Raw genomic sequence first — 144,179 nt, forward strand, 5'->3', positions numbered from 1 at the left:
CCCAGAAGACTACCACTTGCCAGACCCAGGCCAAGCCCACAGACGCTGCACCAAATGCTCTTTCATCTCTTTTGTCTGCATGAAATAGAGCCTCCTATGGATTCCAGAGTTCTCTACCTGCCTTGGGCAGGGGGACCACGTTCGGTCAGGGGCATCAGGTGAAGAATGCACCAATGCCTAACACTCACCTCTGACCTGCTCACAGCCTGGTACTGTGATGCTCCACAGATACATCAGAGGTGGGGCAAGTTTCTTCTCCACTCACCCTACCTACATCAAAACAGAGGATACACCTGTTCCCATCAACAGGGAACTGGGGCTCTGCGATGTTCATGACCTCTGCCACAGTGTTCAAGTGTTTTCTGAAGCAGGGGCTTATCACGTCCCTGTGCCCGCCTCCTGAAGGTCAGACATAGTCCTGTAATCTAAGCTCCATAGCTTCTGGGCTACCCTTGTGGAAGTCCAGCCTGGGTCATTTAGATAAAGGGTGAGCACTTACTTCCACAGGAAGCAAACAACATCCTGAAAGTCATCTTTTCCTCTGCCCTAGACTGGATCTACCCGACACTGAAGTTTAGTGGATTTGTGGGTGTTTCTCTCTCTTGCTCTCAACCAAAGCCTTCGCCATGGGCTTGTTCCCCTTCCTTCTGTCTGCCTAAAATTCCCCAGGACCCGGAGCCCCAGGGACCAGGGCTACAGGACAGGCTGTCTCTGTTGCCTGTCCCTTGTGTGAGCTCATTCCTATCACAGATTCAGGAAAAGAGCATCACAATCAGTGGGCAGCAAAGGCTAAGGAAGCAAAACTGGCTCTTTCTTCCACCTCTTCCAAACCCTTCCTAGTGGTTTAGCATTATGGATGCTGTTTGGTTTGTTTACAGAGTCCAGCCCTTCCAGGGGCCACCAGATTCCTGTGGGGAGTGTCAGAGAGGCGAGGGCATGAGTAGCTTCAGTGGGATGGGACGCAAGAGCTGCTACCCAGGCAGAATCTGCAAAGGGCTCCATTTTGGTACCCTTGGTCCCAAATCCAAACAACCCACCCACCAGTGTCCATCTCTCAGAACAACCTAGAGTTCCAGAGCCCAATCACTGAAACTCTCTTAAGGAGATCCAGAGACAGAAGAGAAGTTCTTGGTTATCTCTTGTGATGTGGAATATCACTTTCCAGGATTTTCTTCTAATTAAAAAAATCCAGCAAGCAGCAATGAGTTTTGAGGCTGCCAGTTGTCTGGTTTGGGGTACTGCAGCAAAATGATTAAAAACTTGCTCTTAGAATGAGATCTGGGATCAAACCCCAGCTTTGCCACTTACCAGATAACTCTTGAAACCTCAGTCTCCCTGATTATAAAATAGGGACAACACCACTGCCTACCTTATCAGGCTGTTATGAGGATTGATTAAGAGAAACTTTGTTAAGCTCCAAGTATAATATCTGGCACACAGTAAACATTCAATAAATGTTAACTGTTGTTACTATTATTTTTTTCTTTTGAGATGGAGTCTCGTTCTGTTGCCCAGGCTGGAGTGCAGTGGTGAGATCTCAGCTCACTTCAAGCTCCACCTCCCGGGTTCACGCCATTCTCCTGCCTTAGCCTCCCCAGTAGCTGGGACTACAGGCACCTGCCACCACACCGGCTAATTTTTTTTTTTTTTTTTTTAATTTTTAGTAGAGATGGGGTTTCACCGTGTTAGCCAGGATGGTCTCAATCTCCTGACCTCATGATCCACCCACCTCGGCCTCCCAAAGTGCTGGGATTACAGGCGTAAGCCACTGTACCCGGCCTATTGTTACTATTATTATTGGCAATTACAAGAATTAGTGAAAAGAGCAGAATAAGGTAATTAAGACTAAGACAAACCATATAGTATCTACAAAGCTACATCCTTACTTCAAAGTAAAAATGAAATTGATTCTATTTCAGTGTATTCTACTTGTTTGCTTGTCCATTTGACAATGCTTTGGACACACAGAATATGGTATAGTGGAAAAAATATGGACTCTAGTGTCAGAATTGTGCTTAAATCTCTTTCTTCTACTTCTTGAGAGGTTTGGACAAATTTTTTAAGCTCTCTGAAATTTAGTTTACTCATCTATAAAATGGGAATAACAATTATATCTTGCAGAGTTGTCCTAAGGATTAAAAAGCCTCTCCTCCTGTCTCCATCCCCTGTGGGCTGGCAGCCTCTCTCATGTGCACAAACAGCTCTCTTGGCTTTCTCCATGGGAGCCCTTATCACATTGGACCACATTGTCCCCTCCTCTAGAGTGTACACTTCTTTTTTTTGAGATGGAGTCTTGCTCTGTAGCCCAGGCTGGAGTGCAGTGACACTATCTTAGCTCACTGCAACCTCTGCCTCCTGGGTTCAAGCGATCCTCCTGCCTCAGCCTCCCAAGGAGCTGAGACTACAGGCATGCACCACCATGCCAAGCTAATTTTGGTATCTTTAGTTGAGATAGAGTTCCACCATGCTGGCCAGGCTGGTCTGACCTCAAGTGATCCACCCCCCTCAGCCTCCCAAAGTGCTGGGATTACAGGCATGAGCCACCTCACCCGGTCAAGTGTACACTTCTTAATTGTCTGTTTGTTTTCAAACTCTGGCATCTAATGCAGCCCTTGGACACAGCATATGTTCAGTAAAAGCTTGCTAGCTTATTGAATAAAAAAAAACTGAAAATGGCAGAAAAAATAGATTTCGTAGGAAAAATAAAATTCCTTTATTACGTATATTCTAGGGAAGAGTGTTAGCAGATATATCATAGCTGTGTTCCATGTTGAGATTTTTTTTTTTTTTTTTCTGTAGTAGTTGTAATTTGATTTGGGTGCCATTCAAATCTTCATAATAAGTGGTGTTACATCTCATCTTACCCCATGTCCTCTGAGCTCTGTATTAGCTAATCTTGCTTTTAAACATTCCTCTGAATGGAAATCTTTTCTTACATTATCATTACACAAACAACACATGGTCACAAAAAGTCACAAGTACAGATAAACTAAACAAAAAATAAACCTAAAACAAATTCTACCATCAAATAATTACTGTTAACCTTTTGGATGCAGCCTTCTAAGTTTTCTTTTAACACAGACTTGAGATATAATTCACACACTGTATTAGTTGGCTAGGTCCATATGTTAGTCAGGGTTATCCAGAGAAACAGAACCAAGAAGACGTGTATTGAGAGAGAGAGAGGAAGAAATATATAAATTAAGGAATTGGCTCACACAATTTTGTATATGCAAGTTCAAAATCTGCTGACAGGCTGGAGACCCAGGGAAGAGTTGCAGTTCAAGTTCAAAGGCAGTCTGCAGAATTTCTTCTTACTCAGGGGAGGTCAGTTCTTATTTTCTTAATGACTTCAACGGATTGGATGAGATTCAACCACGTTTTGGAGGGTCATCTGCTTTACTCAAAGTCCATTGATTAAATGTTAATCTCATTTAACAAACACCTTCACAGAAACATCCAGAATAAGGTTTGACTAAATATCTAAATACTGTGGCCCAGCTAAGTTGACACATAAAACTGATTATCACAGACTCCCATAACAAAGTACTACAGACGGGGTGGTTTAAACAACAGAACTTTATTTTCCACAATTCTGGAGGCTAGATACCTGAGATCAAGGTGTTCATACGGTTGGTTTCTTCTGAAGCCTCTCTCTTTGGCTTGAGTCTTTTCCCTGTGTCTTCAAATGGTCTTCCCTCTGTCTGTTTCCTAATCTTCTTCTCTTCTTGTAAAGAAACCTATCACATTAGATTAGGGCCTAATGACCTCATTTAACTTAATTAATTCTTTAAAGACTTTCTTCAAATATGGTCACATTTTGAAGTACTGGGTGTTAGGACTTCAGCATATGAATTTGGCGAACTCGTGTCAGCCCATAACACTTAAGGTACAATTCAATGTTTTTAACACTGAAGAAAGAGGATCACAGCCCTATTTACAATTGAGGAAACTGAGGCCTGGAGATTAGTCCAAGGCTACACAGCTAGAGTCCAGCAGAGGAAAACCACATGGCTTCCCTCAGGGGGGAATTTGAGATACTCAGTCACTTGCTCAGTTGTACTTTTTTTTTTTTTTTTTTTTTGAGACAGGGTCTCACTCCTATCACCCAGGCTGCAGTACAGTGGTGTGATCTCAGCTCACTGCAGCCTCGACTTCTCAAGCTCTGGTGATCCTCCCACCTCAGCTTCCTCAGTAGCTGGGACTACAGGCATGCACACCCACACCTGGCTAACTTTTTGTATTTTTAGTAGAGATTGGGTTTTGTCATGTTGGCCAGGCTGGTCTTGAACTCCTGGGCTGAAGTGATCTGCCCACCTCAGCCTCTCAGAGTGCTAGGATTACAGGCGTGAGCCACTGTGTTTGGCTTATACTGTTTTTTCAAGTGTCAAGATAAGAATTAATATCCCCAAGAATTTTTCCAGCTATGTAATATAAATTACACTTGTATAATTCTGCCATGGCATATCCCATAGATACATCAACTGTATGATTTGTGCTGCTAGATATTTGCTTCTTCTCTCTGGTTCATCAGCATGTTACAGTCATATCCTTCAGTGTCCTATTTATTACCCCTTGGTTGTATGTACAAATCACCCTTCTCAGCTAGTGGAGAGCTATCCAAATTAAAGCACTGGCTTTTCACCCATACACATAAAGTTAGCTCCTAACACGAATATCAGGAAAGAACAACAATATTAATTGTTTGGAAATGCTCCAACATTATCCTCACTTGGAAGAGACAAACCAGTTAGTTGTATTTGCATTATTTAAAAAGGACAATCCAAAATGTCAAGGTAAATTATGCAATGGGTTATGTAATTTTTCAATTAAAGAACAACAACAACAGAAAAAAAAAAAACAGAAAGGGAGAATTTCCTTCCTAGTTATGTGCATCCTTACTGGTTACTCTGACTTTTTGTTACTTATTTACTAAAGTGACTTCAAGGACAATATTTGGCAGTCACTCGCAAACCTCTAGCCCCAGAGTTTTCAAGCAATATCACTGTACGTTTTGAAGATACCCACCCCAGTATACTACCGTTTTAATAGGACAAATAAATAAAGCTGTTCTTGGGTGGGGTTTCCCAAAGAAAGCATTGTAGGACACAAAGATTACAAGGGATTGAAAATGCTATTCACAATTTTGTATGACAGGGTAGCTGCTGGTAAGAAAAAGCAGGCTAGACGAATGTATTTTTGATGGAATCTAGTTTATTGGATTTAAGGGCCTCAAAAGTTAGCAACAACATATTCTGCATTGTTATAAACACAACTGTGTATTGTTTGTCCTCTCTGTAATTATATCAGAACAACCCTAACATCAAAGGATTGCAGAATTACATAGCAAACCCAGAATAGCCTGTGGTTTGGAAGCTGAATAGAGAGCCCAATTACCCAGGTCAAATATCTACCAGTGATATCAGTTTAGGGCCACAGTCTGGCTTTACTTTGTGGTGCAAGGATATTCCAGGCCTAAAATCTGGGGACAGGCCACTACTTCTTGGGGCAAAAGTCATAGCCTGCTCAAAGTTGTTGCTCTTGTCCCATTCCAATTTATTCCCCTTCCAGCTTGACAAGCCAGTCCACACCCAAATTTCCAGCTCTTCAGTTTCAAGAACAGAACCAGACGGCCGGGCACGGTGGTTCACGCCTGTAATCCCAGCACTTTGGGAGGTCGAGGTGGGTGGATCACCTGAGGTCAGGAGTTCAAGACCACTCTGAGCAACATGGTGAAACCCTGTCTCTACTAAAAATACAAAAATTAGCCGGGCGTGGTGGCATGCGCCTGTAATCTCAGGTATTCAGGAGACCAAGGCACGAGAATCACTTGAACCCAGGAGGCAGAGGTTGCAGCGAGCTGAGATCACGCCACTGCACTCCCACCTGGGCAACAGAGCGAGTCTCCATCTCAAAAAAAGAATAGAACCAGAGATGTGGACCACTGTCATTCTAGACAAAAATGTGGATGCTACACGGGTATATGCATCTGCCTATTTGCTACACTCACCTCCCAAAACAGAAACACAAACCTTGTCACTTCCTCACATAGGCAGCTACGAAGAATAACCTAAGCCAATTACAGATTGTTTTTTGTTTATCTACGATGTAATTATCTATTAATAATAAAATTAAAAAGCTACCTGTATTAGAGTTCTCCAGAGTAACAGAACCAACTATTCTGTTGGTATAACAGTTGATAGATAGATAGATAGAGAGACTCTTTCTTGCAACCTCTGCCTCCCAGGTTCAAGCAATTCTCATGCCTCAGCCACCTGAGTAGCTGGGATTACAGGTGTGCAGCATCATACCCGGCTAATTTTTGTATTTTTAGTAGAGACAGGGTTTTGCCGTGTTGGCCAGGCTGGTCTCGAACTCCTGACTTCAAGTGATCTGCCTACCTCAGCCTCCCAAAGTGCTGGGACTACAGGCATGAGCCACTGCACCCAGCGCTTCCTTCCTTCCTTCCTTCCTTCCTTCTTTCCTTCCTTTCTTCCTTCCTTCCTTCCTTCCTTCTTTACCTTTTTCTCTTTCCTTCCTTTTTGCCATCCATCCTTCCTTCCTCTCTCGCTGTCTCTCTTTCTCTTTCTGTCTTACAAGGTGTTGGTTCATGTAATTATGGAAGCTGAGAAATCCCACAATATGCCATTTGTAAGCTAGAGACCCAGGAAAACCAGTGGTGTGGTTTAACAACCTCAGCAAGTCAATGGTGTAGATTCCAGTCTGCATGTGAAGGCCTAAGAACCAGGAGCACTGAAGGTAGATCAATTTCCCAGCTCAAGTGGTCAGGCAGAGAGTGAATTCAGCCTTCCTCTGACTTTTTGTTCTACTCAGGCCCTCAAGGGGAATGATGTCCACCCACATTGGGGAGGAACAACTGCTTTAATCCGTTCACCAACTCAAATACTAATCTCGTCCAGAAACAGCTTCACAGACACACTCAGAAATAATGTTTAATCAACTACCTAGATATCCCATGGCCCTGTGAATTTATCCCATACAACTAGCCATCATACTACCATTAACGACATAAATTGGTTTTCAGATGAACTCATTAAAATGTAGAATCCTGGCGGAGGGTGGTTGCTCACGCCTGTAATCCCAGAACTTTGGGAAGCTGAAGCAGATGGATCACAAGGTCAGGAGTTCAAGACCAGCCTGACCAACATGGTGAAACTCCATCTCTACTAAAAATACAAAAACTAGCCGGGGGTGGTGGCGTGCACCTGTAATCCCAGCTACTCAGAAGACTGAGGCAGGAGAATCACTTGAACCCGGGAGGCAGAGGTTGCAGTGAGCCAAGATTGTGCCACTGCACTCCGGCCTGGGCATTGACAGAGTGAGACTCCATCTCAAAAAAAAAGCAGAATCCTGAAAGTACAGGACACATTCATATCAACAAGGACCCAGTTTCTTCAGCTCAACTTAGGGTTGGTGCTTCCTTCCCAATTCTCCTGTCTTGGTCTAATACCATCACCAATTTCTCAATCAGCCAAGCTTAAAATTCTAAAACTTGGTGTCATTTTTGACTCACTCTTCTTTTTTATCTCTCTTATCCCATGAGTCATCAACTTCTGGGCATCATTTCTTTGAAAAGTGTGATGTTTTCTCTTCTTCCGCTCTCAGCCAGTGCAGTCCTTAGTAACCACACACTGATTATAACATCGCTTACTCTAGGCTCCTCTGTATTCCAGCTGCCCATCACATCGCTGCCAAATATCCCTAGAACACCATCCCCATTGAGTCATTCCTTAGCTCAAACACCTAGAATGGTGGCTCCCTGAGACCTCTACAATATCAGTCTATAATTCACTATCAGTTTTTCAAGTTTCTTCATAATTGAGCTTCCTCCAGGAGACTTTCTCCTTCTGGATGGCAAAGTTGGTCGTGCTGACCCTGTGTTGTAAGCCTGCACAGTATGTAACACGGAGTAGGTAGTGAGTAAATTACAGCCAAATGCATGAAGAAACCTTGAAGCCCATGGAGTAGGTCACATCTCCCATTGCATTATAATTACTGGTGTAATGTAATGAGTGGTACGGATGTTTTGCTTTTGTGCAGGTGAGAAAGCACAGAAAGGGCATTTTGACAGGTCAGCGGCTCTGCATGATCTTGTAAGTTCTTGAGATCCTTCTTAGATGCAGAACAAGAAAACACAATTATTTCATGAGTACTTATCAATAATAGCACAAACTTACAGAAAGTGATGTGAGACATTTTTTAAAGTTTATTATACATAATTTGAATTTATGATAAATATCCTGATACCAGCTCATTGACCTTTTTTTGTCGGTTATGCTTACACACAAATCACAGTCACTATAAATAGGGCCACTTGAAAACAAAAGAAAAGGACAAATGACTTTGGGCAAGCCACTTAACATTTCTGGGCCGCACATTCCTTTTTTTTTTTTTTTTAAGAGAGACAGCATCTCTTTACAAACCCGGCTGAAGTGCGGTGGTATGAAGTGCATAGCTCACTGCAGCCTCAAACTCCTAGGCTCAAGCAATCCTCCTGCCTCAGCCTTCCAAGTAGCCGGGACTACAGGCACATGCCACCACGCCCTGCAAATTCCTCATCTTAAAATGAGGAGGTGGCACAAACCAGATGATCTCTGTGTTTCCTTCAGTTCTGACATCCTTTGACTCCGTATGCAAAAAACTACCCCTCTGCTCCTTAAATCAGCAAGTTTATCAGTCTGAACATTCAGTTTTAAGATTTCATAGGCCAGTAAAATTCCCTTGCCCCCAGTTTTTTTCCACAGGATTTTCAGAGGGTTAGAAGTGTTTTATTTTTGTTGTTGTTGTTATTTTTATTTTTATTTTTTTGAGACAGAGTTTCGCTCTTGTCGCCCAGGCTGGAGAGCAATGGCACGATCTCGCCTCGCCGCAACCTCCACCTCCCAGGTTCAAGCGATTCTCCTGCCTCAGCCTCCTGAGTAGCTGGGATTACAGGCATCTGCCACCACGCCTAGTTAATTTTTGTATTTTTAGTAGAAACGAGGTTTCACTATGTTGGCCAGGCTAGTCTTCACTCCTGACCTCAGGTGATCTGCCCACCTTGGCCCCCCAAAGTGCTAGGATTACAGGCGTGAGTCACTGCACCTGGCCAGAAGTCTTTTATTTTGACAAAAGAAGGAGTTTTTTATTCCTAGTCCCACCATCCTACAAACCATCACCATCATGTCATTTTAATAAGCCACGTTAAGACCAGAAATTTAATCTCTGGATAAAAGGTAATTATTGTGTTTAATAAATTTTAAGTTTATGAAAAACTCATTGGAGCCACATTATTTTTCTCATTTCACCATAGACTAGTGAAATCTTTGTCACAGGCTGATTCCGTTGTCATCCTGATTCAACACTTTTTTCTCTGTGTGACCCAGGATTAAATCCAGCTTCCCCTTTGCTACATAGAGATATGAGGAAATTCACCATTTTATCATCTATATATTATAAAATCTAAAATATGAGCATTGGAAGGTTTATTAAGTATAAATCCATCAGAAAGATATTTGCATTCTTTCTACTATACCTCCACCAGAGAGTTATCACACTGACAGCTGATAGCCGGAGAGCTGTCTGGTTCTGAAGGTGAAGGATGGAACAATAATAGCCAGCTATATTTTAACACGCGCATTTTACCAGCTTCCCTTTTACAAATCCCATATCGGTGATTTATGCACTCTGAAATGAGACTGAGAAACATGGACATGGCTAAGTGCATACCTCTGATGTAATACAGTTGAAATGTTCTGTCTCTGACATGTCTAGATTGTCTCCATTTTTCAATGTTCAGTGTAAATGTCTCCTCCTCCAGGAAGCCTTCCCCACCTCTCCAGTCAAAAGCAATCTGCCCTCTTTTGAACTTCCTGATTATTATTTCACCCGATCATGTGACACTTTCCAATTTCCTCCACTTCCGTGTTATGGTGAAATATGTGGAAATCTTATTTCCTCTCCTAGATTGTAAAGTCCTTGGTGACAGGAATTACGTCTTTGGACATCATGTCTAGCCAGACACAGTTAGCCGTGTATCCTATAGGAAATGGGTTCTCAGTAAATCAAGGAAGAGATGAAGCAAGCGAAGAAGAAAAACTCTGTTGCATAAAGGAGAGGCCCCCCTGCTCGGAAAAATCTCTTTAAAGGGAATATTCAAGAGAAAGTAAGGGAGAAGGTGGCTCACGCCTGTAATCCCAGCACTTTGGGAGGCCAAGGCGGGCGGATCACCTGAGGTCAGGAATTCCAGACCAGCTTTGCCAACATGGTGAAACCCTGTCTACTAAATATACAAAAATTAGCTGAACGTGGTGGCGGGTGCCTGTAATCCCAGCTGAGGGAGGCTGAGGCAGGAGAATCGCTTGAACCCAGGAGGCAGAGGTTGCAGTGAGTGGAAATCATGCCATTGCACTCCAGCCTGGGTGACAAGAGCAAGACTCCGTCTTAAAAAAAGAAAGAAAGTGAGGAAGCAGAAGGCAAAAGTGAGTTGGGTTAAAAGCCAACTGATTGAGGAAAGAGATTGTGTCAAACCTAGCAAGGAGCAGAGAGGAGTGAGAGGATGGCCAAGAGCCTATTATCTAGGTGGGTGATATTTGGCCCCATAGCCTGTGCTTTCACTTCTTCTCTCACCTGTTGCTTTTCATGTCCTCTTACTGAATGGGTTCACTTAATACCCTTAAAGAAGCTAGAGCTTGGTCAGGCACGGCGGCTCATGCCTGTAATCCCAGCAATCCCAGCACTTTGGGAGGCCGGGGAGGGCAGATGGCTTGAGCTCAGGAGTTAGAGGCCAGTCTGGGCATTTCAAAAACAATTAGTCAAGTGTGGCGGTACACACTGTTGTTCCAGTTACTCTGGAGGCTGAGGTGGGAGGATCATTTGAGCCCGGGAGGTCAAGGCTGCAGTGAGCTGAGATCAGCCACAGCACTCCAGCCTGGGACAACAGAGCAAGACCCGGCCTCAAAAAAAAAAAAAAAAAAAGAAGAAGAGGAAGAAGTCTGAGCTAGGCATATGCAACAATCACAGGCAGACTTAAGCTCCAAGAAGCCATGTTAAGTCCTTCCCTAGAAAGTCAGTAGGTCTGTATGAGAGCTGGAGAGCAATCAGCTGGCTCAGTAGAAACCTCTCCCCACTGCACATGAGCAGAATCCTTCCTGCAACAGAAATCTGGAACATCTTGTTCAGTGAAATCATTTCTCCTTCAAGAACACCTATGCCAGAGCTCACGATGACAAACTATCCATCCTTGACATGGGACTCTGTTGACACGGAAATGTGACCTGAGTCTGCAGGGGCCTTGGGGCAGGACCCTCTGTCTCTGATAGGACTAGAGGTCACTGCACTCATATATTGCCTATCAAGACCATCCTTCCTAATTTAGATTTTTGGTTTTTTTTTTTTTTTTTTTTGATATGGGGTCTTGCTCTGTTGCCAGGCTGGTCTCAAACTCGTGGGCTCAAGTGATCCTTCCACCTTCCTGAGTAGCTGGGATTACAGGCTCAAACCACCATGCCCGACCCAATTTAGATCTTATTTTCTTTTTCTTTTTTTTTTTTTTTTTTTTGTGACGGAGTCTCGCTCTGTCCCCAGGCTGGAGTGCAGTGGCGCGATCTTGGCTCACTGCAAGCTCCGCCTCCCAGGTTCACGCCATTCTCCTGCCTCAGCCTCCTGAGTAGCTGGGACTACAGGCGCCCGCCACAAAGCCCGGCTAATTTTTTGTATTTTTATTAGAGACGGGGTTTCACCGTGTTGGCCAGGATGGTCTCGATCTCTTGACCTCGTGATCCGCCCGCCTTGGCCTCCCAAAGTGCTGGGATTACAGGCGTGAGCCACCGTGCCAGGCCTAGATCTTATTTTCACTTGACGCAAACTGGGCTTCAAACCGATGAGCCCCATCAGTCCAGGCCTGGCTACCCACAACTAGTCTGTCTTCGTACAGCCAGCACCTCCAATTCAATTTGTCCAAAATAGAACCCTTCACCTTTCCACACGCTGGTTTTTCAATCCTTAACAAGTGTATCTATTTCCCAAGTTGGGAGGCCTTACAGACCTTTCCACTACTCAACCCCAAAGCTTGTTTCCTACCTGGGCCTACTCAGCTGCTGGAGTCTCCTCCCATCTTTGCTGCAACCTCCAGGGGTGAAGCCAGGGTTCCCCTCCTCATCCAAGGATTATTGCCAAAGTCAAAGTTAAGTCAAAGAAAAGAATGTCCAATCCCTTTTCCTAGGGAGATTTTTTATCACCGCACCCATGACACAGAAACCAGTGGTAAACTATAGATAAACTCATAGTTTGCTTCTGTTTCCAAAGGGAAGCTCACCAATGCCTCATCACCTGCTTCCTTCTGACCTGACTTTCAACCCAGGACAATGCAAGCTTGCAGAACACACGGGCTGCCCTTTATCAAACAGTCTGTTTGTGTTTCTAAGACTCTCCCTGATTCTATTTTTTTGGGTTTTTTGTTGTTGTTGTTGTTGTTTTTTCAGACTGAATCTCACTCTGTTGCCAGGCTGGAGTGCAGTGGCACAATCTCAGCTCACTGCAACCTCTGCCTCCCAGGTTCAAGTGATTCTCCTGCCTCAGCCTCCCAAGCAGCTGGGACTACAGGCGTGCACCACCACGGCTGGCTAATTTTTGCATTTTTAGTAGAGACAGGGTCTCACCATGTTGGCGAAGCTGGTCTCGAGCTCCTGGCCTCAGGTGATCTGCCTGCCTTAGCCTCCCAAAGTGCTGGGATTACAGGCCTGAGCCACCATGCCTGGCCTCCCTGATTCTGTTACTCTGTCTGACCAAAGAATGATCACTTCCTATTTTCTCACATCTTTTCAAAAAACCAGTTATTCTTAAAACTTTAGAAAAATGGCTCCCTCTCTCTGTCAAACTTGCAGAGCTCTGTGTTCCATCTCTTCCTTTCCATTCCCATTCCCCTGGTCTAGTCTAGGGTATTGTTCTACCCTCCTACATGGTCGCCTGGTTCCTGATATCACTCCAGAATGATACTTCTAAAGCACATTTTGATCATGTCACTACTGTCACCCCATTCCCCTGCAACCTCCAAAAACTCTAATTCTCCATTGCTTGCAGAACAAAGACCAAATTACTTAGCATGGTATTGAAGGCTTCCACATTTGAGCCCCAACCTGCCAATCTAGTCTTGCTTACATTCTTATGTTCCAAATTCCTGCTAACAGAACAAGCTCTAAGATTTCACATCTACTTATCTGTCTGGAATTCATTTCGACCTATCAGAACTATAGCTATCCTTCAAGACTCGGATAAAATGACAAATGACATCTACTACACAAGCCTTCCTTGATATTCCCTACCTGAAATGTTTTCCCCCTATTCCTGGCACTTCCACGAACCTCCCCCTTATAAGCATTTGTCACCTTTTACTTTGTATTACAGTAACTTGTGCACACAGCCTAGTTCTTACCCCAAATTGCAAACTCCATAAGGCCAAGGACAGTGTTATTGAATTTTATATCCTTTTCAATCCCTAGCACACTCCCTTTCATAAAGTTACTTAATGAAGTATTTATTAAATCCATTAATCCAGCCGGGTGCAGTGGCTCATGCCTGGAATCCCAGCACTTTGGGAGGTTGAGGTAAGCAGATCACTTGAAGCCAGGAGTTAGAGACCAGCCTGGCCAACATAGTGAAACCCTGTCTCTACTAAAAATACAAAAATTATGCGCCTATAGTCCCAGCTACTGAGGAGGCTGAGGCACAAGAATCACTTGAACCCGGGAAGTGGAGGTTGCAGTGAGCCAAGATTGCACTACTGCATTCCAGCCTGGGCAACACAGCAAGACTCTGTCTCAAATAAATAAATAAATAAGAAAGAAAAATTCATTAATACACTAGTGGTGAATGCTGTCAACAACTTTTTTTATAGTTAAGTAACTTCAACTTCAAACTTTTTAAATTTGCACGTTTTGTCCAGAAATGATGTTAATCATTTATCATACAATCATATCCTCAGTCCAGAGGTTAATCTATGCAGAAAGGAGCTTTCATTATACATCCAAGTGAGTGACATTTCAGATAACTGGGTAGTAGTGCCTACTTGGCACTTTTCATAAGAATCAATTCTTTTGTATTCCCTGTGAGTCAGGGGAGGAGAGGAAACCAGAAGGATAAAGGAACATATTCAAGGTCCCCTGCAAATGAGGGCAGAGATTAGATTTAGGGCTTTGTAAGGTTGAGGCAAAGGTTATGTTGAAATTCCCAGAGTGCTGGGTCTCAGGGCAGTCAGTGAGTCAACTGCGAAGGTGCTGAGTAACGAACTACGAGATCTGAGCGGCATCTCACACAGGACACTGAAGAAAGGCATTTTGTAGATGGATGACTGCCCTGCCACTGTGGTGGGTGAAAAGGGGGAGTTCTGGTCGGCAGTGTGGCCCTTGCCTGCAGTGAGTCTTAAGGGGACTCATTCACTTACCTGTCCAAGCCTCACTTCACCTTCCAAGAAGGAAAAATGTTGAACTTAACTTAGGTAACCGATAGTCCCTTTCTAGCTTTCAAGCTGTGGCAGAGGAATTCATTCACTTAGTAGTGAATTTTCTGAGCAAGTGGCTTTTTACATCCCTGGGAAGTACAAAAGAGCCTAAGGGCAATGGCCAGGGCAAAACTAACACCTGAAAAGAAATTAACAGCTCAGTGGGGAATAGAACTGGGTAGGAATAAAACAGGACCAACTCCTGGAGACCCTGAAGAGTCTGGAGAGGCAGGCTGTGAAATCTGACCTTGACTTAGAAGAGGGAGCAGAGGGGGAGGCTGGTAGGTAAGAAGGAGGGGAAACAATGGACTTCAGACTTTGAACAAAACATCCCTCGTGTCATCTGAGCCTCAAAGTATGCTAAGAATTATGCAAGATACAGGGGCAGCCATCAGGTTCGATCCACGTGTGAATCAAATTATTTCAGGCCCCCCAACAATAATGCCTCAACTGAATACCTTGATGGGGGATTAATTCCAGGTCCTTGTCTGGGCTATCCAGCTCCAGGAACTTAAGCTGGCATTACACCAGTACTGGCTTTGTATGGCAGTTCCCCACACTCAAGAAAGAGGAAGAACCTGAAATGGGAGAAGTGAAATGTTTACCCAGACTTCTGATTTAAGGTGCAGTGCCTCTTTGTACTGCCTTGACCTGGGGGCATGATGTGGTCAAAGCGCTGTTTTTGAAAGCTAAATTAGCTGGGTGTGGTGGCTCACGCTTGTAATCCCAGCACTTTGGGAGGCTGAGGTGGGCGGATCACCTGAGGTCAGGAGTTCAAGACCAGCCTGGCCAACATGGTGAAACCCCTGTCTCTAGAAAAATACAAAACTTTGGCCAGGTACGGTGGCTCACGCCTGTAATCCCAACACTTTGGGAGGCTGAGGTGGGTGGATCACGAGGTCAAGAGATCGAGACCATCCTGGCCAACATGGTGAAACCCCATCTCTAATAAAAATATAAAAAATTAGCTGGGTGTGGTGGTGCACACCTGTAGTCCCAGCTACTCAGGAGGCTGAGGCAGGAGGATTGCTTGAACCCAGGAGGCGGAGGTTGCAGTGAGTCGAGATCGCGCCGCTGCACTCCAGCCTGGCAACAGAGCAAGACTCTGTCTCAAACAAACAAACAAAAATACAAAAATTAGTCAGCCATGTTGGTGCACACCTGTAATCTCAGCTACTCAAGAGGCTGAGGCAGGAGAATCACTTGAACCCAGGAGGCAGAGGTTGCAGTGAGCCAAGATCACATCACTGCACTCCAGCATGGGCAACGGAGTGGGAAAAAAAGAAAGAAAGAAAGGTAAGTTAAGTAACCATCTGTAAGGTGGGCAAGCATTGGAAGACGAGGAAGACAGAAATGTGGCCAGTTAGGAGGTATGACAATAAGGGCTGGAGAAGGCAATGCAAAGACAGGAAGCAGGTGACAAATGCATTATAGGGGAAAAAGGAAAAATCCTTTTCAGATTCCACTGACATCTATTGAACACTTATTCTATTTCTTTTCTTTTCTTTTCTTTTTTTTTTGAGATGGAGTGTCGCTCTGTTGCCCAGGCTGAAGTGCAGTGGTGCAATCTTGGCTCACTGCAACCTCTGCTTCCCAGGTCCAAGCGATTATCCTGCCTCAGCCTCCTAGGTAGCAGATTACAGGTGTGCACCACCACACCCAGCTCATTTTTGTATTATTAGTAGAGGTGGGGTTTCACCATGCTGGCCAGGCTGGTCTTGAACCCCTGACCTCAGGTGATCTGCCAGTCTCAGCCTCCCAAAGTGCTAGGATTACAAGCGTGAACCACTGCACCCAGCCTCTTATTCTATTCCTAGTTCTATTCTTAAGTGCTTTCATGTGCTCTTTAAATTTGGTCTTCAGAATGATGCTACAGAGATAAACAAGTTTTGTAAGAGATATTGAGAGAATTGCCATGGTCCATAGCTAGTAAGTGGTAGAGCAGAATTTGAATCCAGGCATCCTGATTCCAAGTCCCGTATTCTCTTCATGACATTATGGACCTAGAGAAGTGGCATTTAAAGAAATGGCACTGCACACCTCTACGGGAGGAGTGGCCCGTAGAGGGGAAATACACTGGCTTTGATTTGGATCTGAGCTGTGGTAGGATATCCAATTGCAGATGTTCCATACTGACCTGGCTCACGTCTTGCTTTCCATCCTGACTCACATAAAAACCAGTGACCTTCACTGCATGACTCCCTCTGGATCACACTGTATCTCGGCCATCTCAGGCAACTGTTCCACTTAAAACCTTGCTTTCTGTCTACAACTCTCCAACTTTCCAGGCCTCCAGCTCTATCATTCCTATTGCAAACACCGAAATGCCTTTGACTTTTTAGAAACATCAATCCCTTGATATTTTTATTTTCTCCCAGTCTTTTTTGTTTTGTTTTGTTTTTGTTTTTGTTTTTGAGACAGGCTCTCACTCTGTCACCCAGACCGGAGTACAGTGGTGTGATCACAGCTCACTGTAACCTCAAGTTCCTGGGCTCAAGCAATCCTCCTGCCTCAGCCTCCTGAGTAGCTAGGACTACAGGTGCACAACACCACTCCTGGCTAATTTTACTTTTATTCACTTTTTGTAAAGATAGGTGCTCACTATGTTGCCCAGGCTGGACTGGAACTCCTGGGCTCAAGCAAGCCTCCTGCCTTAGCTTCCCAAAGAGTACTGGTCTCCCAGTCTCTCTTTTTTTTTTTTTTTTTTTTTTTTGAGACAGAGTCTTACTCTGTCGCCCAGGCTGGAGTGCAGTGGCACGATCTTGGCTCACTATAACCTCTGCCTCCCAAGTTCAAGCGATTCTCCTGCCTCAGCCTCTTTAGTAGCTGGGATTACAGGTGTCTGCCACTATGCCCAGCTAATTTTTTGTATAAGATGGGGTTTCACCATGTTGGCCAGGCTGGTCTCAAACTTCTGACCTTGTGATTCGCCCGCCTTGGCCTCCCAAAGTTCTGGGATTACAGGCGTGAGCCACCATGCCTTGCCCCTGTCTTTTTTTCATTAGTTCCTCCAGACGTCTCTATCTCTCCAAATAACCCCAGATGCCTTAGCTCATTATCCAAAGCCTGTTTTTGCCTTTGATTTCCCAGTACCCCAATGGAGAAGTATAGATGTTACTCTGTAACATCTCTCAGACAATACCCCAATCCTGGCTGGATGTTACAACCTGTCTTCACCCTTACTTAGTTGCCAGAGGAAACTTTCTCAGTCTTGCAGACAACACTCACAATCTCCAACTTCAGCTGGGCCCTGAGCACCCCTCAATTCTTCCCCGGCCCAGAGTCTCTCCCTCATTGCCTCCTATTTCATAGAAAAAGCCTGAGCGCATCACACCTTCTCTCTCCGTCATCCTCCTACCTATAAATGTAGCAACGTCCACAGCCTTCCCACTGCTTTCCCTCCCCTCAACACAGAAGCCACTGTCCCTCCTGCCCAAGGCCAGGACCTGCCCTCTTGGGCCTCCCAGGATTCTGCTCCTTCACACCACTGGGTGTCATCTCTCTTCCTCTGCTGCCTCCTTTCTGTCAGCTTCTAACATGATCCAACCTCTCCTCCTACACCTTGCAACTTCTCCATCCCTGCTTCTCCAAACTTCTCAAAAGAGAGAAAGCCTTGACTTCCTCACCTCACACCTGCTTCTCAACCTGCTGCAGTCTGACTTTCACTTCCATTAGCTCTGGAAACTATACCCCTAAGATCTTAAATGCCCTCCTAATTGACACATCTTATTTTTATCTTCCTGGGCCCCTCTGCTCCTTTTTTAAAAATTTTTATTTTAAATTCTGGTCAAATACACATAACATGAAATTTACTGTCTGAACAATATTTACGTGTACAGTTCAATAGTGTTACATATATTCACATTGTTGTGCAAATCCATTAAACAACAACTACCCACTCTCCCCTCTCTTCCAGCCCCTGGCAACCACCATTCTACTTTCTATCTCTATGGATTTGACTATCCTAGATACCTCATAGCAGTAGAATCATACAGTATTCGTCTGTTTGTGTCTGGCTTATTTCACTTAGCATAATGTCTTCAAGTTTCATCCATGTCGTGGGATGTGTTATAATTTCCTTCTTTTTTTTTTTTTATTTTTTTGAGATGGAGTTTCACTCTTGTGGCCCAGGCTGGAGTGCAATGGTGCGATCTCAGCTCACTGCAACCTCCACCTTCCAGGTTCAAGCAATTCTCCTGCCTCAGCCTCCCAAGTAGCTGGATTACAAGCATGCGCCACCACGCTGGGCTAATTTTGTATTTTTAGTAGAGACGGCGTTTCTCCATGTTGGTCAGGCTGGTCTTGAACCCCGAACCTCAGGTGATCCACCCTCCTCGGCCTCCCAAAGTGCTGAGATTACAGGCACGAGCCACTGCACCTAGCCTAATTTCCTTCCTTTTTAAGGCTGAATAATATGCCATTGTAAGGATGAACAATAGTTTGTTCATTCATTCATCTACTGATGGACATTTGGGTTGCATACACCTGTTGGCTACTGTGAATAAAGCTATGAACATGGCCATACAAATATTTCTTCTGGATCCTGCTTTCAATTCTTGTGGACATATACCCAGAAGAGGTATTGCTGGATCATATGATCTGCTCCATGTTTTTTGGTTCTGTTTTGTTTTGTTTTTTGTTTTTGAGATGGAGTTTCACTCTTGTCACCCAGGCTGAAGTGCAATGGCGTGATCTCAGATCACTGCAACCTCCACCTCCCAGATTCAAGTGATCCTCCTGCCTCACCCTCCTGAGTAGCTGGGATTACAGGCATGCACCATCACACCTGGCTAGTTTTGTATTTTTAGTAGAGACGGGGGTTTCTCCATGCTGATCAGGCTGGTCTGGAACTCCCAACCTCAGATGATCCGCCCGCCTCAGCCTCCCAAAGTGCTGGAAATATAGCCACCGCACCCGGCTGCTCCATGTTTTAAAGGCCATCATTAGGTTGGGCATGGTGGCTCACACCTGTAATCCCAGCACTTTGGGAAGCGGAGGTGGATGGATCACAAGGTTATGAGTTCAAGACCAGCCTGGCCGACCAGTGAAACCCTGTCTCTACTAAAAATACAAAAAAAATTAGGCAGGTGTAGTGGTGCTTGCCTGTAATCCCAGCTACTCGGGAGGCTGAGGCAGGAGAATCGCTTGAAGCCAGGAGGCAGAGGTTGCAGTGAGCCAAGGTTGCGCCATTGCACTCCAGCCTGGGTGACAGAGAAAGACTGTCTCAAAAATAGTAATAATAATAATAATAATAATAATAAAATTTTTGAAAAAGGCCGTCATTGCTTCCTTCCTGAAGCTCCCTGCTAAATTGTCTCCACAAGACACAGTCCTTATTCTTACCTCCAGTTCTCTTGGCACCCTTCTTACCCTTCCATCTCCTTCTCTGCAGGTTTTTCCTCTGCCTGCCCTAGGGGTCTGAATCAGAGTCCAATCAGAAAAATAGAAGTTTCCCTATAAAAAGAAGGTGTTCAATACAGGGAATTGATGAAACAGCCATTGGAAAGCTGAAAGAATATACAGGGGAGTGTTGAGATAGCCCAGATCAATAACTGCAGGAAGCCACCCCCAGTCCTAGGGCTGAAAAACAAAGAGGTGAGGTTCACCCCCACCTCTAGAGGCTCTCAGAGACCCGTCTCCCTTACTGCACAGCTGGGCTTTGACCCTTGAATTAGAGAATTAGAGACAGCATTTTCCAGAGAAACAGAACCAAGAAGAGAAAGAGAGAGAAAAATAGAAAAAAAGAAAGAGAGAAGGAAAGAAAGAAAGAGAAAGAAAGAGAGAAAGAAAGAAAGAAAGGCAGAGAGGCAAGCAGACAGGCAGACAGACAGATAAATAGACAGGAGAGAGAGAGAGAGAGAATTTGTTGGCTCACATGATTGTGGAGGCAGAGAAGTCCCACAATGTGTCATCTGCAAGCTGGAGAGCAAGGAAACCCCATGGTATAATTCCATCTGAGGCCAAAGGCCTGTGAATGGGAGGCTGGGAAAGGGTGAGGGGGAGTGCCAGGGTTGGTATAAGTCACAGAGTCCAAGGACCCAAGACTCAGTATCTCTGATATCCAAGAGCAGAAGATGGACATCCAAGGGCAGGAGAAGCTGGATGTCCCAGCTCAAGCAGAGAGTAAAGTCTCCTTTCCTCTGTCTTTATGTTCTATTCGGGCCCTCAACAGATTGGATGATGCCTTTTCACACCAGTGACAGCAAATCTTTACTGAGCCTACTGATTCAAATGCTAATGTCTTCCTGAAACACCCTCACAGACACATCCAGAAATAGTGGGAGACTGGAGAAAACAGTTTGCAAACCTCAACCATAGCCTCAAAGAAGAGTCCAGAAGGACAGATTTGAAGCCAAGAGACAATACACAGATGATGCCTGGGTCTCTGTCCTGGGTTCACCATTCTTTTCACTAAATTCACTTTATAGGAGGGGTCTCAGTTTTCCAGGAATAAACTCTCATGCTTCCAACCCTACCTATATGCCAGTGACATCCAAGTCCATTGCCCAATGCAGACCTTTCTTCTGAGCTTTAGAAACATTTCTTCACCAGTTGCCTGCTGGGAATGTCCAGCCTGATGGCCTTTACATTAAACAAGCTACAAACAGGACTTGTCATCTTTCCTGCTCAACCCACCTCCACTCCTCGGTTCTGCAATTATGTCTGGGTATGGTGGTTCATGCCTGTAAACCCAGCATTTTGGGAGGCCGAGGCAGGAGGATTGGTTGAGCTCAGGAGTTCGAGACCAGCTGAACATGGTGAAACAGTGTCTCTCTCACAAATACAAAAATTAGCTGGGCATGGTGGCATGCACTTGTAATCCCAGCTGTTCAGGAGGCTAAGGTGGGAGGATCGCTTGAGCCCAGGAGGTGGAGGCAGCAGTGAGCCCTGGTTGCACCACTGCACTCCAGCCTGGGGGACAGAACAAGACCCTGTCTCAAAAAAAAAAAAAAATTAATGGATTTCTCCACCCCCATCCCAAATGGGTTAAGTGGGTGTCTCTTCTTTGTGCCCCCATTATACACTGTAATACTTTTGTTTTTCTTTTGAGACAGTGTTTTACTCATGCTGCCCAGGCTGTAGTGCAATGGTGCAGTCTCGGCTCACTGCAACCTCTGCTTCTCAGGTTCAAGCAATTCTCCTGCCTCAGCCCCCTGAGTAGCTGAATTATGGGCGTGTGCCACCATGCCCAGCTAATTTTGTATTTTTAGTAGAGGCGGGATTTCACTATGTTGGTCAGTCTGGTCTTGAACTCCTGACCTCAGGTGATCCACCCACCTCAGTCTTCCAAAGTGTTGGGATTACAGGCTTGAGCCACCATGCCCAGCCTGTAACACTTGTCTTATTGCACTGACATTATAATTATCTGTAGATGTATCTGCCTCCCACCTCTCTTCGCCTCTCTGCCACCTCCTGAGAGCTCTGTCATGTCAGGGGCAATCGTATATTTGTTTGAAACCAAGTAGGCACTCCAAAGGTGTTTGCTGACAGAATGGTGCCAACTGGGGGAAAAGGACTGGATCAAAAGTAAAAACTCACAGTGGGGCACCCAGATGTGAGAGTCCTCTCAGTAGAGTTAAGTTTAGAATTGAACCTTGGGGATCACCCCTAATTATGAAAACAAGGGAGAGGAAATGGCAAAGATGAGGCAAGAGATCCAGAAGAGTCCTGGGCCAGGGGAACCAAAAAAGGTGTTTCCAGGCCAGGTGCAGTGTCTCACGCCTGTAATCCCAGCATTTTGGGAGGCTGAAGCAGGCAGATCACCTGAGTTCAGGAGTTCGAGACCAGCCTGGCCAACATGGTGAAACCCCCAACTCTACTAAAAATACAAAAATTAGCTAGACATGGTGGCAGGCACCTGTAATCCCAGCTATTCGAGAGGCTGAGGCAGGATAGTCGCTTGAACCCAGAGAGGGCGGAGGTTGCAGTGAGCCAAGATGGAGCCACTCCAGCCTGGGCAACAGAGCAAGACCCCACCTCAAAAAAAAAAAAAAAGTGTTTCCAGAAGGAAGGGAAGATCAGCTGGGCCAAATTTGGCTGAAAGAATCAGGAAGTTGAGGACTGAGAAAAGGTTTGAATGTCACCAAAAAAGAGGAACTTTTGCACAGTTTTGAAAAAGTTGTGGGGATAGAAGCCAGCTTCCTTGAGCTGCAGACGCGACTGCTTTCACAGGAGTCTGTAGGCTGCTTGTGGAAATGGCTTGGCAATAAGGAGGTGAGTTAAGCTCCTCCATTTGGATGGAGTACAGTGAGCCCCAGAATGTTATTTCTCATATTTTCTTCTCCTTTCTGCCCCAATAAGTACAAAATGGGCTGAGAGTCACAGGGTTTGTGACCCGAGAACAGTTCCATTTCCCTTTCCTCACTGTTGGCATAATGCTTTTTGAATATTATTTTCACAACTGAGGCCAGGTGCGGTGGCTCACGCCTATAATCCCAGTACTTTGGGAGGCCGAGGCTGACGGATCACCTGAGGTCAGGAGTCCCAGACCAGCCTGGCCAACATGGTGAAACCCCATCTCTACTAAAAATACAAAAAAATCAGCCAGCGTGGTGGTTCGTGCTTATAATCCCAGCTAGTCAGGAGGCTAAGGCATGAGAATTGCTTGAACCTGGGAGGCACAGGTTACACTGAGCCGAGATCGTGCTGCTTCACTCCAGCCTGGGTGACAGAGCGAGACTCTGTCTCAAAAAAAGAAAAAAAATATATTTTCATAGCTGGCATAAAATGAAATCTTATTCCTTTCCCAACCTTACATAAAGATGACTATTGCCCACTAATGCCTATTCAGAGAATGTAAATAAAATATAAACAAGGGCCAGGCACAGTGGCTCACGCCTGTAACCCCAGCACTTTGGGAGGCCAAGGCAGGCGGATCACCTGAGGTCAGGAGTTCAAGACCACAGACTACCCTGACCAACATGGTGAAACCCATCTCTACTAAAAATACAAAAATTAGCCGGGCGTGGTGGTGCATGCCTGTAGTCCCAGCTACTCAGGAAGCTGAGGCAGGAGAATTGCTTGAACCTGGGAGGCAGAGGTTGCAGTGAACCCAGATCATGCCACTGCACTCCAGCCTGGGTGACAGAGTGAGACTCTGTCTCAAAAAAATATATATATATATTTATATTTATATTTATAAATTATATATATTTATAAATATATATTTATAAATTATATATAAATATATATTTATATATTTATATATAAATATATATAAATATATGATATATTTATATATTTATATATCATATATTTTATATATTTATATATAAATATATAATATATAAATATATAGTATATATTTATATATTATATATATATATAAATATATATACATATATAATATATAAATATATATAAATATATATACATATATTATATTTATTATATATAAATATATGTATATATGTATATATATTTATATATAATATTATATATAAATATATATTATATATAAAAATATATTTATATTTATATGTATTTATATATAATATTATATATAAATATATTTTTATATATTTATATATTTATATATATTTTTATATATTTATATATATTTTTATATATTTATATTTTTATATATTTATATATATTTTTATATATTTTTATAATTTATATATTATATAAATTATATAAATATATATAATAAATATATATACACACACACATATATATGTCATTTTTCTTCACAAAAGAAGCTAAAATATATTTTTGTACCAAAAACAAAGTTGTAAACTGCTTTTTTAAAAATTCTCTATGGGAGGCTTTCAAAAACATATTCTACAGCAATTATTCTGAAAGTCAGTATGTCAGGAATAAATTACTTTCTTGACCTAACAATATGTGCCCCTGGCACAAGGAGAGACATAAACAAATTCCTGTTCACGTGGAACAGAAGATAGCTAAGACAAGTTCCCTAAATTATAAACCTTGGAGGCTAGGAAATTTGGCCAGTTTTCAACTTGAAAGCAACCTCTGCAATGTTAATCAATTAAACCTGCATTTGTGTCATAGTGTGGATTCACCCAGTAACTGGAAAGCCCAGGGAATGTAACATTGTCCCTGGCAAAGCTTAATAAATGGAAAGAGTGGAGTTTACTGAAAGTCACAAAACACCTGTTGACGGAGAATGTCCCCACTTCACCTTGAAATTGGGGATCTGACAAAAGAAATTGCTACAGGAAATTGTTTTCCATGATCACAAGTTGAACTCATAAATTGCTGACAGATAAAACAGGGCTCCCAGTTGAACTTAGATAAAAACTGACAGCCTGGTACAAGAGTTCTTAACCATAGGTGGTATGTGAACTTGGACTGGGAAAAATACACAGTCCTAGACTTTAGATTTTTTAACTTTATGATGGTGGGATAGTTATACATATTCAGCAGAAAACATTCTTCAAGTATCCATACAACCATTCTGTTTTTCACTTCAGTACAGTATTCAATAAATTGCATGAGAAAGTCAACACATTATTATAAAATAGGCTTTGTGGACAGGCAGCGGCTCACGTCTGTAATCCCAGCACTTTGGGAGGCCGAGGCAGGTTGATCACTTGAGGTCAGGAGTTTGAGACCAGCCTGGCCAACATGGTGAAACCCCGTCTCTACTAAAAATACAAAAAGTAGCCAGGCACAGTGGCACACACCTGTAATCCCCGCTACTCGGGAGGCTGACGTGGGAGAATTGCTTGAACCCGGGAGGTGGAGATTGCAGTGAGCTGAGATCACGCCATTGCACTCCGGCCTGGGTGACAGAGCCAGACTTCGTCTCAAAAATAAAATAAAATAAAATAAGATTTTGTGCTAGATGATTTTGCCCAAATGTAGGCTAATGTAAGTGTTCTGAGCACACTGAAGGTAAGTGAAGTTAAGCTATAATGTTCGGTAGGTTAGGTGAATTGAATTAAATGTATTGTCAACTTAACAATATTTTTATGATGGGTTTATCAGGGTATAGCCCCATCAGAGGTTGATGAGAATCTGTATTTATTTACACTAATTTCTAACTGGAATTTAACATTTTCTTCAATTATCAATGTAGGGAACAAACTGCTAGAATTAACAAAAACTACAGATTTTTTTTTTTTTTTTTGAGATGGAGCTTCACTCTTGTTGCCCAGGCTGGAGTGCAATGGCGCGATCTCGGCTCACCACAACCTCTGCCTCCCAGGTTCAAGCGATTCTCCTGCCTCAGCCTCCTGAGTAGCTGGGATTACAGGCATGTGCCACCACACCCAGCTAATTTTGTGTTTTTTTAGTAGAGACACGGTTTCTCCATGTTGGTCAGGCTGGTCTCGAACCCCCGACCTCAGGTGATCCGTCCGCCTCGGCCTCCCGAAGTACTTGGATTACAGGCGTGAGCCACCGCGCCCAGCCGAAATTACACATTTTTTTATATCACTTTACAGTTGTTGCAGATATTAGGTTGGTGCAAATGTTATTGAGGTTTTTGCCATTGAAATAGCAAAAACCGCAATTATTTTTGCACCAAGCTAATACTTTGAAATATCATTATTACTGGTTATTAGAGCCACTGTTATTTAATGCATTAAAAAGTAGCATATATATTATTATACCAGAAATTTGGGGGTTAAAAAATTATTCTAGTAACTTTATTTCATCATAATTGGATTCTGTGGTTATTCTATGTATTTTGTTCTATGCATTTAATAAAACATTCTGAGGCGTCTGTAGGCTTCATCAGGCTGCTGATGTGTCCAGCACACCAAAAAGGTTAGGAACCCTTGATCTAGTACTTTATGAATAAAGTTTTTAGGCCATCATCTTTTAGTTGCAGGCACAAAGATATGAACAAGAAATTCTATTTGCACCATTTGGTGGCCTTAATAAGTTGGAATCTAGATTATCCTTTTTGCAAAGTAGTGTTATTTAGGAATAATCATTTAGTCTATGTCCTTCTGTACAATCTTATTTACAATTTTGGTTTTACAATCTAAGTATAATTCCTGTTCTGGGATTTTTTTTCCAGGTATCAGCCAGAGATTTTGCCTCTATCCTATTTAGTGAAACCTTCTACCTCTTGCCTTGTTCATTGCTACGCATCTAGTGAATAGTGCAATACAATTATACTGCTCATGGTTTAAGCAGAACATGTGGTTCAAGTGCAAGGAAAGAAAGACATACTACTTTCCTTTGGATGCCTGTTAATCAGGAATGCTCCCAGTTAATTTCTGGGGTTGGTGCAGACCCCAAAATGGCCAAGTCCCAAGGTGAAACACTGGAATTGAGTCAAACCTCTAAAGAGGTCTTGGAGTCCCACAGACATTCCTAAGGTAACTAACGGCCATGAAAAGAAGATTTGGAAGGATCTTCAGCGCAGGAGCACAGCTTGCTGTGGAAGGTAATTCAATTCAGAAAGCACATCAGAAGGCTAGCAAGTTTAAAGTAAAAAACTACTGGGGCCAGGCATGGTGGCTCACACTTGTAATCCCAACACATTGGGAGGCTGAAGTGGGCGGATCACTTGAGCCCAGGAGTTCCAGACCAGCCTGGGCAACATGGTGAGACACCATCTTTAATAAAAATACAAAAAATTAGCTGGGCATGGTGGCACATGCCTGTAATCCCAGCAACTCGGGAGGATGAGGCAGAAGAATTGCTTGAATCCAGGAGCCGGAGGTTGCAGTTAGCCAAGATTGCGCCGCTGCACTCCAGCTTGGGTGACAGAGTGAAACCTTGTCTCAAAAAGAAAAACCTATTGGAAGGAAAGGCACGCCTAGGAGGTTTCTTTTGTGGTTCGACCACATCTTGTTCATGTAAAATATTTGAAAGATTCAATGTACAATGTCAAAGCTGTTTTTAGGGTTCTGATATCCCATACATAAAAGAACTTACCATTTGTTGCTTAGTAGGAAAAGATACTGGATAATCAAACACAATTTATCCATTTTGGTGTCCTTAAATGACTGTACCTGTTGTAACTGCTCTCTTGGCCAGAGAAATTACGAACACTTTACAGAAAAATGTCCCTGTACTGCCCCCAAGAGATAGAATCTCAGAGGTAGCTTTTCAAACCCACATAGTCTAAGAGCTTTGAAGCCTGCAGGGCCTATTAAAGACACTTATGTAGAATTAACTTCAAGATACCAGGAATACTATTTGGATGATCAAGGTAAATATTCTTGGGATTTTTTTTCCCCAGACATCAACCAAAAACTGTATCTATCCTATTTGGTGCTTAATTCATTATTACACATCTAGGGAAGGAACAGTAAAATTGTAATGCTTATGGTTTAAGCATAGCATATTCTCAGTATAGGAAGAAAAAGAACAACTGTGCGTTTGTTTTGGCACAGGACCTTTTGGAAGGTAAAGAGCATACCATGGGCTTCTCATTATCCCCTATATAGAAACAAGTCTGCTTACAGCAGTGTGAGTTCACAGAATCTAGCACTTCAGAGGTCCTCCATATTTCTCAAACATTACTGTGTCCTGGACATGCTATTGCAGTGCAAATCCTGATGCAGTGAGCCTGGAGTGGGTTTTTCTTTTTTCTTTTTTTTTTTTGAGACGGAGTCTGGCTCTACCGCCCAGGCTGGAGTGCAGTGGCGCAATCTCGGCTCACTGCAACTTCCGCCTCCCGAGTTCAAGCGATTCTCCTGCCTCAGCCTCCCGAGTAGCTGGGACTACAGGCGTCCGCCACCATGCCCGGGTATTTTTTTTTTTTTTTTTTTGTAGAGACGGGATTTCACCATGTTAGCCAGGATGGTCTCGATCTCCTGACCTCGTGATCCGCCCACCTCAGCCTCCCAAAGTGTTGGAATTACAGGAGTGAGCCACCACGCCCGGCCCTGGAGTGGCTTTTTCTGACAAGCTGCCTAGTGATGCCAGAATTTCTGTTTCTGGAGTCCTCAGATAAGGACTTCTAGATAGTGATGGGCCAGGACTAGGATTTAGAATAAGTAATAATAAGCAGCCTACAACTCAGGAAGATTTTAGGGGTGGGGCTTCAGCAAGACTGAATTACTTTTCATAAAAGAAGAGGGTATTTCCACCATGCCATGATGCTAGTCAATTTTTGCTTTACTCCCTCCAGGTTACCTAAAGCCCAAAGAGAAAATCAAATGTAGTGCAATATTATCCATAAATATCAACATGCTATTTTTCCTTAAGGAATAAAGGTTCTTCTATTGTTAATAAGCCTGTCATTTTAACTTCTTTATTCTTCACAAAAATTTCTAGAACTTATCTTAAAATATTTTGATAATGAAGACACTGCTTATTACGGCACTAGTTTACTCTTTAGACAGCTCAAATTTGTATTTATTTTAATTATACAAAGAATCGTTAGTACTTTTTTGGAGGTAATTACCACCATTAGCACTTCACTGTATTTGGGGAAAACATGATTTTTTCTTAATGATCATACTTATCTACACCAAATGCTTTTATGCCTCACTTTCAGACCAGGCTGACAAGAGGTTTGTTTTTGCAGTGTGTCTAGCAAAAAAAAAAAAAAAAAAAAAAAAAATGCCTTTATTGTTTACTTACTCTTGTATTTTTAGAGTTTGCATTTTTAATGATCCTAATTTATTAGAGAATTCTCAGTGGTGCCATCAGTATTCATTATTAATATCTTCTATTTTAAAGCAGATGGAGTTATACAAATCTAAAGATATGAGTAGCACAATCTATCTGCTTTTGCAGTAGGTAATGTGTCAACATAAAACCGACAATCTTACTCATATACTACTCTCATTACAAGGATAATAACCTTCTGTAAGTCTCTGAAATCTTAGTAATATGGATTTTGGCCAAGCAGGGTGACTCATGCCTATAATCCCAGCACTTTGGGAGGCCGAGGAGGGCAGATTCCTTGAGCTCAGGAGTAAGAGACCAGCCTGGGCAACATGGCAAAACCCCATCTCTACAAAAACAAAAACAAAAATTAGCCAGGCATGGTGGTTTGCACCTGAGTCCTGGCTACTCAGGAAGCTGAGGTGGGAGGATCGCTTCAGCCCAGGGGTTCAAGGCTCCAGTGAGCCATGATTGGGACACTGCACTCCATCCTGGGTAACAGAACAAGACCCCCCCGCAATAATAATATTAATAATCATAATAATAATAAATTTTTAAAAAAGAAATCATGGTGCTTGGATGAGATAAGGCTGCTCCATTCTCATGGCAACTGATACCTGATACAAAAGTTTTTCCAGGCATCTTCCTTTAATTTTAAGAAAAGCTGATGAATATATGCCCATCTTGAGATAACTGGCACATATACTGCTTTACACTTTGCCAATGGAAGGGTTTTACAGGGAAGTCACATGGCCGGGTGTGTGCCTGCAGACTGCCACTTTAAGTCTCCTCCCCGTTCACAGGTGAATAGGCTGAACTGAAAACAAAGCCCAAAATAGCAGCCTCAATTTCCACCAGTACAGAATTCACGCAACTAATCCATACCCCTGCCTTCCTCTGTTTGTTCCGTAATCAAACCGAACACCTATTTCCTCCTCTGGTTTCATGTTCATTTGGGCCTTGACACCTTGTTTTACCTGATCCTCGGTGTCATAATCCATCTTTCTTCCAAGAAGAGCTTGTGTCTTCTTTCTGGGCCCAGCAGTTTGTATTATCTGCAAGACCATTTGACCACACTGACAAGGCCTGGTGAGCTTTATTCTGGGCAATCAAGAATGTGCCAAGGATAGCTCTTTCCTTTTTCTTGGAGAGTTCAATATCAGATACCAAGGAGGAAGCCCATTAGGAAGATATTGAATTCACAACAGAGTTGCAGTGAACCTTTACTCCCAAAGAAACAGCAATGCACAATGCAAATGGCTTATTTTATATATTTATTGAGGTGGATATAAAATTTATGCAGTGAGGTATATAAAGTACATAAATTTCAAACATGATGAATTTTTATATATGTACACACCTATGTAGCCATTGCCCAGACTGAAAGATAGAATGTTTTCAGCCTCCAGAAATTTCCTCTATGTCTCTTTCCAGCCAACCTGTCTTAACGGTAACCACTCTAGTGACTTCTGTCATCACGAATATTTCCTTAAAGACTAAGTTCTTTTTTTTTTTTTTTTTTTTTTTTAGGGCAGGGTCTCACTCTATGGCCCAGGCTGGAATGCAGTGGCATGCTGTGATCTCAGCTCACTGCAACCTCTGCATCCCAGGCTCCAACGATCCTCCCACCTTAGCCTCCCGAGTAGCTGGGACTACAGGCGCGTGCCACTCCGCCTGGCTAATTATTCTATTTTTAGTAGAGACAGGGTTTTGCCATGTTGCCCAGGCTGGTCTTGAATTCCTGAGCTCAAGTAGTCTGCCCGCCTCATCCTCCAAAGTGCTGGGTTTACAGGTGTGAGTCACCGTGCCCAGCCAAGGTTAAGTTCTTAAAACTCAAATGAATCATTTCTGTGTGCACAACAGCAAATAAAATGTCATAATTGTTTCTCATTCACAATAAGCTTAGGTTTCAGGCATTATAATAAGCAGTATTTAATTAAGAAATTGGAAATTTGAAACTGAGAACTACACAAAGCCTTTCCCTAATTTCTTTTACCACAAGAAGAGCTTCACTTTTTGATCACACAAATGAATGATGCCCTTTGAGCCAGCTGGGCTTCAGAATTTAGATACTTTTGGAGCATACACTGTATGTTACATAATACCCACTGTGGGATCCGGAGCAGTGCCTATTAACACATTCTCATTTTTGAAGAGAAATAAATAAATATTTACACTATGTTGGGGAAATAAAGACTATAGACAGCCTTGTGACAAATTCTTATTTGTCACCAAATAAATTCTGGCACTACCAAAATGACAAAATTAAAAAAAACTTTTTGGATTTTGGAATTATAGATAATAGTTTGTGGATCTGTAGTAGATAATATTTATATTTATGTATGTATTTATTTATTTTGAAACAGTGTTTTGCTCTGTCACGCAGGCTGAAGTACAGTGGCATGATCTCGGCTCACTGCAACCTCTGCTTCCCAGGTTCAAGCAATTCTCCTGCCTCAGCCTCCTGAGTAGCTGGGATTACAGGCATGCACCACCATGCCCAGCTAATTTTTGTATTTTTAGTGGAGAAGGGGTTTCACCATATTGGCCAGGCTGGTCTCGAACTCCTGACCTCAGTTGATCCATCCTGCTGGGCCTGCCAAAGTCCTGGGATTACAGGTGTGAGCCACCGCACCAAGCTGATAATATATTATTTAAGGGACTTTTCTGCTTGAGGCAAGGCTCACTCTGATATCCATGTTCACAAAGCTTTCTGAGGTAATCCAGATTTAAGAAGTGACTACTTCTTTCGAACTACTACAGCACTTTGAGCTTATTCTTCACATGGTGACTTAAAAAAAAAAAAAAAAAATTTATAATGAAATGCTTGGTTAAGCCGAAAAGCAGAAAATGTAGTATAATGAACCCCATAAAGACCTCATCTGGAGCCAGGTGCAGTGGCTCACGCCTGTAAACCCAGCACTTTGGGAGGCCAATGTGGGCGGATCACCTGAGATCAGGAGTTCAAGACCAGCCTGGGCAACATGGTGAAACCCCATCTCTACTAAAAATACAAAAATTAGCCGGTGTGGTGGCACCCACCTGTAATCCCAGCTACTTGGGAGGCTGAGGCAGGAGAATTGCTTGAACCTGGGAGGCAGTGGTTACAGTGAACCAAGATTGTGCTGCTGCACTCCAGCCTCAGTGACAAGAGTGAAACTCCGTCTCAAAAAAACCAAAAAACAAAAGCAAACAACAACAACAAAAAAACTCATCCAACCTCAACAATCTCATTAGAAATATAATGATTGTATCACTTCACCTGTAAATATTTAATAACATACTCCCTGTTTAAATACTTACATGAGTAAATACTTTGTTTCCATATTGTAATGTAGACTCCTTGATGATGAAATAAATGTTGTGTCTTTTTCATTCCTATTTCCCAATTACCTTTTCTCAGCAGGAGATTTAATACAGGAAAATGAATTATGCCCTGAGGAATGCTTGATGAATATACAACATCAAACAGTGGTTCTTAAGCTTGAGTGTGTGTCCAGATCACTTGGAGAGCTTGTTAAAAGGAAGACCCATGGGCCCCAACTCTGGAGTTTCTGATTCAGTGGCTGTGGGGTGGGGCCTGAGAATTTGCATTTCTAACAAGCTCAATGATGATGATGATGATGATGGCCTGGAACCACACTGTGAGAACTCCTGCGTTAGATGTCAACACTGAGTGATTTGCACAATAAAACAGTTTTAGCCTTTAATCAAGTATCAATCATACATGAGGACTTAGGAATACAGGAAGAAATACTTTTTATAAATCTCTACTCTCATGGAGTTTCTAATATGTTGTATAAACAGTATATAAAACAGAAATACATGAGAACTATTAAGAAACATAGGTGTTGGAGACCCATATCAGAACATTCTTATTTTTTATTGGTGTAAGGTAGGCATCAATTTGTTTAAAGCTCCCTGGTGATTCCAGTGTGCATTTACATACTATTACACCAGTGTTCACTGAAGAGCTGAGATTAGAATTTGTCCTTGAATTATGAAGCAGTTTTTAATTGACAGCTTACGTGGGGAAGGCTTTCCCAGGTTGGGGAGTGGGGTGACATAATGCTCCAAGCTTACTTTCAAATCTTTCCAAGACACTGAACTGTACATAAACATATTTTAAAATATTCAGTCTGTACAGTGTAGTTTGTATCCTCTTTCCACTTATTAGTGGTACCCTTGGATGAATCAACCTCTAAGTCCACAGTTTTCCCATACGTAAAATGAGGATAATAATTACACCTACCAGCTGGGCACAGCGGCTCATGCCTGTAATCTCAGCACTCTGGGAGGTCAAGGTGGGAAAACAGCTTGAGATCAAGAGTTCAGGAGCAGCCTGAGCAACATAGCGAGACCTTGTCTCTACTAAAAATAAAAAACATTAGCTGGTTGTGATGGTGCATGCCAGTAGTCCCAGCTACTTGGGAGGCTGAGGCGGGAGGATTGCTTGACCCTGGGAGATCAAGGCTGCAATGAGCTACAATTGGCACTGCACTCCAGCGTGGGTGACAGAGCAATACCCTATCTTGAACAACAACAACAACAAAAACAGAAGTGGCACGGTGGCTCATGCCTATAATCCCAATACTTTGGGAGGCCAAGATGGGAGGATTAATTGAGTTCAGGAGTTCAAGACCAGCCTGGGCAACATGGCAAGACCCCCCCATCTCTAAAATAAAATAAAAAAGAAACAGAAATAATGATACCTACTTGATAGTGTTGTTAGGACAATTAAATAATTTTAATATATACATGAGGTGGGCAGGGTACAGTGGCTCATGCCTGTAATCCTAACACTTTGGGAGGCCAAGGGTGGATCACCTGAGGTCAGGAGTTCAAGACCAGCCTGGCCAACATGGCAAAACCCTGTCTCTACTAAAATTACAATAATTAGCCAGGTGTAGTGGCACACACCTGTAATCCCAGCTACTCAGGAGGATGAGGCAGAAGAATTGCTTGAACCTTGGAGGCAGAGGTTGCTGTGAGCCGAGATCATACCACTGCACTCCAGCCTGGGCAATAGAACAAGACCCTGTCTCAAAAAAAAAAAAAAAAAAGTAAAGATAAATAAAATACATTAGGTGCCTTAGAGGAACGCTTAGCAAATAGTAAGTACTCAATGAATGGTAATTATTATTTATCAAACATCATCTACATGTCAGGCAGACAGCCTGCATGAGAATACTTTGCATCTGTATCCTTTTAAATTTCGCAAAACTCTTGCATATTTTTTGTCTCATTCCTCTTTTCAATGCCCTTTGAGATATGTAGGGAAAGTTTAATTGTGTCCACCTAACCGGAGAAAAAGACATCCAGCCTCTTATTAAGACAGTGTGAGAGCTAGCCCTAGAATTCAAGTATTCCACACTCCCAAAGTGTGCTTTTTCCTTCGATGTAAATAAGCAAATGAACAAAATAAAACAAAAGCAAAAAAAAAAATTTGAAGAACTGAGGCGTTTGTCCAGATAATTTTCAAACACCCCCTCCATGCCTTCCACTCCCACCCCATAGGAATCCAAATAACCTTCCTTCTATCATTGCCTGATTATCTATAATTGGGATGTCTAATTTATGGATAACTTATACTCTGCTTGGAGTTATATTTCTTGCTCAGCCATAGTTCTAGTCAAAAATTGTCAGGTTTTATCTTCATTTACTGGAGAGCCCCTGCATTTAGAAGAGATTCTTTCCTTCCCTCAAGGATTATCCGGAAAGTGATTGAGCCATGTTTAGCCTTAAATCCTACCCTCACTTTTTTGTGAAAAAGCCCATATTTGTATAAATCAACTCTAACTGGGTTTTCTGCTGTTGGGAGCTAAAAATCATTTCTAACAGTTACTGTTAAAATGCACAAAAATCTTGTTCCTCTCGTAATATCTTCATTTATATTTCCTCCTTTAGAATAGCTCATTAACTCTTATTAGGTCAAATTGAGGATGTCAAGTATAAACTACTAGTAGTAGATTAGTAATACTAGTAGTAAGGATAATCATAGTACTGTTTTGATTCTGTGTGCCCCGACCTACTATATATTAGACCTTAACGTTCATTTTTAAAAATTCTATATTTGAAAAATAACTACACACTTACATTATTTCTGGAGACCTATGGATAGATATAATTTCCCTTGGTCTTTTAAGCATTAACTGATGAGACATCTTAGTGTCTCACTATAACTATTACTGGATCAAAGGAGCTTTTTTTTTTTTTGGAGACAGGGTCTCACTCTGTCACCTAGGCTGGAGTGCAGGGATGCAATCTCAGCTCAGTGCAACCTCCGCCTCCTGGGCTCAAGCGATCCTCCCACCTCAGCCTCCCAAGTAGCTAAGACTACAGGCATGCACCATCAGGCCTGGCTAATTTTTTTTTTTTTTTTTGTAAAGATGAGGTTTCACCATATTGCCCAGGCTGGTCTCGAACTCCCGTGCTCAAGCATTCCGCCCACCTTGGCCTCCTAAAGTGCTGGGATTACAGGAGTAAGCCACCTCACTCAGCCCAAAATAGTATCATTTAAAGTTGAAATAGCTCAATTCAAGCAAGAATGCTGGACAGATAGGGGATAAAAGGTAAATGCAAGAAAGCACAGTATTTTTCAAAGCTTAAGATGATCATGCAGAAAATTCACAACCAGTTGCAGAGTAATGACCACTTTATTTAACCCAGGAGTTATAGCCACCAGTGTAATTCTTGCCTGTAGAAACCAGCAGAGGGAAATTTCAGAAGGTTTTAGACACTATGTTTCTACTAATGATTACTCATGTTTTCCAATTACATGTGTCTTTTTCCTGCCTTTTCACTGCTCAGATCCCAATATATGTAATATGTCACTCAGCAGCTGTTACATGAAAGGAACATGTTAGGTTGCTATATTAACTTTTCCAGTATGCATGTGTGTGCACTGGAGAAGAAGAACCCAGGCTCTTCTACTTCTCTCACATGCTTAGAGTGCAGGCCTTCATTCTCTTGTTTGTCATCTTATGGCCCAATGATGGGTGCCATGCCAGTACACATCTGTGGCAAAAAGTGAGATGAAGCAAAAAAGCCAAAGACACATGCCAGTTGAATCTGTTCTTTTTTTAAAAAAAGCCTTTCCAGAAGCCCCAGCCGTCAGCTTCCTTGTATGTGTTTCTAACAGGGTCGCCTTAGACCAGCATGATCCAACTGAAATAGAGTGCAAGCCACAAATGGGAATTATGTATATAATTTTAAATTTTCTGTAGCCACATTTGAAAAGTAAAAGAGGTTTAAAAAATAACTTTAATAATATGTTCCATGAACCCAAAATATACAGAATATTATTTCAACATGTGATCAATATTTTAAAAATTAAGATATTTCCATTCTTTACATTTTTTTGCACTGTCTGCAAATCCAATGTATATCTCAACTTAAAATAGCCACATTGCAAGTACTCAATAGCCATATGTCACTATATTGCATAGGAAAAGAAGCCTGTGAGATTGTGATAGACATTGTGTATATTTGGTCTCTGCCCTGGTTCCTGAGAAAAAGCTTCCAAATCCCTTGGAATTTCCTGAGTGATAGGGGCATCTTTTGTTCTAATGAGGCAACTCTTGGTGGGCTCCTAGATAGCCTCAGGATGGGGGCTGGTTGCCAGGGGAACTAACCCTGTGATTAGAGGATTGGAACTTTTAGCTCCATCCTCTGCCCCCTGACCTCCTGGGAAGAGGAGATAAGGGTTGAGTTGATCTCCAATGGTCAATGATGTAATCAATCACACCTATGTAAGCAAGCCTCTATAAAACTCCAGAAGGACAGGGTTCAAAGAGCTTCCTGATTACTGAACACGTGAAGGCATGTGGAGGATGGTAAGCCAAGAGAGGGCATGGAAGCTCCACACCCCTTGCCACATACTGTGCCCCATGCATCTCTTCCATCTGGCTGTTCATCTGTGTCCTTTATGACATCCTTCGTAACATACGTAAAGTGTTTCCTTGAGTTTTGTGAGCCATCCTAGCAAATTAATATAACCCAGTGACAGGGTAATGGCAACCTGGGACTTGTGACTGGCATCTGAAGTGGGGGACACTCTTGTGAGACTGAGCCCTCAACCTGTGTGATGCGACACTATCTCCTGGTAGATAGCATCAGAATTGAGTTAAATGATAGGACACCCACCAGGTCACAGCTGAAGAACTGGTTGTTGGTGAAGAGCAACCCACACACATTTTGGTGACTAAAGGTGAAGTATTGTGTTCTGTTGTGACTGTGTGTGCACAGTAGCAGAAAAAGTTAGTTCTGTTTTCTTTTTTTATTTTTGAGACGGAGTCTTGCTCTGTCGCCTAGGCTGGAGTGCAGTGGCGCGATCTCGGCTCACTGCAAGCTCCGCCTCCTGGGTTCACGCCATTCTCCTTCCTCAGCCTCCCGAGCAGCTGGGACTACAGGCGCCCGCCACCAAGCCCGGCTAATTTTTTGTATTTTTAGTAGAGACGGGGTTTCACCGTGTTAGCCAGGATGGAATTCTGTTTTCATTAGAAAGTCTTTGACCAATCACTGGAAGTGGCTAAGGGGAAAGGAATTGTTGTCAGAGCAGACCAGAAAACAGCAGTGTCTACCTCCTTGACAGTAGCGGGTATTTAATAAGGAATGAATTGACTTCAATTTAAGCAAAGTAAGTTCCCTCCATGACAGCTCTCTACAACCTTCAACCTAGGATTATTCGAATGTAGGACAAACTGTCCTTAAATTCTTTAAATTGACAAAGAATTGTATATAATTATGGTCGGGCGCGGGTGACTCATGCCTGTAATCCCAGCACTTTGGGAGGCCGAAGCAAGCAGATCACTTGAGGCCAGAAATTTGAGACTAGCCTGGGCAACATGGTGAGAAACCCCATCTCTACTAAATACAAAAATCAGCTAGGCATGGTGGCGGGCGCCTGTAATCCCAGCTACTTGGGAGGCTGAGTCAAAAGAATCGCTTGAACCTGCAAGGCAGAAGTTTCGGTGAGTCAAGATCACGCCACTGCACTCCAGCCTGGGCGACAGAGCAAGACTCCGTCTCGAAAGAAAAAAAAATGTATATACTTTAATGCAATGGGATACAACGTAATGTTTCAATACATTGTGGAATAATCAAATTAGGCTAATATATCCATCACCTCACATACTTATTTCTTTTTGGTGAGAATATTTAAAATCTACTTTTAGCCATTGCGAAATATACATTATGAACTATAGTCACCATGCTGTGCGATATTTCTAAAACTTACTCCTGAAACTTTTTACCCTTTGACCAACATCTCCCCATTCCCCATCCACCCCCCACACCCCCACAACTGTCTTTCAAAGACAAAAGAATTTCACCTCTACTAATGAAGCGTTTATGTAGAAAGACACTGGTAATGTTTCGTTTCCTTCATCCAACCTGCTGCATCTTGTAAATTCCTGGCAAGCAGAGTTACTTTAGGTCATGCGTATTTATAACCTCTCCTTGCCTGCGGTGGTTATTATAGCAACCACATCTATGGATTATCACCTAACTGGAGTTTCCTCCTCACAGGCCCCACCCTTCAATGTTCAGAGAGGGGCGGTTGCCCCAGATTTTATATAATTGTCAGAGTTTTGGAGGGAGCAATTCACTCTTCTTCTCTACTTCCACTCCATCTTCTCAATCCTACATTTCCATCACTTTTAATTTTATTCTGCCTTGCCTCTTTTTTATATTTTACATCTTATTTTTGAAATTGTCATTACCATGCCTTGTTTTAAGAGTACACAAGCTCATTATAGTAAAGAGTTTCGGGTGATAACATTTTCGGAAATAAGGGTGAAGAAATATCCTCCCATGTCACAACCGTCGGGAGGGCGGGGGTAGGGACGTAGGAAGGCACGGTCCCTGCTGCTTTCAAGGACAAGACAATTAAGTGTTCCGGTGCTTTTCTAAGCCAGAACATTGAACATCTATTTATGGTGACTGTGACACTGGAGGTGATTGGTAAATTCACCGCAGGCCAATAACCTTGCCAACAGCCATGAGGAGTGGCAAAGAATTCTGCAGAAGAGCAAGTCCTATGCACACAAAACAGCTCGGAAAGTGAAAGCGTCGCTGAAGTGCGGAAGCCTCGCATTTCCTGGGTCCTCTTCCTCCTTCCTTTGCCGCCTCCTGCCCTCCCGTTCTCCCCCTTCCTCTGTGGCTCAGGCAGGACAGACCCCAACTCCCAGCTTCCCTGGCCTCCGCGGGTTCGGAGACTGGGACCCCCAGGCCAGGAGTGCTGGGGACGCGGTCGGCCAGCCCCGCCTTCCTTCAGGGAGCGGCGGAGCTCCACCTCCTCCTCTGCACTGCACTTCTCACATCCTCAGCATCGCGTCCACAAGGCCGCCGGCCCCGCCTCAGAACCGTAACCTCTAGGAGCTGGCTTGAGGAAGGCGCGGAGGACAGGAACCCCGGCGCCGGCAGCTAAGCCTCCAGACGGAGCCCGCCCCTCCGACCGGTTCCTGCCTCCCATTGGCCCGCGAGCCCGTCCGTCTCCACCGTGGGCCGCGCCTTCCCGGTCCCGCAGCTGGCCGGCTCCTCGCGCCCTCCCCTCACCCGGCCGCTCTTCGGGCCACCTCTGCGTGTGGGGCCGCCCGCGCCAGTGAGTCTGAGCTGGCGGCGGCTCCGGGAGGCTCGCAGAAGGGGAGGGCCGGGCGGCGCGGGAGCTGAGCATCGCCAGGGCGGGCGGCAGGGCGCGGCCTCTCCGCCGGGTGTACCACCTGTCGCGGCGCGAGACCTCTGGTAAGGCCCGGCGCGGTGGGGCCCGGGCGGGGGTCCGGGAGAGTAGCGGGCGCGGTCCTCCCCTGGCCCGGCCACGAGAGCCCAGCGCTGCAGAGCCTCCGGCCTCCGCGTGTGCGGTCACCGCAGGTCCCGGCCTGGCGGTGGGGGCTGGGGGAAGGGAAGCGGCCCGCGGAGTCCGCGCTGAGGGCGGGGGACCGGCTGCGTCGCGGCGACCCAGGTTCCAGCGGCAGCGGCTCTTCCCGGCGCGGTATTTCCAGGTTCCTCCGCCCCCTGGTGCCGGGGCGCCCCGCTCTCGCCCGGGAGCGAGGCCCTGGGCCTCCAAACGCCAGCATCTCTTTCTCGCTCTTTCTGCACCCCTCCACAAAAGGACTTCTGTGGCTGGAAACCCTTTGGCAAGTCTATCTCCTTTATTCAGTCGGGCCGAGTTAACGGCAGGAGTTAGGCTGTGTGTGTGGCTCCTCCCTTTAAAAAAAGACTTGCTGCAGGTTGGAGAGTTCTAAGATTGGACCGATTCCGTCTATTATGAAATGCCATCTGTGGACCGGGACTGGCAGGTGTTTCTTTCACGCTGGCGATAACTGTCTCTGCATGTGGTGTTACCTAGGTGGTCCTAGGTTTCGACTTTCTTTTTTGGTTCCGGAGATAATTCTAGAAAATTTACGTTGCTTGTGGTGAGAAGCGTGATCTAGTTAACACGTGCTTTCTTACAAAACGTTTTATCATCTTCTGTCTGTGGATTTACCTTCCTGATGCTTGTGGCTATCACCTCTAAGCAAAGAGGTTAATAGCATTGCTATTTCTGTTAGTGTTGCAGTTGATAACGATAACAATAGTAGCATGTATTAATTGCTAGCGACAGGCAGTGCGCTGGTTTCTACACGGATTATCTCAAAATAACCCTTTGAGGTTGATACTGTTACTATCTCCAGTTTACAAACCAGGAAACTAAGGTTTAGGTAGGTTAGGTAACTTGCCTAAGACCACAGTTTTAACGTGACAGAGCCTAGATTCAAATTCAAGTGGTCTAACTTCATAGCTGCGTCCTCCACCCCCACTCCCATAAACGTGTATGCTCCTTAAGCATTGCTCATGTTGTTAAGCTAATTGCGATGTTGTACCCATAATTTTGATTTTCAATTTACAAATATTCTGTAAATTAGATGAGAGAAACAGTTGTTTTTAAAAACATACATATAGGCCGTTCGCGGTGGCTCACGCATGTAATCCCAGCACTTCTGGGAGGCCGACGTGGGTGGATCACCTGAGGGCAGCTAATTTTTGTAATTTTAATAGAGACAGGGGTTTCACTATATTGGCCAGGCTGGTCTCGAACTCGTGACCTCAAGTGATCTACCCACCTTGACCTTCCAAAGTGCTGGGATTACAGGCGTTAGCGACCGCGCCTAGCTCCTAATATGACTTTTATCATGCATTAATAGGAAATGTTGGGCTATGCTTCTGTAGAAATATTCTCTTGAGAATAATATATTTATGCTTAATAGCTATTCCTGAGAACTGCTTATGGGTGACACCCTTAGAGGGTGTTTATATGTTTTTGTCTTTTAATATATTTATGAAAACAAAATATTCATAAAGGAAAAAACCCATTTACCATTTGGGAACTTCTTTTGTAAAATTAAAAACTTATAGCTATATATGTATAATCTGTATATTAAGTTAAAAACTCTAATTGATTTTGGTGAATTTCAGACAAACTAGACATATTTTATTTTCTTTAAGATGGAGTTTTGCTCTTGTTGCCCAGGCTGGAGTGCAATGTTGCGATCTCCACTCACTGCAACCTCCGCCTTCCGCGTTCAAGCGCTTCTTCTGCCTCAGCCTTCCGAGTAGCTGGGACTACAGGCATGCACCACCATGCCTGGCTAATTTGTGTGTGTGTGTATTTTTAGTAGAGACAGGGTTTCACCATGTTTTTCAGGCTGGTCTCGAACTGCTGACCTCAAGTGATCCACCTCTGTCGGCCTCCCAAAGTGCTGGGATTACAGGCGTGAGCCACCACGCTCGGTGAACTAGCCATATTTTAAAACACAAATAACATTAAAACCTATATTTACTAAGGATTAATGTTACAGGACAAAATTCACACTAAAAAATTACATTGACTTTATAAAAAGATAACTTTTATTAGAAATTAACTATTTTATTTGAAAGTTACGATTTTGATTTTATGGCGGCATGTTATACCTCCTTTGATCAATATGTACAAATTTCAAAAGTGATAAAAGATATATTCTGTATATACTTGTTTTGGATGACATTTGATGTTGCCTGTATCTGTATGCCGTCCAGATTCTCATTCTTGACTTTGAGATTTGATTTGAAATATTTTGAATAAATGTTAATCATGATTATCCTTATAGCCTCTTATATTAATTTGATCATTAAAAGATGTTGATGCAGAAACTAGTAGGCATTTAGAAGGCACCTTGTGACCACCTTAGTCTACAACTACTAATAGTAATGCTTATGATAACTAGCGTTTCTAGAGCACCTAGAGGGCATTGTGATAAGCATCTTAATGGATTATCTAATTTAAATCTTAAAACAGCCTATTAAATAGGTCTTGTAGTTTAACATTCCCATTTCACTGATGAGAAAATGCGAATTGGGGAGGTTGTGATTTACTCAGCATCACAGAGTTAGCAAATGGCAAAGCCAGGATTTATTTTGTTTTGTTTTCGTTTTTGAGAGAGGGTCTCAGTCTTACCCAGGCTAGAGTGCAGTGGTGCTATTATGGCTCGCTGCAACCTCAACCTCCCATGCTCAAGCGATCCTCCTGCCTCAGCCTCTGAAGTCGCCAGGACTACAGGTGTGTGCCACTACCCCCAGCTAATTTTTAAATTTTTTGTAGAGATGCGGTTTTGTCATGTTGCCCGGGCTGACCTGGAACTCTTGAGCTCAAGCAACCCACCCACCTTGGCCTCCCAAAGTGCTGGGGATTACAGGTGTTCGCCACGGGATTTAAATCCAGGCAGTTTGACTCCAGAACTTGCCCTTTGACCACTCTGCTAGACTATTTCGTATGGGTTTTTTAAAGCAAACTTTGAAGTCAAGTAGTCAAACTCTTTATAGTGATGCTATTGTAAAACTCTAAATGCTTGACACTATTAATAATATGTATATATCAACATTACTACACAGAATTCTGCAAGTTTCCCCTCCCCCACTTTATTGATGAGAAAAATAAAACATCTAAGTCAATGGCTTCCAGACTTTTGGACTTCGCCCACAAGTAAAAAACTGTATATGTGGGGGACAGTTGGGACCAGACATAAGATCTCCAACTTTTATTTCTGTCAAGGTTGAGAACCTTCTTAAACACTACTGCAATCTGGTCGGGCACGGTGGTTCATGTCTGTAATCCCAGCACTTTGGGAGCCAGAGGTGGATGGATCACTTGAGGTCAGGAGTTCGAGACCAGCCTGGCCAACATGGTGAAACCCCATCTCTACTAAAAATACAAAAATTTGCTGGGCGTGGTAGCACACACCTATAATCCCAGCTACTCGGTAGGCTGAGGCAGGAGAATCGCTTGAACCTGGAAGCCAGAGGTTGCAGTGAGCCGAGATCACACCACTGTACTCCAGCCGGGGCGACAGTGATTTTTGAGACTTTGCCTCAAAAACACAAACAAAAAAACTACTGCAATCTACTGTCCTGATCCTTTCCTTAAAAAAGGGACATTTTTACCACCACAAAGGTAGGAAGGTCATAGTTACAACATTAAAACAGAATAAATTTAATATTATGAAAAACTATATTACATTGTGTTAGTTTTTCCTCATTTGGTCATAGACCAGTCAAAAACATGTCCTAAACTAACACCAATTCAGAGGTCATTTGGGAATGCCTGGGTGACACAACTGATTCTGAACTGGTAATTAGCTGAGTCCAGTCCAGATTCACTCTCCAGTCTGTCTGACCGCAAAGCCTGTGCTTGTTGCCCTGTCAGGAGCTCTTTCTAGTGAACAGTGTCTAGGGTTTTGGTCTCCTGTGAACAGTCTTTCTCAGGTGTTGACTATTTCCTTCTCCCCCCAGGTAGGGGGCCAGGGAGAATAGTCTCCAGCAGCCAATGTCTTAACAGCTTTAGTCCCAGTCCAGTTTGTAAATACCACCCAGAGGGTGAGTTCCACTGCTTCCCTGTTTGAGGTGGTTCTTTTGTCCGTGCTTACTCATGGAAGGGGCAAGGCAGTGACCATACCAGGGCAAGAAACCATGGGCATATTCCAGTATTCAAGAAACTCTCCAGCTGGGTGTGGTGGCTTGCTCACACCTGTAATCCCAGCACTTTGGGAGGCCGAGGCGGGCGGATCACCTGAGATCAGGAGTTTGAGACCAGCCTGGCCAACATGGTGAAACCCCATCTCTACTAAAAATACAAAAAAGTAAACGGGCATGGTGGTGGGTGCCTGTAGTCCCAGCTACTCAGGAGGCTGAGTGAGGCAGGAGAATTGCTTGACCCAGGAGGTGGAGTTTGCAGTGAGCCAAGATCATGCCAGTACACTCCAGCCTGGGTGTCTAAAAAACAAAAAAAGAAACTCTCCAGTAAATAGCTTGATTTTACTTAGTTATTCAAAATTAGAATCCCCACCTTCTTTCATTTCCTGTTTTTACTTCACTCGCTCCTATAGTTCTCCTTCTATCATCTTTGTGTAACATAAGGAGTTAGGTGTGTGTTTTCCCCATTCTGTCTTGTCTCCAGCAGATATTAAGCCCACCTGTCTGTTTCTGTCTGTAAGTGTTCTAAGTTCCGATTTCGGCAAAGATTTTTTTCCTTAAGTTGTTTTTTTAATTATGCCTACTGAAGACACTATTAAAATTACTTTTATATTTTATTTTACTCTATCACTTGCTAATAAAATTAAGTTCTCTAATAATTTGAATAATATATGTTTTATCTTTAATTACAATACTCTTTTGCATATGTTCTCTCATTTGATCATCACAGTTTTTCTATGAGGTAGATTTGAGAGGTGGTGTTATCTTTATATACAAGCCAAATTCATTTTTTTTAATTTATTTATTTTGAGACAGAGTCTCATTCTGTCACCAGGCTGGAGTGCAGTGGCGTGATCTCGGCTCCCTGCAACCTCTGCATCCTGAGTTCAAGCAATTCTCCTGCCTCAGCCTCCCGAGTAGCTGGGACTACAGGCACGCACCACCATGCCTGGCTAATTTTTGTATTTTTAGTTGAGACTGGGTTTCACCATGTTGATCAGGATGGCCTCGATCTCTTGACGTCATGTTCCACCAGCCTTGGCCTCCCAAAGGGCTGAGATTACAGGCGTGAGCCACTGCTCCAGGCCCAAATTCATTATTTGATAGGAGCAAGATTTTAACTAGGAGTTGAAAATAGAAGATTTCATATATCAGAAACCTGATCTTAACTGCTGATTCCAAATGTATTTTTTGGGGATTGCCTTTGATTCAAAATAAAATGTATTCCATACCATTTTAGATTTGCCTACCTTGCAGTACTAATCACCAAAGTTTGGGTGTGTGTCTGTGTGTGTGTGTGTGTGCGTGTATGTGTGTGTGTCTGAAATGGAGTTTTGCTCTTGTTGCCCAGGCTGGAGTGCAGTGGTGCAATCTCGGCTCACTGCAGCCGCCGCCTCTCGGGTTCAAGCGATTCTCCCACCTCAGCCTCCCGAGTAGCTGGGATTGCAGGCGCAGGTCACCACACCCAGCTAATTTTTTGTATTTTTAGTAGAGACAGGGTTTTGCCATGTTGGCCAGTCTGATCCCGAACTCCTGGTCTCAGGTGATCTGCCTGCCTCAGCCTCCCAAAGTGCTGGGATTTCAGGCGTGAGCCACCACGCCAGGCCCAAAGTTTTAACTATAGTAAATAATGCTATCTCTCCTGGAAGAGCCACACAAACATATGATGAATTCTTTTAGAACTTCTTTTTAGCTGGGTGTGATGGCTCATGCCTCTAATCCCAGCAACTCACAGGCTGAGATTGGATGATTGCTTGAGGCCAAGAGTTCAAGACCAGCCTGGGCAACATAGCAAATGCCATCTCTACAAAATATTAAAATTAGCCGGGCACAGTGGCTTGTACCTGTAGTCTCAACTACTTGGGAGGCTAAAGCAGGTGAATCACTTGAGCCCAGGAGTTCAAGACTGCAGTGAGCTGTGATTATACAACTGTACTCCAGCCTGAGTGACAGAGTGAGATACTGTCTCTAAAAAAATAATAATAATAAAACTTTTTTTAAATGACAATTTATAAAATTTAAATAGTTTTTTTTCGCCACTTAGCAGAGTATCAGCCATCCCAATTTTGTTAATAATACTTTTGTCACCATGTTGGGGACTCTGGGGAGAAAGCTACTTGGTATATATATATTTTTAACACTGTGCTGCTATAATTAACATTATTAGTCATATGATACTGATTAATAATTTTGAAAAGTGTAGAAACATGTATATATAATTTGTACTTTTAGAGCCAACTGCTGGTACTTTCTGCAGTACACTAATAAATGGAAATAAAGTGACATGGACCTTTTATGCTAGATAATCCTGAAAAGATGTATAAAAGTCAAATTTGAGTAACTTAAAATTTAAAAATAGCCTGAAAAATCTTGCTATTTAAAGAAATCCAGTGAAGAATTTTCTTATATAGCAAATTCTCTCTCATAAAAATAAAATCAATGGAGTTTGCTCAAAGCAGGCTCTACCACTGTTTCTTCTTCTAGATTGTACACATTTAATAGATATCCATTATTAGATTCAGATAGTGAAGACAATTCATAAGTACACAATGCTGGTTCTATATATATGTGTGTGTGTATATATTTATACTATATGCCCACACAAATTTAAAATTTTAAAAAAAGGAAAACTTGGGAAGCCTATACAGGTATATGTCTATTTTTTAACTTAAAATTGAGAAAGGGTAAATTAGATTTTTTTTTTTTTTTGAGATGGAGTCTTGCTCTGTTGCCCAGGCTGGAGTGCAGTGGCATGATCTCAGCTCACTGTAACCTTCACCTCCCAGGTTTAAGAGATTCTCATGCCTCAGCCTTCGGAGTAGCTAGGATTTCAAGTACGTACCACCCTGCCCAGCTAATTTTTGTATTTTTAGTAGAGATGGGGTTTCACTATGTTGGCTTGGCTGGTCTTGAACTCCTGACCTCAAGTGATCCGCTTGCCTCAGCCTCCCAAAGTGTTGGGATTACAGGCGTGAGCCACTGCACCTGGCCAAGTTCTTTTTCTTGGTTTTGTTCATGTTTATAGTTCTTTTAAAAAGCACAAAGGAGAGCTTTATTTAGGACTTTATAACTTACTGGTAATAGAACATTAAGAGAATACTTCATGGTGGTGATTTAATAGATTCTGTTTAATGCTTTTGATGTTTACCTAGAGAAAACCAAATCTGCCTGGACGCAGTGGCTCACACCTGTAATCTCAGCACTTTGGGAGGCCAAGACTGGCAGATCAATTGAGGCCAGGAGTTGGAGACCAGCCTGGACAACATAGAGAGACCCCGTCTCTTACCAAAAATACAAAAAATTAGCCGGGCATGGTGGTGCATGCCTATAGTCCCAGCTACTCAGGAGGCTGAGGCAGGAGAATCACTTGAATCCAGGAGACGGAGGCTGCAGTGAGCCGAGATCGTGCCACTGCACTCCAGCCTGTGTGACAGCAAGACTGTCTCAAAAAGAAAAAAGAAAACCAAATCTGATGGTGTAAGTTTCATAGCGGCTAAAAAGACATGGATTCCTGTAGTGTTAAGTAAGAATATGAGAGCAATACTAACCCTAGGCCTCATTCCGGCCCTGACGTGTGGTAGGTGCTCAATAGATGAGTAAATAAGTATAATATAGGTTTAAACTGAATCAACTTCCAGTTGAAAGTGATCGATTAGTCACATGTTGAAATCTCCCTTTCTTGCTCTGAAAACACAGAGATGGTAAGTAAAATTGAAACAACACAGAGCCAAGTTTGAAAGCAAGAAAGAAATCTCCACATGCAGGAATGAAGAAAGAACCTATAGCAGTGAGCTTGATGGAAGACAAATGTTCCATGGGTAGACAGGGAACAAATACAGTACATAAATACTACTTAGGATCTGAAGTGTTTATTGCTTGCCAGGAGATGGAAACTGAGTTCCCAAGGCCTGTTCAACCTTCAGAATCAAAATTAGACATATTTTGGGAAGCTGAGAATGGGGAAACACTTTTCTCTCCATAAATGAAGACTGTATCCTCCCTGAGGTTGAGACGAGAGTTAAACCATCCATCCCACACCATAAGTAGAATCCTAAGCCTCACCTTGTTTGAATTTGGCTTTGGAATTCTACCCGAGATATGTAACCACCTAACACAGAAACTAATGTAGAAACTAGTTTTAGCCTGTAAACCCTCAGGATCTCATATAGAGGCAAACTTAAAACTGCCTCCAGGGGTTGGTTTCCACAACACACAACATGTATGGGACCACCATCAAAGATTGCAAAGTGAGCTTATAGACAAAAATTATGCCATGAAAGAGACTGAAAATTTATATCCAGGCACTAAAGACATTGGAAAAGGTCTTTAAAATAAATATGTAATGAAGCCAGAATTTAAAGTTATGAAGCATGAACTAGTGACCATAAAACAAAACCAAATAGAAATATAGACATAAAATAATTGAAGTGAAACAACGGAATATCAGAAATAGATAACTAAAGAGCTATATAAGAAGTTAGGTGGTGGATAAATTGCTTAATTAAGAAATGAGGTCAGGCTCAGTGGCTCACACCTGTAATCATAACACTTTGGGAGGTTGTGGCTGGCAGATCACTTGAGCCCAGGAGTTGGAGACCAGCCTGGGCAAAATGGTGAAACTCTTTCTCTACAAAAAAAAAACTACAAAAATTAGCTGGGCGTGATGGCACATGCCTGTCATCCCAGCTACTTGAGAGGCTGAGGTGGGAGGATTGCTTGAGCCCCCGAGGTCGAGGCTGCAGTGAGCTGTGATCATGCCACTGCACTCTAGCCTAGGCAACAGAGCAAGACCCTGTCTCAAAACAAAAAATGAAAAGAAAATATATGAAATGAAATTTTGTCTTGAAAAATGGGATTTAGAAAGGAATGGGAGGGAATACATTTATGAAACAAAAACAACAGAACCAAAGGCTCAGAGGCTGAAAATTTTGGAACAGGAAGGGAAAACAAAATAAAAACCCTGGACTACCACTAGTAAGCTGAGTGATATTGGACATGTCCATTTCTATCTTTGGGCTTTTTTTTTTTTTATTTAAATTAAGATATTTAAACTAGGTGATGTCTAAGACTCGTGATAACTATAATCGTGATTCAAGGAAAATCTAAGTGTGTAAATCTAATTAGAATAAAGCACTATTTAGTTTAAAGTTTATGTACTTGGTAATATGATATATACTCTAATGCTTTAGGAAGGAAGCTCTATAAAGAGTATCAGGGTCATAACAATGTATTAAATAGTGTGGTATTATACTAAATATATTGATCTTCCTGATTCTCTCACAGAGTTCCTCAAACCCTTGGATTTCCTGAATGATAAGAGTGTCTTTAAAGAAAATTTTTTTTAAACTGATGCACAATAGATGTACATAGTTTCAGGGTACATGTGATAATTTAATATATTCATATAATTTGTAAAGATCAAGTCATTGTATTCTGGATATCCATCACTTTCAATATTTGTATCTGTGCTAGAAACATTCCAGTTCTTCTCTTTTAGCTATTTTTAAATGTACAGTAGATTATTATAAACTATAGTCACCTTACTTATCTGTCTAACACTAGGTCTTATTCCTTCTGTCAAGCTGTATATTTTTATCCATTAATCCCCTCCCCGCCATGATAGGAGTGTTTTTTGTCATAATGATCCCCTTTTGATCACACCTGAGTGTATGCTAGTCACCTGAGGTGACTTAGGGTAGAGTCCCTAGGCAGCCTCAGGGTATGGCTGATCACTAGAAAGACCAAGTGATTAGAGGGTTAGAACTTTCAGCCCTATCCATGAGCTTTGGGGAAGGGGGTGCTGGACATTAAGCTGTATAAAACTTTTGAATGACAAGATTTGCTGAGTTTCTGGATTGCTGAACACATGGTGCTAGGAGAGTGGCCTGTCCAGAGAGGGCATGGAAACCCTGCATCCCATTGCCCCCAATGCCTTGCCCTCTACATCTCTTTATCTGGCTCTTCATCTGTATCCTTTATAATAAAGGGGGATTTTTTGAAGACATATTAGAGTAAAGGAATTTACCGTGGATAAGAAGACTTAAAAATGGGCCATGGTTAAAGACTTGTTAAGAGTTCATAATAATAATGATACATTTGACAAGGAAATTTAGTTATTTCTGTGACATACAACAATTTAACATTAGAATTATGACTGACAACATTTCCTAAGACGTATCAGATTTCTAGGAATCTCATGCAGTTTTGGAACAGATATTAACCTGTTCATGTTAATGGGATTCTAGGAAATGGTTAAACATTATTCTTATTTAGCAGTGCTTCCCATATAATTAACATGCCAATAAGCCTAATATGTTTCACTTGGACTTCCACGGGCTGTTTTGGAATGTCCAAGAGTTAGTTTAAGGTCAATAAGACGTAATTTAGAATTTGGAATTTGATTTGGGGAAGCCTGTTAATTATGTCAAAGGTTTAAAACACTTGATCAAAAATAGTATCAAAGGTCACTGTGATGAAATGAAATAATATTCATTTAGCTGAAGTGATTTCAAAAATCAAGAGATTTCAAAAATCAAGAATCCTCACTCTTTGATAGAAAAGCAACCCCATTTTCCAAAAAAAAAAAATCAAAAGGCCTAATAAAGACAGCATGATGCAAACAGAATGTTTCTTCTATTTTGCAGCTTACTCAAAAGGCAAACTATAATCTTTTGTTATTTTTTATTAATACTACACAAAAATCTTGTTCAGAAGAGAAAACCAAATTCAATATATTATTATTTTTTTCTTTTTTTGTACTTTTTGTAGAGACAAGGTCTTACTATGTTGCCCAGGCTAGTCTCCAACTCCTGAGCTCAAGTTATCCACCCATCTCAGCCTCCCAAAGTGCTGGGATTCCAGGCATGCACCACTGTGCAGGGCCTCAATGTATTATTATTAAAGTGAATTTTAATAAAACCTTATAAACAAATTCAATCTAAGTCAGCTTTGACCATACAACATAAGATTTCTGTAAATTTTTTACAACTACTTACAAAATTATTTCAGGTTTTTTTCTTCCCCAACTTGCTTTATCCATTTAGTTTTATCTATATCATTTTTTCCTTCATAATGAAACCTTTAAATAACCTCTAAACTAGACAGAATTCCTTTTTTCAACAAAAAACACATCTTTTGTCTTTCTTATAACCTTCCTCACCAAAAAGCATCCTGCCTTTCTTGTAAAAGAATTGTTTTTCTTTATATCTAGTTGTTTTAATTACATATATTACAATTTTGACTCTTACTAATTTCCAGTATAAAACCTAGTAGGAAGCAATTTTAATTGCTATGTACCAGGTACAGAGTTCTGGACAGAGCTATTAAGACTACGTCTGGAGGACCCAACCCCTTCTAGCATGGCCAGGAGGCACTGCTGGACCAGGAGGGCAGGGCCATATTGAGCCTGGCTCTGCCCTGCAGCTGGTGGCCCAGGTACTGAAGATAAACATATGTACCTGGGCCTCACCATGGTCACCTGTGTAGACTGCAGAATTTAAAGGCTCAAAACTAAAAACATAAGCTCAGACAAATCAAACAAATATTAAAAATATCTCAGGAGAAATAATGTGATGACCTTAAAATACGTAGAAGAAACTGTGTAAATCTGACCAGTAGACCCAAGGCAAAAATGTCTGAATTATATTTAATACTGACAATTTTGAGACATTCCTATTTTACCAACAATTTTTAAACTAGCTTGTTTCAAATAGGGAGAATTTAAGCTTTCTCAAGAAGGAGTTTGGATATGTCAGAGGAGACACCGAGGAAAGTTAATCTGAACTACCAGACTACAAGGTGGAGTGGCCTTGTTTATAAATCCCACAGGGGATCCAAAGCAGGCAGTTTGAGCATATGAAGGAGTTTTACTTTGTTTTAAATCTGAATTCTGCTTGCTATATTCCTTTTGTGTCTTTTCATAGGTCTCTGAAAAGATGAGAGGTCTCTGCAAAATTTTCTCATAAATACAGCCAATTAATTTATTCCATAAGCACCTAAGCCAATAAGCCTTTTTCATGGAAAGTCCCAGAGGTAGCTTTGCAGGTTTAGAATACCATAGACATGAGTGGCATTTTTTAAATGGCACAGATATGGTTCCTCATGATCCCCAAAAGAATTCACTCCCACAAAGAGGCTAAGATAGCAGAAGACTCTTGTTGCCATAGACAGTGAAGGATGATGTGTATGTATGGTGTCTCTAGTATCACACAAATTTGTGGGGGGCACTGGTCACAGACCCATTACTCCATGACACCAGGAGGCCCACCTGGAATTGGACTTATAATTCTTTTTTTTTTTTTTTTTGAGATGGGGTCTCACTGTGTCATCCAGGCTGGAGTGCAATGGCACAGTCTCGGCTCACTGCAGCTCTGCCTCGCAGACTCATGCAGTCTTCCCACCTTAGCTAGTACCACAGGTGTACACCACCACACCCAGGTAATTTTATTTTTGTGTGTGGGGTTTTTTTTTTTTTTTTTTTGGTAGAGACGGAGTTTCACCATATTGACCATGCTGGTCTCGAACTGCTGAACTCAAACAATCTGCCTGCCTCGGCCTCCCAAAGTGCTGGGATTACAGGGGTGAGCCACTGCACCCGGCCTGGACTCGTAATTCTTTATAGTTTCTTTACTTTTTGAAAAAATGTTAATATCTTTAATCTGTTTGAAAGGTTTTGCTAACTGTAATGGCAAATCCTTCTACCTATTCTTTTTCAAAATTTCTTGGATTTTCTCACATTTGCTCTTTCAAATATATATTTAAGCTGAGTCTAAAGCTTCATAAAGTTCAAGGCTGCAGTGAGCTATGATTGTGCCACTGCACTCCAGCCTGAGCTCAGAATGAGACCTTGTCTCTAAAAAAATAAAAAACTAAGCTCTGTAAATATTCTTGGAATTTTTGTTGGAATTGCCTTAGAACTGTGGATTGTTTGAGGGGAAACTGAAATTTTTACTGTTGACTATTCCCATCCAGAAATGGGTATTTCTATCCATATATTTAGGACTTCTTTATGTCTGTTAGTTTCTGTGTTGGTGTATTCCTAGGTATTTTATAATTTGTATTAGTATTGTAAATAGAATCTTTTATCCTATTACACATCTTAATTTATTATTGCTGATATAATCAGCCACTTTGCTGAAGTCTTCTTATTAGTTCTAGTGTTTTTTTCAGTTGATTGTCTCAGATTTTCTAGATGGCAGTTATATCACCTGCAGGTTTAGACCTTTGTTGTAAATGGGCCCAAAATAATGCTGCTTTTTTATTCTAAGAAAAACAATTCAGTGGAGTAATGAAGTGAAAAGTATAGCAAAAAATTACTCTTTAAGGCCAGGTGCAGTGGCTCACACCTGTAATCCCAACACTTTGGGAGGCCGAGGTGGGCGGATCACAAGGTCAGGAGTTCGAGACCAGCCTGGCCAACATGGTGAAACCCCATCTCTACTGAAGATACAAAAAATCAGCTGGGCATGGTGGCGTGCCTGTAATCCCAGCTACTCGGGAGGCTAGGGCAGGAGAATCACTTGAAACTGGGAGGCAGAGGTTGCAGCGAGCTGAGATCGTGCCATTGCACTCCAGCCTGGGCGACTGGGTGAGACTCCATCTCAAAAAAAAAAAAAAAAAAACCTTTAAATTTGCTTCAATGCTTATTATAAAATAATAAGCATAAATATACAGAATAATAGTAATAAAGAGTGTATATGCAAAATTGTAATTTTATGGTATTTTGAACTTAAAGCATCAAGATGGTAGCATAAATTAATTTCTAAAAAGAAACCTGAACACTTACTTTTCATCATGGTTATTTTTGCTACACTATTATGGCTATGATAAAAATCCAGCAATGAAAAAGGATGAGGATAATGATGTAGCACCTGCTTAATGAATGAGACCATTCAGATGAGCAAAATACATAATTTCAATAATTGTGTTATTTTTCCCCTGAAAAGGCCATCAGGAATTTGTTGGAGTTTGATGCCTCCCCAGTAGTCAGCCTTGGTAACTGAGGAAGTAATTGGCTTGTGTTTGACTCAAAAAGTTTGTGTAGGCTCAGCTACTGGTTATTTTTCTGTCTTACTGTCTTTTGAACAGCTCAGATATTTCTTAAAAGAGTCTCAAATCTCCTATGTGTGATTTTGTAGTTTTGTTCTACTGACAGAACATATTCAGAAATTAAATCATTTTTTTAACAATACATTGAAGATTTTCTACTGCTGCGTTTTCCTCTTACTCTTTCTGCTCTTCCCATTTTCTACATTCTTTGTCAGTGTTTTCTTAAGGCCCACAATTAATTCTTAAATTTCTTCTTTGAAGCTGTGAACAAAATCATCCCTACTATCTTGGCCTGGCTACCTGTACAGTGTTTTCCACTTTTTTGACAAAGAACAGGAAACCTTTTAAATCATTCACACATTCTTTTCATTTGTGTCCTTCATGCTTTAATTATTTACAGTTTAATTACATCCGTGACTAATATGAGTGAAACATTCTTGGCAATGTTGAAGGACTTCTAACCTTGACTGCGTCATATTTAATATCAGGCTTACCATCCATACATGGATGTGTTGATGAAACTCTAAGCCTCATGCAAGTGGTCTTGAAACATCAAATCACACTTGATTTCAAAGGCTGGTGGATGGAAGTGGTTTGGGAGGCAGAAAACAACTTCAGCAAAGTTACTTGCTAACTGGAGTGTTTCAGTGTCCAGGAATAAGTGATCAAGCAACACGTTTAAAACATCCCTTTTTGGCCGGGCGCGGTGGCCCACGCCTATTGTAATCCCAGCACTTTGGGAGGCCGAGGCAGGTGGATCACCTGAGGTCAGGAGTTCAAGACCAGCCTGGCCAACATGGTGAAACCTTGTCTCTACAAAGATACAGAAAAAAAATTAGCCGGGCATGATGGCGGGTTCCTGTAATCCCAGCTACTCAGAAGGCTAAGGCAGGAGAATAGCTTGAATCCAGGAGGCAGAAGTTGCAATGAGCCGTGATCGCGCCATTGCACTCCAGCCTGGGTGACAGAAAGAGACTCCATCTCAAAAAAAAAAAAAAAATCCCTTTTTTGGCCGGGAACGGTGGCTCACGCCTGTAATCCCAGCACTTTGAGAGGCTGAGGCGGGCAGATCACGAGGTCAGGAGATCGAGACCATCCTGGACAACACAGTGAAACCCCTTATATACTAAAAATAAAAATACAAAAAAATTTGCCAGGCATGGTGGCGGGCGCCTGTAGTCCCAGCTACTCGGGAGACTGAGGCAGGAGAATGGCGTGAACCCGTGAGGTGGAGCTTGCAGTGAGCTGAGATCATGCCACTGCACTCCAGCCTGGGCAACAGAGTGAGACTCCATCTCAAAAAAAAAAAAAAAAAGAATTTTTGAAATGCCTCTGAATTGTTCAGTTTAAAATGGTTACTTTTATGGTATATGAGCTTCAAAAAAAAAAAAAAATCCTTATGTAAATGGTTTTGCTGTCCCCTCACACATATCATGGATTTCTCCACAAATAGAAATCCATTTTAAAAAACATAACAGCATAATCATTGCAATGATTTGTAATGTTTAAAGAAATAAATAGGCATTTCAAATTCTGATTTTTGGTGAGGTAATTGGTAAGTAGAAGACTCTATTATCACTAAATATTTTAGATTTAATGTATAGTTTTCTCTTTAAAAATGTCCATGTTTATGATGGATGCAATTATTTTATACATTATTTTATATAAAGTAATTACATACAATTACTTTATATGTTTTCTAGCCAATTTATATGATTTGTTTATATTAAATAACAGGTTTTCTAAGACAAAAAATTCTAGTACATTAAATTTAAACATTAAACATAGTCCATTAAAATTCTAGGTCTAGATTAAGAATCAGGATAGTTTTTCTTCCTCTGACTGTGTCTCTACTTTCTTATTATTTACTTTTCCACCTTCAAGCTAAACTCTCACTCATTAAAATGGAACTCACTTTGCTATTTACTCTGTTACCTTGTTTCTTAACCTCTTAATGTGTTTCTGTTACAAGTGGGAGATGCATACCTTGCCACACTTGTGTGACTAGAAAGAGATTAAATGTTTTTTGCAGTGTCTAATACACAGTAGGTGGTACTTAAAGAGTAGCAGTGATTATTTCCCAAGAACATAAGAGTGTTATCAGAAAAAGTAAGTTTTCACCTTCGCCTCTTGTTACCTTTTTAAAACTGTTGCAGCCTGTGGAAACATAAATGTGTTTTGAAAACTGATACCCGATGGACATGCAGGCCTATAATATGATTCTCTTCAGTTGTTTATTGGCTTTGTTTTTTTCAGGTGAAAGAAAAGATGTTGTCCCGGTTAAGAGTAGTTTCCACCACTTGTACTTTGGCATGTCGACATTTGCACATAAAAGAAAAAGGCAAGCCACTTATGCTGAACCCAAGAACAAACAAGGTTAGTAACATTAATATCAATGTACATTTTCTCTCTTCCTGTTAAAGTTTGATATATTTAAGACTGATAAGGTGTGACATATTTTTGTAGCTTTATGCTAAGATTGTTCAGAGATAGTTGTTCACATGAAATTTTCACGCTTCTCCACATGGCAAAATCGTGGTTTCTTTATACCTCCTCAATTTCATCCTTTTACCACCAGAAAAGGATTGACTTTGATTCCTAGTTCTAGCTTTAAAAAATAAAAAATAAAAAATCCCGGAATAGTGCTTTGGCCAGGACTTTGGGCCACATGTGAGATATTTACATTTCCCCAGCTCATATCAGGTACTCACCCTGAGCTAATCAGTTAGGCCCTTGGGAAGTAGGGTCAAAATTGTGAAATGAACCTTTATGTAAAGTCCACATCACCCCACCTCCACCTATCTTTTTGGACACAAACCATTGCACACAAAAAATTTTGCCCATTAATTAGAATGATTAGATGACTGCTTCAAAATAGAGAGACTCCTGGCTCTTTATTGTACTCTTGTGACAAAAGTGACGTGCAATATTGAGATCCAGTCATGACTTCATCCTTCATCTATGTTTGGTTCAGTGGACAAGTGCCTGGCTGTTTTTTAGTGGCAATATTAAATAGTAAGTAAAAATTCTGGGAAGAGGTTTTTTTACAGGAAGCTTGCAAGAGGATACATTGAGTTTATTGCAATATATGAAATTTACCTTTTGGGGAAAGGTAAATTCAAATGAAAGGTGTGACTTATTTTAAAAGAACAGTCATAAAAAACTTGCCGGTCCCATTTGTTTCCCACTATCAGGGAAAATAGTTAATTGTTAATTATCGTATGGTAAGTTTTGAGGGGTTTCAGGCCTACAAAGGGGAATTTGACCATGGGTCACACAGAGCACCTCACCTTTGCATTCTTGGTACGTGACACAGAATGAGTTCAGCAAGCAGTTAGTGTGTTAAATGAAGCTTAGTGAAGGATATTCTGATCCTCTCTTGTTTGTGCCTGACCTCTCCAAATCTCATTTGCTCTTTAAGATGAACCTCATTACAAATCCATTTCTCCTGTAGAACGTTTTTACACCACCATGGACTGGAGTAATTACTCCCTTCTCTGAAACCCCATAGCAGTTTCTTCCTGTTCCTGTGGCAAATAATCAATATGTGTTGCTTTGTGCTTCTTTTCATGGTTTAAGCTGTTATTGAAGTCATTGATGGTAGTTACATTTTCATGAGTTTATATCTTCTTGACTATATTTCAGGTTCCTTTTGGGCAGGGACCATTCAAATACTTCTGTGTATCTTTTACAGTGCTATGGGTGCATTTGATAAATATAATGGTTTTATTTTATATTTTATCCTTATGGAAATAATTTATTTAAAACCTACTCTGGGGACTTAGAGATTATAAGAAATTTATAAAGAACATTGAGTGGCAAACAAGTTTGCAGATGGAGCATAGTTAAGTGCATTACCACACTTCCCTAAAGAAAATAATGTCAGCCAGGCACAGTGCCTCACTCCTGTAATCCTAGCACCTTGGGAGGCTAAAGCAGGCGGATCACCTGAGGTCAGGAGTTCGAGACCAGCCTGACCAACACGGAGAAACTTCATCTCTACTAAAAATACAAAATTAGGCCGAGCATGGTGGCTTATGCCTGTATCCCAGCACTTTGGGATGCTGAGGCGGGTGGATCACCTGAGGTTGGGAGTTTGAGACCAGCCTGACCAACACGGAGAAACACCATCTCTACTAAAAATGCATAATTAGCTGGGCGTGGTGGGGCATGCCTATAAACCCAGCTACTCGGGAGGCTGAGGCGGGAGAATTGTTTGAACCCGGGAAGTGGAGAGTGCGGCGAGCCGAGATCGTGCCATTGCATGCCAGCCTGGGCAAGAAGAGCGAAACTCCATCTCAAAAAAAAAAAAAAAAAAGAAAAAGAAAAGTATGTCTAACATTCTGGCCTTCTGAAATCCCTAAGATTGAATAGCATCTGTATGGTCACATCATTGAAGGACCACTTCTGAAAACCCCTTAAACATCAGGAAGAGTTTGTTTTTGTTTAAAGAACATAGACCAGTGATTCCCAATTCATGGGTTATAGACTCCTCAGGAACTTACCATGTAAAGAAATCTAGTTTGTGCTTCAAACATTGTAGACTTAATAACTTTTCACATTTTTGTAAATATTATTTTTAAGGATATGTTGCTGCTGTAATTAATAAAATAGTAATTAAAGGCAGTATTGAATTCTGAATCTCTTTAAATGTATGTCTGTAATCACTGTATACTCAAGGTATACCTGCTCTTTGTTTATAAAACATTTTTATTGTGGTAAAGGAAGCATAATATAAAATTGACAATTTTAACTATTTAAAAGTATACAATTCAGTGACATTAAATTCATTTAGTGTTGTGCAACCATCACCACTATCTAGTTCCAGAACTTTTTTATTATCCCAAGTAGAAACCTAGTATTATTTAATTTTATTTTATTGTTTTGAGACAGGTTCTCACTCTGTTGCCCAGGCTGGAGTGCAATGACACTATCATGGCTTACTGCAGCCTTGACCTCCCTGGGCTCAGGTGATTTTCCCATCTCAGTTTCCCGAGTAGCTGAGACTACAGGCATGTGCCACCACGCCTGGCTACTTTTTGTATTTTTTTGTAGAGACGAGGTCTTGCCATGTTGCCTATGCTGGTTTTGAACTCCTGGGCTCAAGTGATCCGCCTGCCTTGGCCTCCTAAACTGTTGGGATTACAGGCATGAGCCACCACACCTGGCCAAAATCTCTTACACTTTAAAAGGTGGGACACCATTACGCTAGGTTATAAGCAGGAGTTTAGGTGCTAATTTGAGCTTTACCATTTACTAGCCATGAAACTTTGGCAAACCCTTCAACTCCTCTAGGCCTTAGTTTTTTCATGTAAATAATATAGGTAATAGCATATGGAAACATTTAAAGGGCTATACAAATATAAAATTGGATTTCTCCTTTTCTCCCCATGCTCATTTGGCTAACTTTTCTCATAATTTTCTGAAATTCAGCTCTGCATCCTTTCCCACACAGCAGAAGGTGAGCAGTGGTTGAGCAAGTGAAGCTTCGTCTGTATTTACAGCCACTCCTCATAGCTTGCATTACCGCCTGCGCTCTGCCTCCTGTCAGAGGAGTGCAAACCCTATTGTGAACTGCGCATGCAAGGGATCTAGGTTGTACACTAATTATGAGAATCTAATGCCTGATGATCTGAGGTGGCATGGTTTCATCCTGAAACCATTCCCCACCCCCTGAAATATAGTCAACAAGATAAAAACTCATGAAAATGTAACTATCATCAGTGACTTCAGTAACAACTAAGACATGAAAAGGAAAGTTGTCTTCAGCCAGCTGTGGTGGCTCACACCTGTAGTCCCATCACTTTGGGAGGCTGAGGTGGATTGCTTGGGCTCAGGAGTTTGAGACCAGCCTGACCTTGTCTCTACCAAAAATATAAAAAAATTAGCCAAGCACTGTGGTGCATGCCTATAGTTACAGCTACTCAGGAGGCTGAGGTGGGAGGATCACTTGAGCCCAGGAGGTGGAGGTTGCAGTGAGATTGTGCCATTGCACTGCAGCTTGGGTGACAGAGCAAGCCCCGTCTCAAAAAAAAATTGTCTTCCATGAAACTGGTCACTGGTGCCAAAGAGGATGGGGACCACTGCTCTAGGAAGTTTTCACTGACCCTTTTTCCTACTTCCTCACCACACTGGGTGAGTTACTCCCCTGTCCTTTGAGCATTCTTGTGCTCACTTCTGTCAGTACCATGTATCATACTTAGTTGGAATTATCTCATTCCTCCCTTGAGGACAATGATCATATCTTAGTCTGTATCCTCATCTTACCCCAGAGTACTTAGCACACACAGAGCCTCAGTACATGCTGGATAGATGGCTGAATGCATAAACAAATGAGCACATAGGAAAACAAAATCTGACATGATTGGTGCTCAGAGTTTCACAGATAATTAAACATAGGTTTTGTTTCCAGAAAATAAGTTTGGATTAGATAGGAGTTTTGTTACCTACTCTTGTAAAACAAGTTAGGAAATAACCCCTATTCACACCTCTTTTCCCAATGTACTGATTTATGTGTTTTCTTATCATTTTTTGAGCAAGTGAAGCTTCATCTGTATTTACAGCCACTCCTCATGGCTTGCATTACAAAGCCCATTTCATCTTACAAAGTCTTAAAAATTGAGTGATACAGTTTTTTTAAAAAATAAGAATAGGAGGAAGAAGGAAAAAAGTAAGAATAATTTTATTTATTTATTTATTTATTTATTTTTTGAGATGGAGTCTTGCTCTGTTGCCCAGGCTGGAGTGCAGTGGCGTGATCTTGGCTCACTGCAAGCTCTGCCTTCCGAGTTTACGCCATTCTCCTGCCTCAGCCTCCCTAGTAGCTGGGACTACAGGCGCCTGCCACCGTGCCCAGCTAATTTTTTGTATTTTTAGTAGAGGCGGTGTTTCACTGTGGTCTCGATCTCCTGACCTCGTGATCCGCCCACCTCAGCCTCCCAAAGTGCTGGGATTACAGGCATAAGCCACTGTGCCCGGCCAAGAACAATTTTAAATTACATTAAAAAGTTTTCAGTTGAGTGATATGATTTGGCTCTGCATCACCACCCAAATCTCATCTTGAATTCTAATAATTACCACGTGTCAAAGGTAGGACCAGGTGGAGGTAATTGAATCGTGGGGGTGGTTTCCCCCATGCTGTTCTTGTGATAGTGAGTGAGTTCTCACAAGATCTGATAGTTTTATAAGGGACTTCCCCCTTCGCTCAGCACTCATTCTCTCTCCTGCCACCCTGGGAAGAGGGGCGTTCCACCATAATTGTAAGTTTCCTGAGGTCTCCCCAGCCATTTGGAACTGTGAGTTAGTTAAACCTCTTTTCTTATAAATTACTCAGTCTCAATATTTCATCATAGCAGCATGAGAATGGGCTAATACAATGAGTATATTTTATTTCAAATTTATGTATTAACACCTAATTCCTATACCAAAACAACATAAGCCATAGAACATGTGATGTGAATAATTGTGGATTTTTGATGAACAGAGCTTGTCACTTAGTTATAATTTGCCCTTTTTAGTGCAAATTCATCTCAATTAACACATTTTCAGAAGTCTAAACAAGCATTTGAATGCTAGTGAGGCACTGGCTACATAGTGCCTATCCGTATTGAGGTTAAGGGAATGATTTTATCTCCTGCATATAAATGTATGTCAATGGATTCTATCTCCTGAATCATTTGCCTTCTATCTTACATTTCTCATTACAAACCTAAATCAGTATTAAAGAGTCTGATTTGTATTAAAGAGTTGTTTTAGTCTTAGATTATTTCTGTTACTCTCAGGATATGTCTTATATTAGATTGTACAAGGCTTAAAGATACAGATAAAATGTGCTTTAAAGTATGAAATGAGTACCAGAAAATAAATATTTGGCTGAATCAGAGAGATGAGAAAATATATAATAAATGAATTAGCTATTCATTTTTAGTGTGGATTTAAAGCTTTTAGAGGTAGATATAAGTGATACTTTCTTTTATACTTTAATAATGTTCCCATAGGGTAGAGTGCTCAAACAAGAAATTTGGGAAGGATTCAGGCTGAGGTTTATTATGATTACAACAGTAAAAGTGTACAATTGTTTGATTACAAGATGAGCCAACTCTAAACTATGTACATAGCCTCCGACCCTCATGTTTTTTTTCACTTTTGTTCTTCCTGCCTCTGTGTTGGCTGCCTTAGCAAGAGAGATGCCAACATTTTTATTGATGGCCCAGTGGGCTAAAGGTATAGGAGTCCTTCTGAAATTTTGTTAAAAAAACACTTGAACACTATTGATATAAGCTAGTAATTCTCAAGTAACTCCTGCTATCTATGTTTTTGTCTTTTTCTAGTTCCTCCCGTAATACTACTAAGCATCTCTTTTAAACCAAGTATTCTTTTCAAGATGTAAGATTGTGAAGAGATTTTACTACAGATTCTTAATTTATTTCAGCCAAATTCAAATATCCTAATGGACTCTATTTAGAGTAATGAACCACAGATTGCCAGAACTAAAAGAGCTAAGTACATAGTAAATATCTATGCAAACCATTAACTTAATTCGAGAAAGAGTGTTAAAGAAGAGAATCAATAACTCCTTTATTTTATAGATTCCATCCCTAAGATTTAAGGACATGCTCAAGCTTTGTATCTGGAACTCTGGTTTTCTGGTTATTAGTTCTCTGAGGGTTTTGTTAATTTATTTGTTTATATTTTAACTTCTCCCGGCTAGTTCTTTAATAAATTTAGAATTTTCTTCTGGTTCTTATTTACCCAAATAATATGACTAATAAAAGATTTAAAAAATCACATTCCTATTATTCTATCACCTTTTTTTTTTCTTTTTTGGTGAGACGGAGATTTACTCTTGTTGCCCAGGCTGGAGTGCAATGGTGCGATTTTGGCTCACCACATCCTCGGCTCCCAGGTTCAAGCAATTCTCCTGCCTCAGCCTCCCAAGTAGCTGGGATTACAGGCATGTGCCACCATGCCTGGCTAATTTTGTATTTTTAGTAGAGACGAGGTTTCAGCATGTTGCCCAGGCTGATCTCAAACTCCTGACCTCAGGTGATCCACCCGCCTCAGCCTCCCAAAGTGCTGGGATTACAGGCGTGGGCCACTGTGCCTGGCCTCTATCATCTATTTTTATTTGGCCATGATTCTCTTAAAAGTATACTTACTTTTAAGATTATAGCATATACTTTTATATGCAATTTTACCACTGGGAAAAGTATACTATAAATGTATCTCTAAAATGTTTGATAAGCCATATAATAAATATATGGGTGCATAATAGTGTAGTAGCCATTGGATTTGGAATTCCAGTGGCTGATGAGACTCCCAGCTTTGCACCTTTACTGGCCCCCTAGCATGTTTACCTGAATGTTCAAGTGTCTGTTTAAGAGATTTGTCTCAATATTGACTCGTGGAGAAATTGCATGTGCCTAAAGTAAAATAGTTCAGGATCTTTCAGGATCAGCTGGAGGAAGTACACTTCTGCTGTGTAAATTGGGAGGGAGGAAATTGCTGTTGCATAGATGAGAAAAAGGGAGACTTGGGAGAAGTGGCAAAGGGAGATGGAGAAAGTAGGAGAAGAGTAGATGAGAGGATGATCATTTCTGCTTAATACTAAACTAATCAAGCCATTCATTTTAAACTAATGTCATCATCACAGGCTTGCTTCACTTATTAACACCAGCCTAGCAAATTTAAGAACTTAATCAACTGTTAACATAAATATCTATACATAAAATTATTTAATCGTTTTATTTTTTACTCTGCATTATAAATAAATCACTTTTGAGTGTCCCTTAAATCTAAATAGGAAATAGGCAGTGCAACCTTGTGTAGTCAGCTCCATTTATCTTTGGCAATAAGGATAGGCAAAGCGTACTTTTTTTTTTTTGAGACAGGATCTCCCTTTGTCACCCAGGCAGAAGTGTAGTGGCACAGTCATGGCTCCCTGCAGCCTCAACCTTCCAGGCTTAGGAGATCCTCCCACCTCAGCCTCTGAGTACCTGGTACTACAGGCATGTGCCACCACACCTGGCTAATTTTTGTGTTTTTTGTAGAGAAGAGGTTTCACCATGCTGCCCTAGCTGGTCTCGAACTCCTGGGCTCAAGCAATCCATCCGCGCTGGCCTCCCAAAATGCTTGGATTACAGGCAGGAGCCACTGTGCCTGGCCCAAAACACTTCTAAATGAACTGCATAGTTCATTTAAACATACGTTTTAGCCTTTTCCTTTAGCCTTTTGCTAGAGTTGGAAAAAAAGATGCAAGAGTGACAGTTTTAGTTTTACCTTCTTTGTATTTCCCAGCCTTCAATAAAATCATACAAGGAGAAACATGAGACACATGTTTATTATTGTCTAGTGTCTCCTCCATTATTGAAAGTGGGTATTAAAGTCTCCAATTTGTTGAATTGTCTTTCTTTCTTCAATTCTGTTAGCTCTGCTTCGTGTATTCTGGACCTCTGTTGTTAGGTATGTCTATATTTATAATAGTTATATCTTCATAATAGATTCACCCTTTCATCATTGTAAAATGTCCTCTGTAGTAGCAGCATTCATTTTAAAGTCTGTTTTGTCTAATGTTAGTATAGCCACTCTAGCTCTCTTTTGGTTACAATTTGTGTGGTATATCTTTTTCCATCCTTTTACTTTCCACTTATTTGTGTCCCTTGCAGACAGCATATAATTTGATTATGTTTTGTTTCTTCTGGGGTTTTTTTTTGTTTTGTTTTGTTTTTCTGAGACAGAGTCTTGCTCTGTCAGCCAGGCTGGAGTGCAGTGGTACAATCTCGGCTCACTGCAACCTCCACCTCCTGGGTTGAAGCTATTCTGCCTCAGCTTCCCGAGTAGCTGGGACTACAGACACCCGCCACCACGCCTAGCTTATTTTTTTTTGTATTTTTAGTAGAGATGGGGTTTCATCGTATTAGCCAGGCTGATCTCAGAACTCCTGCCCTTGTGATCTGCCTGCCTCGGCCTCCCACAGTGTTGGGATTACAGGCGTGAGCCACCACAGCCGGCCTAATTTTGTATTTTTAGTAGAGACGAAGTTTCTCCATGTTGGTCAGGCTGGTCTCAAACTCCCGACCTCAGGTGATCCGCTGCCTCAGCCTCCCAAAGTGCTGGGATTACAGGCATGAGCCACTGCACCTGGCCGACATTATTTCTTCAGAGAAGTATGGTAATGCATTTAGACTATGCTCCATTTGCAAACTTGTTTTTCTCTTTGTCTCGGTGTAGATCTCTTTTGAGTTTATCATACTTGGAGTTGTTGAGCTTACTGGATGTGTGGATTAATGTTTCTCATATTTGGGAAGTTTTGGGGCATTATCTCTTGAAATATTATTCTGCTTCTTTCCTCAAACTTCATTATGCATATGTTGGCATACTTGATGGTGTCTTACAGGTCTCTGAGATTCTGTTCATATTTCTTTTTTTTGAGACGGAGCCTCCGTCCGTCACCAGGCTGGAGTGCAGTGGCTCACTGCAACCTCCGCCTCCTGGGTTCAAACAATTCTCCTGCCTCAGCCTCTCGAGTAGCTGGGACTACAGGCACATGCCACCACACTCAGCTAATTTTTGTATTTTTAGTAGAGATGGGGTTTTACCATGTTGGCCAGGATTGTCTTGATCTTTTGACCTCATGAACCGCCCGCCTAAGCCTCCCAAAGTGCTGGGATTAGAGGCGTGAGCCACCGTACCTGGCAGTTCATATTTCTTTATTCTTTTTTCTTTCTATCTTAGACTAGATAATCTTGGGTGACCTATTTTTAAGTTTGCTGATTCTTTCCCACTTGCTCAAATCTACTGTTGAACGCCTCTGGTAAATTTTTTATTTTCATTTATTGTAATGTTGATGAAAAGATTAAAACTCTGTAAAATATTTGAAGAGATTTATTCTGAACCAAATATGAGTGACCATGGCCTGTGACACAGCCCCAGGAGATCCTGAAAATATGTACCCCAGGTTGTGGGGTCATAGCTTGGTTTTGTACATTTTAGGGAGACATGAGACATCAAATACATTTAAGATACACATTGGTTCAGTCCAGAAAGGTGGGACAACTCCAAGTGGGGGCTTCCAGGTTATAGGCAGATTTAAATTTTTTCTTATTGGCAGTTGGTTGAGTTATTATCAATAGAAATAAATGTCTGGATTATGATAGGAGGTTTTGGAGACCAGAGTTTCTTCATGCAGATGAAGCCTCCAGGTAGCAGGCTTCAGAGAGAATAGATTGTAAATGTTTCTTATCAGGCTGAAGGTCTGTGTTGATGTTAATGCTGGAGGAGTATAGTGAGGCATGTCCGAACCCCCATGCCATCATAACCTAAACCAGCCTTTTCAGGTTAAATGTTAGAGTGCCCTGGCCAAGGAGGAAGTCCATTCAGGTGGCTGGGAGACCTTAGAATTTTATTTTTGGTTTGCAGTACTTTCATCTCCAGAATTTCCATTTAATTTCTTTGTTGGTTGTCTCAATTTGGTGGGACATTATTCTCATACTTTCCTTTAGTTCTTTAGACATGGTGTCTTTTAAGTCTTTGAATGTATTCAAAGATGTGAATGTAAAGTCTTTATCTAGTAAGTACAATGTTTAGGCTTCCTCAAGGACAGTTTCGTGATTTTTTGTTGAAAACTGGACATTTTAAATAAGGTAGCAGTTCAGGAAATCAAATACTCCTCTCAGGGTTTGTTGTATTGCTGCTACTTTTGCTTGTTTAGTGATATTTCCAAACTAATTCTTTTCTTTTTTTGAGATGGAGTACCACTCTTTTGCCTAGGCTGGAGTACAGTGGCATGATCTTGGCTCACTGCAACCTCCACCTCCCAGGTTCAAGCGATTCTCCTGCCTCAGACCCTCAAGTAGCTGGGACCACAGGCATGTGCCACCACGCCTGGCTAATTTTTGTATTTTTAGTAGAGACAGGGTTTCATCATGTTGGCCAAGCTGGTCTCGAATTCCTGACCTCAAGTGATCTGCCCACCTTGGCCTCCCAAAGTGCTGGGATTACAGGCATTAGCCACCTTGCCCGGCTTCCAAACTATTCTTTATAAAGTCTGTATTCTTGTACATGCCCACTGAAGTCTCTGATTGGTTAGTTTTGTGGTCAGCTGATAATTAGACAAAGACTTAAATGCTTGGAACTAGTAAATTTCTCATTTTTTGCCAAGTGGCTCTGTGTACATGTTGCAGCATACCTCCAGCACTGAACCAGGCAGTTTACAACTACCCGGAAGCCTTCACTTCCTGCTTGCACAGAGCCTCAAGGTTAGCCAGAGGTGTGAGCTAGGGTCTTTTCAGGTCTTTCCTGGATGTGTCCACAGCTCATGTATGTGACCTTCTAGAGTCCCGGTAATACGTCACGGCTTTTCAAAGCTCCAACCCCATGGTCATCTCATTCTTTAGCTTTTCCTTGTCAGCTTTTTGTTACCCTGTTGTTTTTCTCAACTGTTATCCACTGCTTTGGGCAGCTGCTATGCTAAATTATTGCCTCTGATTGTTTCCAGCAAGCACTTCTGGGGAAATGGCTTTTTACACGGGGTGAGCGCCAAGTTAGGTCAAATGAAGACAGCCTGGCAAGTGGGGTCTTCCAGGGAACCACCAGACAGGTCAAATAATGACATTTTCCTGGAATGGGGCTTAGAAGAATCTCCAGCCCCTTCTTCCTGCCCTGGTGGCTTCCAGGCTGCTGATTTTCACAGTAATTGTGACGTGTTAGTTTTCGATTTAAAACTCACAAAGCTTGTTGCTTACTGAAATCCAGCCATTTTTCCTGAATAACTGCTCCCTGATTGCTGCATTCCTTTGGTAAATTTCCAGAATGTCAAAGAAGTTGCTTCTGGTTATTTGTCCAATGTTCTTGTTAGTTTTATGGAGGAAAAGATTTTCCAAAGGCCTTGCTCCAGCATTTTCATTGACATTGCTTTGATATGAAGAATTTAACCCATAGTCAAATACCAGAAATTGAAAAAGATTTTCTTATGACATAGATTAATTTTTTCTTAAGCATCATTTCTTCTATCCCCTTTTTATGGTATTTCACGGTATGAATATACCATAGGATGCTTAACTCTTTCATAGTTAATGGGCTTTTTGTTAGCTTGTAATAGCCAAGAGAACTAGAAACAATGGTACAACTAAACTTTTTGTATATGCCTCTGTATGCCATTAAGAATGTTTCTCTAGAATGACTACCTGGAAGTCAGATTGCTTGATGAATAATATATGTATAAAAAATTTAAGAATACTTTAAAACTGTCTTCCAAAGGCCTAAACTAGTTTATATTCTCAGCAGTGGTTTGTGAGAATAACTATTTTCCACACCCTGACCAATACTGGACATCAGTCTTACAAAGTTTTGAAAGCCTGGGAAAAAATAATATGTCATTGATTTTTCAAATTTGCATTTAAATTATATTTTGAAGAACAGTGTCATTGCTACCCCAGTAAGTAATAATTTTTAATCCTTTTATTTCTCCTCTTTAGGGAATGGCATTTACTTTACAAGAACGACAAATGCTTGGTCTTCAAGGACTTCTACCTCCCAAAATAGAGACACAAGATATTCAAGCCTTACGATTTCATAGAAACTTGAAGAAAATGACTAGCCCTTTGGAAAAGTAAGAGTTGTTTAGATGTTTCATTTTTTTATTGGTATTCTGATTAGAAAACTTATGAGCATTATGGTTATCATGGCATGAGAAATACACAATCTTATATAAGTTTGTGTTTTGTCAGTTAACTACTTTTATAATGTTTGTGTTTCTTTCACTTCGGTGAATACTTCACAAATATTCACTATTGTAAAACTTAACAAATAAGTTTTTATGCTTACAGTCAGAGCAATTCAGGTTTGAATGGAATATTAGAAGCAAAGGATACCATCTAATTTGCACTCATTTTATTCAACAAATTTTATTGATCACCTGCTTTGTATTTGACACTATACCAGTCACTGAGGCTATAAAGTGCGTAATAGATAGGATGACCATACACTATATCACCTAATCTGGGATACTTTGGAGAATAAAAAAGAGGTGTACCCAAAGCTACCCCTCTGGCAAACTTTTTTTTTTTCTTTTTTTGAGATGGAATCTCGCTCTGTTGCCCAGGTTGGAGTGCAGTGGCGCGATCTCAGTTTACTGCAGTCTCTGCCTCCCAGGTTCAAGCAGTTCTCCTGCCTCAGCCTCCTGAGTAGTTGGGATTACAGGCACCCACCGCCATGCCTGGCTAATTTTTGTATTTTTAGCAGAGATGGAGTTTCACCATGTTGGCTAGGCTGGTGTCAAATTCCTGACCTCAGGTGATCTGCCCACCTCAGCTTCCCAAAGTGCTGGGATTACAGACGTGAGCCACTGTGCCTGGACTTTTTCTTTTCTTTTTCTTTTCTTTTTTTTTTTGAGACAGGGTCTCACTCTGTTGCCCAGGCTGGAGTGCAGTGGCACAATTTTGGCTCACTGCAACCTCCGCCTCCCGGGCTCAAGCAATTCTCCCACCTCAGCCTCCCAAGTAGCTGGGATTACAGGAGTGCACCACCACACCCGGCTAATTTTTGTAGTTTTTAGTAGAGACAGGGTTTCACCATATTGCCCAGGCTGGTTTCGAACTCCTGGACTCAAGCAATCTGCCTGCCTTGGCCTCCCAAAGTGCTGGGATTACAGGCTTGAACCACTGCACCAGGTAGCAAACTTAATGTATATGACCAACACAGTAACTCACAGCCCTGTCTTCTAAAAGTCATCAACAGATAGTTATGCTATGATTGTTATTGGTCTCTAGACCACAATGTACAGTACAATGAGAAAAAGGTACATGCAGATATATTCTGAGAGCACACAGAGGGCATCTAGCTCAACTTGGGGAATCAGATAAAAGCTTCCTGAAGGGAGTGATGCCTAAGCTGAATTGTAAACAGTATGTTACAGGTAGCAGGCAAAGTATTCTGGGTAGAGGGATCAGTCTGCATATAGAACTAAGCATATCAATTGAGTTTGTTAAGTATAGGAGATTATTGGTGACTGGTAAGAGTGGTTTCTTTGATGTGATGGAGCAAAAGAGATACTGTGATAGATTGAAAAATGAATGGAGGGGGAGGAAATGTAAACTACCCTCTCAAGAAGTTCAGGTAAGGAGGGAAGGAAGACATTAAACAATAAGTAAAGCAAGACTTGGGATTAAGTATGTTTCAAGCTGGGAGAAAATTTAATGTTTCATCGTAGTTAGGAGGAATGAGCCCAGGAGAAAGGATAATTGATAGAGCAAGGTCTCAGGGAAAGGAAAAAGGCATAGGGTCAAATGCAGAGATAGAGTGGCTGGTCTTGAGCAAGAACAAAGAACAGCTCATTCTCTGAAGGTGGAGTAAACATAAATACAGATAGTAAGGATAAGTATGGAGATGATTGAGCAGAAGTAATGAACTGTCAATCTTAGCTGATGACCTTGCTTTCCTTTATAACATAGAATATGAAAGTCATCGCTCAGATTTAGAAGGGCCAGGGTTGGGTAGAGTTGGTGAGGAGAGTGAGAAATGCTTGGAAGAGCCATGTGGCTATAAGATAAAGCTGAACAAAAGCTAGGCTTGGTGGCTTATGCCTGTAATCCCAGCACTTTGGGAGGTCAAGGTGGGAGGATCACTTGAGCCCAGGAGTTCCAGACCAGCCTGGGCAACACAGTGGGACCCTGTTTCTAAAAAAAAAAAAAAAAAATTAGTCAGGCATGGTGTCGCATACCTATAGTTGCAGCAACTCAGAAGACTGAGGCAGGAGGATAACTTAAGCCCAGGAGGTCAAGGCTGTAGTAAGCCATGATTGCACCACTGCACTCCAGCCTAGGTGACAGAGTGAGACCCTGTCTCAAAAAAAAAAAGGCTAAACAAGAGCAGGTTAAAGGGGTGAGAGCAGACCCTGATGGCCTGGTGGCAAGATCTTGTTTGTATTGGTGCCGTTCTGCACAGCAATGTTATTTTTCCACAGAAAAGATGAAATGTAACATTGATTCAGGCTTGGTGTTTGCTGGGCTGGCAAAGGTAGGTGTTACATAAATTCATTCAGTTAATATTCAGGACGGCTAATGTGCCTGGCATTGTTCTAAGCTTTGGAACTCCAGAAATGAAAACACTCAGCCCTTCTCTTCAGAGAGTTCACTATCTCTGGTGGAAAGGCAGACACTGTGAAAGGGTAGTACAGTGATGAATCATGTGGGAATTCCTAAACAGTGATGACAGGGAGAGATTTGCTCAGAGAGAGAGATTTGATCCTGGGATTCAGAGCAGGAAATAAAGAGGATCCCGAAGGGAGCCGATAGAATTGGAAGAAAATGAAGCAATCAAAGAGCTAGAGATCCCTCTGAAGGATGACGAAGTGAGGGCATCATATGGCTACCCAAAATGGTAGAGGATTGTGATCCAAGAGTGGATAAGGGCATTCACCATTGCTGAGCTATAATGATCCTAGGTGAGTGCTGCCCATCACTGAGGCACACAGAAAAGTGACTAAAGTGAAATAAAGATTGAAAGTGGTAACACTGAGGAGATCCATGACTTGCACAGCTTCCCTCTATCACATGCCTCATAGATCGTCTGTTCTTTCCTTAACATTACTTCCATCTCACAAAGCCATCCATTCCATTTTAGCAGCCCAGTTTGTTTACTTCCCTGTACTGCAGAGAAGTCTTCTTCCCTTTAATTTCTATCTATTGATAACCATTTCTTTCACTATTAGCTATGTAGAAAATAAAATTGAAGGGATCACTTCTCCTCATTTATTCACCAAATATTTGCACACCAGTTATATGCCACATATTGCTATTAATAGTTCCTGGAACTATAGAAGTATATGAGGTGATCGTTTCTAACTTACGGTATTGTCTAGACTGGAGGAAGCCAGAAAGTCAAGAAGTGGAGTGAGAGTTAACAGAGGGAGGTAGGGTATCATGGGACCTGAAAACAGGAAAATCTAAAGCGTGTATGTATACATGATAGGGGAGGGGAGTGGACAGAAAAGGGCCCCCAGAGAGCATGCCACCTGAGCTGCATTTGGAGCGCACGTGTATAGGACTATACCTGGAGAGAGAGTGCAGGCAAATGGTGCATCAAACGCAGCAAGTCCAGGTTGAGTTGTGATGCATTTGAGGAGCTGAAGTAAGTCAACATGAAGAAGATTAGGCTGAAAAGTAGGCGGAGGTTTTGTTAACTATTTTAGGAGCACCTTATTTTACGACGATCTATTAGGAAGCGACTTAAGGGGAACAGAAATGATCACAGTTAGGTTTTTAAGAGAAGAATGAATTGGAGCGTAGGAGGAAATTGTATTTATAAAGACTGGTAAGAAGGCTTTTGAGGTAAATCAGCTGAGAAATGATGGTAGCTTGTACTGTGCGAGGGTGGAGAGAGCAAATGGATATATTTGAAAGCTACTTAGCAGGCAGACAACTCTGTAGGACTTGGTGATTTATAGGATTGGTGTTGGGGAGGGTAGGAGAGGAATAAATCAAGAATGGAATCTGGGTTTCGCATTTGGTCACGTGATAGCAGAAGAAACAAGGTCATGGGAAAGATAAGTCTGCTTTAGACATATTTAATTCAAGATGATTACTGACTTTCAAGCTTTCAAGCTGATATTTCCCTGTTCTCTAAATTTAAAAAGAAGTTACTTATATATTTATTGACATCAATTGACAATTGCCTTTTTTGTGCTGCTTCTGCACTCTGTGTAGACCTTATAATGCTTCTAACCCTCCTGGGTTATAAACTCCTTGAAAATAGAGGTCACTTCTTATATCCCTGGAGAATAATGCCAGGCAATATAGTGTTAAGCAAATGTTTGAATTAATGCCACTCTATTTTGCTTCCTTGTTTATATGTCAGTCTCCTTGAAGACTGATTCTTTAAGGGTAAGGACCTCATGGTGATCGCTGCATTTCCAGTGCCTTCTACAGAGCCTGACCCACAGTTAGGGTTCAGTAAACATTGTTTCTATTGTTATTTCATCATCATCATCATCATCTACTATTTAAGTACCCTCATATTTTTGTTAATTTTTAGTCCTGGGTGTTAAATAGTAATAATCTAAGGTTTTGGGGTTTTTTTAGAATGTGATGTGAGAATGGGGCTCAATTTCAATTTTAGACATTTAGGTTTAACTTTCATAAGCCAAGACTTTTAATATAATGCAGGCTGACTTAGAAATTATTTACTGTGCTTCATTTCAGATATATCTACATAATGGGAATACAAGAAAGAAATGAGAAATTGTTTTATAGAATACTGCAAGATGACATTGAGAGTTTAATGCCAATTGTGTATACACCGACGGTTGGTCTTGCCTGCTCCCAGTATGGACACATCTTTAGAAGACCTAAGTAAGGCTTATTTTAAAAAAAAAACTTGTAAATGATTACTGAATAAGGAAAATATCATTCCATAACACCCATTACATTTCTATTTTATGTATCTTAGCCAAATCACATTTCCCACCTCAGAAAAACGTAATTTTGGTTAAAAGATTAACAAAATCCCAACATATTCATAACTTTTATCTTTGTAAAAATAGCATAATTCATTTCTAATCTTCTTTAAATTATTGTGATTGTTAGAGGAATTACATACTTTTGGAACCTGCCCCCCCACCAAAAAAAGTCTTAATTCTGGTGGGAGATTCTCCAGAATTATCATTAAAATTTTTGTCAATAAAGCCAAATTAAGAGATTTTTTTTCTCATTTTTTAATCAGTTTTAATTTATGTTTGTTTTTTGTTTTTGAGACAGAGTCTCACTTTATCACCCAGGCTGGAGTGGAGTGCAGCGGTATGATCTTGGCTCACTGCAACCTCCGCCTCCCAGGTTCAAGTAATTCTTGTGCCTCAGCCTCCCTAGTAGCTGGAATTACAGGTGCACGCCACCATGCCTGCTAATTTTTGTATTTTTAGTAGAGATGGGATTTCGCCATGTTAGCTGGGCTGGTCTTGAACTCCTGACCCCAAGTGATCGGCCTGCCTCAGCCTCCCAAAGTGCTGGGATTTACAGGTGTGAGCCACTGCCTCCAGCCTGTTCTCCTTTTTTTAATGAATTTTCATTCCAAATAGTTGTAGCACCTACAAACATTATAAGTGGGAAGACTACTGAAATGGCAAGGACTGACTCAAGTTCTTGAATGAGTCACATGATCCCCATGAATGTGTTTCCTCGTGTAAAATGGGAATAGCAGGACCTATCAAAGAGCTATTGGAGAAACCAATGTAACAGTTCTTTGGAAAATTATAAGCAATATTATATATATACATACACACACACAAACACACACATACACATATATATGCTGTTTTCACTTAATCTGAGTTTTCTTATTCCTCTAATCTATTATTACTTTTCTCAATCCTTATAATATTTCCCCATGCCCAATTAACACATTCTTCCACATGTAGAAATTCAGTCTCCTGTCATCTAGTCTAGTGGCTTTCAAACTTTAATGTGTGTAAGAAATACCTGTGGGACTTATTCAAAATGTTGATCTCTGCCAACTTTCCTCTCCTCCCCATCCCCAAGATTTCTGATGAAAAAGAAAAAAGGTCTGGAGGTCCGGATTTTAGTGAGCACCCTCAATGATTGTGTTGCAGGTGTTCCCTGGAAGACACTGAGAAACAGACTGTTCTAACCTAGATGCTGCCAACACTTACTGTAACTAAAACATTTCTGTGACATAACCATGCTGTTCAGCTATTCTATAGTTTCTTATTAGAATGATTAAAAGATAGAGAGAAACTTAGAAATACTGATGCCTGAGCCCCATCCCCAGAGATTCAGATTCGGTTAGTCCAGACTTAGGAGTTTCACAAAAGAGCCTGGTGTGATTCTGATGTATACCCAGAGTTGAGAACTGACTTGAAACATGAAGAGCATGGCTTATGTGTGAAGGCAAATACTGTATATTGTTTATGCAATGTATTGTGCTATGGGTTTTTTTTTTTTGTTCGTTTTGTTTTTGTAGATGGTCATTAAATCTTGGTTGGTTGGTTGATTGATTTAAACTTTAAGCCAATTCAGGCAAGAAGAAGAAACCTGCGTTTCTTCTTTTTTTCCTCCTTCTCTCCCTTCCTTCTTTGCTTTCTCTTTTGAAATCTAGATTGATTATCTGAATTAGGTAACAACATACTGTGTTTAAAATGACTTTTTGTTAGCCATTCCACAATTTATACATATTTCAAAACATGTTGTACATGATAAATACAGTTGACCCTTGAACAACACAGGTGTGAAGGTCCATTTATACTCAGATTTTCCTGTGCTTCTGCTACCCCTGAGACAGCAAGACCAACCCCTCCTCATCCTCTTCCTCTTTATGATTTTGTTAATAACATTTTCTTTTTTCTAGATTACTTTATTGTAAGAATACAGTATAGAATTCATATGGCATACAAAATACTGTCAGTCGGCCAGGCACAGTGACTCATACCTTTAATCCTAACACTTTGGGAGGCTGAGGCAGGTGGATCACTTGAGGTCAGGAGTTCGAGACCAGCCTGGCCAACATGGCGAAACCCTGTCTCTACTAAAAATACAAAAACTAGCCAGGCATGGTGGCGGGCATGTAAAATCCCAGCTACTCTGGAGGCTGAGGCAGGAGAATTGCTTGAACCCTCGGTGGGGGGCGGCGGTTGCAGTGAGCTGAGATCATACCACTTCACTGCGGCATGGGTGAAAGAGCAAAACTCCCAAGTCAAAAAAAAAAAATTATTAGTCAATCTGTGTGTTACTGGTAAGGCTTCTAGTAGTAGGCCATTAGTAGTTAAGTTTTTGGAAAATCATATGTAAATTTTTGACTTGATTTTCTAACACCCACATTGTTCAAGGGTCAACTGTATATCCAATTTTTGCCAATTAAAAAATAATATTAAATAAGTAAAAGTAACTTCACTTTTTCCTGATACTTCAGATGTCTCATCTTTTGTGTGATTTTATTGTAATTTTCTTCTCTCCCTTCCTGCTCCTTCAAATTTTCAAATTTTCAGTTTCAGTAAGTTTTAACAGTAGTTTAGTTGGCCTTGTACTGCTCTCCCGCATTGGTGGCTTGCTTTAGATTTTTTTTTTTTTTCCCTGGTGGTGTATTGAGTTTATTTGAACATGAGATGTAGATACATTTCTTCTTGGGTAAAATGACGGTATCATTTAACAATAATCTTTGTTGCATCTGCTATGAACAGTGTAATTACAGTTTGAAGTACTTGAAAATGTTTGAAAATAAACCAGTGTGACTTAGCTAAATCTGCTTGGAAATTATACCATGTCTTGATATTTTATTAAAATATAAAAATATTTCAATTATGAACAAAAACTTAGAAACAAAGCTGTTGTGAAATGCAAAGGTGTTTTTGTTCTGTTGCAGGGGATTATTTATTTCGATCTCAGACAGAGGTCATGTTAGATCAATTGTGGATAACTGGCCAGAAAATCATGTTAAGGTACTAATAGCACAACCCTCCTTTTCACAATGTTTTCTCTTTTCTTGTAAATTACCTCTAAATCTCCAAGAACAGTTTCTCATTGTTGCTCTGATTTATTTTGCACTTATATACATGCAGATTTAGTGCTTTGCAGCTGAGGTGATGATAATAGTAGTAGTTATAAAATGGGCTACTTGTATAAAGTTTGACTCTGAGAAAGAAATTAGAGCTAGAATACAAGGTGAGCCCTCTTGGTATCAGCACCACTGGTGTCTCCTGTCTTCTCAATCTGCTTTTCTATTTCACTGATATTATTCTAGGTAAAGAAAATACATTAAAATGCCATAAAAACTTTTGTTTATGAATGGTGTTAGAGAAGTTTGGTTATGCCTTTTTTTCTTTTAAATCTAAGATTTAGAACCTTAGCAAATATAAAAATGTTAAATATAGCAAATATAAGCCCTGGCCTATTTAGTTATCTTTCATAAAATAACATGTAATAACTTATTTCAAGATCTTTGGGTAGGCTTTTGTAAATTTTATTATAGGCAATAATCTTACCTGCCTTTATACTCCTTTCCAAAATAAACATTGAATGATCATTGGTTTGAATACTCTAGCAAAAATTTGGTCAAATAATTAAACTCACAGTATCATCTTAAGACCTTCTTTATAAGTAGGTATTTTTTTTGTTCTAGACCTTTTTCTTTTTCACAGTTGCTAAGGTTTTTTTTTGTTTGGCCTAGGTTATTGTGTTGGAGTACCATGCTGTTTATTTCTAAACTCTTATTTTTCTCTTATGGTAATCTCTCCATCAGAATCTTGTTCATCTCTGCCATATTTAATCTTTCTGAAGATATTTAAGTTGGTCCTCTAGTCAGAAGAATTCTATTCCTAAACCGAAGTCAGAGGGAAATCAAATCTAGTTAATGTCTCATAATAGTCAGAAGTCCTAGAATTTTAAGTATGCTTGGTTGGTTTACATTGGAAATTAGCCAAGAAACAATTTTATTTTTAAAAGCAACGAGTAAATATATATGAAGTGAATCAATCTTTTAAAAAATGCTTTTCTTTATAGTGCCCCATTTTTGACAACTTTTAATTTGCATTTTTTTGTGATTAAGGCTGTTGTAGTGACTGATGGAGAGAGAATTCTGGGTCTTGGAGATCTGGGTGTCTATGGAATGGGAATTCCAGTAGGAAAACTTTGTTTGTATACAGCTTGTGCAGGAATACGGCCTGATAGATGCCTGCCAGTGTGTATTGATGTGGGAACTGATAATATCGTGAGTAACATCATTTTCCCCCTTTATCTTCCTCCTGTATTTTTAAAAATGTGTACAATATTCCTTTTTTGAAAATGATAATTTAAGAAGGGAAAGTTTTATGATTAGATTTTTTTTTCTTAAACTCCACTTTTAATATTTATATAAATAATAGTAAATTAAGTCTATTAAAAGTTTCTTGGGCTGGGCATGGTGGCTCATGCCTGTAATCCCAGCACTTTGGAAGGCCGAGGCGGGCAGATCACCGAAAGTCAGGAGTTCGAGACCAGCCTGGCCAACATGGTGAAACCCCGACTCTACTAAAAATACAAAAAAAAATAGCCGGGCGTGGTGGCACACGCCTGTAATCCCAGCTACAAGGCTGAGGCAAGAGAATCCCTTGAATACAAAAGACAGAGGTTGCAGCGAGCCGAGATCACACCATTGCACTCCAGCCTGGGTGACAAGAGTGAGACTCTCTCAAAAAAGAAAAAATAAAGTTTCTTGTAGGGCAATACGTTTAAAAAATTGTATTAGTTATTTTTTATTTTGCAATTTTTATTGTATGTGTTTAAACTGATTATATAATATAAATTATTTTATTTTTACATTTGGTTTATTTTGTAGGCACTCTTAAAAGACCCATTTTACATGGGCTTGTACCAGAAACGAGATCGCACACAACAGTATGATGACCTGATTGATGAGTTTATGAAAGCTATTACTGACAGGTATTTTTTAAAAGTTTGAGTATATGAAAGCACCTTTAATGGGGTGGGCGGGGTAAGAACCAAAGTTTTGTTTTGTTTTCCTTTATTTCTTTCTTGTGAAGATAAGCAGGAGGCGATTAAATTTTTGAGAACTTTGTTCTGCCTGGCTGTTTCTGCCTGATTAGATATGCCGATATGAGGTGGTACCCATGGTCTGTCTGCCTTGCTTTCTTGAGTTACCTGACATTTTGAAGGAAGTCTGCCCTCACTGCTTCCATCAAACCCTTACTGCTCAGTATCTTTTTCAGCCTTGACCTTCAAGTTCACGCCCACCATTCCACTGAAGCTCTTGTGCAGCTTTTGTATTTTAAGTTCTCTGACCATTTGTTCCTCCCACCTCTCTACCTCTTTGCGCCGTTGACTCAGGTTTTCTCACTTCTATGTCCTTGAAACTCTCTCTTCTCTTGACTACTAAACAGCTTCCTCCTAATTTGGTCTTTCTCCCACCTTTTTTTTTTTTTTTTTTTTTTTGTCATCTTCACAGGTTCTTGCTGTCTCTTAATAAATGTGGATAACTACTTAGTCCTTTTCTCTTTCAGCCATGTCAACTATGACCTTTATGCATGTTACTACTAAACCCATAAAAACCCATCTGTAGTTCCACTGCTCTTGTGAGGCCTGCATTTCTAATAATCAGAATCATCCATCTGGATATTCTGTTGTGAGTGCGTATTCATATCCCACACTGAACTCCTTTCCTTCCAAACAACCTATCTTCTGTATTCCCAGCTTCTATTATTGGCAGTAACATTCATCCTGTTGCCAAAACTTTGATCTTAGTGTTATCTTTGACCCTTCTGCCTTCTCCATCAGTCTCCCGTGGAGTCAGATATTCCTCAAATTCAGTGGGTACTACCACTTAAATGTCTCCTGTTTTCCATTGCCGCAATCTTGCTCTCTCCTTATCTCTCTTGTGGAGTTTTCTAATTCTTCCTCCAGTTTCTCTCCTCTCCAGTTCATCTCCACCTTAATACCAGATTAATTGTTTTGAAACGTGTACTTCATTATGTCATTCTTTTGCTTGAAATCTCTCATTGGTTTCCTATTGCCATAGGATAAATTCAAACTCTTTACCTTAATGATCTAACCCTGGCCTACCTTTAAAATTGCTGGCACGTAGAAGATATTTAAACATTAATTCCTTTTCAGAGTCAAAGTCAACAAGTCTAAAGCTGAACTTTACATCTTCCCAGAAATTGCTATCTCTCCTTCTTCCTCTCACTTTCCTATCTTGGACAACCAAATAGTACCTTCTTAGTTACCCCATTACCTTCACATTGTAACAGCTTCTTCCTCATTTCCCAGTTGATCCTTAACAATTTCTATTCATCCTAATAGTTCATAGTTACTCCTTTTGCTTCCTGCATCTTCTGCTTCAGATCTCTTGTCTTCGTATCACAGTAGCCTCCTAGTTGCTTCTGGCACTTGCGTCTCCCCACACCAATATGTGCTACGTATCACTGGCAGGTTTATCCTTCCTAAAGGGAGTCATATGTGAATATTTTCCTTTCTCTGCAGCCTTCACTGTTTCTACATGGAATGCAGAAGAAAGTCCCTCTTCTCTAATTTAGCATTCGAGATCCTCCCTTATTTGGTCCCAACCTGCATTAACCAATTTCTCCCTTATCTCTTAATGTAAACCATGAAATATATAGCCAGACTGTTGAAAATTCAGGGTCACCCTAATAACAGCCTGCTTTTCTTCCTAGCTCTTTACTTTTTGTTCTTTCAGGGCCCACCTCCTTTTCAAGCCTTCCCTTACTACTTGAGCTCACCTGGACGATTAACGTCTTCTTTTTCTGAATGTCAGTGAACTCAAATAGCAATTATTATTCAATTTCTTATTTAATATATACTTTCTTGTGTTGCTGTTTAACTATTAATGTAATAAGAGTATACATATCAAATATATATTTTTTGAGGTTCAGAGTCAAAGGAAGTGTCCTCCTGAACACTTGAAAATAGTTTACATAGATTGATATCCCATGGGTTTATCATTGTGCCACGTTTTTTTTAAACACCTCATACTTTTTTTATTGAATAATTTCTACATTTTGGATGTAGTCTTTCACAGGCTCTGAAATTTTTCAGATGGCCTTAATTGAACTAACATAATACATTATTTTTGAATGCTATCATAGGGAATATTAGGTGGAAAGCTGTTTAATAGTGTTATTTTCAACACAACTATTGTGGGTTTTGCTGTTTTTAGATATGGCCGGAACACACTCATTCAGTTCGAAGACTTTGGAAATCATAATGCATTCAGGTTCTTGAGAAAGTACCGAGAAAAATATTGTACTTTCAATGATGATATTCAAGGTAAAGCAAAAAAAAGAAAAAAACTTTAGGGTTTTGATTCCTACTTTTTAAACATTTTTAATGTGCCCATTTTTTATTTGTAAAAATCTGTTTTTCTTACAGGGACAGCTGCAGTAGCTCTAGCAGGTCTTCTTGCAGCACAAAAAGTTATTAGTAAACCAATCTCCGAACACAAAATCTTATTCCTTGGAGCAGGAGAGGTAAGTTTTGTAGGCTTTTTAAAACTTAAGCCTATCCTCTCTTCTAGAATTGGAAAATGGGCAGAATATTGATGTTTATAAAAGAGTATAATGAGCCTGTAATTTTGTTGAGGTAGAGGATATGAAATCAAGAGTTCTGCTGTAAAACAGGTAATTTAAAATATGTTTAGAGAGAATATCACAAAGAATTTTTGTTTGATTTGTAAGGGAAAAATAAACCAAATATTTCTTATAGCATATAATCTTCATATATAAAGTAATTCAAGCATTGCATCATACTCTAGTATATATTAAAATTTATGTTTTGTTGAACAGGCTGCTCTTGGAATTGCAAATCTTATAGTTATGTCTATGGTAGAAAATGGCCTGTCAGAACAAGAGGCACAAAAGAAAATCTGGATGTTTGACAAGTATGGTTTATTAGTTAAGGTAAGGTATTTAAAATTTGGAGAAGCAAAAGAGTGTATTATATTTTTAGTTGGATTTTTAAAATACTATTCCTTAAAATCTTGTTTCTCATTGGAGTCTCCAAATTATACCAATTGGGACCTTCCCCTCTCTTTTCAACAGATGTCCCTAGTCTTGTTGTCTTTTACAAAGACTCCTGCTTCATATTGAATTAATAATCTCTATGTTGGCATCAGACTTACTCTTTCTTGCTTTGTTGTCTTGCTCTTAAGAGATCAAATGGCCATTGTACAAGTATGATCGTGTTTGACACTCCTAAAACTGGGTTTTTAATAGGAACTGAGAACTTCCTGATTAATTACAGTATTGCAGTACTTCTGATATTTGAGCAGAAATTCTTTTAATTTTATTAATTTTTTTTTTCTTTTGAGATGAAGTCACCCAGGCTGGAGTGCAGTGGTGCAATGTCACCTCACTGCAATTTCTGCCTCCTGGGTTCAAGCAATTCTCCTGCCTGAGCCTCCCGAGGCTACCGTGCCTGGCTGTGAGCAGAAATTCTTAACCCTTTGGAGATCATAATCCCCTGAAGCAATCTAATAAAAATCTGTGGACCCTTTCCCCAGGAAAAAAGCATGTGCTCCTGAAACCAATTTATGGATAATAAAGAGCTTATCTCCCAGATGAACTTAGTACCTTTGGGCCTGACTACCTTTGTTAGCATTGATTACCATTTTCACTAGCTTAAGAATGTCATATGTCTTCTGTGTAACACATTGAAATATAAGTAAACTGTTTCATAGTTAAACCAATCCAGTACACAATGCTGTTATATTTTTGTGTGTACACATTAAAATATAATGGTATAGCTGTCGCTTGGCATTTATGTCTGTGGAGCAAGCTATCTAAATGTACTTTGTTCCAGTTCTAAAATCTTTTCTTGTTAATTAGAACCAGTATTCTATTAGTACAAAAAATAAAATGAAAAATTAAAGTATGTGAATGAAAAAACTTGAGTGCTTAAACTACATGTAATTTAAAATGCAGTAGTAGTTATATACCAGACATTGTTATAAGACTTTACATGTATTATCTCCTTTAATCATCTCAAAAAATCCTGTGAAGTTTTACAAATGAAGAAACAGTTTAAAAGGTCGAGGGAGTTTTCCAAAGTCATCAGCTTATAAGTGATGGAGGTAGGATTCAAAACCAAGTATCCCAACTGTGAAGCCTGTGCTCTGAATAATTAAACTGTGCTGCCTCCCAAAGAGGCTGTAACTACCATATTTACTAGTATGTAAGGCACAAGGATAAAACATCACATATTTAGAAGGCTATTGGGGGATGTATGTTTTGACTAGTACACAGTTAGTTTGGTACTTCTTTTTGTAATGTTGGTTTTCATCAAATATGTTGTGATTCTTTAGCATATTGGTAGATCAGTTCTAACACAGTATTGGTAGCTACGATGTGTTTACTTAGCACAAAATGAGAACCCTGTCCATCTCCATATTCATCATCAGATTAGATATTTCTTTTCCAGTGTGCAGGTAGCTTGGCCTATGAGCATTAGGCTTCCAGTGTCTCCTGGTGATCCTAAACACTGCCCTTCATTTTGAAACTTTGAAAACAGTGACTTCTTATGTCACTGTTTGCTCAGCCTAGTTTTCTCAGCCTATTGATGATAGTGTCCTGCTTTACTAGCCCCTGCAGGTTCTTATCTAGAGTTATCTTGGAGTTCTGATGGAAATACACTTTTTCAGAAGTCTTCTTTTTTACCAAAATAGGAATATGAACTTCTCAGTTGGTTTTTGCATTCAGTATGTTTTTGTCTGCCTTAAATCTTTGAGAAATTCTTCATTGTTCTAGTCTGTCAGTGGTATCTCTTCTGGCTTTGTGGCATTACTACAAATTTAACTTATGGTTTTTGACCTGGGATTTGGAAAGAAAAGCATGTTTCTTCATTCAGCCATCTTTAACCAGAATTCCCTGTTCCTCTTGTTTCTGAACTCTTGGTAGTACAAGTCCATGGTGTCTGTCTGCAATTATGAAATCCTAAAGGCTTTGAAATTCCAAAATTTTTTCCAAAATTTATTTTTGTGACCAATCTGATTGCCTTGAACTTACCTAGTAGCAAAACCTGACTCAAACTAATAAGAAGCTCTTTGTAATCTTAACCTTTTGTACTTGATGTGACTATTCATAAGTTTGTTCAGTTGTGGAGTATCTGTTGGGAGGGAGAATATGTAATATTTGATATACGCCATATTGTATTTCTAAAATATGAAAAATTCTCAGCCAGGAGTGGTGGCTCATGCATGTGGTGGCTCAGCTTCCCACTTTGGGAAGCTGAGGTGGACGGATCACTTGAGCCCAGGAGTTTGAGACCAGCCTGGGTAAGATGGCAAAACCCCATCTCTACAAAAAAATTAGCCAGGCATGGTGGTGTGTGCCTATAGTTCCAGCTACTCTGGAGGCTGAGGTGGGAGGATCACCTGAGCCCAGGGAGGTAGAGGCTGCCACTGCACTCAAGTCTGGGCGACAGAGTGATACCCCATCTCACAATAAATCAATCAAATTAAATTAAATATGAAAATTTCTTAATTCCAAAACTCATCTACCCCAGATAAAGGACTGTAGGCTTTTGTGCCATATTGGACTTAGGAAGGCCTCATAGTGTAAATGCATTTTTGAGAGGAACTAGAAGGTTTTTAGGAATAATGGTAGATTTGATTTTTGTTTTATATTTGAGTTTATGGACATGATGAAGATAGAATTGGAAGATATGGGTTGAAAAGGAAAGTAAATGAAAATGAAAAGACATTTCTATTGTAGAAATAATGTGTAACTCATAATGATGTCTTTTTATTTCATCCTTAATATGCATTGACTAAAAAAATACTGTATTTTATCTCAAAATTTAGGGACGGAAAGCAAAAATAGATAGTTATCAGGAACCATTTACTCATCCAGCCCCAGAGAGCATACCTGATACTTTTGAAGATGCGGTGAATATACTGAAGCCTTCAACTATAATCGGTAGGTAAAGTTTTTCTGATAAATAATTTTACTCCCTAACTGTATGTTGCCAGTCATAATTACCTTGTAGGATTACTAAAAATGAATTGGCAGTTTTACCTAGCTTTCAGCATGTACAGTGTTTTCTGTGATAACTTTTTGGTTACCATGCATGAAATTCAGTTACCAGATGTTGCTTTATACTTTTAGGTCCTAGACACTGTGTAGTCGATCATGCTTTGCTTTTAGAGTTGGTATGACTGTTGGACTCAAAACATGAAAAAAACCAAAGCCATTTGCAGATTTTACCAGGAAAATTCTATGCAGACTCAAAGTTTTCGTGGGCAACAAAGCTGAAAACTTTGAGTGTGTTTCAAATCAGGCATTGCATAGATGCCATCAGACTATGCCATCATGGCATTACATTCTCAGCAGAAAATGTAAAAGTGTTTAAAAGAGGAGCTATTTAATTTTCTGTATAGCTGTAAGTTTTTTTGTTTTCTTGTTTTTTGTTTTTTGTTTTTTTTTTTTTTTGAGACAGAGTCTCACTCTGTCACTCAAGCTGGAGTTGGCTCACTGCAACCTCTGCCTCGCGGGTTCAAGCAATTCTCTTGCCCCAGCCTCCCAAGTAGCTGGGATTACAGGTACCCACCACCATGCCCAGCTAATTTTTGTAATTTTAATAGAGATGGGGTTTCACCATGTTGACCAGACTGGTGTCGAACTCCTGACCTCAGGTGATCCACCTGCCTCGGCGGGTGAGACTCCATCTCAAAAAATAAATAAATAAAAATAAACAACCCCCCATTTTCCCCACTCCCCACCCCCTAACAACCACCATTCTACTTTTTGTCTCTATGAATTTAACTACCTCATATAAATGGAATGACATGGTATTTTTCTCTTTGTGACTGGCTTATTTTATTTAGCATAATGTCAAGTTTCATCCATGTGGTAGCAAGTTTTATATTCCCAATTAGAGTGATGAAGATAGTCATATACACTTTTTAAAAATTGGTTGGGCATGGTGGCTCACACCTGTAATTCCAGCACTTTGGGAGGCCGAGGCAGGCGGATCACCTGAGGTCAGGAGTTTGAGACTAGCCTGGCCAACATGGCGAAACCCCATCTCTACTAAAAATACAAAAATTAGCCAGGCGTGGTGGCACACATCTTTAATCCCAGCTACCCAGGAAGGTGAGGCATGAGAATCGCTTGAACCCAGGAGGGAGAGGTTGCAGTGAGCTGAGAGTTGTGCCACTACACTCCAGTCTGGGCAACAGAGCGAGACTCTTGTCTCAAAAAACAAAAAGTTAAAAGAATAAAATTTCCCATAATTTACTATGTGTATAGTAGACAATAAATATTTAAGTGAGAACTTTCAGCATCTTACTGTTTTTTCTTTTCAGATTTGAGATTGTGTTCTCATAGATTTTGCATTGCTGATTTAGTGCTATCTTTGTAATGAGATATTACCTGTGTTTTTATTATTGTAGGCCTATTATAGAAATGCTATTGATAAGCATTGCTTTTATACCTATAATGAAGTTGCTGTTTTTCCCCCTTACTTATTGCAGGAGTTGCAGGTGCTGGCCGTCTTTTCACTCCTGATGTAATCAGAGCCATGGCCTCTATCAATGAAAGGCCTGTAATATTTGCATTAAGTAATCCTACAGCACAGGCAGAGTGCACGGCTGAAGAAGCATATACACTTACAAAGGTATGAATAATCACATGAATTGATATGTATATTATTTTCCCTCCACTAGCTTGTTAGTTACACATTCTTACACAGTTGTTCTAGTGGTATCCCTAGAGATTACAGCATGCATCTATGGGTGATCAAAGTCTGATATAAATTATTGCTTATGCCAATTATGGGAAACAGGTACTTTATAACTCCACTGTAATGCCCTCACACTGTTTGCACTATTGTGAATTTTAATTTTCTATGTATTTTAAACCCAAAATACATTATTGTTATATTTTACAAAAATTATTCAGATTTACCTACATTTTAATTTATTTATCACTATTCTTCCTGCAAGTGCTTCTACCTAGGATCATTTTCCTTCTACTAGAAGAATTCCTTTATTTAAGTGTAGGTCTAATGAATTCTCTTGGTAATTTATTTTGCCTTCATTTTGAAGGATATTTTCACTCTGCATAGACGTAAAAGTTGGTAAATACTTGAGCATTTTGGAGATATCATTTTACTGTTTTCTGACTTTTGTTTTCTTTTTGATGATATATCATTGTCTTAGGTTTTTAACAGTTTGACTATGGCGGACATATGCGTGGTTTTCTTTGTATTTATTCCACATGGGGATTATACTGCTCCTGAATCTGTGGCTTGATGTCTGTTTTTGGTTTTTGTTTTTTCTGTTTTGAAAAAATATCAGCCAGTATCTCTTCTTTGGCCACATTCTCTCTCTCGTCTTATGGGACTCTAATTATATGGTTAGAGATATATCTCATTTATCTTTTACACTGTTTTCTATATTTACTATCTCTCTTGCTCTCTGTGTTTCAATCTGGTGATTTCCTTTGGCCCTATTTTCCAGTTTGCAGATTCTCTGTTCAGCTGTGCTCATCTGTTGTTAGGTTCTTAATTTTAGTTGCTGTATTTTTTCATTTGTAGAATTTCTGTTTTATCTGTATAGTAATTTATTAATTTAGTAACAGACTTAAAATCATGTACTGTAGAAATAGTCAATCTCTAAATCCTCTTTTCTTGTACTCACATTTCATGAAACTTAACTTTTTACTCTCTTCACCAATGCATCTTCACCATCAGTGTTTGTCTTTTCTAAGGCTGTTTTTTTTGAGTCATCTGACGCTGTGGAGAACAAATTTTTATTTACATCCAAACTGTTTAAGATTCACTACTTTTAGATCTTTGACACTACCATGGGATTATAGCCCAATTACAAATATCTGCCTATAAATCACTTGACATTTGGGTTTTTTTCCTACCATTCTGTAAGGATGTAGTTGTAATTTCCACAATTACTTTCTATATTGTTGTGGTAAGTGATCTAAGTGGCTCTAGGAAGTGATTTTTAAAGGCTTGTTTACAATGATGTCTAGCAGCTATAATTGCTAGATTACATCCTTGAGAATAAGTAATAAATCTGTGATACATTTTTTTAATCTTCACTCCTTTAAAACAAAGTTTTTTATAGCAGAAAAATATTACACTATATCTCTCAAAAGCTAAGGATTCTTTTAAAAATATAACCACAGGGCCGGGCACAGTGGCTCACGCCTGTAATTCCAGCACTTTGGGAGGCCGAGGCGGGCACATCACGAGGTCAGGAGATTGAGACCATCCTGGCTAACACAGTGAAACCCCGTCTCTACTAAAAATACAAAAAAAATTAGCCAGGTGTGGTAGCGGGTGCCTTTAGTCCCAGCTGCTGGGGAGGCTGAGGCAGGAGAATGGTGTGAACCCAGGAGGCAGAGCTTGCATTGAGCCAAGATCGTGCCACTGCACTCCAGCCTGGGTGACAGAGCAAGACTCCATCTCAAAAAAAAAACCAAAAAAAAAAAATATATATATATAATATGTATATACCACAGTACTGTTATACCTCATAATTTGAACAATAGTTATATCTTGTCATTAAATTTTCTTTTTTTTTTTTTGAAACAGGGTCTCTCTTGGTTGCCCAGGCTGGAGTGTAGTGGCACAGTCATAGCTCACTGCAGACTCCAATTCCTGGCTCAAGTAATCCTCTTCCCTCAGCTTCCTCAGTAGCTGGGACTACAGGCAAATACCACCACACCCAGCTAATTTTTTTATTTTTATTGTAGAGACAAGGTCTTGCTTTGTTGGCCAGGCTGGTCTCAAATTGCTGACCTCAAGTGATCCCCCGCCTCAGCCTCCCAAAGTGCTGGGATTGCAGACATGAGCCACTATGCACCACCTAATTTCTTGAATATATGAATTGCAATTAAAATTTTCTGATGGTAACAAATATCTCACTCATTTTTATTATCTATCTTTTGTTCTGTCATGGTTATCAGGTTTGTTTGTAAGGCTAATTAGTCCTTTTTTTTTTTTTAGATGAAGTGTTACTCTGTTTCCCAGGCTGGAATGCAGTGGCGTGATCTCACCTCACTGCAAGCTCTGCCTCCCAGGTTCACATCATTCTTCTGCCTCAGCCTCCCGAGTAGCTGGGTGCCCGCCACCATGCCCAGCTAATTTTTTTGTATTTTTAGTAGAGATGGGGTTTTACCATGTTAGCCAGGATGGTCTCGATCTCCTGACCTTGTGATCCACCCGCCTCGGCCTCCCAAAGTGCTGGGATTACAGGCGTGAGCCACTGCGCCTGGCCTGTTTTTGTTTTTTTTAATTGAGTGATGGATAGCGTAGAAAAAGAACTATAGCAATAATTTAAGGCTGTGGATAAAGTTATCTTTGGAGAAAGGGACTTTACTTTTTCGAGTAGGTCGCCATAATCCAGTCAGGATGTGGTCCACATGAGGCCTGGGGTATTTCCAGTTTGCCCTTTCTCCTGATATCCACCCCTTTGGGTATGAATCATCAAAAGTCCTGAGGTATTTATCAGCACCTCTCATCCTTAACGGTCCCTGAACATCCATTTTCCTCTCTGTCATCATGAGACTTTGGGTAGCTTTGCTGTTCAGAGTCTCAGTCACAGCTTTTGATTTGGAAATCAGCAGTTATCTTGAGGGGAAGAGCTTCAAATGCTCGGCTCATATATCTTGTTTCCCTCTTCTTTTGAATCTTGGAAACCTCTGTTCCCCAACACCAAACTCTCACTATCTTGTTAGGTCTCTACTTGCTTGCAAAAATTTTTAAAAATGTATTTTATCTGGTTTTTTAAATTGTAACCAGAGGAAAATTTGGTATGAAACAACCCAGAAAATCATTGCCAAAGCAGAACTCTCAGAACTTCCTGAACTTAATATTCATACTCTTGATATATTTGGCATTCTTTTTTTTTTCCCATTGTTAAACACTGTGTAGGCCAGGCACAGTGGTTCATGCCTGTAATCCCAGCATTTTGGAATGCCAAGGTGGGCGGACCAGTTGAGGCCAGGAGTTCAAGATCTGCCTGGCCAACTAAAAATACAGGTGAAACCCTGTCTCTACTAAAAATACAAAAAAATTAGCCAGGTGTGGTGGCTCACGCCTGTAGTCCCAGCTACTCAGGAGGCTGAGGCTGGAGAATAGCCTGAACCCAGGAGGCAGAGGCTGTGTGAGCCAAGATCGTGCCACTGCACTCCAGCCTGGGCAACAGAGCAAGACTGTCTCAAAAAAAAAACCAACCAAAAAACAACCTTTATGTTGACACATGTATTCTCTCAAAATTCCTTTTTGACCTTTTTGACTACTCCGTTAGTCAAAATAAATTCTCATGACTGTTGGTTTCCAATTGGTATAATAATTATTGAAATCTCTTCTTCTAAATCAATCACAAAATCACCATACAGATATTTAAAAATTAGTCTCTTTAGTATACTCTCTTATCTTTTTATTACTTTTAGCTTGATTGCCTGTCCTCTTCACCAGGCTTTACTACTTAAAACTAATGGTTATTGCTCCCCAAATTAAATCTTAGTCTTCTACAATGACTATTTGGTAAATATATTAAATGTATCGTGGATCGTTGACATTTCCAAAATATAAAAAATTTAAGTGTTTCAAGCAGTAGTGGTATATCACCAGAAGACTGCTCATTTAAGAATTTTATTTTTTGAATAAATATTATTGTAATAAATGTACATTATTGGAATAAATAAAAATTCCCCAAGAAGACTAGTTTGATATACTGTATTTCATCAGTTTTAAGATCAAGGATTGCTTGAGCCCATGAGTTTGAGACCAGCCTAGGCAACATAGCGAAACCCTGCCTGTATAAAAAATTTAACAATTAGCCAAGCATGGTGGCACACACCTGTGGTCTTAGCTACTTGGGAGGCTGAGGTGGGAGGATTGCTTGAGCCCAGGAGGTTGAGACTGCAGTGAGCTGTGATCGTGCCACTGAACTCCAGCCTGGGCAACAGAATGAGACCCTGTCTCAAAAAAATAAAAAATAAAAGAGCATTGTGTCATAGTTTACTTTTACATAAATTCTTTCTTAGTGTTACATAAAATAATGGCATAGAATTTTGAGTAGTCATCACCTGTTAAATTTTTAGTTCCATTTTGTTTTCACCATGGAGGTGTTACTCCAACACCATTTGCTGCTCAGCGAGAAAAATACTCTAAAAAAAATCTTCATAGTTGAATTGCCAGCTGCTTACATACACCAAGTTGGACTTCAGAATAAGAATATACTATTATCATTAAAACTTGGCCACATTTAAGCCATGGATTAATTATTGGGTTAAATGGACAGGGAGGCAGGGATGATGACCTGGAGAACATGAACTGCTATAGAATCTTGTCATTATTGAAGAGATTCCCAAGATCTTTCTAAATTTCCAAACTTATTGATATCATGAGAACATTTTTTCCATGATGTGCTATATTGTATAATCTACCTTATAAGACTATTAAAATTAATGTTGCCAGAAAAATAATTATGTACTCATTGTGATAACATGTATGACATTAACCATGAACTAACCTTAATCGTCAAAGAAACAAAATTTTTAGTCACAAGTAATGTTTAGAACAGATAGATAATTGTAATAGCTATCCATAGAATAGGTAGAAAATGATATAACAGTATAGAGTTGCAAGTCTAAGATAGTCAGCTGTGCCCTACTAGCATAGTTAGCTTGCTTCTACTCTTAAATCTTGTATCATTTTGAAATGGAAAGTATGTCTTGTAAAACTATTGGTTACTCTGCATTATTGACCTTCAGATTACCTGGAGTCAAATTCTTGAATGTTAAATCCACTAAAGCCAAGGGTCTACAATGCTATAAAGAATAATAACACAATTAATTCTCCTAGAAATACTGAATATGCCAGTAACATTTATTATATGCCATTATAGAGCATAGTATCAAAATTGGATAGATGTGACAAATTTGGAGAAGTATTCTTCTTTAACAAGGCATCAGGCCATTTGTTTTCCTGGAGTGATACTGTGGTCATGCCACATGCCTGTGTTATAAACTTCCTACTGCTGGGTATTATAGCATCATTGAAAACCTGTGGCTGTGGAGTTACAAAAAATCTAGATTAAGATTTAACTACTACAGTTTTGATGTGTGACTTTTGACAAAGTATTTGAAAATATTAAAGCCTTAGTTTTCTGATTTTTTAAAATTAGTGAAATGGAGATGATGATGAAGTTTTCATGATGGCAAAATTAACTGAGTTAACACACATAAAGCACTTGGTAATTAGTTTTAGCGGATATACAGTAAATGACAGCCATTTGTTTTGGTATTTCCCCTTCATTCATCGGTGTTTATATTGGTCTTTATAATATGGAATGGTATTTATTGGCCATCTACATTTTAAATTTCTTTTTTTTTCTTTTTGAGATGGAGTCTCGCTCTGTTGCCCAGGCTGGAGTGCAGTGGCATGATATTGGCTCACTGCAACCTCTGCCTCCCGGGTTCAAGTGATTGTCCCGCCTCAGGCTCCTGAGTAGCTGAGATTATAGGCATGGGCCAACACACCCAGCTAATTTTTTGTATTTTTAGTAGAGACAGGGGTTTCACTCTGTTGGCCAGGCCGTCTCAAACTCCTGGCCTCCAGTGATCTGCCCACCTTGGCTTCCCAAAGTGCTGGGACTGCAGGAGTAAGCTGCTATGCCTGGCCTTAAATTTCTTAAAAATAAGTGTCTGGTTTTTAAATTTTTAGTAATAAATGATTTTTAACTTTATTATTTATTTATTGAATGTATACTACACATGAAACAAACCTCATTCTAACAAAAGGATTGTAATGAAAAAATTGTTATATAGTATATTATGCCTTGTTTCCAAGTAATATATTGGTCTGTTTTACTCCAGGACTTGATTTTGTATGAATTCACCTCAATTTTCTCATTCACAGAAAATAACAAAATTGAAGTTATTTCATTTTATTAACAGGGCAGGTGTTTGTTTGCCAGTGGCAGTCCATTTGGGCCAGTGAAACTTACAGATGGAAGAGTCTTTACACCAGGTCAAGGAAACAATGTATATATTTTTCCAGGTAAATGCCACCATTATTTATGTTACAGAGTAATAGTTAATTATGTAAAAATACTTAATGGAATTCTTTGGAATGGAAGATTGAAATGAACAACAGTATTACAGAATTTTGGTATAAATGTACAAGGAAACTCAAGGAATTCATCGAATTCAGCATGCTCCATTTTCTCTGAAAATTTATTCATATTGTTAATTAAATTTGTTTTTATTATAGAAATAATATATTGCATGATTTGTAAAAATGCAGAGGAACAGAATGGCACAAAATTATGTAACCCTCTCTATCTCCCCTTGGTGTACCTCCTTAATCATACTTCTCAGAACCATTGTCAATAATTTGCTGGGAGTTTTTCTGATGGTTACCATCGTGACTGATAGATTTATTTCCCAGGTTCAAGCAGTTCCCCTGCCTCAGCCTCCCAAGTATCTGGGACTACAGGCATGCACCACCACACTCAGCTAATTTTTGTATTTTTAGTAGAGATGGGGTTTCACTATGTTGACCAGGCTGGTCTCGAACTCCTGACCTCAGGTGTTCTGCCCATCCCAAAGTGCTGGGATTATAGGTGTGAGCCACCACACCCAGCCAGGCATTATTTTTTAAGATACACCCACTATACTGGTGTCCCACCAAAGGAAATTAATAATTGCTTAATATTGTTTATCATTAACTCAGTTCAACAACTTATTTTTATTTCTAATACCTTTTTTTATTCTAGAATTGCTCTTTCTAAATAGCTACTTTTAAAACAAAAACGGTTACAGTACTCTTTCAGCTTTTTCTGGAGAATTATTAGGATTCCTTTCAATGTTTCTGCCTTTGTGCTGTATTTTCCATAAATTTCTGGTGATCCTCAGTTGCCTCTTTCTTTTAAGCAAGACTGTGTTGAGTAAAACAGGAATTTTGTATGATTTTCTTTTGCACTTGTATCTTTTTTCTTCTGGTAGGTCTTTCCCTGACTAGCTGACAGCAGGCTCTAATTAAGATATGACAAGTTTATATAGGCTGGCATCAGGCAAGCATGTGTAACTGTTGTCAAAGTAAAGAGGGTATTTAGTCTGAATATCCTGGTACTTTTCTATATTTTTCTCCTTTTTTTTGCCCCTCATGTTTTCCTGTATGTCTCTTGAGACCTAACTTCTATAATAGAAACTGTCCCGTCATCCATAATCTCTTTCTAGAACTTGATAATGTTCAAAATTAATGTGTTCTATTCAGTAACATTTCTATGGCCTAAAAGACGGGGCAGGAAAGGAAATACTTTTCTGCTGATTTTAACAAAGCTATTTTTTTAAACTTTTTTTTTTAGTTCCAGGGTTACATATGAAGGTTTGCTATATAGGTAAATTGTGTGTTGCAGGGGGTTTCATGTATAGATTATTTCGTCACCCGAGTAATAAGCGTGGTACCCGATAGGTAGTTTTTTGATCCTTACCCTCTTCCCGCCCTCTACCCTTAAGTAGGCCCCAGTGTCTGTTGTTCTCTTCTTTGTGTCCATGAGTTCTTATCACTTAGCTCCACTTGCAAGTGAGAACATACGGCATTTGGTTTTCTGTTCCTGTGTTAGTTCACTTAGGATAATAGCCTCCAGCTCCATGCATGTTACTGGAAAGGACATGATCTCATTCATTTTTTTGGCTGCATAGTATTTTTTTTTATTTATACACATGGTGTATATGTGCCACATTTACTTTATCCAGTTTACCATTGATGGGCATTTAGGTTAATTCTATGTCTTTGCTATTGTGAATAGTGCTGCAGTGAACATACACATGCATGTGTCTTTATGGTAGAATGATTTATATTCCTTTGAGTATATACCCAATAATAGGATTGCTGGGTCAAATGGTTGTTCTAAATTCAGCAAAACCATTTTTTATATCATATCTGAGTATTAAGGAATTTAGCAGTTGATTATTTTTATATAACACTTTAAAGTCCTAACTTAAATAACAGCTATGGATACCATAAATATAGACATTAAAAATGACCTGGCCAGGCATGGTGGCTCTCGCCTGTAATCCCAACATTTCGGGAGGCCGAGGCAGGAGGATTGCTTGAGGCCAGGAGTTTGAGACCAGCCTGGGCAACATAGTGAGACCTTGTTTCTTCCAAAAATTAAAAAAATTAACCAGGTGTAGTGGTGCACACCCCTAGTCCCAGCTAGTCAGGAGGCTGAGGTGGAAGGATCGCATGAGCCTGGGAGATCCAGGCTGCAGTGAGCCATCATCATGCCAGTGCACTCCAGCCTGGGCAACAAAGTGAGACTGTCTCAAAAAAATAAAATAAAATGACCTGGCATTTGAGGCAGAAATGAGCCTAAAAACAGGAGGATTGGCTGAAAGTCTGTTTATAAAGCAACTTAAAAAAAAAACTGTTAATATTTGAATGACCTAGTTGAGCAACTATAACAACCAGATGAAAATTTTTTTTAAGACTTTAAAAGGGTCAAAGGGATAAGATATTCACTCTAATGGAATATTGGAGAATTCTGGACCAAGGTTAGGGGGGTAACTAATGCACAGAACAAGCTTTTGAAGCCAGTTTTACAGTGGAAATATAGACCAGGAAGAAAGTGGCTAAGAGGTATAGCCGTGCTTTTCATGGATGGTGGACAAGATCGGCACCATGTCCAAGTCTGGCACTACCTCCCACTCTGGACTGAAACCCTAAAGTGCTGTACCTTGGATTGGGGGTATAGTTTGCAGCAGCAATGGGTGATTTAGAAAACCTCGAGCCTCTGTTCGGGACTGCCAGTGCCCACAAGTGCCCAGCAGAAGCAAATAAAAATTTCTCTGAAATAAGATAATGCCATCCTAGTCCTCAAATTATTTTTATAAATTTTCAAGTACAACCTAAGTGGAAAAATAAAAAAAAGATAATGAGGCACATAAAGAGACATAACAACAGAAGCCAAAACCAGCGAAAACAAGAAAAACAGATACACTGAAACCCTAGATATACCGTAAATGCTATGAAACAAATATGCTTATTATGTTTATAGAGATAAAAGCCAATCTTGGAAACTTAGACAAGTACCATTAAATTCTAGAACTGAAAAATGTAGTAATCTATAAGAACTGAGTGAGCTGGGGGTAGTGGCTCATGCCTGTAATCCCAGCACTTTGCAAGACCAAGGTGGAAGAATTGCTGGAGCCCAGGAGTTTGAGACCAGCCCTGGCAACGTAGTGAGACCTCCATCTCTACAAAATTAAAAAAAAAAAAAATTAGCCAGGCATAGTGGCATATGCCTGTAGTCCTAGCTATTCAGGAGGCTGAGATGGGAGGATCACTCAAGCTTGGGAGGTCAAGGCTGGAGTGAGTCATGATTGGGCCACTGCACTCCAGCCTGGGTGACAGAGCAAGACCCTGTCTCAAAAAAAACAAAAAAAACTGAGTGAATGAGGCTTATGGCAGATTAGACGAGAGAGAATTAATCAACTGGAAAATATCTCTGAAGAAACAATCCAGAATGCAGCACAGAAAGACCAAAAAAAAAAAAAAAAGTAGGTAAGGGACATACATTTCATTGATAGATCTTTAATTGAAGTCCTAGAAGAAATGAGAATGAAGCAGAGGCAACATGTGCCGGCCTCATGGCTGAGTTTTTTTTAGAACTGGTGATTGACAATCAATATTCAAAAAGCTAACAGAAACCCATGTGGGATGCATAAAAAGAAATCTACATCTAGGAACATTATTGTGAGGCTTCAGAATCACCACAAAGAGAAGACTATGAAAGCAGCCAAAACAAAAAGATTTCCTTCAAAGAAGCTACCGTTAGACTGACAGCAGACTCCTCAGTGACAATAAGATACCAAGGCAGTGGAATGACCTATTAAAGTTGCTTATGGGAAATACTTGCCAACCTAGAATACATTACACAGTGAAAATATCCTTCAAGAATTAAAGCAAAATGAAGACATTTTTCAGCAAAACAAAAAACCGGGGATTCACCACCTGGCAGACTGTTTTTATATTAAAGGAAAGGAAATTTTGTTCCTTAGGGAAAAAGAAAATAATCCCACATAGAAACTCTAAGGTGTAGGAAGGAATGAAAAGCAAAGAAAGTTATGAATAAGTGGGTGGGTACAACAAAATGAATGTTGTTTATATAGAGTGAAACAAACATCACATGGGATTTTGAAAAATATAGAGAGAGAGAATTAAAATGCACAACAACAATAGCTCTGTTAAATAGAGTTAAGCTGTTATGTGGGACTTACATTGATTGACAGGAAGGTAAATTAAAAATTATAATGTGGAGCTGGGGACGTTGGCTCACACCCATAATCCCAGCACTTTGGGATGTCAAGACGGGAGGATCACTTGAGGCCAAGAGTTTGAGACTAGCCCTGGCAACATAGGGAGACTCTGTCTCTACAAAAAAAAAAAAAAAATTTAAGTAGCCAGGTGTGGTGACATGTGCCTGTAGTCCCAGCTACTCCAGACACTGAGGACGGAGGATCACTTGAGCCCAGGAGTTTGAGGTTACAGCAAGCTTTGGTCGTGCCACCGCACTGTAGCCTGGGCAATAGAGGGAGACCCTGTCTCAAAAAAAAATTTAATGTGGAATGTTGGTAGTTAAAGATGCATAATATAAATTTTAGGATAACCATTAAAACGCTACAAAGACTTCCTGTTTATGGTAAGGTAATGTTGGGATGAAATGAAACAACAAAAATCCGAAAAGCAAGAGAAAAGAGGAAAAGGAACATAGGCAAGACAAGATGAGATAAGAGTGATGAGACTTAAGTGTTTGAGGGCTAAATCTGCCCCAATTACTTGAAAAAAAAAAAAACAACTAAAAATAAAAGTAAAAACTACACTAAATCTAGATGGACCAAATTCTGTACTTAAAAAAAATGCTATTAACCATGTAATCTTCTCAGCCATGAGGTAATCTGGTGACTACCCTTCCTCAAAGCCATTTGGGATATTCTTTGAATAGAGTAAAACAGTGTTTCTATGCTGGGAGACACCAGACATAGTTGAGGACAGCAGTGCTAGAAAATAGGAAGTTTAAAAGCATGTGTGGTGATGCTCAGAGGAGGTAAACCCCACCCTCATGCTCATAGCTTCCAGTCATTTTCTCTAGTTCTTAACCCTTAAATGTGAGAAATGCTTGAAGATTACTAGTCATCTGAGGAAAGTCTCTTTATTAAAGATTTTCATAAAAGAGACGAAAGCAGACAAACAGAAAAAGACATCTTGAGGAAAAAAAACAAGGATAATGGGAAGAGAAGGAAAGTTTTAAAAATTATCAATATCCTCAGGGGGACAAAATATTATATCCTATAAAGACGGATTTTTATTTTTAAAAAAATTAGAAAGCAAAACAAGCTCCTAAAAATAAAGTTTGATAGCAGAAAGAAGAAAAAGATGAGTTAAGTTACCTAAAAAGAGAGCAAAGGACAGGAGAAGGAAAATAAAGAAAATTAGAGAGCCAATCCAAGAGGTACAATATCAGAAAATATAAACGTCAGGGAACAAGAACAGAAAAATGGAGGGAAGTGATTCCTCAAGACTTCACGAACATTTCCCAAAACTGAAAGACTCATGTTTTCAGATAGGAAGTGCCTACTCACTGAATGCTAAACATGATGAGTTAAAATAATGCACATCAAGGCACAGTGTTATGAAATTGCAGACCGTTAGGTATAAAAATAAGGATCTGGCTGGGCACAGTGGCTCATGCCTGTAATCCCAGCACTTTGGGAGGCTGAGGCAAGAGGATCGTGTGAGTCCAGAAGTTTGAAACCAGCCTGGGCAACATAGTAAAACCCTGTCTCTACAAAAAATAAAAAAATTAGCCAGGTGTGATGGTACACACCTGTAATCCCAGCTACTCAGGAAGCTGAGGTAGGAGGATCGCTTGAGTCCAGGGAGGTTGAGATTGCAGTGAGCTGCGATTGTGCCACTGTACTCCAGCCTGGGTGACAGAGCGAGACCCTGTTGCCAAAAAAAATTTTTTTTAAAGGGATCCTACATGCATCCAGAGATTAAACAAAAACAATCACCTAAAAAGGCTCTGAACTCAGATTGATGCTTCTCACCAGCACTGGAAGCTAGATGGTATTAGAATAATACCTCACAGTTCTGAAGGAAAAATATTTCCAAGCCAGAATTCTAAACCTAGACAAACTATCAAATATAAGTAGAAAGAAGTAAACAAACACATTTTCAGAAATGCAAGATTTCAAAAAATATATATCTCCCACGCACTGTTCTTCAGAAAGCCTTGGGAGAATGTACCCTACCAAAAGAGGGAGTAACAAACTAGGAAAAGTTGAATTTAGGAAATGGAGTCAACTTAGAAAGAAGCAAAGAGGCCTATAATGATAAAGGGGTTTTCTAGGATGACAGGTCCATAGCTGGAATGGGGGACAACCAGACCAGAATGGAGCTTTAGCAGATTTATTCTAGAGCAGGAAATTCAAGAATATATGAAGTAGCTAAAATAGAATAAAATGTAGACAATTGAGTGAGAGTTCAAGGGTGAAATAACAATGTTAAATACTAAAAAATCAAAGTAAAGGAAAAGGACAGTTACTAACTTCAGGAAGTTATGCAGAAAAGGAAAAGTAACCATGATATAAACATTGAATATTGATTGAACCAAAATTATGCTCTAACTATATTGGGAAGAAGAAAGAAAGCTGAAAATATGAAAGAGCACTAAATACTTACTCCTACAGGAAGGAGTCAGTGATCTCCAAAACAGAAAACGCAAGATCAGCACAATAAGAGAAGGCAAAAAAAAAAAAAAGAGAGAGAGAGAAAAATCACAAGAAACATAAGTTATTTAAGAATGAGAGAGAGAAACAATCAGCTAAAAAAAATTGTCATTGCCTCTGTAGAGCAAGAAGTGGAGTGTTAGAGGTGGGCTGGGAACTGGGGTTAAAACAAGCTTTGATGAATTGTATGTATTTGTCATTTTCATAAATGTAAAAACTAAACTGAGAAAAGCCATTTGATATTTCTGAAATTACTTAGTGAATAAGAATTATTAAAGATCGTTTGATTTTAACTCAGATTTCTGTTTCTTCTTGGCTGTTTTCTGTTTGGGGGGAGCTGTTTGCGATGTGGATGGATTACCATTTATTTGCCTGAATATAGGAATTTACTTCTTTCATAATTTGAAAAGTGACCATACTAGTAAACTTTAAAATGTGTTCTAGGTGTGGCTTTAGCTGTTATTCTCTGTAACACTCGGCATATAAGTGACAGTGTTTTCCTAGAAGCTGCAAAGGTAAATGTTTTAAATGTTGTTTATTTTATAAAGGATGAATTATGAAGATGAGTAGATCTGAAAATTAAAAGCAGAGAGAGAATGGGTTAAATCTGCCTTATTAATGAAAAGGAAGTTACTCATAAATTACTTTTATGATTTGCCTATTTATGCATAAAATTAATTTTTTAATCATGACTTTTAAATTTTTGTAAACTGATGAATCCTCTCATTTTAATAACACTTAGACTATACTTGCAATTTGTATATCTGAATATATTGTGACAGCATAGATAACTCCTTGCATGTTAATGGACAAGTACTGGTATTATTTGGAGTGCTGGCCTATGGGAGCTCCAGACTTTGAAGTGTTTCTGAAGAACTCACATTAATACAATTAATGTGTGTTTTCAAAGTAGCCATTGCAATTAAGCCAAGCTCTACATGTGTAATATAAAGCAGAATATAATCAATAAGTCTTTAAATCTGGTTATTTATTGTTTAGTGATGAACAGTATTAATTTCTGCAGTGGTTTAAGTGTATTCCTTCAAGAAATAAGAGGAATTATATTACCTGTATTACTCTCTGTTTCCCCAATGCTTTTTCCATTTTACTGAGTCCTTATTCTGTTATTTAAACAAACAAAAGCAAAATGCTGTTTTTCTCTTCAGGCCCTGACAAGCCAATTGACAGATGAAGAGCTAGCCCAAGGGCGACTTTACCCACCACTTGCTAATATTCAGGAAGTTTCTATTAACATTGCTATAAAAGTAAGTAATAACTTAAACTTCTTCACATTAATTTTAATGACATTTTCTTATACAAGAAATACAGGTTTATTAAGACAAATCTGAAACATTTAGAAGGCTGCAAAGAAGAAATTTTAGGCCCATATTCTTACTACCAGAATATAACACACATGATTATTTTGGGTTTGTTGCCTTCTAGTCTTTTTTCTTTGCAAACACATACATGCATACACACATGCATGTAGTCACTTGTGCCTTTCTGAAAAATTATTTTAAAGAATAGAGATGGGGGTCTCCCTGTGTTGCCCAGGCTGGTCTCTAACCCCTTGGCCTGAAGCGACCCTCCTGCCTTGGACTCCCAAAGTGCTTGGATTACTGGCGTGAGCCACGGCGCCTGGCCTGTGCCCATTCTTATAATTGGTTTCTTACTGCACTTTTTCCACTTAATATATTGTAAGTCTTTTCCATGTAACTTAATAATAATTCTCATGTATGTGATCATTAATGCTGCGTGGCATTCTCTTTATTATTTTTTCAAAATTTATTTCATCATTTCTCTGTTTTTGGACATTAAGTTTTTAGCTTCTTACTGTTAGAAATAACACTGTAGGCTGGGCGCAGTGTCTCACACCTGTAATCCCAGCAATTTGGGAGGCCGAGGCAGGTGGATCATCTGAGGTCAGGAGTTCGAGACCAGCCTAGCCAACATGGTGAAACCTCGTCTCTACTAAAAATACAAAAAAAGTTAGCCAGGCATGGTGGTGGACACCTGTAATCCCAGCTACTCTGGAGGCTGAGGCAGGAGAATCACTTGAACCTGGGAGAAGGAGGTTGCAGTGAGCCGAGATCGTGCCATTGCACTCCAGCCTGGGCCACAAGAGCAAAACTCCATCTCAAAAAAAAAAAAGAAAGAAATAACAGTGTAATGAACATCTATCTTTACAGATAAATCTTTGTGTGTATTTGTGATGGTTTCTATTTTTTTTTTTTTTTTTTTGAGACAGAGTCTTGCTCTGTCACCTAGGCTTGAGTGCAGTGGTGGAATCTCAGCTCATGGCTCACTGCAACCTCTGCCTCCCAGGTTTAAACAATTCTCCTGCCTCAGCCTCCCAAGTAGCTGGGATTACAGATGCCCACCACCATGCCCAGCTAATTTTTTGTATTTTTAGTAGAGATGGGGTTTCGTCATGTTGGTCAGGCTGGTCTCAAACTCCTGACCTCAGGTGATCCACCTGCCCTGGCCTCCCAAAGTGCTGGGATTACAGGCGTGAGCCACCACGCCCGGGCTGTGATGGTTTTTTTTTTTGTGATAAATTCTAAGCTTAAGAACAAAGGTTTTTAAGGTGTTTTAAGGCTTCCGATGCATATTGTCAAATGAGCTCTTCAGAAAAAGTACTGATTTACATTGCAGCAATTAGATATGAGTGTATCTTTTTCCACACTTTTGCCAATACTTAGAATTATTTTTTTAATCTTGCATATTTAATAGGTAAAATTGTTTCTCATTATTAAGGCATTATTAGTGAGATTGAAGAATTTTTTGTGTTTATTCAACAATTGTATTTCTTCAATGAACTACTTTTTCATGACCTTCGCTCTTTTTTATGTTGGATATTTGCCTTTCTACTTTCTGGCTTTGATTTCTGAGGGCTTTTTATATATTAAGTGTAGTGATCCTCTTGTTTGCTGTGGTGCAGATATTTTCCCATTTGTCATTTGTTTTAACTTTATAGAATTGTTTGATATGTCTTTTAAAAGTTTTTTATGGAATTATTTGTTTATTTTGTGGATTCTCTCCTCACCTTTTATGAATATTAATGCCTTCTCTCACTCCAAAATCGTAACTGTCTACTTGCATTTTCTAAAATAAAACTTTTTTAATCTCTCTGGGATTTATTTTAATGTATGATATGAGAAAGGGAAACATTTTTTCCTGAGTAGTTAACCAGTTGCCCCAGCATTATTTATTGATTAATGCATCCGTTATTTATAGTTAATTGGGAATTGAATCTGTTCCTGGGATTTCTATTCCTGACCATTTTTGTTTACTATCTGACACTGTTTTAAATTTTATAATGTGTATAATGTAACATTTAGTACTTTATCTTTCCCATCATTATGCTTTTTCAGTATTTTCTTGACTGTTCTAAATTGTTTTCTTTTGGACAAGTTTTTGTATCTGCTTTTTTAATTTTAAAAAACTCTGCAACTTTGTATGAAATTGTTACATTTATAAATTGGTGAAGTTGGGTCTTTCAGTATTGAGTATTCTCCAATCACTATCTCTCTTTACTTATTAAGATCTTTTTTAAAAAGTCTTTCAGTATAATTTTGTTTTCTTCATCTGAATATGGCATTTTTACTTTTTTCCTAAATATTTTTAAATTTCTGTTATTCTAATATAATAAAAGACTTTTTTTTCTTTCCAAGTATTTTCTCATTGATCATTTCTAATACATAGGAAAAGGTAGGAATAATACTAATTTGAAAACATTCATTTTTATGAATTTACTTGATGACCAGTTTTTTGAACAATCTTATTTTAATAGTTTTTCATTTCATTTGGAATTGTTGAGTTTTTAATTGTAAGTAATTTTTTCTTTTTTTAATATGCATAGTCCATTTTTCTCTAACTATAAATTAGCTGAAACAGCAGAGTAGTCTTAAGCAATTAGGTTGATAAGGGTATTCTTGTATTTTTTTTTCGATTTAGAGACACAGTCTATATTGCCAAGCTGATCTCAAACTCCTAGGCTCAAGTGATCCTTCTACCACAGCCTCCCGAGTAGCTAGAGGCACATGCCACCACACCTGGCTAACATCTTTGTATGTTAATATTAAATATGATGCTAGCTTTTGATTGAAATAAGTATTTTCTACTTTTTAAAAGAAGTAGTCTTCTATTTCTAGATTACTAAGATTTTTCTTAAACATTAGGATTGACTGTGGAATTTATCAGCCACAATTTCAACTTCTATGCAGTTGATCATCAAATTTTATCATTTTGACTATTAAATTTATTTATTTATTTAATAAATCTATTTAATAAATAAATTTATTAAATTTATTAAGGAGATCCACCTTAATAAATTATTAAGGATCACCTTATTGAGGTGATCCACCCGCCTCAGCCTCCCAAAGTGCTGGGATCACAGGCATGAGCCACCACACCCAGGTTTTTAACCCTTAGGTTTTAACCTTAGGTTAAACCTTAGGTTTTTAACCTCAGATCTTTATTGCAGTTACCTGCCACTGAGGATCTAGCCCTTCCCTACTTCTTTTTCCTAGTCAGTGATAATAAAATATTAGTAAAATATGTTTTCTATAATAGAACAGAAAACAATTGAACACATTTTCTATCACAAAATACACTGAGATTGAGCTCTTGGTACCAAGGATTATTTTTTAATCACCATCTTATTCTGAGATTTTTCTTTTAGAAAGTTGAAATATGAAACTTTAATAATGGTTACCATTTGGAATGAGAGAGGAGGAGAGCGACATCTTATAATTGTTTGAATTTTTTCTACCATATGTCACTACATTTTTTTAAGTTAAAATAAAACCTGCCGGGCATGGTGGCTCATGCCTGTAATCTTAGCACTTAGGTAGGCCGAGGCAGGTGGATCACCTGCGGTCAAGAGTTCAAGAGCAGCTTAGCCAGCATGGCAGAACCCCATCTCTACTGAACATACAAAAATTTACCAGGCGTGGTGTTGCATACCTGTAGTCCCAGCTACTGGCGAGGCTGAGGCAGGAGAATCACTTGAACCCAGGAGATGGAGGTTGCAGTGAGCTGAGATCGCGCCACTGCACTCCAGCCTAGGTGACAGAGCAAGGCTTTATCTCAAATAAATAAATAAATAAATAAATCCGTAACAGAGCGAGGCTCCGTCTTAAATAAATAAATAAATAAATAAAACCACGACTTGAGAACTTTACTGTGTGAGAGGCGCTGTGCTACCCTGTGAGGAAGCGTTTCACATTCCTCATTTTATATCAGAACTGAGGCTCAAGGGCTTATTCTCACCACTAATCATGGTATGTGGCTTGGGTGCAAAATTTGAAATTCACTCAAGCCACCTTTGGTGGGGAGTAATCGAGCTTACTGTTGACGGTCTAATATCTAGACTCAGAATGCTTTGGGTTTGAAACAGCTCTCAAGTAACTACCTTGGGCAAGTTACTTAAACTCCTCTCATTCCTCATATGCAGAATGAGAATAATGATAGCACTTATCTCCTGGGGTTCTTGTCGAGAGTAAAGGAGGTATCCTTGTAAAACACATAGAAAGTGCCTGGCACTCAGTGATAGTGGTGTCAGTTCCCATGTATAGGTTGTAGCCCTGACTTCACCTGACCTTATAGTTCTAGTGTCTAAATCCTGATTTATAATAATTACTATGCCTATTAATCCAAATTCTAGAGCAGAAAACTCTCTCTCACCTTGGGTTAGGTTTTCTTCCTGGTCAAGTTGGCTATGATTAGGAAATAGTCTCTGTACCCCTCTAGAAAGGCCACTCTTTCAGCAAGACTGGGAGCAATGACATAGGCTGGGCAGGTTATCTAAATGTATTTACTAGAATGACACAGTAGAACTTAAATGTGTTTGGTTTTATCTTTTAAACTTTCCATAGTTTCCAAATGTTTTGAAAAGAGTCAAAGCAATGTTATTTTTTATTTTGAAAAAAGAAAAATGCCATTCTTCTAAACTTATTTTCCTGTGTTATAATAGTACGTTGTCTCTCTAATAGGTTAATACTCAGAGCCTACACAATAACCTTATTTATTTTTCAGGTTACAGAATACCTGTATGCTAATAAAATGGCTTTCCGATACCCAGAACCTGAAGACAAGGCCAAATATGTTAAAGAAAGAATATGGCAGAGTGAATATGATTCCCTGCTGCCAGATGTGTATGAATGGCCGGAATCTGCATCAAGCCCTCCTGTGATAACAGAATAGAAGCACTCCCCTGATAAATACTTTCTGTGCTCCAGGGAACCACTTTGCTCCAGGGAACCCCTTTTTCAGACAAGAAGAGATAATGTCCTCAGTTTTATGGTGTTTTCTGTGTTTTGTTCTCCCCGACCACTTTGGTTGACATTTTTTCCATGCGTCTCCACATCTGTTGGGGTAGACATGTTGATTGATTGCATTGCCCACCAGCACCCTACAATCAGATAGTTGTGATGCTTTAATTCTAACATACAGCCCATACCACATCCAGGAGATGTAAAAAGTGTGTTTGTGAATGTCTTCACTTGTACTCTAATTCAGACTTGCCAAAGTATTTGCTATTTACTATTATGGGTAATACTCTTCTCTCGCCTAGTTCTTTTAGAGCTACTAAAATAGAAATTTACTTTTATGGATAGAAGTACAGAATTTTGAGAAGAAACTAAATTTTCACCAAATTTTAAGGAAAAATTGTCAGTATCTAAAAATGTTCTTATATATCTGCTTCATCTTACCTTCATACTCTGAAATTCCCTTATAGCAGACAGAGCTAGGGAAATATTAAAAATTTACCCTATTTATTTTCTGGAACTAAATCAAGCCTTAACTATAACATTATGAGAGTAATGGGAACTACTGCTGGCTTTAAATAAATAAAAGTCATTGTTTTCAATAGTGTATAAAAATCATAGTGTAACCTTTTTATTTAATAAATATCTTACATTTAATTGCTTCAGTTATGCTATCTTATTGCCCAACTAGAAATTTAGATTTGCTTATGAAAAACACATATTTTTGTTACTTCTAGATGATTCTAGGAGGGAGTATAAGATACCTAACTCATATGGGAACATCACATGACTTTTTAAATCTAAATTAGTCATGCTTCACATCAAAATGAGTCATATTTAACTGGAGAAACTATGCCCTTATTCCAGAACTGATGCTCTTTATTACTTGAGATAATTTTGGAATGTTACTATGATACTGTTTCTTTGAATATCATTAGTAGTGACAACTCTTTCTCCATTGAAGGCAGACTTAATTTTTTTAAACCACCAAAATTAATTTAGAGCTAAGTGGGGATGAATAAGGTTGGTGTTCATCCAGGAAATGCCTTTTTTAATCCCAGTAAAATGGGTAATAACGGCTATCGAGAACAGTTTTCTTGTGTGGCTGGCATATTGAAGAATTCTAAAGGAAAATGTATCTGCCTACCATGGTTGCTTTTAGGGAAGAAAACTTTTAAATGCTTATTCTAGGATAGTAACAACAACAGATAATTCATCGATAATGTGAGCATGCACAGTATTTGATATTGCTTTGTAGGAAAAAAGAGACTTCTTTTTTCATCTTCTGCCTATGGATACAAATTGATTCTTTTTTTTTCTTTTCTTTTCTTTTTTTTTTTTTTTTTTTTTTTTGAGACCAAGTCTCACTCCGTTACCAGGCTGGAGTGCAGTGGTGTGATCTCAGCTCACTGCAACCTCTGCCTCCCAGGTTCAAGCGATTCTCCTGCCTCAGCCTCCCAAGTAGCTGGGACTACAGGCACACGCCACCACGCCCAGCTAATTTTTGTATTTTTAGTAGAGACGGGGTTTCACCATGTTGGCCAGGAGGGTCTCGATCTCCTGACCTCGTGATCCACCCACCTCAGCCTCCCAAAGTGCTGGGATTACAGGCGTGAGCCACCGCGCCCAGCCAATTTTTTTTTTTTGAGACAGAGTCTCGCTCTTGTCGCCCAGTTTGGAGTGCAGTGGCATGATCTCTGCAACCTCTGCCTCCTCCGTTCAGGCGATTCTTCTGCCTTAGCCTCCCAAGTAGCTGGGATTACAGGCACCCGCCACCACACCCAGCTAATTTTTGTATTTTTAGTAGAGACGGGGTTTCACCATGTTGGCCAGGCTGGTCTCAAACTCCTGACTTCAGGCGATCCACCCACCTTGGCCTCCCAAAGTGCTGGGATTACAGGCATGAGCCACCACACCTGGTCCAATTCATCGTAATTCTGAATATAATTTAATAATTTTAAAATGGTTGCAGTGGCACTGCCATTTGGAGTATGGGAAAATGCAGTTGGTTAATTCATTGAACAGATGAGTGAAGTCAGAGGTCTTTTTCATAACATATGGTCACCATTCCTTTCTTTTAATTAAAGACAAAAGGTTTATGGGTTTTGGTTTGTTTGTTTTAGATATTGGGTTTTGCTATGTCGCCCTTGCTGGAGGGCAGTGGCTGTTCACAGGCGTGGGTCATAGAGCACTGCAGCCTGGAACTCCTGGGTTCAAGCTCTCCTCCTGCCTCAGCCTCCTGAGCAGCTTGGACTAAAGGTGTACACCACTGCACCTGGCTGAGAGGCTTCTGTTTTTCATGTTCCCTTTATCAAAACAAAATCATGCCTAAACATACTGTCTGTGTGAAATCTTGATTTTAGTTCAACCTAAGAAGTATAATAAATATAAACCTGTTTCTTGCTTAGTGTTTATTGAAAGCAGGAACATATCCTGAATTAAAGTAATTTTACTATGAAGTTTGCTTATTAAGTATGTCTGGTACAGTCTTCATGGAAGTTAGTAAGTATTTTAAGGAAAAAAATAGGCTAAATGGCATATAGCCTGCTTAAATAAAACAATTCTATTTTTTTTAAAAAGCTCCCTATTTTCATTGTTATTTACCAGTCAGTATTTTAACAAGTATCAATTATTGGACGTAAATTAAAGTAAAATTGCTTAATATTTAAGCTAAGAATACAGGAAGGACTATTAGCATTGAGGAAATCGGGGGAGGCCTGAATGGCATCAAGCTGGAAAAGAAATTAAAACGTTACCTTCGATGAGACTTTACCTAGCAAGAAGGTAATTATTTTGAATAACAGCAATAGAGAATCTTTTATTTTGAATTGAGAAGAAATTCTGATGATTAGAGTGTCAGTAAGTAGTAGGAAAAGGTAAGAATACATGTGTTTCTAATCTCCCACCACCACCTGTTGTATGGAACAAATTGGATTACTAGCAAGGGTAAGGTTTATTGATAATGAGAAGTTTTAGTCCAAGATTTTGGTTAAAATATTTTTAAAGGATGGATTCATAACCAAGAAGTTGCCTCAGATCACTGTGAAGCTTTAAAATGCAGGTGCCTTTGCTCCTCCTCCCTCCAGGCCCCCGGGGGCAGAGCCCTGGCTGGCGTCTCTTCAGGAGGACCCCTGACACACCGATTCTGCCCTCACAATCACTGCCTTAAAGCAGGCAGCAGAATCTTTTGGAGAACTAACAAGATTCTGATGCCGATGCAGGGGGCCTGGGGTGGGGCCTCAGATTCTGCTTTTTTTTTTTTTTTTTTTTTTTTTGAGACAGGGTCTCTTCCTTTTTCCTTTCTCACTCAGGCTGGAGTGAGTGGCATAATCTTGGCTCACTGCAACCTCCGTCTCCTGTGCTCAAACGATCTTCCCGCCTCAGCCTCCTGAGTAGCTGGGACTATAGGCACAAGTCACCACACCCAGCTAATTTTTGTATTTTTAGAAGAGTCGGGGTTTTGCCATGTTGCCTGGGCTGGTCTCGAACTCCTGACCTCAAGTGATCCAACCACCTCAGCCTCCCAAAGTGTTGGAATTACAGGCATGAGCCACTGCACCCAGCCGAGAATGTCCGTTTCTGACAAGCTCCCAGGTGATGCCTATCCTTCTGGTACAGTGAACAACATGCTGAGACGCATTGCTCCAGGGTACTGCATGTAGTGAGCAGTTCTTTAGCGTTTATGTATCATATACTTCAATTTACATGAAAAAGATCAACTGAAAGTATGTTCTTATACAAAATAGTTTTCATCTAGTTTTATTATGTTTTACAGGCTGTTTACAAGAACAAAAATTAATAGAGAATTTTTGAACACATTTTTCTGAAAACATATAAAAACTAGAATACTCTTTAATTCTAAATTATAGATTTGTAGCATACTTAGTAAACCTAGTAACCAATTTTCATGTGTAAAAGATTAGCTACCAAATGGACATTTATTTCTCTTAATCAGTTTTCTTATGACATGAGTTACCTTATCCTTTGTCCTTTTTCTGTAAATTGTCAGCCTCTGGAGAAACAGGATTTTACATTTTTGCAAATGAGTTGCCAATGAATTAAGACCAAAACATCATTATTAAGGAGTATGAAGCATTATTTACTGGCTCTCAGATAACAGAAAACCCAAAAGGGATGGTGGGGGAGTGAAGAAAGCCTTGCTTTGGGAAAAATACTTCAAGTGCTCCCATAGCTTTTTTTCTCAAGCCCAGTCAGTATCTTTCAAGGATAACTTTTTCATACTTTTTTTTTGGTTTGTTTCTGCTAGCTTTATGACAGAGGTTATAATATTCTTTTCTCCTCTCTTCTTTGACGTGTTATGTTGTCGTCTTTTTTTTTTTTTTTAACTTCATATTCTTAAAAAGCTCCAGAGTGGCCGGGCGCAGTGGCTTACGCCTATAATCCCAGCACTTTGGGAGGCCAAGGCAGGCGGATCACGAGGTCAGGAGATCGAGACCATCCTGGCTGACATGGTGAAACCCCGTCTCTACTAAAAATACAAAAAATTAGCTGGGCGTGGTGGTGGGCGCCTGTAGTCCCAGCTACTCGGGAGGCTGAGGCGTGAACCCGGGAGGTGGAGGTTGCAGTGAGCTGAGATCACACCGCTGCACTCCAGCCTGGGTGACAGAGCGAGACTCTGTCTCAAAAAAAAAAAAAAAAAAAAGCTTCAGGGTTCTGTTGAATTCACCAAAATGGGGTCAGCTCTGGTGAGCCTATGTAATACTCGAGAACATTAATATAAACCCATAGCTCCTTACTGGGCTTCCATTTAAAGGGAAGTCCTAAGAATGAAATGGCACCAGCATCGTGTTTCCATCCAAGACAAGACCACACGTGTTCAGGTGCCATGTATTCATATAGCTCTCAACTGATTCGTGATTTGCACTTTGTGCATCTAATTATTAAAATGAAACTCTCTACAGGTGAGCTGAAGTAACATACTTCATATTTAAAATGTTCACAACAGTTTGACCATAGAAAACTTTCTCATCTGAAATCAGGAGAAGTTTTTTTAATGTAAGCAGAGAAAAAACTCAGTGCTTTATTTCAAATTTCAGTAAGTTCAGGTGGGCCTAATTAAGACATGACTATTATTACAAACCCTATTCTTGCCAGAAGTTACTTAGATAGACTAGTGATTAGATTTTAAAAGCATTATTTTCCTTTCTTGAATAAGGAAAGTTGTGCATCTCAAAGAGAAAAGTAAATATGGAAATATGTTCATAGTTCAGTTGCATAAAATAGACACATTAAGTCAAGTGATTTGAATGCTTAGTGTCTTTTGGTAAACAGCATTTTGTCAACAAACTTTTCATATGGCTATAGAATCTTGTTTTTTCCAAATAAAAACTTTGCAATTGGGAAAGTTATTCCTCCATTCAGCACACTTTTTAATGTTAAGACTAGGGGGAACTTGTGGGTATATATTCAGTGGTTTTCAGGATTTTCTTTTATGTTCTAGAAAAGTAATTTTTCCTTTCCTAGTTTTAAGTGTATATTCTAGCAAATCATTGATTCCTATATAGCCATTGGATTATCACCAACACATTTGGTATATACATTGGGCCGATAATGACAAACTAAAGTTTGTGGTTAATACCTACTTTATACCAGATGCTGTTCTAAGGATCTGACATATTTAATACTCACTGCTACCTTCTGTTTTCTGTGCCTGATTTACAGACAGAGACAGAGGCACAGAGAGGTTAAATGACTTGTCAAAGGTCTTATGATGTGTGGCAGAGCCTGGGTTTTTAGTTCAAACCCCTCTCAGTGAAGAAAGGCTTCTGTGTAGGCAATTTTATCTAATACCTTCAGGAATTGTTACTTCAAATGAGAACTCTCACTTATAATTTTTTTTTTCTTTTTTATTTTTTTGAGACGGAGTCTTGCTCTGTCTCCCAGGCTGAAGTGCCGTGGCGCCATCTCAGCTCACTGCAAGCTCCACCTCCCGGGTTACACCATTCTCCTGCCTCAGCCTTCCAAGTAGCTCGGACTACAGGTGCCTGCCACCTTGCCCAGCTAATTTTTTGTATTTTTAGTAGAGACGGGGTTTCACCGTGTTAGCCAGGATGGTCTCGATCTCCTGACCTCATGATCCACCCGCCTCGGCCTCCCAAAGTGCTGGGATTACACGCGTGAGCCACCGCACCCGGCCTTACTTACTCTTAAGAGATTAGTCTTGGGTCCTTTTTAATACATTTTACCAGTTCATCTGATTTTTACTTTGTTCCCATTTATAATTCAAATATAATATAAACTTTTTATTCATTTAGTCTTCAGCATTTTAAGTATTAGACACAAACATTAAAGATTTGGTTTTGAATTTAATAAATTACACCAAAAAGTCTCAGTAGCCAATTCACTAACATCTTTTGATTTGGTAATCTTCGCAGAATCAACAACTGTTAACACTTCTGTGCAAATAAATTTCAGTTGTGCTTATATATTCACTTTAGGAATCTACCTGTCAATTTGCAATTCAATTATAAGGTAAATTTTAAGTGATATCTATGTATTGTATACACATATTCCATTGAAAGGTGAGAATAATTAGAAAGTAGTAATATAAAAATGTGTATGAAATAAGAACTTTCTTAAAAGACCTAGTTTAGCTAATTATATGACAATATAAAATGTCTGCCCAATGTTTTATTATACTTTGCCTAATGACCTTTAAATTTAACTGAAATTAAAGCCGTACTTCTGCAGTTGATATTTTTGTGTTCCCTTTGTTAACATACCAAGCACTAATTATTGACTTCAAGGAAGCCACGTATTGCAAGTCATTGCTTAGCCTTTCACATCTTTGTGTTGATAAGATGATGGAATGGGTAGTCTTGTAGTAATTGCTTATGGGAATGCTAGTTTAAGAGGAATGCCTTGTATAGAACATATTATACCAGATTGACTTGTTAAAAATGGTTCCAAGAATCAGTCTAAAAACTTCATAATTATGTGAATTATGTTTTCTCTTTCGTGATATGTTGTAATGAGATGTGTGTTCTTATATTTTCTTAGTAAAATTTTCTTACGCATAAAATGCCTTACGATCTTGTTTTTAAAGGCTCTGTGTATCGGACACTTTTAAAACTTGGGAATATAAACCTTAACACACACTCTCTCTCTTTCTCTCTCTCTCCAGAATATTTGATCTCTTGAGAATTTATTGTTGGACTTAAATTCACATATGGAGTACTAGTTTTGCTCCTCATCTTTTCATTCCCTTTTGTTCAGCTTCCTACCCTATTCCTTTCCTTACTTGATTTAATTATGATACTAAAGGAATTCTCTATCGCCTTTTCTTCTCCCCACTTCTCACACACAAACACCAAGACCCTAATGTTAAGATACTAAATCAGGAGCGACTATGTTGATTTTGTGATGAAGGTGGGAATTATATAATAACAAATACCTACTGAGACCCTCAGATAAAAGTTCTTTTTTTGCCTCAGGATTCATGAATAGCTCCCAGGAGTCCACGAAGCCCCTGAAATAATACATGATCCTATGCTTGTGTCTCTTGGAGGGAGAGAGTCCATCACCTTCATCAAAGGGCCCTTTCTTTTCCCAGGATAGGTTGAGAAAAACTAGCGTACGCCTCTTTTTTTTTTTTTTGAGACAGGTTCTCACTGTCATATAGGCTGGAGTGCAGTGGGGCGATCTCAGCTCACTGCAGCCTCTGCCTCCTGAGTTCAGGTGATACTCCCACCTCAGCCTCCCAAAGTGCTGGGATTATAGGCGTGAGCCACTGCGCCCGGCCGGCCTACACCATTTTTTAACAACTCCATCATACTTCTTTATTGGGAGTGCTGGCATGGTGAAAGACAAGCCCCAACTTGCATGGAGGCTGAAATAGGTAGCCAGACCAATAAAGGCCTATCGTTGCCTCTGTAGCAAATAACACTCAGATACCTCAGCAAGAGCAGTGGGTCAGCAGCACCTCCTTCCCCGAATACAACTGCTCTATTCTTGAATCCTGAACAGTGTGGACCTCAAATACCACCTGGTCTGTGTCTAAACTGAATAGAATACAACTTCAAAAACAAATGATTTTCTTTCTCAAGCTGATCTAAAAATTACACTTAAAACCTCGCAGATCTCCAACTGCTGGGAATATAAGTAACTACCATCCCCAATTGCTGCGCTCTGAAATTCATCATGGCTTTCACATGGAAGCCATGCCTCCTGTGGGCTGCTCTTAGCCAGTGACTTCTCACAGCAGGGATGGTATGACAGGCCTATTCCTGGAAGACAGGAGACTCCTCTGATGCGTAGCTTTAGCTCAATCCTCTCCCGTGGCCTTGCCAAGCTCAGAACTGTACTTCAACCTAAGGCACTTCTTCACTCAACCTCTCTTCCTTTCCTCTCTCTTTCACTTGGGATCAGATCTGTATGATGCTATGAAGGCTCTTGCAGGCTCTTCCTGGCTCCCTCTCCACCTTCACAGACATTTCTTGTCATATAAATTACTTGTATATCAGCTGGGTATGGTGGCTCATGCCTGTAATCCTAGCACTTTGGGAAGCTGATGTGGGAGGACTTCTTGAGCTCAGTAGTTTGAGGCCAGCCTGGGCAGCACAGTGAGACCTCATCTGTACAAAAGATACAAAAAATCAGCCAGCATGGTAGTGTGCCCCTGTAGTCCCAGCTACTCGGGAGGCTGAGGAGGGTGGATTGCTTGAGCCCAGCAGGTCAAGGCTACAGTGAGTCCTGACTGAGATGTTCCTTCTTGGATGACCCAGACTAATATAGCAGTTGATTCAGGATGTAGGTTTGCCGATGAGAAACACTAAAACTATTAGAGCTATTGGTAAGGTAATTAGACTTTCTAGATTTTCTGATATGATCTTTCTTCCAGATATACTGTCTCAACTCCAGACCATGTGGTGAGCTAACCTAAACCAATTTGGACACATGCTCCCAAAACAGGTACTTTCAGGTCAATAACAATACCAAAGAGGTTTGAGGTGGGTAAGGGTTAGCTACCCCCTACAACCTTACTACTAGGTTTTAATAAAAACAAATCGCAGACCAAATTCTGCCATGTATGCAAACATTCATTAAGCAAATATTCATTAATAAGCAGGCACAGGCCAGGCATGATGACTCACACCTACAATCCCAGCACTTTGGGAGGCCAAAACAGGGGAATCACTTGAGCCTAGGAGTTAGAGATCAGCCTGGGCAACATAGTGGGACCTTGTCTCTACACAAATTAAATTAGCCAGGTGTGTTTATATACACCTGTGGACCCAGCTACCTGGGAGGCTGGATTGGGAGAATCGCTTGAGGCTGGGATGTCAAGGCTGCAGTGAGCCGAGACTGTGCCACTGCACTCTATTCTGGGTGGCAGAGTGAGACCCCATCTCAAAAAATAAAAATAATAACTGGCCGGGTGCGGTAGCTCACTCCTGTAATCCCAGCACTTTGGGAGGCCGAGGCAGGTGGATCACGAGGTCAAGAGATTGAGACCATCCTGGCCAACATGGTGAAACCCCGTCTCTACTAAATATACAAAAAATTAGCCGGGCTTGGTAGCCAGCACCTGTAGTCTCAGCTACTTGGGAGGCTGAGGCAGGAGAATGGTATGAACCCAGGAGGTGGAGCTTGCAGTAAGCTGAGATTGCACCACTGCACTCCAGCCTGGGCTACAGAGTGAGACTCCATCTCAAAAAAAAAAAAAAAAAAAAAGAAGAACTAAATAATTTTTAAAATAAGCAGACACAAAACAATTCATACTTCTTAGTCTACTCAGGCTGTCATAACAAAATATCAGAAACTGAGTGGCTTAAACAACAAAAATTATTTCTTCACAGTTCTGGAGGCTGGAACTCCAGCACTAAGGACACAAATCTTCAATCAGGGCCCTACCCTTATGACTTGATTTGACCTTAATTCCTTCTGTAAAGACCTCATCTCCAAATACAGTCACATTGAGGTTTAGGGATTCAACATTTGAAATGTGGGGAGAGATTCAATTTAGTAAAGGTTCACTCAAGGAGAAGAACAACCCAGAGGCAGGATTTTTATGCCCTCTACTTGGCCTCATGAAATCAGAAAAGGCTATCCCCAAGACAGCCAGGGAATCCAAGCTCAGCTGCCATTCCAAGGCACCTATAATCTCAATAGATTCTTTAGTTTGTTAATCCAAGGGTGGAGAAAATCTCCGAATTATTTCAGCCAATCTACCTATATTGAATACCCTGCAATTTACCAATGAGAGCTTCTTTCTAACATTCATCATGCTAACTAACAAACCAATAAAATCCATTTTTTGACATTCAGTATGCTAATTTGCAAATCATTGGTTTTCTATCAAAATAATAGCAGAAGGTCTTGTGGTAGCTACTTTTGCAATGCAGCTCTTCCTGATTTAAGGCAATCACTCCAGTACTCTTATTGGCTGACCACCCCCTAAAATTAAAGCTTAAATTAACTGACAAATACTTAATAATACATCAGTAGACTGAAATATTTAAAAGCAAATTACAGGCGGGGCGTGGTGGCTCACGTCTGAAATCCCAGCACTTTGGGAGGCCAAAGCGGGCGGATCACTTGAGGTCAGGAATTCAGGACCACCCTGGCCAACATGGTGAAACTTCATCTCTACTAAAAAATACAAAAATTAGGCAGGTGTGGTGGCGGTGCCTGAAATCTCAGCTACTCAGGAGGCTGAGGCAGGAGAATTGCTTGAACCCAGGAGGCGATGGTTGTAGTGAGCCGAGATTGCACCACTGCACTCCAGCCTGGACAACAGAGTGAGATTCCGACTCAAGAAATAAATAAATAGGCTGGGCATGGTGGCTCATGCCTGTAATCCCAGCACTTTGGGAGGCCAAGGCAGGTGGATCACCTGAGGTCAGAAGTTTGAGACCAGCCTGGTCAACATGGTGAAACCCTGTCTCTACTAAAAATACAAAAACTAGCTAGATTGGTGGCAGGCTCCTGTAATCCCAGCTACTCAGGAGGCTGAGGCAGGAGAATTGCTTGAACCAGGGAGGCAGAGTTCACAGTGAGCCGAGATCACGCCATTGCACTCCAGCCTGGGTGGCAAGAGCGAAACTCCATCTCAAAAAATAAAAAATAAAATAAAATAATAAATAATTAAATAAATAAAATAAAATTGTAGCCATTGTAACAGATCATCTGTCCCAATTTCACTTAGAAAAGAATCACTACAGATTTGGAAGGATAGTATTTAAAAATGCTATCAAGAAGGGTATGGAAATAGTTCATTTGAGTGAAATCCAAGTGCCACTATCACACAGACACACACACACACACCACACACACAAACACACACACACACACACACACAAAATGTAGAATGAATTGAGGAAGAAGCAGGCTTAGATGAAGAAAACAAAAGTTCTGTTTGGGTCAGTTAAGTTTGAGGTGTGTATTAGACACGTTTTGGGTGACACTTGACATCCAACTCTGTTATTTTGGAGTGATTTCTCACTATGTGTGGTGTTGCAGGGGTAAGGTGTGCTGTCCTCCTCTATGGAAGCCAAAGCTGGTGTGGGGAGGATCCGTCTGCTCCCTACCTCATGGCAACCAAGAACAGAGGACAGTATCTACTGGTGTTGTGTCCATGGCAATGCCCTAAGAAGGCTCTGAGGCAAGACCTTGACTGTGGTTCCTGCTGCCTCCATTAGCTCATGTTTTCTGTCAATTCTGTGGATTATCCAGGTTCCTTTCAGTCTCCTTAAATTAGCCAAAATTAACTTCTGTTCTAGTAACCAATAGTTCTAACTGACATCGAATGAAGAAGATCTTAGCTGTTTATAAGGGTGTATATATTAGATCATTCAACCAGACTTTAAGCAAAATGAGGACAGGAGTTGTGTTTTTTATTTTATATAGTCTCGAAATCTCTTTCTCACCCAGTCCAGGGCTCTTTTTCTCTTTCTTTCCTTCTTTCTTTCTTTCTTTCTTTCTTTCTTTCTTTCTTTCTTTTCTTTCTTTCTTTCTTTCTCCTTCCTTCCTTCCTTCCTTCCTTCCTTCCTTCCTTCCTTCCTTCCTTTCTTTCTCTCTTTCTTTCTTTCGACTAGTCAAGCACAATAGTGAGAAGGGGGTAAAGAGTAGAACAAGGAGCTGAATCTGTAACTGACTGTGAATAATCTATTGAGGCTAATCACTACCTTTGGACCAGTACAGGGCTCTTTCTCTACGCTATAGGTTTAAGCAGTGCTTGATTTCACATAATCAAATGATCAACAATTTCTGACTATAATTTGAAAGAAAACAGTGACGAAGCCTACCATGTTAGCAGTTTGTTGGCTCTAAAACTTGCCTACTACTTTTTACTAATTTGTAATCAAAGGCACTATTTTCCACCTTCATTCTATGTTAGTTACCTCTGTAGACAAGGCAGTAAGTAGGTTCATTTACTGATTCTAGGAGACCACTATGATATTACATGTAGATTACCTCTAAGCAGAGAGCAAGGGAGAAAAGAGAAAGCAACTTTCTCTTATCTGTATAAATTATACTATTAGATGTGCTAAGTATCACTTTGAAATGACTTAAATTTGAATAACACATTACAAAGCATTTCAACAAGCACTATTTAGTCCTTATAGCAAAAGTTTAAGGCAAAAAGAGCAATTATTATCCTCATTCTACCAATAAAAAAAAAGAGGCTCTGAAAAGTTAAATGACCACCTGATCCAGGTCACTCAAATACAATGGGACAAAATCAAGATTTAAATTGTATTTTGACGGAAAAGTTCATGTGGTTAAGCAATGAAAAAAGACATGAAAAATTGGGTAAAAGATGTGCAACTTATTTCATAGTTAAAGAGTTATTGGCCATGCGCAGTGGCTCACACCTTTAGTCCTAGCACTTTGGGAGGCCGAGGTGGGGGGATTGCTTGAGCTCAGGAGTTTGAGACAAGCCTGGGAAACATGCCAAAACCCTGTCTCTACAAAAAATGCAAAAATTAGCTGGGTGTGGTGGCACACACCTGTGGTCCCAGCTACTTGGGAGGCTGAGGTGGGAGGATCGCTTGAGTCCAGGGAGATCGAGGCTGCAGTGAGCCATGATCACACCACTGCACTCCAGCCTGGGTGACAGAGTGAGACCCTGTTACAAAAAAAAAAGTTATTATCCCTAATATATAGAAAGCACCAAAAAAAGAGAAGATAAAGGCCACTAAAACAACAGAAAACTGACCAAAAGATATGCACAAAAAGTTCACAGAAAAAAATACAAATGGGGCTAGGTGCAGTGGCTCACACCTGTAATCCTAGCACTTTGGGAGGCTGAGACAGGCGCATCACTTGAGGTCAGGAGTTCAAGACCAGCCTGGCTAACATGGTGAAACCCCATCTCTACTAAAAATACAAAAATTAGCTGGCCTGGTGGCGTGCACCTGCAGTCCCAGCTACTTGAGAGGTTGAGGCGGCAGAATCACTTGAACCTGGGAGGCAGAGGTTGCAGTGAGCCAAGATCATGCAACTGCACTCCAGCCTGGGTGACAGAGCAAGACTCCATCCCAAAAAAAAAAAAAAAAAGCAAATGGATCTTAAATTTATGAAAACATACTCAACATAGCACACTTATCAAAGATAAACGCAATTTTAAACTACATTAAGATATTAGATTGGCAAAAATCCAAAAGTTTGACAACATTATTGGCGATGAAGAGCTGAGGAAAAAGGCACTCTCATAAATTGCTTAACGGAAGTCAAAATGGCACAATGCTCATGGAGGGAATTTTAGCAATATATAGCAAAATTATATGTGTATTTACCCTTTAAGCCATCCATCCCACTTGGTATAAATCTATGCCAAAGATATACTTGCAAAAATAAAAAATTACTTATGCACAAGACTATTTGTTACCATACTGTGATAACAAAAATTAACAAAAAGCCAAAAGCAAAACTGGAAACAACCCAAAGGACTGACTGAATAAAATGATATAAAATCACTCAGCAAGTACTAGATAACTGTAAAAAGGAATGAGGAGGAATTTTGTGTATTGATACAGGGTTGTGCTTCATAGAACTTCCTTCAGAAAAACACTTGCCATTCAGCTACAAGGAGTGCACCTTTACTAGTGCATTTTGGTTTTCGTTCATGGGAATTTTAATTATCATCTGGGGGCCACTTGCTTTCAGCCTGAAGATATTCCTTTAGTATTTCTTTTTTCTTTTTCTTTTTCTTTTCTTTTTTTGTTTTTGAGATGGAGTCTTGCTCTGTCGTGCAGGCTGGAGTGCAGTAGTGTGATCTTGGCTCACTGCAACTTCCGCCTCCTGGGTTCAAGCGATTCTCCTGCCTCAGCCTCCCGAGTAGCTTGTACTACAGGCATGAGCCACCACTTTTTAATATATTTTTAGTAGAGATGGGGTTTCACCGTGTTAGCCAGGATGGTCTTGATCTCTTGATCTCGTGATCTGCTTGCCTCAGCCTCCCAAAGTGCTGGGATTACAGGTGTGAGCTACCGTGCCCGGCTTCTTTTTTGTTTTTCTTTCTTCTGACAGGGTTTCACTTTGTCACCCAAGCTGGAGTGCAATGGTGTGGTCACAGCTAACTGCAGCCTCAACCTCCCAGGCTCAAGTGATCCTCCTGCCTCAGCCTTCCAAGTAGCTGGGACTTCAGGTGTGCACCACCATGCTTGTGTAGTTATTTTTTTATTTTTATTTTTTAGTAGAGAAGAGGTCTCCTTATGTTGTCCAAGGTGGTCTCAAACTCCTGGGTTTAAGCAATCCTTCCATGTCAGCTTCCCAAAGTCCTGGGATTAGAGGCATGAGCCACCACACTCAGCCTAGTATTTCTTATAAAGCAGTTCTGCTAGCAACAAATTCTCTCAGTTTTTGTTTATCTGAGAGAGTCTTTATTAATCTTCATTTTTGAAAGGTAGCTTTGCTGGATATAAAATTCTTGGTTGACAGGTTTTTTTTTTTTTCTTTGGGCACTTTAGTTATCCCACTGCCTTCTGGCTTTCATTGTTTCTGCTGAGAAGTCATCTCTTAACCTTGTAAGTGATGAGTCATTTTCCACTTGCTATGTTTGAGATTTCCTCCTTGTCTTTGCCTTTCAGCATTTTTATTATGATGTGCCTGTCTGTAGGTCTGTTTGTATTTATGCTACTTGGAGTTTGTTAGCTTCAGGATGTGGAGATTATTGTTTTTCAATAAATTTGGAGAAATTTCAGCCATAATTTCTTTTTTTCTGCTCCTTTCTCCCTCTCCTGATATTCTCAATACACCAACATTCATGTGCCTAACCATGACCCACATTTTTCTGAGGTTTTATTTATCTTTCTTCATTCTTTTTTCTCTTTATTCTTTAGATTGCATAATTTCTGTTGCCTAGCTTCAAATTTGCTAATTCTTTCTTCTGTTAGTTAAAAGAAACTGTAGGGCCCCTCTAGTGAGTCCTTCTTTCTTTCCTTCCTTCCTTCCTTGAAATGAATAGAATAACATACAAAAGAACTCCAATATGTCTGGCAGGAGATTTCTCCATGGAAAACTTACAGACCAGAAGAGAATGGCATGATCTATTTAAAGTGCTGAAGGAAAAATACTTTTATCCTAGAATATTGTATCCAATGAAAATATTCAAAAATGAAGGAGAAATAAAGATTTTTCCAGAAAAACAAAAGCTGAGGAATTTTGTCAACACTGGACCTGTCCTAAAAGACATGCTAAAGGGAATTCTTCAATCTGAAAGAAAAGGATGTTAACAAGCAATAACATATCATCTGGGCCAGGCATGGTGGTTCACACCTGTAATCCTAACACTTTGGGAGGCTGAGGTGGGAGGTTGAGCCTAGGAGTTCAAGACCAGCCTGGGCAACATGGTGAATCCCTGTCTCTACAAAAAATACAAAAATTAGCTGGGTGTGGTGGTGTGCAGCTGTAGTCCCAGCTACTTGGGAAGCTGAGGCAGGAGAATCGCTTGAGCCCAGGAGGCAGAGCCGTGAGCCGAGATAGCACCATTGCACTCCAGCCTGGGCAATGGGAGTGAAACCCTGTCTCAAAAAAGAAAAAAAAAAGATATCATCTGAAGGTAGGAAACTCGCTGGTAACAGTAAGTACACAGACAAATGCAGAATATTATAACACTGAAACTGTGTTCTTAAATTTAAGACCTAGAACTGTTACTGACCTTGCTCCCTGGTGGACTGAACAAAGAGAGTGAATGCGGGAATAAAGACAAAGACAAAGAAAGACAAAGACAAACAAGTATGTTTGGAAGAAGGGGTCGGGGGCACCTTGCCTCTAGTGGACAAGGGCCCAGACTTTCTACAGCCCTTCGTATTTATTGGTAAAAGAGATAGCGAGAAGTGGGGTGGCAGAAAAGGTCAGGTGCTCGGTCCAGAGCGGGCTTGCAAAACTGCATTCCTCGAACAATAGGCTCTAGATGTCCCAGTAGATAACCTCAAGGAGCCGGTGCCAGGGAGTGACCACCCTCAGCAAGCCTTCTGGTGGCAGGCACAGTGTGAGTTTGCCCACATCCTGCATTCATGATAAACAGTTTGCTGTTTGATCATATAGCCTCCAGTGGAATGCTGAGTTGGTTACAATACCTTTGGCCTTTTCAGCTCCCAACATAGAACTATGGAAACTACTAAAAGAAAACACTGAGGACACTCTCCAGGACAATGATCTGGACAAAGAGTTCTTGAGTAATATCGAAAAAGCACAGGCAACCAGAGCAAAAATGGACAAATGAGATCACATCAAGTTAAAAAGTTTCTGGCACAGCAAAGGAAACAACCAACAAAGTGAAGAGGAACCCACAGAGTGGGAGAAAATATTTGCAAACTACCCATCTGACAGAGGATTAATAACCACAATATATAAGGAACTCAACAACTCTATAGGAAAAAATCTAATCAATTAAAAATGAGCTAAAGGTCTTAATAGGACTTTTCTCAAAAGAAGACATACAAATGGTCAAGAGGTCTATAAAAAGGTGGTTAACATCATTGATCATCAGAGAAATGCAAATTAAAACTACAATAAGATATCATCTAACCCCAGTTCAAATTGCTTCTATCCCAAAGAAAGGCAATAATGAATGCTGGCAAGGATGTGCAGAAAGAGGAACGCTTATACACTGTTGATGGGAATGTAAATTATTAGGTTGCTGCAAAAGTAACTGTGGTTTTTGACATTGAAAGTAATGACAGCCAGGCATGGTGGCTCACGCCTATAATCCCAGCACTTTGGGAGGCCGAGGCGGGTGGATCACCTGAGGTCAGGAGTTCAAGACCAGCCTGGCCAACACGGTGAAACCTTGTCTCTACTTAAAGTACAAAAAAATTAGCTGGGTATGGTGGTACACACCTGTAATCCCAGCTACTTGGGAGTCTGAGGCGGGAAAGTCACTTGAACCCAGGAGGCAGAGGTTACAGTGAGCTGAGATTGCGCCACTGCACTCCAGACTGGGGGACAAGAGCGAGACTTTGTCTCAAAAAAAAAAAAAAAGAAAGAAAGAAAAGAAAGTAATGACAAAACATTACAGAACAGGGGAAAATCCCATTTACCCTGATGTGATTATTACCCATTGTATGCCTGTTTCAAAATGTCTCATGTACCTCATAAATATATATACTTACCATGGACCCATAAAAATAAAAAAAAATTTAAAAATTAAAAAAGTTATAAGAGAATTAGGAAATTTGAACAGTCACTGCATATTTGATGATATTAAGGAATTATTTTCTTATTTTTATAATATAATGATATTATGGTTCTATTCTTAAAGTCCTTATCTTTTATATATATTTACATACTAAAATGCTGACCATCATTATATTGTGATGAGATTTTTTTAAAGGGTCCTTAAATGTTCATAGAGGTATTTATGAATAAAATGATATTTTGCCTGGAATTTGCTAAAAAATAATCCAGGGTTTTGTTATTGTTGTTTTTGTTGCCTTTGGAGGGAGAGGGTGATACTGTGGATGGTTGTCCTCTCCAAATCTCATGTTGAAATGTAATCCCCAGTGTTGGAGGTGGGGCCTAGAGGGAGGTGTCAGATCATGGGGGTGCATCCCTCATGAATGTCTTAGTGCCATCCCCTTGGTGATGACTGAGTTCTCACTCTATTAGTACACTGGGGAGCTGGTTATTTAAAAGAAGCCTGGCCCCTCCTCCTTGCTGCCTTAGTATGTGACATGCCTGCTCCCTCTTTACCTTGCCACGATTGTAAACTTCCTGAGGCCCTCACCAGAAGCAGATGACGGCAGCACACTTTCTGTACAGCCTGCAAAACTGGGGGCCAAAATAAACCTCTTTTCTTTATAAATTACCCAGTCTCAGGTATTTTTTATAGCAATGCAAATGGACAAATACAGAGGAATTATAGGTGAAACAACATGGATCAGATGTTGCTAACTGTTGAAGTTTAGTGATGATTGTATGTAAAGGTTCATTCATAATTTTCACAACTTTTATATGTTTGAAATTTTCCACGATAGAACATTTTTTAAATGAACAAACAGTTCTATCCACTATTCTCTGAAAGTGTGATAACCTCTGAGAAGGGAGTAGGAAGCTTTGATGGATGGGCAGAAATAAGTCCTAGCCAGGCATATGGAGAATATTGCTCTGGGAGACCCCTAGCTCAGGAGTCTTCAACCCCTGGGCTGCAGACCAGTACAGGTCTGTGGCCTGTTAGGAACTGGGCTACACAGCAGAAGGTGAGCGGCAGGCCAGCAAGCATTATTGCCTGAGCTCTGCCTCCTGTCAGGTCAGCCGGGGCATCAGATTCTCATAGACCTGTGACCCCTATTGTGAATTGCACATGTGAGGGATCTAGGTTGCATGCTCCTTATGAGAATCTAACTAATGCCTGATGATCTGAGATGGAACGGTTTCATCCCAAACTGTATCCCCACCCCCTGCCCCCAAGGAAAAATTGTCTTCCATGAAACTGGTACCTGGTGCCAAAAAGGTTGGGGACTGCTGTCCTAGCTGATTGTGATCAAGACCAAGCTGTAGAATGCTATGTGTCTTCTTAAGGAACTTTTAGCTAGGCAAGTGTCAGGAGAGATAAGTTCAAGTTCCAGTGTTCAATGCTTTGTTAATTTAGACCCCACTTGACCAAGTCCATTTTATTTTTTTTATTTCCACATTAATTCAAGTGTCATCCATCCTACAAGATTCAGCTCAAATCCTACCTCTTCCTCACTGATCTCCTAGCTAGTGATCTCCCTTTTTCCATATCCCTTTTAGTGGATTGTTTCCTGACTGAGTGTAGGCTCCTTAAAACCAGGGACCGGCAGGGCACGGTGGCTCACGCCTGTAATCCCAGCACTTTGGGACACTGAGGCGGGTGAATCGCTTGACCTCAGGAGTTTCACACCAGCCTGGGCAATACAGTGAAACCCCATCTTTACAAAAAAAAAAAAAAAAAAAAAAATTAGCTGGGTGTGGTTGCTTGCCCGTAGTGCCAGCTACCTGGGAGGTTGTAGTCCTGTAGTCCCAGCTACTGATACTTGGGAGGCCGAGGTGGGAGGATTGGTTGAGTCCAGGAGGAAGAGGTTGCAGTGAGCTGAGATCGCGCCACTGCGCTCCAACCTGGGTGATAGAGTGAGACCCTGTCACAAACAAACAAACAAAAAACCCAAAACCAGGGACCATGACAAATTTTAAAAATCTCTCAGCCCCCAAAATAATACTACCCACAAAGTCAGAGCTCCATTAATATTGGAATAAAGGTTAAAAGAGCCCAACAAGTAGATCAATTAATGATTTTTAAACAAGTGGCCGTCTGTCTGTCCTGGTAGTTTCAAGAAACACCTCTCCGATTCCTATTTTGAAGCCGCTGGATTTTTTTTTTTTTTTACAGAGTCTCGCTCTGTCGCCCAGGCTGGAATGCAGTGGTGCGATCTTGGCTCACCGCAACCTGCACCTCCCGGGTTCAAGCTATTCTCGTGCCTCAGCCTCCCGAGTAGCTGGGACTACAGGTGTGTGCCACCATGCATGGCTAATTTTTTTTTTTTTTTTGTATTTTTAGTAGAGACGAGGTTTGCCATGTTGGCCAGGTTGGTCTCGAACTCCTGAGCTCAGGCAATCTGCTCGTCTTGGCCTCCCAAAGTGGTGGCATTACAGGTGTGAGCCACGGCGCCCGGCCAGCTGCTGGATATTTTGACCACCTCAAGTACGCTGAGCACGAAATCAGTGCATCTGGCAGTACACATGAGCTTGAAATACTTTTTTTAAAGTTGTTATTCAAACGGAAGGAGTTTTTCCCTGTGGTCTGTAATCGCCACGTGCCCGTTCTGTATACAGCCAGCCTGGGCTTTTCAATCCCATGTCCGCTACCTAAGAGAACACCAAGGCTTGGAGTGAGTAAGGCACAATCAGCTTCAGATGTTAAGCAAATATTCCAACCTAGAGTAGGAAAATGGAATATGGACGGGGCTTTATGAAGGTGCATGGTCAGGCAAAGGATCTTAGTGGATGAAAGACAGTAAAGATTCATCCCAACCAAAGACCAAAAATGACACATACGTATGAGCAAAACATCAGGAAGAACACTTTTATGTGGAAAATATTACACGGAAAACAAAAGAAGAGTAACTGTTTCTCTTTTGGTTTATCCCGCTCTGGTCCTCAGGGCGATAGCCACCACCTGACACACAGCGACCTGGGAAGGAGGGAAACTCAATCACTGCCCTCGCGGCCCCGGGGGAGCCCGGAAGCGCGCCCAGAGCCAGGTCCCGCGCGGGCGCCACCGAGCGCGGACCTCCGTCGCATCCTAGAGCGGCCGCGCGGGACCCGGCCGGCGGCGCACTTCCGCCCGGGCGCATTGTAGCCCCGCGGACAGCTGGGCCAGGGTGCGGGCCTGCGCCTCCCTCGGCTCCTGGCGCGGGCCTCGGGGAGAGGGTGAGTGCGGTAGGGCATACCAGAGGGGGGCGGGCGCGCTTCCTCGGGACTCGCCGGCTCGACCAGGCACGGCCCGGCGCTGGGGACCTAAGCCTGGGGAGCGCCCGGGAGCGAGGACGCGCCTCGTTCACCGCCCCGGGCCGGAGTCTCGGCGGGCCGCAGCCTCAGCCGCCCGGCGCCGCCGCCCACCCAGCCTTTTTCGAGGCTAACACGGTCTCGTGGGGGAGCCTGGGCTCTCTAGAGGCCGGAAATCTGGCCTCTGGCCCAGCCTGTGCCTTGGCCTCTTACTTTCTGCCGCCCGGCCCCGGTTCTTTCAGCTCTAAGATGGAGGACAGCGATATCTGCCCTAGGCACACCACAGGGTGATTGCAGGGTTGACACTGCCTGCCTGAAAATGAAGAGCGCCGGTTCTCAACCTGGCAGCCAGTAGAATCGCTTGGGAAGCCTCCAAATGCTGATGCCCCATCATCACCGGGGAATTGTGATCTGCGGCCAGGACCGAGATCCACGGGCCCGGAGTGAAATGACAGTACTGTGATCACGATTGGAATATGCACTTCGCCGAACGTGGATCACAGTCTTGAGAAAGCAAGCAGCTGGGTTTTTTTTTTTTTTTTTTTTTTTTTTTTTTCCAAGAAGACAGGGACCTAATCTGGTTTGCTCGCATTTAATTCCTAGTGCCTAGAATGGTGCATGTCCCAAAACATGCACCATTGATTAAATAATTTCTGATTACTTCCCGACCTGTTTGGAGGGTTTTCATTATATTTGTTTTTAAATTATTATGGAAACCTTCACGTCATATATGAAAATTGAATAGTATACTGAACTCCCAATTCATGATCAATTCTGTTTCATCTGTTACCCTCTCCCCCACTGTAGTATTTTAAAGAAAATCTGAAATGTACCATTCCATCTGTTACCTTGTTCATGTTTATAAAACACAATAACACCTTTTTAAAACATAAAGCCATTATCAGTGTACTTAGCACTTCATTTTACCCTCTACTATCCAGTCAGCATTTACATTTTCCTAGTTGTCTCTCTCCTCTTACCCAGTTTGTCCAAATCAGTATCCAAACAATCTACACACGTTATATTTGGTTGATGTCTCTTAGATCTCTCTTAATCTTTTTCCCTCGCTCTTTATTTTGTTCCCTGTATTTTACTTGAACAAGTCATTTGTACGGTTCACGTTTTCTACATCCAGGATTTTGCTTTTTCCATTTCTGGTATCCTTTAATAAGCAGGTATTTAGACCTGCAGCCTTGTTCAGGTCAGGTTTTATTGGCAAGAGAACTTAATGGGGCATTACTGTGTTTTTTACATTGTATCACACCAGGAGTTAGATAGCATCTTGCCTCTCTCTGTGGACCTTTTATGTACAAGTAGCACCATAGGGTAACAATTGACCAGGGAATGCCAGCAAATACATGCAAAAGAAATGAGAGAATATCACCTTTTGGCAACCCCTAATGAAATAATGGATCCTGGCAATGATCACTAGCGGCTGTTAACATCAGAAAGAGAGACAGCTAGACAATGCGTGCTGCCTAATGGGGTACTTCCATCAGACAGCACACCGTTTGTCTTATCAGGTATTCTTGGAGTAATGGGGGTGGTGTGTATAGATGAAACATGATTGCCTATGAGTTAACAGTTGCTGAAGTTCAATGATGGGTGTATGGCATTGCATTATGCTAATCTCTACTTCTGTATGTGTCTGAAGTTTTTCAGAATAAAACTTTTTTAAAAAAGATTGATTAGTTGAGTAGTGAGTTTAGGTCAGCCTGATCCATACATTGCAGTTATCTGTTAGCCTTTCACTAAGTGGTTCTCAAATCGGACTCCATGTTAGGATCACAGGAGAAGGCTTTTTATTTTATTTATTTATTTTTTAATACTAAAACATGTCTCACTTGCAGAATTTCCTATCTAAATGTTCTGGGATGGAGCCCAATTATTGATATGGTTTTTTGTTTTGTTTGGGACTACAGGTGTATGCCACCATGCCCGGCTAATTTTTTATAGAGACAGAGTCTTGCCATGTTCCCTAGGCTGCTCTTGAACTCCTGGCCTCAAGCCGTCCTGCCACCTCAGCCTGCCAAAGTGCTGAGTTTACAAACAGGAGCCACCATACCTGACCTTCACTGATATGTTTTAAAAGCTCTCCAGGTGATTCTAATATGCCCCCGGGGTTATGTACTACTGATCTAAATCCATTATTTGTTAGAGATGACAAAGTGATTATATTCTATTATTCCTTCTGCAGTTAATTTGCCTTTACAAATGTTAACTTTCTGCATTCTGTTTATTCTTACCTATCTTGCAAATCAATAAGGAAGCCTCTGCAAATAAAGCTCCTTTATTATCAGAGGAAGACTTGATCTTGGAGGTGATAATGTAGAGTAACACATGAAAGGGATGTTAGCAGTAACCTCAACGCTATGCTTAAGGTAGAGATGCACCACCTTATGTATGAGGGTTGGGGTCAGGAAATATGGGGAGGGGCTGTTTCCCAAAATGGAAGGGAAGACTAGGTAGTGTGTAGTTAGAGAAGCATGTTTGGCCGTATGACACATTTCCAAAAAAAAAATTATCAGCATTAAGTAAATATAAATTTTAAAAAATTAAATAAAATGCCACTCATTGAAACATAATGCAAAAGATTTAAAAGAAAAGTTAATCCCCCGCACAGCCCCCATCCCATCACTTTAATTACCCCTGAGATAACCCATATTAACAGGATGGTGTGTATCCTCTCCCACATCAGACTTTCTCTGTCTTACATAAATGTAGGGGTTTGGGGTATTGTTATAAAAATGAGATCATACCATAGCCATCTGTAACTTTTCTCCTTGTCATCCCTCCACGACAGTAGTTACAGAAGACTCTATTAGCTGCAGAATAAATAGTTGATAGAATAAATAATAGCACAAATGTACAATAAAATATTCAGCCATTTTCCTATTGACATATTTAGATTGCTTTCATATTTTAGCCATCTTGAGAGCACCACAATACATGTCATTTTACATAGATCTTTATTATTTGGGTAGATTACGAAAAATGGGATTACTGGGTGAAAGCATATAATTATCAACAGCATCATTATTACTGGTAATATATATTCCAACTTATTCTCCCAAAGAATAATCGCAATTCATAACTTTGTCACCATTAGTTTGTGACAGTACCCATTTACCGTCATCCTGGTTAGCACTGACTAGCATTGCTCTATTGATATTTGCCTGCCAGCTGATGTGTGGTAAATGGTCTCTCTTTTTTTGTTTGTTGTGAGAGTGGGTCTTGTTCTGTCACGCAGGCTGGAGTGCAGCAGTGAAATCACAACTCACTGCAGCCTTAACCTTCCAGGTTCAAATGATCCTCCTGCCTTGGCCTCCTGAAAAGCTGGGACTATAAGCACATGCCTCCATGTCCCGCTAATTTTTGTTTTTTAATTTTTTTGTAGAGACAGTGTCTCACTATGTTGCCTAGGCTGGTCTCAAACTCCTGGGCTCAAGCGATCCTCCCACCCCAGCCTCCCAAAATGCTGGGATTGCAGGCATGAGCTACTGTACCCAGCCTCTTTGTTCTTTATTTTGCATTCCACTAACTACCTGGAGACTGAACCCTAATTTAAGTTTTTTAAATAGATACACGATAGTTGTTTGAACCCTTTTCATGCTTATAGGCCATTTGGATTTCTTCTGTGGTTCATATATATATATATATATCCTTTGCCTGTTTTTCTATTGCACCAGTATTTTTGTATTTTGAATGCATTTGCGCAAACTTTTTATTTTTTAGGAGCATTAACCCCCTGTCATAAGGGGGTCCAAACTGTTTTTTTTTCAGGTTTTTTTTTCTTGTCCTTTGACTTTGTGAGTCTTGATATATATAAAAGATTTTATTTAGTGAAAATGTCTGTTTTTAAAATTTCTGGATTTTATGTCTTGCCAATAAGGGCTTCCCATCTCCACAGTTAAAGGTATAAACATTCTCCTAATTTTTTTGAACATGTTATTGGATTTTCTACATTTAAATTTATTAACTACGTGAAGTGTATTTTTATATACATTGCAAAGTGAGCATCTTTCTTTGCTTTTTTCTCTGCTAGAACAGCCAATTATGTCAGTGCCATTCATTAAATAAACCACACTTTTTATACCTTTGTTATACACTGTATTGATTCCGATAGGTAGTTGGTTTATTTCTGAACTTTCCCTTCCCTTTTACCTCTATTTTTGTGCCAATATTATTGTTTGTATGTATGTATGTATGTATGTATGTATGTATGTATGTATTTATTGAGACAGAGTCTTACTCTGTCACCCAGGCTGGAGTGCAATTGTGCAATCTTGGCTCACTACGACTGCCGCCTCCCAGGTTCAAGCAATTCTGCTGCCTCAGCCTCCTGAAGTAGCTGGGACTACAGGTGTGCACCAGCATGCCCGACTAATTTTTGTATTTTTAGTAGAGACAGGGTTTCATCATCTTGGCCAGGCTGGTCTCAAACTCCTGACCTTAGGTGATCCACCCTCCTCAGCCTCCCAAAGTGCGGGATAACAGGCATGAGCCACCATGCCCGGCCTATTCTAATTATGTCAGATTGCTGTCGTAAATGTTAATACCTAGAAAGGCAGGTCACCACTCACTGCTTTTTGGAATTTTCTCGTCCCTTCTCAGACATTTATTTTTTCTCCCATATGATTTTTGGATTGTTTCTGTTCCAAAATTAATCCCACTGGAAGTCTGATAGAATTTCCACCAAATACGTCTACATTAGCTTAGGAAGGATGAACACTTCTGTGATATGAAGTCATTCTATCAAGGACATAATGTGTATCTCTTACTCGTGTGAATCTTTTGGGTGCTGTTCCTTTCTTGCTAACTTTATTTCTGGTAATTTTGTTTTTGCTCTTGGAATGGGTTTTTTCCCCCATTTCTGTTTTTATCTTGTTATTGCTAAGACTGAGAAGAGTTATTGAAGTTTTTGTATATTTTATATCTAGCTGTCAAATTCTCTTATAGTAGTTTTTCTTAAGCTTATTTGTTTTCTTCCCTGCCATCAATGTGGATAATCTATAATCAGTTATGTATACATTTCAGCTCATTCTAATATATTCTGTTTGATACACATCTTCCATCTCAGAAGTATATCAGTGATGTCAGATGTACCTAGAAATAGTGAAAGGAATAGTGCCAGGAGTTGGAATAAACCTGCACATTCAACAGGTTGTTGCTGATCACTTAAAATAGCAGAGTCCCAAGTCCGTGTGAGTCATGGACCATGTCATGTAGGGAGTGAGACATTTGTTCAGCATTATTGTGAAATACCAGCATGACTATAGAGCATCATAGAGCATTACTGTTATGATTGTTCAGAGAAAGGGCTGATCATTATGGGCATCAGAGACACCATTTGGTGAGCATCATTAAATACCATCTCTTGCCCAGTATCTCAACTAGAGTTGTTGTTGTTTAGTGTTTATTAGAAGGATTTTTTAAAAATTAATAAGTAGAAAGTACAGAGAGTTCCCATATACTCTCTTATCCCTCACCCCTCAGTTTCCCCTTATTAACATCTTGCATTAATGTGGTGTATGTTCAGAAGCTTAAGGGCTCATGGAAAAAAAAAAGAAAAATGTGCTACATGTGTTGCAGTTGATGAGCCAATATTGATACACTGTCAACTAAAGTTTACATTAGAGCTCATTCACTCTAGTGGCGTTCATTCTGTGTACAGTTGACCAATGTATAATGACATATGTCTGTCTTACTGTATCATACAGAATCGTTTCACTTCCTTAAACATCCCCTGTGCTCCGCCTGTTCATTCTTCCTTCTCTCACCCTGTATCACTAGCAAGCACGATTTTTAATGTCTCCATAGTTTTGCCTTTTTGAGAACATCATATAGTTAGAATTCAGCTATAGTTTTTAATTGCCTGGGTTTGGTTATTTTTGTTTGGGTATGTGAACAATTATACGAGATTCGTTAACTTGTAGTTTTAGCCAAGTTATTAAAACCTTACTGTGGATATGTGTGGAATACTATGAGAGACCAAGAATCCAGACTGTTCTAAATAACCAAAAAGTAATAATAAATATTACAGGAATGTGTTTTTGGTACAGTGATATGAAATAATCCCCAGATGATCTTTCTGTTGCAGGGTGGAAAATGTCTATGGATGTGACATTTCTGGGGACGGGTGCGGCATACCCATCTCCAACCCGGGGTGCCTCTGCTGTGGTCCTTCGGTGTGAAGGCGAGTGCTGGCTCTTTGACTGTGGGGAGGGAACACAGACACAGCTTATGAAAAGCCAACTTAAAGCAGGTTAGTGTGCCTTCAGCTATCTCATTAAGATTTTTTTGTTGTTCTGCTTCATTTTCTTGGCTCTCCTTGGACATTTTGTTTAGAAACAGCCCTGATGGTTGCATCCCACTTCAGTGCTAGACCCTGGTGAGACTTGGAAGGCCTGCAGGCATCTGGCCACGTCCACTGAACTTCATTTACTTATTTACTTGCTTCTCATTTATCCTGTAGATGCTGAAAGCAAGGATTCATGTAGGCTTGGGGTTTGGGAAATGTCGTGGGATACACCAGGCATATTAGATGAACGCTGCCTTAGCAAGGAAGCAGTGTACATACTTACCTCCACCAGGAGATAGTTTTCATGAGAGGATGCAAAGGGTAGGAAATGTTTGGAGGAGGGAGATGCTCTTTTCCTCTTGGGGTTATCAGGGTAAACTTCTCAGAGAAGTTGACCTGTGGGTTGTCAAAGGAGGAGGAGGAATTTCAGGGCTGAGGAGAAGAAGGGCATTTCAACCAGGGGGAATGGAGTGAGCAGAGGCCAGCACCTGGGAGATAGAGCAGTCCAATGGTGAAAAGCTTCAGCTTCAGTCAGGCAGACCTGGCTGTGTCTTGGGCCTGTGACCTTAGCATATCAGCAAACTTCAACTTTACTTTCCCCATTTTGAAAATGGGGATTAAAAAGTCTACTTAGAAAGGGTGTTATGAGAATTACATGTAATCATTTATTCTCTGTGTGATTGCCTCTTTCTCAGTTAAATCTTAGCTCAGATGCCATCTTCTCAGAGGCTTTCCCAAGTCCTCCTGGATTAAGTAGTTCCTCTCTCACCCCAGTCATTCCTTTACTTTGTCCTATTTTTATTGACTTCTTAGCATCATCAGTATCTGAAATTATGTTATTTAGTTTCTGTGTTCTTTATCTCCCTTTACTGTAAAGTATGTTCCATGATCATTTGTATACCTAGTAGATGCCTAGTTATATCTGTTCAACTAGGCATCTACTAAGTATATAAATGATCATGGAACTTACTTTAGTGAATGGATAAGACGTTTAGCAACTTAGCACAGTGCCTCTCACTTATTAGGTCTTGATAAATAGTACTGAAGTCATTATTCCTACAACTCATCACAGTACCTGGCACTTGGTGACTAAAGGAAAGATACTTCTAGTGTTCAGGGATCTCTTGGTCTAGTGATGGAAACTGACATGCAAATGGACAGTAATCAATCATGTAATCTGATAAGCAGAATAATGGAAGTATTTTCTAAGTACTTTGGAGCACAAAGGAGGGGGAAGTAACTGACCATTCATTAATAGAAGGCATCCCAGAGATTGTTAACAGTTGAGCTAGGATCCAAGAGATACATAGAAGTTTTTCTGAGAGAGAGGTAGAGATGGACATTGAGGGAACAGACAACAAAGTGAGCAACAAGTAAGGAAGTTTCCAGGAAAGAACTGGCATGTTGGGGAGCATTGAGTACTTGGCTAGGCTAGATGGAACTAAGAATGCTGAAAAGGTGAGGGCTGACTGTGAAGTCCTCTGTAGCATAGTAAGATATTTAGACTTTATTGTTCTACTGGGAAAAAGGAACCATTCCTGTTTTTAAGGGGGAATAATGCAATCTTGTTTGTGTTTTAGGACAGAGTTTTCTGATGGCACATGTATTGGGAGAGAGAGAATAGCATCAGGGAGACCAGTTCCAAGGCAATTGCAGTTCACTTGTATCAGTTCATTTTCGTACCGCTATGAAGAAATACCCAAGACTGGGTAATTTATTAAAACAACAACAAAAAAGAGATTTAATGGACTCGCAGTTCCACATGGCTGGGGAGGCCTCACAATCATGGTGGATAGCAAAGGCAGAGCAAAGGCGTATCTTACATGGTGGCAGGCAAGAGAGCATATGCAAGGGAACCGCCCTTTATCGACCCATCAGATCTCATGAGACTTATTCACTGTCATGAGAACAGCATGAGAGAACCTGCCCCCCATGATTCAATTACTTCCCACCGGGTCCCTCCCATGACATGTGGGGATTATGGGAGCTACAATTCAAGATGAGATTTGGGTGGGACATAGCTAAACTATATCATTCCACCCCTGACTCCTCCAGAACCTTATGTCCTCACATTTCAAAACCAATCATGCCTTCCCAGTAGTCTCCCAAAGTCTTAACTCCTTTTAGCATTAATTTAAAAGTCCACGGTCCAAAGTCTCATCTGAAACAAGGCTAGTCCCTTCTACCTTATGAACCTGTAAAATCAAAAGCAAGTTAGTTACTTCTTAGATACAATGGGGGTACAGGCATTGGGTAAATATACCCATTCCAAATGAGAGAAATTGGCCAAAACAAAGGGGCTATAGGCCCCATGCAAGTCCAAAATCCAATAAGACAGTCAAATCTTAAAGCTCCGAAATGATCTCCTTTGACTCCATGTCTCACATCCAGGGCATGCTGATGCAAGAGGTGGGTTCCCATTGTCTTGGGCAGCTCTACTCCTGTGGCTTTACAGGGTATAGCCCACTTCCTGGCTGTTTTCATGGGTTGGCGTTGAGTGTCTGCAGCTTTTCCATGCACACAGTGCAAGCTGTCAATAGAGCTGCCATTCTGGGTTCTGGAGGACAGTAGCTCTCTTCTCACAGCTCTACTAAGCAGTGTCCCAGTGGCTATGTGTGGGGGCTCACACCCCATATTTCCCTTCCACACTGCCCTAGTAGAGGTTCTTTGTGAGGGCTCCACCCCTGCAGAAGACTTCTGCCTGGACAACCAGATGTTTCCATACATCCTCTGAAATCTAGGCGGAGGTTCCCAAACCTCAATATTTGACTTCTGTGCACCCGCAGGCCCAACACCACATCTAAGCTGCTAAGGCTTGGGGCTTGCACTCTCTGAAGCAACCGCCTGAGCTGTACCGTGGCCCCTTTAAGCCACACTGGGATGCAGGGCACCAAGTCCCAAGACTGCACAAAGCAGCAAGGCCCTGGGCCCAGGCCAGGAAACCATTTTTCCCTCCTAGGCCTCTGGGCATGTGATGGGAGGGGCTGCTGTGAAGACCTCTGACATGCTCTGGCAACATTTTCCCCATTGTCTTGGTGATTAACATTTGGCTCCTCATTACTTACACAAATTTCTGCAGCCAGCTTGAATTTCTGCTCAGAAAATAGGATTTTCTTTTCTGTTACATCATCAGGATGCAAATTTTCTGAACTTTTATGCTCTGGTTCCCTTTAAACATAAGTTCCAATTCCAAACCATATCTTTGTGAATACATAAAAGTGAATGCTTTTAAGAGCACCCAGGTTATTTCTTGAACGCTTTGCTGCCTAGAAATTTCTTCTGCCAGATACCCTAAAGCATCTCTCTCAAGTTCAAAGTTCCACAGATCTCTAGGGCAGGGGCACAATGCTGCCAGTCTCTTTGCTAAAGCATAGCAAGAATCCTTTTGCTTCAGTTCCCAATAAGTTCCTCATCTCCATCTGAGACTACCTCAGCCTGGACTTTTTGGTCAAAACCATTCAACAGGAAATTCCAAACTTTCCCATGTCTTCCTGTCTTCTGAGCCCTCCAAGTCTCTAGGAAGTTCTAAACCTTCCCACATTTTCCTGTCTCCTTTTGAGCCCTCCAAACTGTTCCAACCTCTGCCTGCTACCCAGTTCCAAAGTCATTTCCACATTTTCAGGTATCCTTATAGCATTATCCCACTCTACCAGTACCAATTTACTGTATCAGGCCATTTTCATACTGCTATGAAGAAATGCCCAAGACTGAGTAATTTATTAAAAAAAAAAGAGGTTTAATGAACTAATCGCAGTTCCACATGGCTGGGGAGGCCCCACAATCATGGTGGAAGGCAAAGGCAAAGGTATGTCTTACATGGTGGCAGGCAAGAGAGCATGTGCAGGGGAACTCCCCTTTATCAAACCATCAGACCTCATGAGACTTATTCACTGTCATGAGAACAGCATGAGAAAACCTGCTCCCATGATTCAATTACTTCCCACCGGGTCCCTCCCATGATGTGGGGATTATGGGAGCTACAGTTCAAGATGCAATTTGGGTGGGGACACAAACCATATCATCACTGTATATGTGTGTGTGTGTGAGAGAGAGAATGAGGATATTGAAGTATAGAGATGGAGATGAGAGATTCAATTTAAGAGATACTTGTAGAGCCAAGAGGAGATGGTCACTGAATGTCTAGTGTGTGAGGAAGTGAAGAATTAATACAAGTTACTGATGGTGATGTCCTGGACCTAGAGAAGAAGTCAGGAAAAGTGTTGTTGGAGGAAGGAGCTAATGCATATTGTTTGGGACATATGGCCTTCAGGTAGGTACAATTGAACCGTAATTATATACTGTCTTGTGTTGAAACTTTGAGATAATTCAGGTGCCATTCTTTGCTTTTCTTGGATCGTACAGAGATTCCTTTCATGAGAACCTTCATGAGATTCCTCCGGACAGGCACAGGCCAGAGTAGAGACTTGATAGTTAACATTTTAGACAGTAGGAGTTGAGGTGGCAAGGTGTACTAAAATAGAAACAAGAAATTGTTAAGTGTGAGTTACCAGAGGTTTGACTGTGGGGATACATCTTTTTATTTAATACTTGTGTTAGTTATCTGATACTATCTAATAATGCATAACAGATTATAAATTTAGTGGCTTATTTGCATTTGTTATCTCCTAGTTACTGTCGGTTAGGGAGTTCAGGCCTGGTTTAGCTAGGTTTTCTGCTTCAGGGTCTCACTAGGCTGCAATCTAGGTGTTGGCTGGGGTTACAATTTCATCAGAGGCCCAACTGGGGAAGATTCTGCTTCTCAGCTCTTTCAGGTTGTTGGCAGAACCCTTACAGTGGTAGGACAGTCCACCCTGAGCTGCTTGAGTTCTCTGCATTGTAGGTTTCTGCTTCATGGTAGCTTGCTTCTTCATAGCCAGCATGGTAGAAGGAGACTCTAGAGTAAGTCTGCTAGCAAGATGGAGTCTTATGTCCCATAACGTAATCACGTTGCATTCTTGTGCCATATTCTGCTGGTTAGAAGCAAGTCACAAGTCCCGGCCACACTCAAGGAGAGGGGATTGTAGGATGTGAACACCAGGAGGTAGGGGCCACAGGGACCACCTAAAGTATCCACCACAAGTATATTTTACAGTTCCTTTGTATATGATTTTTTGTTTTTTGTTTTTTTTTTGAGACAGAGTCTTGCTCTGTTGCTCAGGCTGGAGTGCAGTGGTGCGATCTCGGCTCACTACAACCTCTGCCTCCCAGGTTGAAGTGATTCTTATGCCTCAGCCTCCTGAGTAGCTGAGATTACAGGCACGTACCACGACACCTGGCTAATTTTTTTTGTATTTTTAATAGAGATGGGGCTTTGCCATGTTGCTCAGGCTGATGTCAAACTCCTGAGCTCAGGCAATCCACCTGCGTTGTCCTCCCAAAGTGCTAGGATTCAAGTGTGAGCCACTTTGCCCAGTCTACATAGGGTTTAAATAAACAGTTGGAGTTGGGCACAGTGGCTCATGCATGTAATCCCAGCATTTTGGGAGGTCAAGGCAGGAAGATCACTTGAGGCCAGGAGTTTGAGACCAACCTGGGCAACATAAAGAGACTCCATCTTTACAAGAAATAAAAAAGTCGGGTGTGGTCCCAGCAGGAGGCTGAGGCAGGAGGATCCTTTGAGCCCAGGAGGTCAAAGCTGCAGTGAGCCATGATTGAGCCACTGCACTCCAGCCTGGTGACAGAGCAAGACCCTGTCTCAACAAATAAATAAATAAACATAAATGCATGAATTCATACATACAATTGGTAAATCTAATCTTGGCCCAAAAAAAACCAAAACAAAACAAAACAAAAAAACCACAACCCCAAAAGCCCAAAGGAACTTTAGTTTACTACATTTCTGTATGCTTAGAAAAAAAATTTCTGAGGCCGGGCATGGTGGCTCATGCCTGTAATCCCAGCACTTTGGGAGGCCGAGGCAGGTGGATCACGAGGTCAGGAGTTTGAGACCAGCCTGGCCAACATGGTGAAACCCCATCTCTACTGAAAATACAAAAATTAGCCAGGTGTGGTGGCGGGTGCCTGTAAACCCAGCTACTTGGGAGGCGGAGGCAGGAGAATTGCTTGAACCCAGGAGGCGGAGGTTGTGGTGAGCTGAGATAGTGCCACTGCACTCTAGCCTGGGTAACAGAGTGAGACTCCATCTCGAAAAAAAAAAAAAGAAAAATTTCTGGCCTTAGAGAGGAAGGTGAGATAGTAATCCTAGAGCATTACCTGTGACTCTCTAGTACTTCAGATGCCCCTAGTCTCAAACTGGAATGCAGCACCCTTAGTACATACTAATTTCTCTCCATAACCTATTATGGACCTATCATTATTTGATTCATTGAAACCCTTTCAGCTTGTACTACCTCTAGGGATAATGGATATATTACATAGTGGTGAAGTCTGGGATTTAATGTACTCATGACCAAATAATGTACATTGTACCCATCAGGTAACTAATCATCCCTCACCACACCCCCCTGCCCCCTGCCACCCTCCCACTCTTCCAAGTCTTCCATGTATATTATTCTATACCCTATACTTATGTGTACACATGAAATGATTATTAAAAGTATTATAAGAGCATGATTTTTAAATGATATAAAAAGTATAAATGCTTATTGTAAAAATTCAAACAAAACAAAAACGTGTAAATAAGAAAAGTCCAAGTCTCCCCTCGTAGGTGAATTTTCTATGTATATAGATATGGTGATAGTATGGGAGTGTGTGTGTGTGTATAGTTCTGCATACATAGAATTATACTGTTCTTGGCATAACCTGCTTTTTTTTTCAACTGAGCAATGTATACAAACAATATATTGCAGCTTTTCCAAATCCAGTAAATATACCTATGTCTTCATTTTTAGAGAATGCTCAATATTCCACTCCTCTGTGGATGACATATTCCCCTATAACTTCCTTGTTCCCAAGGGAAAGGGAACTCAGGCATTTTTGTGTCTTCATTTGAGAGCTTCCTCATACCTTTGATAATTGTGGTTGCCATTCCTTCTCCCTTTGAAATCAGGTTTCTTGAAAAATGAAGTATTTGTCTCCTTGAAGCTGTGATAACTGTAGGAAGCAGTTTTTCACTTAATTTGCCTCGCTTCGAGTTCACAGGTTGTTTTGGTGTTCAGTTTGGCTTTGTTTTAGAGTGGATAGGGAAAGGGCCCGGAAAGTCCGATGTTGGTAGTTTTTAGGCCACTGGGGGATCTGGACTCAGTGACTGCTATAGTTCTTTTTTTTTTTTTTTTTGTTTGAGATGAAGTTTCACTTTTGTTGCCCAGGCTGGAGTGCAATGGCGTGATCTCGGCTCACCACAACCTCCACCTCCTGGGTTCAAGCGATTCTTCTGCCTCAGCCACCTGAGTAGCTGGGATTACAGGCATGCGCCATCACACCCAGCTAATTTTGTATTTTTAGTAGAGACAGGGTTTCTCCATGTTGATCAGACTGGTCTCAAACTCCCGACCTCAGGTGATCCACCCACCTCAGCCTCCCAAAGTGTTGTGATTACAGGCATGAGCCATCTTGCCCGGCCCTATTGCTGTAATTCTTTTGTCTGCAGAGTCCTCAGGTCACACATGGAGGTGACTTGGCAACCCGCACAGGGAGACGGGGGAAATGAGGAATTCAGGCAGTAAAAAAACAGCAAAAAGGAGCATATCGAGGAAACTTCTAGAGTGCCTCCTGGGGATTTGCAAGGTCCACAATCAGCCTGTGCCAATCTATTGTTCTCTGTTGCTGGCTGGGCTTGGATGTAGTAATTCTGGGAAGACTTGCTTGGAGAACACTTGATGTTATAGAACAAATCACATTACAGTAAACTATTCCTGTTCTTTTATGGTATCAATAAACTGTTTCTGTACTTTTATAGCATCAAACGTTTAAAATAGGTGGGCCTTGAGCAAAGGGCCAGAAGCCTCTTTTGTACTAGAAATGTGTTAATTTTTGTTGTTACTTTTGAAATGTCATGTGGTGTGTCTCAGAAAATGCTGATGTGGCATCCTGCCATATTCCAGCAATAAATTCAGTTTACCATTGGCTAAACCAAATTAAAACGTAAGCCAATATGCACTGAAAAAGCTGTTGTGTTAGTTCAGACTGAAAGGAAGAATGGACCCAAGTACCCTTACATAATAGCTTAGGGGATCGGTCCTCCTGCATTCTGGCATCTGTTGCCCACCTTCCTTCTTAGTTCCTCATCTTTTTCCCTCTCCTACCTCCCTTCTCCCTCCTCCTTTTCCCCTCCCTTCCTCACCCTTCTTCCTTTTTCTCCATCTTCTTCAACCTCACCCAGACAAGCAGGCCGTGACTTGATTGGTTAATCACTGTCCAGTATAGGGAGTCCTTAAAAGGCAGTTTTGGGTTCAGGCACTGGTCCAGTCCGTTGGAGCCAGTGGAACATTTTGTTTTCCTGGAATATATGTTTGCTTTTCTCAGAGGGAGCAGTAGGGGGCAATGTAATTGCTAGATGCTTTTGATACTTGAGGCCTATCTATTTAATAGTTAAGTGAATTATTTTGGTACACTTGTATATTTTACTTGTTTTTTTTTTTTTTTTTGAGACAGTTTTGCTCTTGTTGCCCAGGCTGGAGTGCAATGGCACAATCTTGGCTCACCGCAACCTCCGCCTCCCGGGTTCAAGTAATTCTGCTGCCTCAGCCTCCTGAGTAGCTGGGATTACAGGCATGCGCCACCACGACCGGCTAATTTTGTATTTTTTTTAGAAGAGATAGGGTTTCTCCATGTTGGTCAGGCTGGTCTCAAACTCCCGACCTCAGGTGATCCTCCTGCCTCGGCCTCCCAAAGTGCTGGGATTACAGGCGTTGAGCCACCGTGCCTGGCCTACTTGTTTTTTTATGTGACACAAAATGTATGAAAATACTCTGAAAGCTGTAAAACTATGTAATATGAAGATATCTTATGAAAAATGTTATATCTTATTGAAACCATCTAGTGGGGCTAGGCACCGTAATCCCAGCACTTTGGGAGGCCAAGGTGGGATAATTGCTTAAGGCCAGGAGTTTGAGACCAGCCTGGACAACATAGCAAGACCCCATTTCTACAAAATTAAAAAAAAAAAAAAAAAGCCAGGCATAGTGGTAGGGTCTGTAGTCCTAGCTACTTGGGAGGCTGAGGCAGTAGGATCACTTGAGTCCAGGAGGTCAAGGCTGCAGTGAGCTATGATCACACCATTGCACTCCAGCCTGGATGACAGAGCAAGACCTGTCTCTTTAAAAAAAAAAACTATTAAAAACAAACAAACAATCAAAAAACCATCTGGTGAAATAAAGCCTGTCTTCCTGTTTTTGGAATCATGTAGTAAAATGTAAATGAATAAGTTTATGATAAGTAGAACTTTTAAATTCAATTTACTATTTTTAATGTAAATTGTTAGGCTTGTTTCAAATAGCTTTGTATGGGTTTTTAGTTAATGAAAAATTTCCAAACGTATTTCTCTATCTCAATCAAAAGGGAGAATTACCAAGATCTTCATCACACACCTTCATGGAGACCATTTCTTTGGCCTTCCTGGGCTCCTCTGCACAATCAGCCTGCAGAGTGGCTCCATGGTGTCCAAACAGCCTATTGAAATCTATGGCCCTGTAGGGCTTCGGGACTTTATCTGGAGAGCCATGGAACTCTCTCACACAGAGCTGGTCTTCCATTATGTGGTTCATGAACTGGTTCCTACAGCGGATCAATGTCCTGCAGAAGAACTAAAAGAATTTGTGCATGTGAATAGAGCAGACAGTCCTCCCAAAGAGGAACAAGGAAGAACTATCCTGTTAGACTCAGAAGAAAACTCATACCTTCTGTTTGATGATGAACAGTTTGTTGTAAAAGCATTTCGCCTCTTTCACAGAATTCCCTCATTTGGGTTTTCAGTCGTGGAAAAGAAACGCCCAGGTAAACTCAATGCACAGAAACTTAAAGACCTTGGTAAGTGTTTTTTTTGTTTTTTGTTTTTTCCCCCCTTCTCATCAATAGGGCACCTGTTGACTGAAGCTATAAGAAGTGTCATAGTAAGGCCAGGAGTGGTGGCTCACACCTGTAATCCTAGCACTTTGGGAGGCCGAGGTGGGAGGATCACTTGAGTTCGGGAGTTCAAGACCAGCCTGGGCAACATGGCGGAACCCCATCTCTACTAAAAAGACAAAAAGTAACTGGGTGTGGTGGCATGTGCCTGTAGTCCCAGCTCCTTGGGGGGCTGAGGCAGGAGGATCACTTGAACCCAGGAGGTCAAGGCTGCAGTAAGCCAAGATGGCGTTACTATACTCCAGCTTGGGTGACAAAGCGAGACTCTGTCTCAAAAAAAAAAAAGTGTCATAGTAAGCTTCGACTCCTCTATCCCAGGCCTAAAACTGACATTTTCTCCACTTAGTCCCTTTGCCCAAAGTTTGCTTATGAAGGAAAATCCATGGGGCGAAAAAATGCTATTTAGAGCAAAAGCCAAGTATACATTTGAATCCTGTCTTCAGCTCCCTGGATCCACATTCTTAGTCTGTCTTCACCTTATACTATCTTGGTTGGCAAGGTGATTTGGGTGGTAGTGGTGGTGGTTTTAGGTCCAGGCTTTATTTTTTCATGTCTTCCCTTTGATATGTGTTTTTGATGACATCTTTGGTCTGAGAATTTTTGCCATCATTCTTAACCTTACAACTGCAACCATATGCTTTCAGAGTTTCCTTCTGTATCTACTTTGCTTACTGATTTAACCTTGATTAAATTAATTTGGTATTCAAAACCCTGTGCCTCAACCAGTTTTATATATCAGGGTTCATCATAGTTGAAAGCAAGCATACAGAGGTGGGCTTGGGGCCCATCTAAGGCTTCACACCTCCTCCATGCTAAGCGCTAAGCCAGCATGCATGAGGGGATCTTTTCAGCACCTCTTGCAAGGTAGAGTCCAGGTACATTATATCTCCAGTGTCACTGCCTCCACAGGCATGCTGTGGCAGTGCCTGTAAAAAGCACGGTGGCATTTTGTGTGTGTTGTTTTTTTATTTATGTGATCTCTTCCTCAACTAAAACAAAATGCTAGATAATGAGGAAAAGTGACTTAGGCCAAGGGTATTTTTATTACCTGAAAGCCTGTGGAAAGACTATTATATTTGGAAACTTTAAACATGATCTGTGTTGGAATTGGTGGTCATACTATACTAGTTTGTAAGTATTGTCCATAGTGATGATCAGGTCTTATTTTAAATTAATATGAGATTTAAGCCCACTTTGATAAATGTGGAACTGCCCCTGTCTGCCAAGAAGACTAATAATGTACAATTGCCTGAAAAAATGCTCCTTGATCTTGTAATACAAGCAATCCTGCTAACAATTTTTTTATTAAGT

The 144,179-nt window shown here is 40.5% G+C and overlaps 2 protein-coding genes across 3 annotated transcripts in view; both read left to right on the top strand.

Annotated features, from left to right (window-relative positions):
* Positions 1–38,697: 38,697 nt before the first annotated feature.
* ME2 (malic enzyme 2) lies at positions 38,698–106,270 on the top strand. The gene is made up of 16 exons (XM_024236087.3): positions 38,698–39,784; positions 56,327–56,446; positions 68,545–68,678; positions 73,267–73,416; positions 76,436–76,511; positions 77,618–77,779; positions 78,386–78,489; positions 80,741–80,850; positions 80,953–81,050; positions 81,366–81,479; positions 84,380–84,494; positions 86,051–86,193; positions 92,502–92,604; positions 99,786–99,856; positions 100,508–100,606; positions 105,381–106,270. Exons 2-16 carry the CDS (start codon positions 56,339–56,341, stop codon positions 105,546–105,548), a joined length of 1,755 nt encoding a protein of 584 aa, XP_024091855.1. The 5' UTR covers positions 38,698–39,784; positions 56,327–56,338; the 3' UTR covers positions 105,549–106,270.
* A 20,028-nt stretch (positions 106,271–126,298) lies between these two features.
* Positions 126,299–144,179, top strand: part of ELAC1 (elaC ribonuclease Z 1) — a 20,925-nt gene continuing 3,044 nt past the window's right edge. The window contains exons 1-4 of one of the 2 annotated variants that reach the window (XM_054537945.2): positions 126,357–126,469; positions 128,467–128,644; positions 132,645–132,809; positions 142,305–142,772. In XM_054537945.2, coding sequence (XP_054393920.1) covers positions 132,653–132,809; positions 142,305–142,772 — 625 coding nt within the window. In that variant the 5' untranslated portion in view covers positions 126,357–126,469; positions 128,467–128,644; positions 132,645–132,652. Of the gene's footprint in view, positions 126,470–128,466; positions 128,645–132,644; positions 132,810–142,304; positions 142,773–144,179 lie in introns of both variants that reach the window. The other variant, XM_002828225.5, reaches the window with a different exon arrangement.

The sequence above is a fragment of the Pongo abelii genome, chromosome 17, assembly GCF_028885655.2.
Source record: "Pongo abelii isolate AG06213 chromosome 17, NHGRI_mPonAbe1-v2.0_pri, whole genome shotgun sequence".
Lineage (NCBI taxonomy): Eukaryota > Metazoa > Chordata > Mammalia > Primates > Hominidae > Pongo > Pongo abelii.

Excerpts from the sequence above, each read along its gene's own strand:
- ME2 (XM_024236087.3), top strand. The coding sequence starts at position 56,339 with ATGTTGTCCCGGTTAAGAGTAGTTTCCACCACTTGTACTTTGGCATGT. Across the intron at positions 81,480-84,379 it reads AGTATGGTTTATTAGTTAAG|GGACGGAAAGCAAAAATAGA; the intron begins GTAAGGTATTTA and ends CTCAAAATTTAG. Across the intron at positions 86,194-92,501 it reads AAGCATATACACTTACAAAG|GGCAGGTGTTTGTTTGCCAG; the intron begins GTATGAATAATC and ends TTTTATTAACAG.